Source organism: Schistocerca americana, chromosome 7 (assembly GCF_021461395.2).
Source record: "Schistocerca americana isolate TAMUIC-IGC-003095 chromosome 7, iqSchAmer2.1, whole genome shotgun sequence".
NCBI classification, from domain to species: Eukaryota; Metazoa; Arthropoda; class Insecta; order Orthoptera; family Acrididae; genus Schistocerca; species Schistocerca americana.
Window position 1 is genome coordinate 501,242,866 of NC_060125.1, and position 144,179 is coordinate 501,387,044.

Genomic DNA, 144,179 nt, shown 5'->3' on the forward strand with positions numbered 1-144,179 from the left:
AGAGGCAACTGATTGACCTGGAAGGGAATTACAATTATAATGGCAAATATTTTTACATTAAAACTGTGCAGGACGTCTACATTCCGGTCATCAGGTAGAGTTTCCAAGTTTCCATGCTGAGGTTACTAAAGTGCTACAATATGTCGATCGACATATTTGCGTGGAAGACCTTTTTTCGATTATGGAACTAAATAAGTCACGATTTTGTGCAGAACTATGAAATTGTCTGTATCTGCGCATATGCCGGCAGATTGTACCACATAAATATTATATTGTGTCTTCAGCGCCTCAAAAATAAATAATACTGAAAATTGTTTTTTTGTGATCTATGTTGTTGACAAATGCGAAATATAAAACCAAATCACATGCAGTGCGGCTCTATTACCACTTAAATGTAGCAAATATGCAGTTTTCCCTTCTTCCCCTTCCTCCAGCTCAGACAGCGTAGCGTGGTGGGGGGGGGGGGGGGGGGAGAATGTGCAGCAAGACTGAGTGCTTTGTGCTTTGGCATTCGTGCCCAGGCAGGGCAAGCAAGGTGAAAGCTTGGCAACCACTGCTATTCATTATTGGAAAATTACAGAATTTGTTGGTGCATGTTCACATTTTGACATCGGTGTTATATACCTCCCGAGGAGATCACGAATGTAAAATTAGAGAGATTCGAGCGCGCACGGAGGCTTTCAGACAGTTGTTCTTCCCGCGAACCAAACGCGGCTGGAACAGAAAAGGGATATAATGACAGTGGCACGTAAAGCGCCCTCCGCCACACACCGTTGGGTGGCTTGCGGAGTATAAATGTAGCTGTAGGTGTTATGTTGTCTTTTCATTTGGGTTATGCCGGCACGGTGGCTCAGCGTGTTCGGTCAGAGAGACGCTGGCTCTCTGTAATAAACTAAGGTCATCATAAAATCAACGTGAATGGATGGACTCGGTGTTGTGCTGTCCTCATCGACTGCAGGTCGCCCAAGTGGCGTCAAATTGAAGGACCGGCACCCGGCGAACGGTCTGCCCGACGGGGGGCCCTAGCCATACGAGTAAATAAATTTGGGTTATAAAGTGTTAGAGGTAATGTTAATGACAGCATCTGAAAAGAAAATTTGTTTTCAAGTGTGTAATGTTAGAAAAGAATGTTATTTACTCATAATATTAATAGCGTCTGGTGATCTTAAAAAAGCGAATCGCTTCCAGTGAATGAGCTTTTTTTGTTTGCAGTTAGCTTTGCTCAAATAATTTCCCCTGCTCTTTATTTATGACGTTCGAGTTGCAGATGGTGCATCTGGATATCATTTATAGCTGCACTTTGCACCCACATCATACTTATAGAATTACAAATAAAACTTATTGGTCCATACTTTAGGGGTTTTGGTTCTCAGCAGCTAGGATCATTGTGCCTCCGAATTGCAAGCTTCCCCAGTGCAAGCCAGTCAAGAATCACACTGGCTGAGTAAATGTATTCTGCCTGTCGCTAGTCTAATAAAGAACTAACAACACTGTAGAATATATTTGGCAGCTGTCTGGCCGTGATCTACTTTCTTGATTTCAGAATTAACTTATCAGAGTCACTCGATATTTCGTTTAAATATTCTGAACGGTTCTCACTTAAGGGAAGACATCGACGTAGCAAATTTATGTTTCTGAGCCCAGAAAGCTCGTTCCAACAGTAAATGCAACTAATTTCTCCATTTACATTGTGAATCATCCGTCTTTGCTGTCATTAGGACAACAAGGGAGCCCAATGTGCTGCAGTTGACTGCTAGCGTAATGATAAAGTCTTTGTCCAAAAAGAGGAAGACTCAGTTAGTTTTCGTTTCCAATCTCATTGGTGACAAAATTTTTGCCTCTTCTGTTGAAGAGTTGCTAGCTGGCAGATCGACAGTCAGTGAGTAAATCTTAAGAAAACTTGTCTCCTATAAGCATTTTCGCTGCCTTGATTCTGTAACCTGTAGATCTGAAGGACAAACACTTGCAGGATTGCATTTTTAATGCCTGTTTTTTCTGCTTGTGTCAATTGTGTTGAATTAATTGTTGAACTGAATGATTTGTGAACTGGACACTTTTTCGTAGTTTCGCAGTAGTCCTGTAATGCTGTTTGAGTATGACTGTGAGATGAACGTAGGTACAGACTATTTCAAGGCTCAAAATGTGTAATATCTTCTGAATTCGTGACGATTTGGAGTGCTCTATTTTATTATAAAAGGCTTGTTTCATACCGTTGTCACGATGAGTTGTAATTGATTTGTATTACTACAACGCATACTAAATATCGTTTTTCGTTATTTCATTAAACATAATAGATAAACATTGGAGATAATTTAATCAGTAGCATTGTACTCTCTCACATGATCTAAAGCAGTCTGACAAAGCTTGCGTAGTTTATGGACTTCACAACTGTAGAAAGGATGTTGGTAGCACTCCGTCTCCGTGCATCATATGCTGTACAGGAGACGGTAATGCTATGCAGTGCACAGCGAAAAGGTGAGATGTCTCGCGAATTCTGTCACCGACTGTACAGCAATGGTGACTTGGAAGGGCAGATTCGTGCATATAATGGAAAGACGAGAATGGGTTGCTACTAAGCAAGGGTGCTTAAACTTATAACTGGACTGGCCATCTCGACTTTTGGATTATAATCACCATGAGACGTCCTGCCCGACCAAATACTGCGCAACAAAGGGTTCATGAAACTATGCGAACAAGCAGAGGTCTTCATTGTCATTCCATGAGATTATGTAACTCGTACATGGAGCAAGCTTGTGATAGTCTTAAGTATGACAAGAATTTATTTCATCAGGTTACCTTCCATTCAGAAGGCTGTTGCACGCAGCGACTGTTATATTGACTTGTAAATAATAATAATAGTATTCAATGAACTGTGGATGAAGCTCAACCAACAGGCATTACATGCATTGATCAAAAACGGTAGTACATTGAGAATGGCTAGTTTCTAGCTGAAATCTAGATCTGCCAATAAAATTTAGAAAGGACGACTGATAGCTGAAATCTATTATTTACAAAAAAACTTATTTTGTATTTAGTTTTAAATACATCCCTCTAATAAGCATATAAAGTAGTCACACTAGAGACGAATCATATTTCAATACGTACAGGAACATTTTAAAAAACGTAACAGCATTCAACTTCGTTTGTATATCATCGAATGAGTTAATTCACGTTTTACATACAAATTCATACATTAAGTCTTAGTTCAAATCATCTGCTGCACGACTACAATCATTATTTGAATACTTTATCTGAGTACAGCGTTCAGAGATAACTGAGAATCATATCCATACTCACTCAAGGCTCAGGTCTAAGTGACCTAAAACGATCACAGAGTAAGCATTTCTCTTGGTGCTGATATTTTCATTGAACTGCTCAATGAGTGTTCGTCTACTCACACACTACTTTTGGAATACCTTATTCTTTGACCTATTGCCTGTTGGCTTCTGTCTCTGGTTCTTCTTTCACGACATCTGCCACGATCAATGTTTATTTTAGAATTCTGTTGGTTTATATAGCTCTCCTTTTTAGGTGAAGATTAGTTTGATATCTTACTCACACATAATTGCACACAGATGTTTCGAAATGCTCTTGACATAAGAAACGAATTTCAACGCTTACCTTTATTGCTCCAAGGCCAGAGTGATTTAGTGTGTAGAGCACTGTACTCCAGTCCTCGAGGTTCCTTGTTGCAGGAGCAGGGATTTTTCATCGTTCCAGTCCATCAACGACGGCGCTAGCTCAATTCAGTATCGAGAATATTTCCCAGGGGTAAAAAGTGGGCAGAACAATGGACCTGCTACCCTCCCCCTCCTAATGCCTCGGAGAAGAAAGGCTGTACCCTACTTGCAGTCAAGTCAATATCTCGGTCTGGGGTTGTGCTACAGATTTTATTGCTCCAAACGTCAGTGCCCACTTCAGATTTCAATATTTGACGAAGAACGCCAGACTGTTGAACACCATTTAGGAATGGTATTTCTGCAATGCCAGTTCCAAATAATCATTTATAGCTTTCTTTATGGGCGGCTGGTAGGTATTCACTGTATTCACATAGGTTTCTAGTTGTAATGGTGTCGGTATTGCTTTGCAGTGTCGACCCTAAAACTACACTAAAGTCCGCCCAAACAGGCCACGAAGGCCCAACAGTACCGACCAGCCGCTGTGCCATTCTCAACCAACCAGCGTCATTGGATGCGGATATGGAGGAGCATGTATTCAGCACGCCACTGTGCCGGCCGCATGTCAGTTTGCGAGACCGAGTGTCGACCCTGCTGGAGAGTGAAGTAGCTTGCCAGGGTGGCTGTTCTGATCGCTTTACTCTGTGCATACAGGATCACTGGTGGTGAGCAGCAGCAAATTCAGCAGTGCATGTCACAACCAAATTCGTATATAGATGTTGTACAGTGTACAGCAGTGCCCCAGGCCGAAGTCTAGGGAGCAAGGTGAATGTCGAATCCATGGTCCTTGACTGCAGTACATTCTTAGGATCCTTGCCGGAGCCATGAACATCATAATATAGTTAAGGAACGGGGAGCTCTTGCTAGTCAGGCAGACGACTAATCAGTGCTGCTGACGCAACTGTACTTCTAGGCCACACGGCGAATTCTGCTGACAGTATCCAACAGAGGTTTGCAGCAAAGACGATGACACCTGAGGATCGACCTTAGAGCTCCGGCGCCTGTCTGGCGGCTTCTGGCAACGGCAGTCCCTAATCAGATCAGTTGTTTGTAGGGTCTCAGTTCGATTAACCCTTGATGCAGGCTGTATGGCAAGCAGTCTCATTGAACGATTCTAATTGGTGTTGATGATTGCACCAGCACACAGTGATTGAGCGACGATGCTTCTTCTGATCATGCAGCAGTAGCCCATTCTCCAGCGAATTCAGTAAAACAATATGTGGTACATACATAAAAATTTCCAGAAATCATAGCTTTAAAAGTAAACCATAATTTTGACTTGCTTTAAACTTCTGATCACCTGTGAATCAATTTCATTGTGTACAACAAGATGACTGAGAACACATTACTATACCGAGCGAGGTGACGCAGTGTTTAGCACACTGGACTCCCGTTCGGGAGCACAATGGTTCAAACCTGCGTCTGGCCATTCTGATTTAGGCTTTCCGTGATTTCCCTAAATCGCTTCAGGCGAATACAAGTCCTTTGAAAGGACGTGGCCGACTCCCATCCCCAGCCTTTCCTAATCCGATGGGACCGACGACCTCGCTGTTTGATCTCCTTCCCCAAATCGACCAATCGGTCGACCATATTATTCTCTGCCTCCTCACACTTCTCTACGTACGCTCTGATTGTGTCAAGAGCCGCTTTGGCTTGCCTGGCCGTCATTGGCGGTGCTTCTTTGACCTCCCACTTCCCCTCTTCCCTTCGTCTCTGTTGCCACCTTTTCCGTTCGCTGTCTTCAGTGAGTCGACAATCTCGACTTCTGTTAGTGATCCTGCTACTACTGAAAGGTACAGTAGCAAAATGGTTCAAATGGCTCTGAGCACTATGGGACTTAACTGCTGTGGTCATCAGTCCCCTAGAACTTACAACTACTTAAACCTAGCTAACCTAAAGACATCACACACATCCATGCCCGCGGCAGGATTCGAACCTGCGACCGTAGCGGTCCCGCAGTTCCAGACTGTAGCGCCTAGAACCGCTTGGCCACCCCGGCCGGCGGTACAGTAGCGCCCGACATTGAAAATAGGTACAACATTCTTCGTTATTCTTGTCATAACAACATATTTTTTACTAATAATAACTCAATTTCAATTAATACAGCGAAGCCGGATACTAGTGTAGGAAAGAATGACAATTTATTTATTTAATTGATTACATGTGCACTCCCACAAAATAAATCCCTACATCCAATTTGGTGAGATCTGTGAAATGAATGAATGTATGGTCGTCTGCTAACCGCAGATAGTGAATGTGAATATATGATCATCTTTGAGACGGTCCTTTGGTCACCTTTGGCGGAACCAAAGAGATGAAATTTACCTGAGCTTTGAGCGCCTGAAATGTGGCTGACCAATGGGTAGCATGGTCTTCCCCCACCTCGACGGAGGTGCGAGCTGACCTGAAGAACGGCCATGTTTCAGCACTCTGCTGCTGGATCTAGTGTTAGTAAGACATGTCTTAGGTGTGCTCCATAAAGACAAAAGAGTGGAGACATGGTATGCATGTGAAATACTTAAGAGTAGTTTGGAATAATAATTTGTCTATTTCAGGAACTTTTGTGGGGAGAATTAAATGTCAGGCGGGTAATATTAAGGGGATCGTAGTAATCTTCAGAAGTGACCAACGGTCACAATAAAACCACGTGTAGCAATAAGTTGAAATACTTTCGAGTGCTTAAGTTAAGCTGAATTACTAGCGTGTGTACTATAAGTTGGAAATATTTAAGAAATGGCGTGTGCAGGACTTGAAATTAGAGACGAGTACTTCCACGTGGTGAGTACTGTGTGAGTCTCAATCTGTGTGTGAGACAAAGGATAAAGAGAAGTACTCGTCCATGGTATCAGTTGAGGACTCGCGTATGTGATGAATATGTTCTTAATATTACTTTGCGTGTTATGTTTCCGTATGACGCTTGATTCAAACTATAATACTCTGAGAGAGAAGCAAGGTGAGTCAGCCGTCTATCCAGCAACGCCACTTGGCTTGCATTGCAGAGGAAGACGTGCATATATCCTCCAGAGTTCGTAGTAGGAAAGGAAAGTTACGAAGTGGGACAGTGACGTGTGAAACTGGGATGAACATTAATTGAAGTGGGAAAGCTGAAAGTGATGTGATTATAACGTTGTGACTATTCTTGGTGTTGTATTGTATGTTGCCAGTGTGTTGTATTTCATGTAATTTAAGTATGTGTGGTTTGCATGGGACAGTAGCAAGATAGTTTCAGAGGTAGTGGGTTATGCATGTTCCTTTTGTACCGCTCGGTCTGGAGGAAATTTTCGTGATGATGGGTGTGAGAGTCGAAGTGTGAGATATAGAAAAAGATCCACCATCCTATCCAGAAAGTGCACTGTAGTGTTAGATAATTACGAGATCATAAGGTAGAGAATCACCAATGTAAGGCCATGCCCACTGGACGGAGTTTCTCATGTGCAATTGTTGTAGAAAATGTAATGGTGTGTTTAGGTTATAGAATTTATCGGAGTAAAAAAGATAGTGAAAAGAAAAAGATTGGTGGCCTTTTCCTTCGAATTATATGTTGTCATGATATCCAGAATTTATAATGTGTGCGCTATTCATATCAAGTGCGATGGCCACGTGTTGATCAAAGCCGTTAAATAAGAAACAAAATGTGGTATTGCCAGTGCGTAGTGAACAGTCAGAGTTGTGTAAATTGCTAATAGTCAGAAGTACATTTCCGTTTCCGTTGCGTAATATTCAAACAGGAGAATAACTTGTAACTTAATTGTGAGTACTAGAGTTCATGTTACTCGATAAATAAGAATGAGTCCACTCTCTTGGCAGACCACTCATCTTGCAGGCCTGACTGCTTGATGCCACAGTATGAGCAAGGCATGTGGGTGCCTCTCACTATGACATCGTTGTTCGCACCCATGAAATCTTCAAAACGTACGTGAGCAGTGTTAAAGTGAGTCATCACTTTTGTCCTTCCGGACTCAAGGATACTGACAGGGGGTGTATCCTGTAAGTACTGTATAAAATAAAAAGTACTGTACAAATCAAAATTCCCATAAACCAGTGTTACAATCAAACTAAGATTTCACATGCTTAAGTATTAAACCCACCAGCTGCTTATTGTCATCTGTCATTGAAAATCCACATGGTCAGAAACAATTGACGATCGTTTGCGTATTGCATCTAAAATGTTGATAGTTGTAAGGTTGTCATCGTCAATATTGCAGACTGTCGATCAGACCACTTGATACCTGTGTTTTCTTTGGCGTTCTTTATTATCCCTTGATCTAAGGGCTGCAATTTCGACGTAGTGTTAGGTGGTAAAAATTGTACTGTCACGAATATTAACGGATGGATAGCATTGTGTACACTGCAGTTGTCCACAAACAACACAACTTTTCGATTTTCACGAGTCATTTTCGTATCAAAATCCTTTAAATAGTTGGAAAATACTTCTGAAGTCATCCATGCTTTCTTGTTCACAGTGTACTCCACAGGGAACGACTTACATCTGGAAAAGCATCGCAATTTCTTAGGTTTTCCAGTCATAAGTGGCTTGAGTTTCTTTATGTCTGTCATATTTGCTGCTAACAGAAACGTAACACGATCTTCGCTTAGCTTGCCCCTGTGACATTTTTCTTCTCGGAAAGTCAAGGTTTTGTCTGAAGGACATTTGCAAAAAAGTCTAAGTTCATCTGCGTTACAAAAATCATCCGGTTTGTAATCTTGAAGGCTCCACTGCATTTCTGTTATCTACAATGGCACTTTCTCCACTTACTTTTCGGAAAAAATACTGCATCTTTCCTGAAATTTTTTAGCCATTTTTTACTAGCACGAAAGGTATCGTATCCCAACACTGCTGCAAAATAATTTGCCTTGTCCTTCAAAATAAACCCTCCAACGTTCACATTATTGTTCGTCCGTTGTCGGACCCGTTGCACTTAACACTCTTCTCAATCTGGAAACTCAACCTTTCGTTGTCGTTTCGGATCTGCCCCTTCATCTGTGGTAATGACGCGTTTTTCATTCTTGAGTGCTGTCGACAGCATGCATGCCGGATTCCCAAACTCTGCAGCTACGTCTTTCTTTTTCTTCACTGCTGCTTTCAGTGTAGCAATTAACTTTTGCTTTTTAGGGATTGTCAGACATTTCCGCTTAGAGCCCATGGCTGATGCTTAAGAACTCGCACTCAATCAAACCATACACTGCCTAAAATCGCACCTGTACGGAGGGCGTGGGAACTGCAATGCGACGCAGATCTCACTGACGCATCGACGCAGTGAGTGCAGGGTCTGGGATTCCTCTGTTTGCGAGCACTTCGATATACAGAGGTACCACATGAAAGACTTCGATATATTGAGGTGACTCCAATATAAAGAGTTTTTGTCCAGCGAACTTCGATATATAGTGGTTAAACCTGCCCGTCACGATCCTTTTAATTCTTCAAAATGTCAGGTTTCTGGGCTTCCAAGGGAAGGGACTGAAGAAAAAATTCGATACAGCAGGTCTTCTATACAAGGAGGTTTAACTGTAATATTTTGTCAACAGAAATACTTGTTAGTACAGATTCAGTATTTGTGGGAAACTAAAAACTGCTTAATGGACTTAAAGTCGTTATTCCGGGGAACACCTCAGTTATTAAGTCTACATATTGTCAATAAACTTATTAGTGTGTTACCTCTTTGTATACGTCTGATTGTCTTTGTTGGTTGCCTCAGCCACCGACACATCAAGCAGAGTGAATTGACAGTTAATTTAATTTACAGTGCGATATGTACCTACACAAAAAAGAAAAAAATTCGTTGATATCAATGGCATCGTCGAGCAAGGCTGAAAAGCGTTTTTCTTTGCCAATTCATCTGCCAATTTTAAGACTTGGCTTAGATATTTTGTACAAAAATATATAAACAGAAATAAAAATCGGTCCCAGTATGCACAACTGAGTATCCTGAAATCACTTCATGTCATGTTATAATGGTTTACCAGCACCGGACAGGAACCATGACACTGGCCGTTGGCAAGTGCTGTTCTTCGAATTAGGTCGTCAGAACATGTGTTAAGATACAATCTGGCACTTAGTCTTCCCTTCTAGTCTAAGATTCCTTTCGATTGCACTGCTGACTCTGCAGACCAGCGACTGTTAGACAAATGTTCCGACAAATGCATTAGCTTTGTCACAGTCGCAGCGCTGTTACTGGTTAACGTGCGGTGGGAACATCAGGCCACAAGAGATGCGTCCATTTTGCATGTATGACTCTTAGTCCCCTGTCACGTTTCAAATTGTCATGCACACCCAACGTTGCGAATACTGACTGTACTATGTGTAAAAATTCCATTGCAGATGTAAGTCTGAAACCGACTAAATTCTTTCTCTTTCTATACCCTACACATCATACGCATTAATTATCTAAGGTTGATAAGAATACATCAGATTGTAATGCTGTAGCATCAGGAACCAGTATGTGGGAAAAGCGTTCAGATATTTGCAAAGGAGCTGTAAACAGTATGTAAGTAGATCAATAGAATAAACAGTAGCAACTACATGTACACTCATGCTCATAAATTAAGGATAATTGCAGAATGAGGTGCCACACAACGTGGCACTACACAAAACTGGCGCTAATAGCATAGGCACATGGGGAACACACACGACACAGATCTGTAAGTCCACAGTATTGGTGATAAGTTGAGAAAACCGTCCCGAAACACATGTGCTACAAAACGCCACTGTTTCCTGCGCATGTACCCTGATATCAATATGAGATATGATCACCATGCACACGTACACAGGCTGCACAACGGGTTGGCATACTCTGGATCAGGTGGTCGAGCAGCTGCTAGGGTATAGCCTCCCATTCTTGCACCAGTGCCTGTCGCAGCTCCTGAAGTGTCATAGGGGTTTGAAGACGTGCAGCGATACGTCGACCGAGAGAGACGTGCTCGATGGGGTTTAGGTCTTCTGTTTCAAGGTACTCCTCCACGACGGAAGCTCGGTGGGGCCGTGCGTTATCATCCATCAGCAGCAAGGTGGTACTCACTGTACCCCTGAAAAGGCGGACATACTGGTGCAAAACGACGTCCCGATACACCTGACATGTTACAGTTCCTTCGTCAAAGACATGCAGGGGTGTACGTGCACCAATCATAATCCCACCCCACACCATCAAACCACAACCTCCATACAGGTCCCTTTCAAGGACATTAAGGGGTTGTTATCTGGTTCCTGGTTCACGCCAGATGAAAACCCGGTGAGAATCACTGTTCACACTATACCTGAACTCGTCCGTGAACATAATCTGGGACCACTGCTCCAATGACCATGTACTGTGTTCTTGACACCAGGCTTTATGGCTCTCCTGTGATCAGAGGTCAGTGGAATGCACCTTGCTGGTCTCTGGGTGAATAAACCATGTCTGTTTAGTCGTCTGTAGAGTGTATGTCTGGAGACAATTGTTCCAATGGCTGCGGTAAGGTACCGAGCAAGGGTACCTGCAGTACTCCGTAGACGTCTGCGGGCACTGATGGTGATATATCGGTCTTTCTTCTCGTGGTGTTGTACACTGTGGACGTCCGGTACTGTAGCGCCTGGATACGTTTCCTGTCTTCTGGAATGCCACAATCTTGAGATCACACTTTGTTGCACACAGAGGGCCCGTGCTACGACCTGCTGTGTTTGACCAGCCTCCAGTCGCCCTAGTATTCTACCCCTCAGAACGTTATCAATATGTGTTCTTTGAGCCATTCTCAACACCCAGTCACCATTAGCTCGTCTGAAAACGTCTGCACACTTACTCGCGGTACCGTACTCTGACATGCACCAACACACCTCTGCGTATGTGGACTGCTGCCAGCGCCACCGTGCGACGACCGCAGGTCTAATGCACCGCATGGTCATACCCCGAGGTGATTTAAACACGCAGACCACCCGCCAGAGCGTTGTTTCACCATGTATCAGCATTATCCTTCATTTATGAGCATTTGTGTAGTTCACAAAAAATTCACGGGGTAAAGGAGATCGCTGACATCAAGAGGACACTGCTTTTAGAATATGTTTGTGAAGAGTTGGTAGCGTAACACAAATTTCATAGTTTAAACTGGACATTTAATTACGAAAAAACGCAATCCCACAAGAACAGAAAATTCCCAAAAAGGGAGAAGAAACAATTGAAAACGAGACATATTAATAACGCAACAAAATTAACTCTCCCAGCACGTATATTGCAGAAAAGAAAAATCTAACACACAACCAGGTAAAATTAAGAATGAATCGTTGCCAAAATTGGTTGAGATATTACTAGCAAAGTGAATAGGCGGACAGCTATTATGTCAATCATCTTTCCACCAATCTCCGCTACTCTCCTATTTCTCATCAGGGTCCCCTCCCTCCCTATATCACTTCCCATAACCCTCTCCGACCGCACCCACTGCTCCCTCTCCCATCCTCTTGCGTTACACAAAGTGAAATGCGCATTTGTGTGAACGCAGTGCTGTTATGCACTGCAAGAATGTATGTATGAATGTCTAAGAAAGAAGAAAATGATTTGGACTAGTCGAAACGTAAGAGTTTGCAGAAAGATCAAATAACTATCAATAAATGTCAAAAAGGAAAAAAAATCAGTATGATATTTTCTTGGTCAGATGTAAGAGAGGGCCTTAAAGGCCCAGTCTGGTCAGGTTAAATAAGCTATAAATAAATAACGCACAATTACGAATGTTCTTTCAGACGAGTAAGGGATTCCTTCATAAATATAAACCGACGTGGGTATTGTATAAATAAACGTCGCATATCTCAGTTGCACTACAGTCTAATACGTAAGGACTTTTCTAAAAACAGTCGAACTACGCAGGAGCCGTCTAATAGCTATGGCCTAACCATTCACTGAAATGAGCATGAAGATAGTTCTACAATACACTTATGAGCTAAAACATGGTGTCCACCTGTTTTATAGCATGTTGGTCACCTTTGAAATGCAATACAGCATCTTGGCATGGATTCGACAAGACCTTGATTTGTTTTCGGAGATGTACGGCACCAGATGCCTACGCACGCATCAGGCGATCCCTCTAAATTACGGGCCACTAGTTTGCGAGCGCGGAGCTAGTGCCCGATAGTGTCTCATATGTATTCGTCAGGTGAATTTGATGGTCAAGACATCAGCAGGAGTTCATTAACATGCTCCTCAAACCACTGTACCTCAATTCCACCCTTGCGAGACAGAGAGGTGTCCTGATGGAAGTTGCCATCGCCGTCGGGAATGACATCAAGCAGGAATGGTCCACTGTAATGTTCATGTGCTCCACAATTCTAATATGGTTTCATTTGCTACTACAGGTCCCATTGTGATCCAGGTGAATGTCCATCAGTATTATACTGTCCCCACCGGTTAGCGCATACTTCGAGCAGTGTTTCGCCTTTGTGATGGCGTATCTGGACTCGACCATCTACCTGACCTAACAAGAAACGTCTTTCATCCGAGAAGGTGATACATTTCCATTGATCCACAGTCCTATATCGATGATCGCGTGCCCAGTGCAATCTTAACTGACGATGTTGTTGGATGAAGATGGGGGACACGTAGGGATTGTCTGCTGCGCAGCCCCATGTTCCACAATGTGCGTCGACGGTGTGCTCCGAAACACTTCGTTGAACCAGCATTGTACTCTGTCGTGAGATCTGCCAGAGATCGCCACCTATCCTGCTATACAGAGCCTTCACGTCCTGTGATGAGGCGTGGAGGTCCAACACCAGGCCGTTTACTCTTCGTTTCATCGTCTTTCAATCATGTTTCGTAGATGCTCGCAAGAGCAGTACACGAATAACCGATCAGCTTCGCCGTTTTCGAGGTGCTCGTTCCCACATATTGCATGCCCTTGGGACCTGCTACGACTTTTAACCTTCTGACGCTTGTCGTACTACAGGCAGCGGGAATAATTTATCGAAATGTCACAACCAAAACTATCTGCGCTCGTCGAAGTCGCTTATATAAACAGGGTGTCCATAAAGTCCCTATACGGCTTCAAAATTTTATTACAACGGCAGTTGTTGAAATATTTTAACAATTCTTTTATTGTAATCAGTGTTTATAAAAGTTTTTTGACAGTGTTTAATACACCTCTGTATGGGCGCCTTTAGTTGCACGAAGCACATCAAGATAGTACTCGATTTCTTGCCATGTTCGCTGTAGCATAGTGTCATCAATGGTTGCAATGGCATTACGAATCCTTTGCTTCAAGTCAGCAATGTCCATCATCTGTGTTCGATACACGATATCTTTTACATACCCCCATAAAAAAAGTCCAAGGGAGTGATATCTGGCGAACGCGGTGGCCAAGGAATTGGCCCATCCCTGCCAATCCATCTGCCTGGAAATGTTTCGTTGAGGAACCGACGAACATGCAGTCCCCAATGGGTTGTGCACCATCTTGCTGGAAAATGATAGTTGGTTGTAAGTCAATCAATTGTGGAGTTACATATTCGGTCAGAAGGTCGAGGTAAACATCTGTAGTAATTGTTGACTCGTTGGGGAAAAATGGTCCAATTATTCGGTTGCACATGCTTCCACACCGCACATTCACTTTTGGACTATCCCGGTGAAGCTCCCTAGTCACATGGGGGTGTTCGGACCCCAGGTTCTCACACTGTGTCTGTTTAATGTCCCAGAAACATGAAAAGTTGCCTCGTCACTGAAACAAACTCGCTTGAGAAATGCTTCATCCTCCGAAAGGCGTTCCAACATGTTGAATGCAAACTGTCCGTTTTGGCTTGTCATTTGGCTCATGTGTCTGTAACAGTTGCACTTTGTAAGCGTACAACCGTAAGTTCTTGTGGATGACCTTATGCACAGTGGAACGTGGTAGTTGCAACTGTCCGGCAGCTGTGCGGATGGACTTCGTAGGTGAACGAGTGAAGACGTTTAAAACACGATCGATGTTTTCCTCCCTTTATCCAACACTGTCCCTGTCTCCATAATTTTTTTGTTCCATGCACGGGTTGAAGGCGCGATGGTGGATCTCTTTCATACTTCTTTCTGAAGTTTCGTTGAGCCTGAACATCCGATTTGGTCTCAGTAGACCAGGACACACATTGTGCCTTCTCTTGAGGAGTTGCCATTTTATAGAGGTTCAGTTCCTTCCATCAACAGAGTATCTGAAACACAAAATTTTAGTATATATAAAACCTTTAGTAAACAGTGATTACAATTTTGTTAGAATATTTCACCAACTGACGTGCTAATACAATTTTGAAGTTTTAAAGGGACTTTATGGACACCCTGTATATGTACGATTAATGTCCGACAGAACAGACACTACTCGCATACAGTGATGTGATACAAGTCATAGCATAGCGATATCCACGTGTGCAGATCGCGTATACAAGTTATAAAAGGCTAATGCATTGGTGGAGCTGTCATTTGTACTCAGGTTATTTATATGAAAAGCTTTTCGACTTTATTATGGCCACACGGCGGGAATTATAGACTTCGAACCCGAAATGGTAACTGGAGCTAGACACATAGGACATTCCATTTCGGTTATCGTTAGGGAATTCAATATTCCAAGATCAACAGTGTCAAGAGTTGCCGAGAATAGCGCATTTCATGCATTACCTCTCACCACGGACAACGTTGTTGCCAAAGGCCTTCACTTAGCGACAGAGAACAGCAACGCCTGTGTAGAGTAGTCAGAGCAAGTGACAAGCAACACTGCATGAAATAACCGCAGAAATCGAGGTGGGACCTGTCCGTTAGGACAGTGCGGCGAAATTTGGCGTTAATGGGCTATGGCAGCAGACGATCAACGCGAGTACCTTTGCTGACACCACGACATCACTTGTAGTGCCTCTCCTGAGTTCGTGACCACATCGGTTGGATGCTAGACGATTAGGAAACCTTAGCCTGATCATATGAGTCCGGATTTGAGTTGGTAAGACTTGATGGTGGGGCTCGAGTGTGGCGCAGACCCCATCAAGCCATGGATCCAAGTTGTCGACAAGGCACTATGCAAAGTGTGCGTGTTGGTGTGTGCTGCGTTTACGTGGAATGGACTGGGTCCTCTGGTGCAAGTGAACCGATCATTGAGTAGAAAGGGTTAGGTTCGGCTACTCGTAAACCATTTGTAGCCATTCGTGGACGTCATGTTCCCAAACAACGATTGAATTTTTATGGATGATAATGTGCCGTGTCACCAGGCCGCAACTGTTCGCAATTGGTTTGGAGAACATTCTGGGCAATTCGAGATAATGATTTTACCAGCCACATCGCCTGACATGAATCGTATCGAACATTTGTGGGACATGATCGAGAGATCAATTTGTGCACAAAATCCTGCATCGGCAACAGTTCCGCAACTACTCACGGCCGTTGAGGCAACATGGTTCAGTATTTCTGCAGGAGACTTCCACCGACTTGTTGAACCTATGCCATATATATAAATATATAAATATATAAATATATATATATATATATATATATATATATATATATATAACTCCGCCTAAGCCGGTCCCAAGCCCGGTTGTAAAAGGAGGAGGGGGAGGAGTAACACCTCGTAAAAAAACCTTGGTTCACCTGGCCCGGGTGATAGTACCTTGTGAGGGTCCCTTGCCAGGGATACGGCGAAGACCTCAACGGTAGTGAAGACGGAGATGAAGATCATCGGTACGGCGGAACTGGCGGAAGAGGCAAGCATTATCAACAAGATAAAGCATATTGAAAAGCCCAGACACGTCTGTGTGGCAACCACCGGTACTCTGGCCAGCGTCTGTTCACCATGTGAGGTGCGGCTGAACACCAAGCTCCAGGAACTAACAATCCCTGGTTCTAACTACCCAGCATTAGCTGGAACTTAATTACAAGCAGTATGATTCGTACAAGTAAAATTAATATTACCCCAGGTGGCCAATCCACTCGCCCTGTGGCGACAACCAAGCTATCGGATTCTGGGGAGCTTGGGCTCGTACGACAGAGAAAGTCGGAGTTCTCTAGTAAACGTCCACGAAAGTCCCATACATTTATTGGCACTTTTAACATTCAGACACTAATTCAGACAGGCAAACTTCATAATCTTACAACAGAACTCAACAAACAGAAAATTCAAATCCTTGCTCTCCAAGAGACCAGATTCACTGATTCAGAAACAATAGACTACAACAATTACCGTATCTTTAAAAGTAAAACAGACAAGAAAATTGGCAAAGGAGCTGCAATATTTGGCATGGCTTTTATTGTAAATAAGGACACCCTTGACTCTGTTATAGACATGAATCAAATCAGTAACAGACTAATGACCATGCGAATCAAGCACACCAACAAAATATATACATTTATTAATGTTCATGCACCTACCAACATTGCCAACAAAAAAGAACCGGAGAAGACAGAAAAATTTTGGGAAAAACTCGAAACTGAAATGTCCAAAATTCCAGAGGAGGATGTAAAAATTCTTCTAGGGGATTTCAACGCGCAAATTGGCAAAGAGAGGAAATATAAAAAAAACAGTCGGTAATTACCCTGCACACAAATTCACAAACAAGAACGGCATGAGACTCATCGAGTTATGTCAGCAAAACAACCTAAAAATCGTGACAACATCACTTCGAAAAGACCCCAAGAAACAAAAAACATGGAGATCACCAAACCTTCAGCTTGGTGAATTTCAAATAGACCATGTTGCGATCTCCTATGACTTCCAGAAAGAAATACACGACGTTCAAGTCCGCAGAGGGGCAAATATAGATTCTGACCACTACCTTACCAGAGTTAAAATTAAATTCACTCCAAAAAGGAAACGCCAAAGGAAATCACCACTAATTCCCAAATTTGACTTGAAAAATATCAAGGAATCAGAAATTACAGAAGCATGGGATAAACAACCAACAAACAACTGGAAAGATTTCCGAACGAAAATTATACAGAAAGCAAGAGATTTGATTCCGTTAAAGAAAATATCCAAGCATCCATGGTGGAATTCGAATTGTGAGAACGCATTAGAAGAGAGACAACAAGCCTTTTTAAATTACAATTGTGACAAATCAGAAACCACACAACAAACATTTTTCAAAGTGAGAAAACAAACAGCTAAAATACTTAGACAAACTAAAAGAAAATACCTTAATGAACAGCTAAACACAATTGAAGAAAACTTTAAGAACCACAACACTCAAGATTTTTATAAAATATTCGCAAATCAAATCAAAGGATACACTCCACAAAATCTCTGCTTCCGGAAACAGAATGGAAAATTGGCACTAACTAACAAAGAAAATTGCCAAGAACTAGCTAAATATTTCTCACAACTCCTAAATTGCCCACAACCAAGTACAAGATTCCCCAGATTACAACCAGAACACACGAATGAGACTTCACTACCACCATCTCAAGAAGAAATTTATAGTCACATTAGAAAACTCAAAAATAATAAATCATCGGGAGAAGATGGAATTGTAGCTGAACTACTGAAAAACCTTGGTCCAAATTCGTTAAAAGAGATCACTAGCATCATCCAAGAAATTTGGGAGACAGAAAATATCCCAGAGGAGTGGAAGTGTGCACTAATTCACCCATTGCACAAAAAGGGAGAGAGATCAGACGTAAACAACTACAGAGGCATTTCACTTTTACCAGTTACCTACAAAATTCTATCTGCATGTCTCCTAAAGAGGGCACAAGAACAACTAGAACATACAATTTCAGACTACCAAGCAGGCTTTCGTCCTAATAGATCATGCCCGGAACAGATATTCAACCTTAAAGCTATTTTAAAGATTAAAGCAATCAGGTCAAAACCAATAATCTGCACATTCGTTGATTTCAAAAAGGCATACGATTCCATAGACAGACAGTCTCTATGTCACATTCTCGAAGAACGAGGCCTAGACACTAAAACCCGAAAACTAATTGAACAAACACTAACAGAAACCAAATCAAAAATTAAATTCAGAGGGGAAATTTCGGAACCATTCTCAATTAAAACAGGAGTAAGACAAGGAGATGGGATCTCACCACTATTATTCAATATAGTTTTGGACAAAGTTATGAAAGAGTGGGAAGTAACACTAAGGAAACAAAGCTTTTGGAAGCCAATTGAACTAGGAAGAGGTAAAGGAAAATTGAACATCCCTTATTTAGCGTTTGCAGATGACTTGGCAATTATAACTGACAGTGAAGAAACAGCAGTAAAACAAATTGAGACACTTAAAGAATGTGCTGAGAAGGTTGGCCTGCAAATCTCCTTTGAGAAGACAGAATTCATCTGCTCAAAATTAGATATTTCGAAACTAAAAACAAAGTATGGTGAAATAACTAGAGTCAAGCACTTTAAGTATCTCGGTGAAGTTATTGAACCAACAGGACTTGAGAAAATAGCACAAAAAAACCGATTACAGAAAATCAAGAAAGCATTCGGACTTATTCAAAATATATATAACAAGAAATGTCTATCAAAAGGCACTAAAATCAGACACTACAACACAGTCATCAAACCAACAGTCACATATGCAAGTGAAACACTCTCCCTGAATAGAAAATTAGATTTACACGAAATTAAGAAAGTAGAGAGAAAAATTATTAGAAAAATCCTAGGACCACGATACACACAAGATGGATACAGGCTGCAGACTACCGAGACAACCGAAAAAATATCAAACATCGAGGCAGATATCAGGAAGAGGCGGATGAAGTTTTATGGACATATAGACAGATTACCTGGAAACAGGTTAACTAAACGTCTATTGGACTATATGACATCACTTAAGGCAACAATACCCTGGGTAACTGAAGTTAAGAAGGATTTGAAAAAGGCAAAAATTGACATAACAAACACATCAGACCGGGATACATTCAGAAGAAAAATCGACAAGTGGAAGTTTACTCCAGAGACGGAATCTAAACCTTTCCGACCAAAGTGGACCGAAGAAAGGAAGAAGGCCTTTGGGGAGGCAATGAAGAAATACTGGGAAAATAAGAAGAACATTAAGAAATGTTAATCACCTGCTTATCGTTCTCCCATGGGGACATTCGCTAATAATAATAATAATATATATATATATATATAGGGTGGTCCATTGATCGTGACCAGGCCAAATATCTCACAAAATAAGCGTCAAACGAAACGAAAAAACTACAAAGAACGAAACTTGTCTAGCTTGAAGGGGGAAACCAGATGGCGCTATGGTTGACCCGCTAGATGATGCTGCCATAGGTCAAACGGATATCAACTGCGTTTTTTAAATAGGAACCCCTACTTTTATTACATATTCGTGTAGTACGCAAAGAAATATGAATGTTTTAGTTGGACCGCTTTTTTCGCTTTGTGATAGATGGCGATGTAATAGTCACAAACGTATGGATCACAATTTTAGAAGAACAATTGGTAACAGATAGGTTTCTTAAATTAAAATACAGAACTTAGGTGCATTTGAACATTTTATTTCGGTTGTTCCAATGTGATACATGCACCTTTGTGAACTTACCATTTCTGAGAACGCATGCTGTTACAGCGTGATTACCTGTAAATACCACATTAATGCAGTAAGTGCTCAAAATGATGTCCGTCAACCTCAATGCATTTGGCAATACGTGTAACGACATTCCTCTGAGCAGTGAGTAATTCGCCTTCTGTAATGTTCGCACATGCATTGAGAATGCGCTGACGCATGTTGTCAGGCGTTGACGGTGGATCACGATAACAAATATCCTTCAACAACATTTGGAATGATAGAAGCGGAACATCTAAAACTTTGTTTTAGAAAAGTGAACTATGGAAGATACACAGCGCGTTAGGAACTTCAAGCTTATCGAATACCTTTAATATTGATCACAAGTACTGGCCACCAACAAAATAAAAAAGTGGGTATGTACTACACTACCAGTTCAAAGGAGATCATCAACTTCCTTTTGAGGATTAGACAATTGCCTGTTTCGAACTCGCAAACAAAATCATTACCACGTTTTTCGACATCTTCCAATATCTATTTTTCCATTTTGCTTGTAGTTCAGAATCTCCGGAGGAATTATGTGACCTGGCATTCTCATGACGTGTTGTCTACAATCTTCAGGTTATTCTTGAATTTTTTCATTCTTGATGAAGGTATTTAATTCAGTTCTGATGTCTTCATTTTTAACCATGCCTGTTCTTGTGGAGCCCTTCACCTTTCTCATCTCTGCTGTCTGAATTTTATTTCCCCTCTCTCTCTCTTTTCTTTTTAGCCCAGCTTTCATTTCTATAAGATAACACAGGAACACACTCTATACAGGGTGGTTGTAACTGAAATGCAGCTATTCAGAGAGATCCTGTGTGGACTGTGGGTTGTGATTATCATATGGCAGCGAAACTCAGTAATATGCCAATGCGTTAATGCGGAAGCGATTTACGCTGCATAAAAATTAGTTTCGATTTCGGCCCCCATGTGCAAATCTGGCACTGTGAATGCAAGAAAGACAGAAATGTTTCCATATGTAATAGATTAGGAGCGGGACGTGGACCGAAAAGATCAAACAAGTGAGAAAGGCGTAACTTTGATTTTATTATAAACCGCCGCCTATCGGATTTGTTTAGTATGACCACCGGAGCCGTGGACATAAATGCTGCATACATAAAACGGCGTGATCAACAGTTACTCCCAGCAGTTACTGTAGTATCTGAGCAATTTAATCCTTTATACTGGCCTTCAGAGCAGGTGGAGACCGAACGTGTCCCTGGTAAACGCATTCTTTTAGTTATCGCCATGCCAAAGTCACATGGATTCAGATCAGGTGATCTTGCAGGCCACTCATCTGGAAAACCTTTGGAGATAGCGCGTTCTTGGAAGGTTGCATCAAGCAGATCTTTCACTGGGCGAGCAACATGGGGTGTTGCCCCATCTTGCAAGAAAGCAGTAATTTCCACTCAGATGCACTTTTCCAAAGCATGAATCATCTTATGTACTTAGATAACGTGCAGACGGCACGGTACATCTGACAGGCCTTCCGGATGTAGTATCTACAGAGAAGAACGGACTGAGAGTAAAAGGTGCTTGTGAATCCACACTACGCAGTCACGTACGACGACTGCAGTGGGTCTTTGTGCACAAAAAACAATTTAACAGAACCACAAATTCGGCTGTTCTGTTTATTCACTACATCCTGTAGTGTAAAATATGCCACGTCATTCCAAAGAATATTATCCAGCTACATGTCATCCACTTCGATCCGTGCCAGAAACCGAAGAGCAAATTCAGAACATCACTCAAATCGTCATCCAATAGCATCGCATGGTTTCTTATTTTATATATTCACTTATTTCATTAGCATCACATACGGCTGTCCTCGTTATGTCATCCACAGATTCAGCGAGCGAGCGTGCCAGTTCTGAGTCCACCAAAGAAGCGAGCAAAGAAGAAATCATTAAGTTCTTCTGAGCTCATGGTGCTTAATGAGTATAAAACGGAACTGTTACATCCAGAGCAGTCGATGAGTGATATTGTTTCGAAAACAGCTGCAGCTACAGGAGTTGGACGTTCTTCAGTGTATCGTGTGATAAGTGAGTACAAGGCCACACACTCTTTGAAGTCTCCCAAGAAAGGAAAATTACGACAGAAACTTTCTGAAAGTGTTGATGACTTCGATAAAAATGCGATACAAAGGAAAGTACCCGAATTTTTTTCTTCGTAACGAATTGCCAACAATTGACAAAGTGCTTACAGTCGTGAACGAAGATGCAGATCTGGGTAATTTTCGGAGAACTAAATTTTATAAGTTATTGAGAGAAATGAATTTCAAATTTGTCCGGCGTGGGCGCGATAGCATGCTAATAGACAGGGATGACATCATTTTATGGTGGCGGCGTTATCTTCGAACCATTAAACGGTTGAGAGATGAAGGCAGACCCATTTACTATTTGGACGAGACGTGGGTGAACGTAGGACATACCCGCAGTTACGTCTGGGTAGATGACACTATAAATTCCTCAAAACAAGCGTTTCTGTCCGGATTATCCACCACAAGCAAGGGCCCATCAGGTAAAGGGAAACGTCTGATTATCGCATACATTGGCAGCAAAGCAGGGTTCGTTGAAGGATGTTTGTGGCCTTTCGAATCCAAGAAAATTGGAGATTATCATGAGGAGATGTGCGCCGAAACCTTTGAGAAGTGGTTTCAAGATATTCTTCCTCGGCTTCAGGAAAATGCAGTTATTGTTCTTGATAACGCGCCATACCATTCTCGGAGAAATGAAAAAGTTCTACATCTACATCTACATCTACATCCATACTCCGCAAGCCACCTGACGGTGTGTGGCGGAGGGTACCCTGAGTACCTCTACCGGTTCTCCCTTCTATTCCAGTCTCGTATTGTTCGTGGAAAGAAGGATTGTCGGTATGCTTCTGTGTGGGCTCTAATCTCTCTGATTTTATCCTCATGGTCTCTTCGCGAGATATACGTAGGAGGGAGCAATATACTGCTTGACCCTTCGGTGAAGGTATGTTCTCGAAACTTTAACAAAAGCCCGTACCGAGCTACTGAGCGTCTCTCCTGCAGTCTTCCACTGGAGTTTATCTATCATCTCCGTAACGCTTTCGCGATTACTAAATGATCCTGTAACGAAGCACGCTGCTCTCCGTTGGATCTTCTCTATCTCTTCTATCAACCCTATCTGGTACGGATCCCACACTGTTGAGCAGTATTCAAGCAGTGGGCGAACAATGCGAATTCCAATAAGCACGAAATATCAGAGTGGCTGAAATCTAAAAACATCGATTTCGAAGACGGTATGTTGAAGAAAGAACTTTTAGATATAGTTAAAAATCACAGAACAGCGCACAACGAATACGCAATAGATGAAATGGCGAAGAATGCAGGGAAAACTGTTCTCAGAATTCCTTCGTACCACTGTGAATTAAACGGCATCGAGTTAGTGTGGGCCTGAATCAAAGGCTATGTTGCAACGAAAAACAAAACATACAAAATGCTGGAAGTTAAAGTACTGCTAGAAGAAGCAGTAATAAGAGTGACTGCAGTGGACTGGGACAAGTGCGTCCTCTATGTCGTAGAAAAAGTGGAAACTCAAATGTGGAAATTAGACTGCATTATGGAGGAGAGAGAGCAGCGGTTTGTTATAAACCTCAATGAAAACAGTTGAAGATCGACAGAGTGAACCTTGTTTCGTCCTTTATCATTATTATTACTGGTATTGTTATTAAAATTAACAATTAATTGTGTTTGAATGGAGCGTTTTGTTAAGAACCTGAATGAAAATAAATCTGCTTCGACAGAATAAACTCAGTTTAACATTATTGTTAAATTTATTTCGTACATTGTTGCCCAGGTTCCTCACTGTCCGCTGTGACAGCTCGGCAGCCAGCCGAACGCCGCCAGCTGCAAAGCGTGCGCCAAGGATTTTCCACACCCCTACGTATCACGTGAACACCGAATGCTTTCTCTGGAAACGAGCGTACTCGCTCACGTGACACTGCTTATCTTTCGTCCCAGCTCTCGGTGAATAGACTTTAGTTCGAGTACCAGTGTAAAAGAGACCGCAAAACTTTCCGTGATGCCGAAGATGGGGTGGACAACACTAACACTACCTTTGACACGCGCTGCATGGTCAGTTACATCAACAGCAACCTCGTCAATAACTTCCACCGGAATAGGATGCTCTCCTCTTCCAGGCACCACACCAAGCTCACCCGTATTTTCGAATTCTGTGATCATCTTCTGTAAACCATTTGACGACGTCGGGCTTCCCCTCAGAACTTTTAGTCGGCTATACTCTGTCAATGCAGCTCTATAACTGCTATCATTAACACAAAAAAGCGCCACGAACAGCACATGCTCTCTCTTCCTGATAGCCGTACTGTTCACACGTTTTATGGCTTGTCAAATGACAGCGCAGATGACATACCGTCATAAAAACAGCGTACAGCGCTAGATTTGCACCTGTTGATCGAAATCGGAATTATTTTCTTCCTGTGTAAATGGGTTCTACGTTTAACACATTAGCGTGTCTACTACGTTTCGCTACCATACGATAATTACAGCCTACAACTGCACCTCCGTGTGTAGCGCCACTTTCTTTATACCCCCACCCCCACCCCACCCCACCCAAGTAAAATTTCATGATGATCTCTTTTCGTAATTCAAGGCTCAATGTTCTGCTAATGGTACCATAAACTATTCGGAATTTGTGTATTTTGTTTTCCTTGTGGTTTCAATTCCCGCCGATCCCAGTATTTTTCTCTTGCTGAAGGCTTCTTTCACCTCCGGAAATGATTTCTAAATAAATATGAAAAGTTGTACTTTGGATCGAAGCTCCTGACACAAGGCACTCTTAACATTTTCCGCAAGCTACATCAGGTTGCATTAGAACCCGCTGGTAGCACAGAACGTTGCATAACTTGTAGCCGGCCGGGGTGGCCGAGCGGTTCTAGGCGCTACAGTCTGGAACCACGCGACCGCTACGGTCGCAGGTTCGAATCCTGCCTCGGGCATGGATGTGTGTGATGTCCTTAGGTTAGTTAGGTTTAAGTAGTTCTAAGTTCTAGGGGACTGACGACCTTAGAAGTTAAGACCCATAGTACTCAGAGCCATTTGAACCATTTCAACCATAACTTGTACATATGTGATGAACGCTGTTGTTTCTTCCGTAAATTTTCTTGAAGTGGAACTGCAACCTTACACCCATTCGGCGAAATCTGATCATGATCCGGGGCAGCAAAGGGTGTTTATGATTTTCAGCCTTCCTTTTCGGCGCCCTTCTGCGGCATGATCATCTCATCGTCATTCACATGAATGGTGTCGAAGTCTCTGTACAGGTACGTTTTTAAAGTGCGCAACAAAGGTGCGCAGGGGCACCGAAACTGTTACCGAACCGGGATGGGGGAGGGGGGCGGGTATCTTAGAGGGACTCTTTGCCGTGTTATTCACACATGTGTCATTGTAACAACCCCCTGTTATCACACCACAGGAGGGAGCGAATAAGGAGGGCTGAAAAAGCATGTTCACCATTTGCTGCTTTGGATCATGTTCAAATTTCAACGGATGGTTTGAATGTCCTTGTATACCAGAACCAAAAGTGCAGTCGCATTATACTCCAAAGAGGTCACATCACTCTCAGTGGGGCTACTCCATCACGATATCCTTGCAGAGAAGTTGAATCGTCCGGCGGCTGTTAGTAGTGTCAAACGTTGTTGAGGAATTACAGTATATTGATAATTTTTACTTATGGACCATCTGACAGCAACTGAATAAAACACAGTTTTAGTGCCATACGCGTTTCGCCTTTATTTTCTGCAAGGCATCATCAGTTCAAAATGGTTCAAATGGCTCTGAGCACTATGGGACTCAACTTCTGAGGTCATAAGTCCCCTAGAACTTAGAACTACTTAAACCTAACTAACCTAAGGACATCACACACATCCATGCCCGAGGCAGGATTCGAACCTGCGACCGTAGCGGTCGTGCGGTTCCAGACTGTAGCGCCTAGAACCGCTCGGCCACTTCGGCCGGCCGCATCATCAGTGGCCTGGAATATGTACATATGTTTGCTATTTAATTTACATTTTTGTCACTGTACCTATAGGTTATAAATAGTTATGGTGGTTGGTATTCCCTATTAAGTAGTAATGTTTTGAACTGTACTTACAGGTTGCGTGGACAATTTCTTACATATTACGCTCGTGTTGCATTTTTGGTGTTGTTCTCCTTCTTATGAATGCCAGTTTGCGGTTTTTCCCCACATTCCACAACACTATGAACTGAACTCTTGTCTCAATGCAATGTTTTGGTCGGTGTTGCCAACACCAAAAAGCCCGAGTCGCTAGATTCAATATCAAAAGTCGCTAAAACTGATTTTACTAGGGGTGTACTAAAGATTTCATGCTGTGAATGGTGCAATAAGCCAGTGGAGGGGCGGAGGGGGCGGTAATAAAATATTAATAAAAATTGTCTCATGCGTAATTGCTATATTGTCTTAATTAAATGGCGCATCGCTTGCAACAACATACATATAAAATACTCTTCTGTTTCATGCTCTGACAGAACTGTAGCTGATGTAGAGGGTTGAATGTCGCTCAAAAGATGATGTTGCAGTTCGACTGGTTTAGTCGCAAAAGAGTAATTTTTGTTCGTTCCAATAAGCTCCAATATGTCTGATGGTATGTCAAAAGATGTACAATCTTTATTTTGTTTCTTCAGCTGGCCTCTCAATATGATCAAAGCATAAATTGTCTTTAACGATAATCTGTTACGTTGTTTAGTTTTTATAATGTTCATAGAACTGCATATTCTGTCCACTTCTGCATTTGAGTGCGGTAGGCATAGAACAGTGATTGCTAGCTGTGAAATCAAAGGAAAAGGTTTCTCCCCTACGGCATTTTTATACTGCAAAACCTCACTCCAAAATCGAACAGTGTTAGTAATGTTATTCCACCTAATGAAGTTAGTATTATGCCATTCTTGCAGCATACCATCTATGAAATCGCCAATAAAACCCAATTCTTTGGCTACATCCGCTACGGCATTATCTTTATTCACTTTCAGTGTCCCTTCAACATTCAGCATTGACATTTTTTTCAGGATCGTAACGTTACTTGGCAGTCTTTGTTGGATTTCTTTTATGAGTTTCAGACTAAACTGAATGCATCTCTTCTTCAAATAAACTTTATTTCCTTCAGACAAACTTGACTCAGACAATTTCTGTTCAAACATTAAGCCAAGGTTCGGATTTGCATACATACATTCGCTTGGAACTGGTGTTGTCAACAAATCAACAGTTGGAAAAACTATGTTTTGTCTGAGTGACTGCATGATAAATACAAGTGTATCTAGTAATTTAGTGGGGTCATTGTCTTCTCCTTCAAAAGCCTTTATTGCTATTTGTACGTCTTTTAAAGCATGTTTAAGGTAAAACATGTAAAGATGATTTGAGTCGTCACAATACATCTTGTACAAAGATCGGCAGTGTCACAATTGTCTTGAACCATGGCAAGTTAAAAAATGTAGCTTTAGTTCTTCCCACTGTTCCAGAATTCTTCGTATTGCTGGTTCAATTGAAAGCCAACGTGTTGCACAGACCTTCAAAACTTTTAGTGGCTGTTTTCCACAATTTATTGTCTCATAAACCTTTTTATATTCCTCTTGTCTTTTGGGTGAAATGGAGAACCAATTGTAGGTTTCCCTTACAAGAAACTCTAAGTTTCCAGATATGGTATTCACTGAGGCATGCGAAACTGCAAGCTGAAGAGAGTGACAAATGCAACGGATCAATACCAAATGCTTCAAACCGTATTCTCTCTTGAGTTGTTCGAAAAGCCCATTGTCTATTCCAACCATTGCAGAGGCATTATCTGTGCCAATTCCTACCACATTAGCGATTGGAAGTTTGAGATCTTTCAAAGAATTCACAAGAACGGTAGCCAGATTTCTTGCATCTGCAGTTTCTACTAAAGCAAGTTTGAGAAATGCTGATCTAATGGTTTGGTTGTTTACACTATAGTACCGTATAACGATACCTAGCATTTTAGATATTGATACATCTGTGGATTCATCTATTAGTGCACTGTATTTTTGGTTACCTATATCTTCAACCAATGATTGTGTACAATATGGAGCCAAAACTTCAGTTACAATGTCAGTGCACTTTGTACAATGTAATTGCATGTTTTAGCGCCCTCATCACCGGATAACACCTTCTTGCACAGTATTCCTAAATGATCTACAGCTAAAATAGAACAATGTTCAGCAAGAAAGGGCGCCTTCCGCTCTGCTTCCTGTCCTAACTGTAGTTTTCGGAGTAATTTTCACAGGTAAGGTAGTTTGTGTTTTTTTTAAATCAATTTTTTGTTTATGATTAATAGTTTTCGAATGCTTTCTAATATCACACAATTTAGCATAAAACTCTGTTGCACATACTTGACATCTTGCCTTGGATAAGTCTGGTTTCAGCCACCCATTGAATTCAGGTTCTGCTTCCCACGCATCCCAATATTTTTGAGCGTACTGCTTCTTCTTCTGCAGTAAATCTATTATGTAAGCCACCACAACATAAGTTTCACCAATTTATAATCACTGAAAATACATTAAAACTCAGGTGAACTAGAGGTCTTGAAACAATCTACTCACTCGGTAACTCGATATCAGTCCTGTTCTTCATTGTTTAAAACGTAATAATGTCTGAGATACCCCCACCGAATTGTCCTTGCGTTACCACTGTGCATGTGGTAATAATTTGACTGCGAGTTAACATTTCGAAAAATTAGAGGTTGCTGGACAGAAATGTATTTTGTTATACTTAATATTACATATGTTTTTTTGTCAATTCGAAAAATAAAGGGAGTTCAAAAGTTGAATAATTATAGATCGATACGCTATCGATGATAACAGGCTAGTGGGTAATGAATAATGAATTGTTCTATAGTCAAAGTTTTCTTACCCTGTAGGCAATTCCCACATTCAGGTTTACTAAATGCTGAACAATGCTACATGATCTGCTAAGAACTTAATTCAAATTAGTAAATCTACCATCCTATAGTTAAAATCTTAGTTTTGTTAATGAAAATACTGACCCAAAATAGTTTTGATTAGTACTTCAAAAGTCGTCAGTACTCCAAAAGTCGCCAGATAAGTCACTAAATAATTTTTGTCGCTAAAACGTTTTTTTTTTTTTTTTTTTTTTTGTAGCTAAGACGAAGGCAAAAGTCGCCATTTCTAGCGACAAAGTCGCTAAATTGGCAACACTGGTTTTGGTTTCTGTTGCCAACTGTCAAATGTTTTTGCCAAAGATCGAATGTTATTGCCAAACTTTCGAGTGTAATTATTGAAGTATCTGTGATCTGTTCATGTGTGCATTTGTGTGTGTGTGTGTGTGTGTGTGTGTGTGTGTGTGTGTGTGTATGTGTGCGTGTGTGTGTATGTGCATGGTCAGACGGTCCATAAGTAAAAATTATCAATATATGTTATTTCCTCAACAACGTTTGACACTACTAACACCCACTGGACGATTCAACTTTTCTGTAAGGATATCGTGATGGAGTCCTGCACACACAAACACACACACACACACACACACACACACACACACACACAAATGCACACATGAACAGATCACAGATACTTCAATAATTACACTCGAAAGTTTGGCAGTAACATTAGATCTTTGGCAAAAACATTTGACAGTCGGCAACAGAAACCAAAACATTGCATTGGAACAAGAGTTCCGTTCATAATGCTGTGGAATGTGGGAAAAAAACCGCAAACTGGCATTCATAAGAAGAAGATCACCACCAAAAATGTAACAGGAGTGTAATGTGTAAGAAATTGTCCACGCAACGTGTAAGTACAGTTCAAAACATTACTGCTTAATAGGAAATACCAACCACCATAACTGTTTATAACCTATAGGTACAGTGACAAAAATGTAAATTAAATAGCAAACATATGTACATATTCCAGGCCACTGATGATGCCTTGCAGAAAATAAAGGCGAAACGTGTATGGCACTAAAATTGTGTTTTATTCAGTTGCTGTCAGGCGGTCCATAAGTGAAAATTATCAATATACCGTAATATTACACGCAACTGAGGAAGACAGGACTACAAGAGTTGAAGTTGTTGAGGAAATCGTCCTGTTACTCTCTGCAATGCGTACTGTCGTTTTCGACTGCGAAATGTACGGGTATTAACGGCCCAAGGAGAGGGGTTCTTTCATTGAGGCCCCTTATGCCACCTCCTGAGACCAGTTCGTGTCGATTCTGAGCGGCACTGTGTCTGAAACGCTTTCTTCGGCCTACTATAAGAAAACCGTGTGATTTCAGTGCTGGGAATCGCGGTTCTGACCCCCATGGCAAAGACGTCAAAAGAAGGGGTGAAATGTCGGCTAGAAGGCGAGTGGTGACCTTCCCATCGTGTGGCACACTCGCGATCGCATTGTTCAGAATTACCGTGAAATTTGGTGCCAATGTGCAATCATTAAACCAGCTTAAACCTCACATGAACTTCTGAGCTCTAGCCCTTTTTTCACATGTGTCGACATCTTGTTGTCTGCAGCATCGCCGACACCAGGGGCGACGTCGTAGGCGCCATTATTTTGTACCAATACAGAGGAAGACTGAGCCAAATTTCAAATTAATGCCCAGAAACAGGGAACAATTATGGGGTTTTGAAAAAGAACAATTTAATTGTGTTGTGTAGCATATAAGTATTTAGTTTAGTCTACAATCTGAACAGCTCCCCGATATTGTTTGGAAATGAGGTTGTTATTTACTGAGTGGTAAACTCATTAAAAGATCAAAACGAATTACAAAATGATTTATACTGGATACCTGTGTGGAGCAAAAAGTGGCAGTTGATCCTGAACAAAAAGAAAGTGTGAGTAGCGCCACTTGAGTACTAGTACTATAAATATTCCATTAAATTTTGGTTATACAACAAATGGCACAAACTTAATGCTCTCTGTTCAACTAAATATGTGGGGATCATAATTTTGAACTACTTAAATTGGAACGATTACATATAAAATTTTGGGAATGGTGAAGCAAAGACCATGTTTTACAGACAGAACACTTAGAAGATGCAACAAATCTACTAAAAAGGCTGTGTACACAATGTTTGCCCGTCCTCTACTAGAACACTGTTACACAGTATCGGACCCTTATCAGATGGGATTGATGGAGGACATCCTAAAAGCTTAAAGAAGGGCAGTGCATATTATATTATTGCAACAAGCTGTTGTAGAAATCATTAATTCAAAAGCGTTTTTTGTTGTAGCAAGGTATTTTCACAAATTAGGGTCATCAACTTTCCTCTTTGAATGCCAACCGGCTGCTAGTGCCCAATATTGTAATGATTCAAATGTAAACTAAATTGGACCTATTATACGATAAACGGTATATGCCACTGATGGGGTCTATACAGCGGATTGTTGACTGTGCACCACTGCAGAACCAAAGATATTGTTTCTGGTCTGAGATAGTAATGTTGAAGTCATAGAGGTAGAATAAGGGGAGATGGCGCTACATACTTAAACTGTACGTTGTTTTGAAGCCAGTGGGTGGGGCCTGCCGCCATCTTGGATCCCCTAAAACATTAGCAGACGAGTGTTTACAATTGCTTCTTGTTCGTTATCTCTGTCGTATGCACACGATATTTGTTTTATATAGTAAATGTTACACTGTTTTGGTGAACAACACAGCATAAGGAACCCAGCTCCAAACTATTTCCTTGTCTTAAATGCGTATTCGATACAGTAATAGGACACGAAAAAATGACTCTTCTGCCCTCAGTACCGTAATTCCTTTTTGCTTATACACTTTGAATAACCGATGAATATGTGCTATGAAAAGCGTGCTTTCGTATTCCATTTCTATTCACTTTCATTGTTTTTGTGTCGATAATTGATAAAGCCAGAACTCCAAAAGCAATGATTGATAGTTTAGAGGCACTGATTTGTGTTCGTTACATTTTCCAGTCAAATGGAAATTTTAAATGTTCAAGTTTGCAAGAAATTTACCTTATTTCCTGTGGTGTCCCATAGATGTATGCAGGGATCATATAAACAAGCCAGCTGCCATGTCAACAAAGTGAAAGATTCGTTAAATTACGGAGGGAAAGAACTGAATTTAAGACTGTCAGGCCCATTGTAGTTTACACATCTGCTTTGTTTTTAAATTGTACCTACCAAATGACATTCAGTGTGACAAATAACAGCAATTTTCGGGGTAACACGACAACACAGTGATTACTGTAAGGATCTAAATAGTCTGGACTTAGATAGGGAACTTTGCTTTAACAAATATGCAACCCTTTAAGTACGTATAATTTAACCACTGTAACAGGTGTTCCACACATTTTACTGAAGATTTAATTAACTTCATGTAGTTATATTACCTTTATATTAAAATATTGCATTTTAAGACATTTCCAGGATATTTCTTACCAGGACTTTTCAGTTGCTTGGGAATAACCAAACAATGAAAACCAAGTGTATTGCTCACCTCCAGGGAGCTCTTCGTGTCGGAATGATAGGAAATCTAAAGTCAAATTACAGAAACAGAACCATACTGTAAAACTTTACAGTGCATCAGAATTTCAAGTATATATAAGAAAATAGCTCTTAAATAATTCCACTTACGAATGAAATGTGATTTGTTTAAACTTCAGACTACAATCAGAACGATTAGTACACCCGTAAGCGACGCAAGCTGACATTTTTTATCAAAACACTTCACGACTACACGGAATCAAACCACCAGAAGCGAATGTTTTGCGGTAGCTAACATGGCTGATCCTCACTTGGATCGGCTTCAAGTTTTTGACGTCATGACAACTCCTCTTATTTTTATCTCCATGGTTGAAGTACGAGAGTGCTTGGCGCACATGATGGGTATCTGTCTGTGAGCGAAAGAGGATGGAGTAGGCAGTGTTTGTGATGTGCTCTGTAAAGCCATCAAGTGTTGGATCGTAATAGGGGAATTACGTGTTATTTACTGTGTGTTATTGGAAATACAAATGTGGAAGCAGAAGACTTCTTGCAAGCAAGGTAAAGATGTTAACTATTTGTGACTCTCGTTTTGCCAGCGCATTAGTGTAGGAGAATTGGCTGATAATTAGCAGTTGTTGAGTAATCCCAGAATATGTAAACAGATTTGATGTAATAGCTAGTTAGATTTTCCCCTTTTGTAATGTTCCTAAGATTTGTTAACACAAATGTATGTAATTTCATGATTTGTCTTTATGCTTTTTTTAGTGAGGTTACATAATACTTGCTGTATAAATCTCATTGTTTGTGACTCAATTAGTACAAAAGGATGTAATTTTTCTGAGTAATGTAGTTTAAATTGTCAGATGTTTTGCAAAGTCAGACTTTGAATGCCGGTCAGTGTTAATAATTCACTCAAATCAGTACCTGTCAAGGTCATATGTTTTTCAAAGACATTGAATTTTTCTTAAATGTTTTCATTTATTAGCCAAAAGTATTTCATGTAAATTTCAAAGCAATTCAGCCAGCGTTGCACACCGCTGAGCCTCTAGGTAGTATATTTTATTCTTCTTCATGCGATACCATAATATATCGTGATAGCTCAACCTGTCACCACAACCAAGATTTCAGGAGGGGGAGGGTGAGGGACAATATGACACTGTAGCCAAATGTTTACACACTATATCTTCTTTCCGTTTCATGATCAACTACTAAATAACATCAAAAGGTAACTCCAAGATAAAATCTACAGATAGCTTATTATCCCCTTAGACACATTTTGCGACAGTTTACCACAGCAGATTGTACTAAAAACCATGGTTCGTAGAGGTGCGCTGATAGACTGTAGAGTTACAACTATAAGAGAAGTATTTTGCAGTGATGACTCACAAGTCCTTGCTTCTTTGTTCTCATCTAATAAAAATAACTTATTATGACATCTTTGGTCTTGTATTCAACTTTTATAAATGTAGCATCACCTCTTTTGTAGGACAGCCTTGGCAGGTAATTACTTAGCCTTCTCACTGTAACTAACACAATGACATCCACAGTAGCCAAAAATGATGTTAATTCTTATAGTAAATGAAATACAATAATGTACACTGAAACTGCAGAAGCAATGAGCTGCACAGAGAAGTAAGATTTGAGTTTTCATACACTGGAGCTCCACCTGCATAATTGGCAGCAAGACTTATGGGAACCAGCAACATTTTTATAGATGTATCAAGATTGTAGAGTCAGTAATTCTCATAGTTATTAAACACTTAAACCAAGCTGATCAGCTCCTGTTATCTAATGTCAGGGGCTAAAAACTGTAAAAGGAATTCAAGAAAAATTTACAAGATACAAACTGGAACACTGTATGAACATACCTCATTTTTATAAAAAAAAATGATATAATAGTAATGGATACTCTGTTAACTGTTTTCCTAGGAAATAGAACAGTGGTATCATTTTAAATACACCTAAGTCCTAGCTTACAAATGGAATCAGGATGTCAACTAAAACTAAGAGAATCTACTTAACATCGAGGTTCTGGGTGAAACTGCTTCAGAAACTGTAAGTATAATTATAAGAAAAGTCATTAGAGCATCAAAATACGTGTACTTTTAAGAAAAGAGTAACAATATAAGAATTATTTGGAACATAGGAAAAGGTTAGACACAAAAAATGAATCAGAAACTTGAAGAAATTGTTTTAAAGGTAGATAATAACTGATAAAAATAGCCCAAAAACTGTGGACACTCTTAAGATCTTCCTTGCATCAGCAACAGATAATTTAGGTTTGAACACTTTCTTATATGACAGTTTATAGTTTTAAGAAACGCAATCCAGCCCAAGTTTGAAAAATTCAACTTCATGCTACAAGGAAGGTTTCAGTCTAACTAACTTATCGAGAAAAAAGTGTTTGATTGGTCATGATAAAATCTTTGTATTAAAATTATGAAATATTTCAGTTGAACTTAGTGTCTTATTGAGTTACTTAAGTAATAAATTTTTTCACATTTGTACTTCGATTGAGAGGCTTACATGTGTTTCTGTCAATCCAGTTAATAAAAAGGAGACAAATATTTAAAAAATTCTGTTCCATATCATTACTACCAGAAATTTTCCAAATCATGTACAACAGACTTGTAAACATTTAGTATATAAAAACATACTCATTTGCAAGCAGGCTGAATTTCAAAAACTGTTGTCAATTGACAAGATATATTTACATCGCCAAATGGCATGCTAATACCAGTAAATTTCAATTTACAACTATTGGGAATATTTTGTGACTTTATTAAAGCTTTTGATTGTATGGTTATGATAACCTCATGCAAAAGCTAAAATACTGTGGAATACTATACCCAGTCCAGTTCATGATTTTGATCTTATCTGAATGATGGAAAACGAAGTTTATCAGTTCCTTATGAATTACATAACAAAAAGCACTCATAATTTGGAGCAGTCATGCATGGTGTACCACAATGTCCTAATCTGGCTCATCTATTATTTCTAAAATACATAAATGTATTTCACCTGCAGTTTCAGAAGATACAATTTTCTTTTCTTTGTAGAAGATGTTAGTATAAGAATAAGAAGAAAAACCAGTTCCTTTAAGGAAAAGGTATGTAACGAATTGTTCAAGAACATAAAGATATGCTTCAAGGCGAATGAACTATCATTGAAGTTTGACAAAACTCTGTATATATAGTTTAGTAATTCTGATAGAACTCAGCGAGCTATAAAAATAGGTTTATGCAGCAGTGAAGTACACAAAGTAGAAAGTGTTTAGTTTTTGACACTGCAGATAGATAACAGTCAGTTGAGAAAGGCTTGTCTAAAATTAATGAAGTACCTTACTTCAGCTTCATTTGTGGTATATTTGATTACCGGTATAGGTGATGTAAAAATGAATGATCTCGTTTATTCCGCATATCTCCATTCACTAATGCGTTATAGAATAAGTTTTTGGGAAATGTACAGGGAAAGTATGAGAATAGAAAAGTGTGTTATAAGAACTGTAGATGGTATTAATTCCAGAATATTCTACAGAGACCTCTTCAAAAAGCTTCATATTTTGAAAATTAATTCACAATATGTATATGCAGTTATGTCCTTTGTCACTACCAATAGTTTTTCTTGAAAATAATTAAAACCTTGAATATAAAACTAGGATCGAAGACAGTGTATAAAAAACTTCAAGGAGTCAGTTAAATGAGTACATGTGCATTCAAGAATCTGCTACAGGATACAGAATTTCATGTAAATAATGATGTATAGTTCAAGGTTGAATTTAAAAACTTTCTGTTGGGCAACTTCTTCTTATCCATTGGAAAGTATTTCATGGAAGCTATAAAATTTAGTCTTTGAAGTAGTTGTATAATAAAAATTAGCACTGTAATAGAACATTATTTCACAGTGTTCAATCATTTCATTGAATTGCACTTAAGTTAAAATAGACACATTTGAGTTTTTTGTGAAGATTACATGAATGCTTGATGTCTCTTCTTTTGGACATGTCTGAAAGAACAAACATCACACAATCATACAGTTGATTCCTCTTGATGGGCAATTAATCCACAATCGTCAGTGTGGATGCACAATATTGTTCGACCTCCACATGGGAATCAAGCATGGAGGTTATGGATGAGGACTGCAGACAGGTGGCACTAGATGGGGATAGAGTGGAGATAGTCCATGCATTTTCAGTAAACATGGTGTTTGAATGATGAAGTGGTTAACGCAACTGCCAAAGAAGCAGGACATCCCAGGTTCAAGTCCCAGTCCAATACAAGTTTTCATTCACCTCTGCTGATTCCACACAAAGTACTGATATAGTTGACACTCGTTCCTTCCGTTCCTTTCCTTTCTCTCCTGTCCAACTACAATTCAAATAAAAATGTTTGCAAAAAGACAATTCTCTGTGGATCCTTAGATAAAGACAAGAATGTAAACATTATGCAGATGTTCATATAGGCCTAATATAAATAACTTTTTTAAATAGACAAGAAGTGAATGAAAACCACTCATTGCCTCATTCTCATCAAAGTAAAAAGAAGCTATTAGAAAAATTACGAAAAATACCGAAATTAATCTGAAACAAAACAGAGAATTCCAAACAGTAACCATCGACTGCTTTCAAATACGAGAGCTATTTAGAAAATAAGGACCAATTGGATGCAAAATGGAAACTGCTGTGAAAATAAGAAATATCTTATTTGTAATAGTTAGATACAACTTCCACCTACTTCTCAACATAGTTGTCACTTCTTCTTAGGTATCTGTCATAGTGTTGTACCAACTTCCCAATAGCCTGATTACATAAGGCAGCCACCCGTACTTTTCACCAATTGTCTGTGCTGGTCTACATTTCTTTATCTGTGCCAAAATGTGGTCTTCATAACCAGCAGTTCATGTGGGCTGAGATGAAACTCAGGGGGTGCCGGTTATGGGTTGTATTGTGGATGATCAAATGCTTCTCATCGAAAATGCTGTTAGAGTATCTTAATTGCCATGCAGACTGAAGCCAAGATTTGTCATGAGGAAGGACCACTTGACAGTATGTTATGTAGGCTGCATGACATCAGATTGAATCTCTCACCAAGCCCTCACATAAAGAGAGAGACACCATTTATCTAGGCATCTTTTTGAGCTCACTTCACACTCAGAACTGAAAGAGTGACATGATGCAATTGGCAGACATACTAGAGACACTGCCCAACACATCTACACAAAGTTTCATCAGATTTTGGCGTGGTTTTATTTTCATGCCCGATCAGACGTTACTTTCCGAATAACCCTCATAACACAGAACATTCTTCACAGTATGCCTGATATTATCCTGAATGGTATAATTGAAGCTGCCATCGAAACTGTTACACGTACGCCTTACTATTACTACACGATCTTTTTTGTCATTTGAGCCCCACATGTGGCTTAAAAATACCATCTACAAGTTAATTATCACCCAAAGAGTCTGTAGCTGTTCTGACATTCTTCTTTCAAGATTATTGTCTACTGAAACAAACTTCTTGATTGTCTTAATCGTTTCCTTTCTAGCTTGCCTAGGACTGTATGCCCTGTACTGTTAGACATCTTCTGAACTTACTTGAGTTGCTTACATGCTTTTGTGTCCAGTCTACAAAGCGCTGCAGCTATTGGAAGAGATCACGCTGCAGTTATCAGACTTGCTGCATCTTTACACTGATTTCAAAGATTTAACTGTAATCCAGTCTTCTAATCTAGCCATAATATTACTATTACAAACCACAGCTCGCCATTGTGCTAACTCTTCTTGTGCCACTGGCAACTTATCTCCAAGTTTCAAGATTAGCTGCTCTTTTTCCATATAGTGACAGTTACTATATACACAGAAATGACCACCAACGATCTCCCTTGTGTAGGTTGTAGGACATGAGACATAAAAATACCCTGACATTTCTTGCACAGGTCTCATTACTGACGATTCTTCGACAGTTTGCTAACTTGTCTGTTTTCATCGTAAAGTTCTGAGTGAAGTGTTTGGTTAAACATATAGTTTAATAAAAGATTGTTTTCTACATCGTTTATTGTTATTTATTTTATACACAGTAATAACATTTTAAATAAAAAGCCACTAAGAAATGTCACCATATTTGCACTAAATGATAATATACTTGACATGATCATCAAAATCATTTTATTTCTTATTTCATGATAGGTCTCAGAAGAACTCCATCAGATCTGTGGCATAAAACAGACAATATAACATAAGTTATTAAAAAGGAAACAATGTAACAATGCAGTGATGCTGAAAAAACATAAACAATAATACAAAATATTTTTCACTTCCTGCTCCATTCCTAATACCATCTGTGCTCAGTGGCCATAGATAGTATAAATTGTACAATATAAACGATTTCACAGCAGTCTTGAAGAGAAAGGTATTGAGGGAGATATGACTAATACACAAAAATGTGCACTGGACTAGCAACTAAAGTTAGCCTTAAACCAAATTTTCATGGAACATGATGGGAGCTCATAAAACAGTGTTCCTTTTAGTAATTGCAGGTGCAATATGACATAACAAATGAGAAACTGATGCCTTCACTTTGAAAAGTATAAAATTCAGATTCCTCTTCCTCAAGCTCCCAGTATAACGTGTGAAATTCCCCTTCTATACCATGTAAAAAGATTTTTTCGGACCTATGCATTTTCTTTGTGGTGTCTTGCATTTATGTTTCCCTCCTATAATATACAAGCTATCGCTGCAAGCTGCAAGCCATTTGACTCCAATAAATGTCACTTTTGTGCAAATGTGGACTCCAGCAACCATACATATAAGCTACCGTGTTGTGTATGTACACTGTATGCATAAAAACAGTTGAAAACATCCTGCAAAGATCACAGTTCCCACAAAAAGAACAGTTGAGGACAGCAATGTGAGTTGAGGTCACATGACTTGTATCGGCTTGACGAGCAGTGCTGTGACGAACAGTGTGAACATACCTTGATGTGAAGGCGCCACAACGTGATGGTACCATGAGGATAGTGTGAATTGGCCTTTATCATACAAAATCAAATATTTTTGTGCATTTTTAAGTAGTACACATAAACAAGCTGTAAGAGAACAGAATCTGGCATTCAGAAACATTTAGTATCTCTGTAGCAAGTAAATGTTTACATAAGACTAAATTCCAAGATTTAAACTTGCAAATAAATATTACACTCGACAGGTACTAAAAGAAAGTCTTCGAAATTGAGATTCAGCCCTGGCATTTACATTTTTCTGTGTCACTACTCAGAGTACATTTGATATTAACTTACATATTAAGTAATTTATTGAAGAAACAACGATGTCCCCACTACAGATGTCCTGAAATTCTTCTGAATCACCGACATGTTTGCTGGCAGGACTGTGATCACTGGCTATTGTAAAATCGTCCATTTTAGTCTGTTTCTGGATCTGTATTATTGACATCTCCACTATCCACCAATTAACAGTTTCATCAAACTTAGGACAGTTAAAACTGGCATGTTCCTGTGCATGCAGCAGCGAAAATCATATTTCATACACTGATATTTCGGCCGCATATCGTCCAGCTATCCATAGAGTGAGTCACAAGACTGACGACAAAATGCCAAGCGCTGCCTTATATGCTCCACTGTGGCGGTACTGCGCATGCGAGTCACATATGCTGGTCAGTGGCAGAGAAATACATTTACACATGTGCTGCCTGTGGCGAAGGCATATAGACATTCGATTCGCTTATCGATGTACGATCTGCGGCGGTGACACCATGACGACTTCTCTGCAGTTTAATTACCCCAAGAGCCAGATTCCATGCTTTGTCTATATTAAAACTATTATCGCTATTTATTAAATTATTAGCTAATCTAATCTCTATAGCTTCCTTGAAGACAGATTCCCAAAAAGAAGAGGTGGATGTTAAAATCTTCACATCACTGTAATTCATGGAATACCCTGAACCAATACAATGTTCGGCCACAGCTGACTTGTATGGCTGTAATAAGCGTGTGTATCTTCAATTTTTATTTGCTGCAAGCCCGAAATTTAATGGACTATGTCATGTTCCTGTACACTCATTTTGTTCTATAATGAAGAAACAGGTACATAATTCAAGGGGCGTGTTCTAGGAGACCACAGCATGAGTCAATAAGGCATATGAACAACGAACAAAGAAGTGTATAACGCAACTGACAACAAAACATTATGGAGTTGGCAATATGCAGAAAGTAGGGGGAGTACAGAATCATTCTGCTAGAGCTGGCCTTCGACAACAAGTTCGAACATTTTCACGCATTCTGAGAGGCCACACCCCATGAATTAAGGGTTACATGGACCCACTGTCATTTATACACTAACAGCAGGTTGTACTCATAGCATCAGGGTTGGCCATTATAGTTAACTACATAAAATTATCATTCATTGCAGTTACAAATATCTACCAAAGAGTCCATAGATTTAGCGCTTTAAGGTGCTGTAATTGAACAGTGGAATATGGCACACATTGGGATATTCAATACAAAAATTTGAAGCAACCTATTTAAAGACAATAGTACATGACAATCAAAACGTTCAAAATTTAAAATAACAGGAGTACATGACAGTAAAAATAATAAAAGATCAAAAATTCGTGAGGTGATAGATAAAATTATTTTGGCTATCAAGCAAGTATATTGTTACTTACTTCAAGTAAAATAGTCCATAAATGAGAGTTTTCCAGCGAGAATGGCATTAAATTATTTCTCCAAGAAATGAAATTTATTTATGAGATAACTGAAATTATTTGTGAAATAAAACGCTCACACGATCTGCAAGAGCAGTTTAGTTGATCTAAAGACTTTATTAAAGAAGATTACAAGGAACATGAAAAATGTTTGCTGGCACAGTAATGGGGGTTAGTTTATTTTCTAACCATTATTTATTTATTTATTTCGCGTTCTGTAAATTCAAATGAGAATGTATCTCTGGATATAGAACGTGTCAAATTTTTACAAATTATTGTTTAGTGCACAAGTACAATGTTCTTATCATATAAATAACAGGAACAGATAAGCTACCATATAACGTTACATGTAAGTTATCATACTTGACTTTTGAATGAATACACAGCTATACCTACAGATATATACATACATTTCTGTTTTAAATTACACTGTAGATAGACAAAGGATGATGATTAGGCCATAAAGAACACAAAAATAGATTTAAGAATACTCAGGAGCTATTATGGATTTTGGCTTAGAAATTTTTCTGTACTATAACATTCATCTAGAAGGAACTGCATCAGCTTTGCTTTAAACTTCGGTATGTCTCCAACCAGTTCTTTTATTATTGGTGGGAGGGCATTAAAAATCTGGGTGACACTGTATAAAACCCCATCTGCACCATTATATTTGTTTTTAGATCATAATGACTATCAATTTTTCTTCTGGTGTTATAATTATTGTACAAACTATTGGTTTTAAATACGGTGATACTTTTTTTAAACAAAGCACATCAGGGAAAAATATATTCAGCTGTTGTTGTAAAGATTTGAAGATCTCAAAACAAATATCTGCATGAGTGCCTAGGATGGAACACTTTTCTTGTTATCAGTTGATTTCCTCAGAAAATTACCGCATAGGCCATAAGCTGACGGAAATAGCCAAAGTATGCTTTTTTATTGTGGTCATCTCCCTATTGTCTGATATGATTCTCAAGGCAAATGTTGCTGAGCTTAACCTTTTGCACAGATCTTGAATGTAGTAATGTCTCTTGGGTTTGCTGTCTATATGCAGACTAAAGAATTTGGAGGACTCGATCTTTAGAATCTATGGCAGACGATGAAGATACACGTACCGGTACCAGTATCGTAGTTCTGAGTGACAAAAGAATAGTAATCGCATAAATATTTCTGTCCACTAATACGCATTCACTGTTGAACTACTCTGATTGGACGTATTTTCTCAAGTCTATAGTTTCGAAGTACGGATGTAACTGTCGTACTGGCAGATGCGTTAAAATTAAACTTCTATAAATATGGCCCTGATATCAACCGCGTGTAAATGAATTATTTAGGTAATTTGAGGCTTACTTACATACTACCATGTCAACAATCACTGCATTGGTTATTAGGTTTATTTATACCCGAAGGTGAAGATCTCTGACCACTGTCGATATGTTGTCAAAGTGGGCGTGCAGCGGGAAGTTTGTTTGGTCTTTGATGTATAGTGGCGCTATGTTTTGATTTCATCATGTTGCCGATTTCTAGGTTATGTGTAGTGTATACTTCTACAGTTTTTAGTCATCTATTAAGATTGGATTCCTTGGCAGTGGGTGATGTGTTTTAAACAATAGCCACTCGCATGTTCAGTAATTTTATAGTCTTTTATGAACGTCTTTCTCTGTTGTTGAAGACGTTTACTGTCATCGGTGACATTTCATATACGCGATGACAGGTGACTTATTTCATCTCTCAGAAGTTTAGTTTCGTTATAGGGAATGCTTGATTCCAGTTTTATAAGGTGAACTAATTTTTCACAATTTCCGTAGCAGATAAGAAGCATCAAGATGACATTGGAAGCCTCTTTGGAGGCATCACTTTCTTCGCCAGGAGCCATCCAGGCGAAATGTGTGGCAGTAATGGCCTGCCATTGACGCCGAATTCTATAACTATTTATGGAAGAGCACAGTTTCTCAAAACCATCAAACATCCGCATTTGTGTACATACGTGGACATAATAAGAGGAAAACATGGTTAGTTTAATGAGTGGTTTTGGTTCCATTAACTCTTATTACTCACAATACCGTTTCGATGCCTGCATCTCGTGGAATTGGAGAGCAATATGTGTGTAACATCAGTTGTGTGTGTCTCCTTTTTAACGTTTCTAGCAGGCCACAAGTTCTGTGAATTATCTTCAACTTTTATAGTCCTGTCTTCCTCAGTTGCGTGTAATATTACGGTATATTAATAATTTTTACTTATGGACCGTCTGACAGCAACTGAATAAAACACCGTTTTAGTGCCATACGCGTTTCGCCTTTATTTTCTGCGAGGCATCATCAGTGGCAGGTTGCGTGAGCAATTTCCTACGTATTACGCTCCTGTTGCATTTTTGGTGTTCTTCTTCTTCTTATGAACGCCAATTTGCGGTTTTTTGGCTTTAAAACAAGCGTTCAGTGCATAGTGTTGTGGAATGGGGAAAAAAACCGCAAATTGGCGTTCATAAGAAGAAGAAGAAGAACAACAACACCAAAAATGCAACAGGAGCGTAATATGTAGGAAATTGCCCACGCAACCTGTCACTGATGATGCCTCGCAGAAAATAAAGGCGAAACGCGTATGGCACTAAAATTGTGTTTTATTCAGTTGCTGTCAGACGGTCCATAAGTAAAAATTATTAATATACCGTAATCTGTGAATTATAATTAGCCATTCTCAACGGGTCTCAATGAAATCGCATGTAACCATGTTTCTGGCATATTGTTTTCCGGTTCTAGGAATTTTATGAATTTGTAGATAGATCCTTGCCTTTCATATTGTTAGTTAGTACTTTAAAGACGAGTGTGGGTAGGAGTTGACATGCTGCCAGATGCTTCTGTGTGTTTGTTGTAAGACAGAACGTATTTTACAGGATGTGATATAATAATAGTAATAATAATAATAATAATAATAATAATAACAATAACATTTAACACAAACCAAAAGAAATTTTACCAGACACTAGATAACACACACATTAAAATAGAGAATCCGCCAAACATAACAGACATGGAACACTTTTGGAGCAACATATGGTCAAACCCGGTACAACATAATAGACATGCACGGTGGATACAAGCAGAAACAGACACATACAAGATGATACCACAAATGCCTGAAGTGATAATTTTGCAGCATGAAGTCACCCGAGCAATTAATTCTACGCACAATTGGAAAGCCCCTGGAAATGATAAAATAGCAAATTTCTGGCTAAATAAGTTCACCTCAACACATTCACATCTAACTAAATTATTTAACAGTTACATTGCAGACCCATACACATTCCCTGATACACTTACACATGGAATAACTTATCTGAAACCTGACGATCAAGCTGACACAGCAAACCCAGCAAAATATCGCCCCATAACGTGCCTACCAACAATATACAAAATATTAACTTCAGTCATTACACAGAAATTAATGACACAACACAGAACAAAATTATAAATGAAGAACAAAAAGGCTGCTGCAAAGGAGCACGAGGATGTAAAGAGCAGCTGATAATAGATACAGAGGTGACATATCACGCTAAAACTAAACAAAGGTTGCTGCACTACGCATACATTGATGACCAAAAAGCTTTTGATAGTGTACCCCACTCATGGTTGCTACACATATTAGAAATATACAAAGTAGATCCTAAATTGATACAGTTCCTAAACATAGTAATGAAAAATTGGAAAACCACACTTAATATCCAAACAAATTCAAATAATATCACATCACAGCCATACAGATCAAGCGTGGAATATGCCAAGGAGACTCATTAAGTCCGTTCTTGTTCTGTCTTGCTCTGAACCCACTATCCAACATGCTAAATAATACAAATTATGGATATAATATTACTGGAACATACCCACACAAAATCACACATTTGCTATATTTGGATGATCTAAACCTACTGGCAGCAACAAAACAACTACTCAACCAATTACTAAAGATAACAGAAGTATTCAGCAATGATATAAATATGGCTTTTGGAACAGACAAATGTAAGAAAAATAGCATAGTCAAGGGAAAACACACTAAACAAGAAGATTACATATTGGATAACCACAGCGGCTCCATAGAAGCGATGGAAAAAACAGATGCCTATAAATATCTAGGATACAGACAAAAAATAGGAATAGATAATACAAATATTAAAGAAGAACTAAAAGAAAAATATAGACAAAGACTAACAAAAATACTGAAAACAGAATTGACAGCAAGAAACAAGACAAAAGCTATAAATACTTATACTATACCAGTATTGACCTACTCATTTGGAGTAGTGAAATGGAGTAACACAAACCTAGAAGCACTCAATACACTTACACGATCACAGTGCCACAAATATAGAATACATCACATACATTCAGCAACAGAAAGATTCACATTAAGCAGAAAGGAAGGAGGAAGGGGATTTATTGACATAAAAAACCTACATTATGGACAGGTAGACAATTTAAGAAAATTCTTTATAGAACGAGCAGAAACTAGCAAAGTACACAAAGCAATCACTCATATAAATACATCGGCTACACCATTGCAATTTCATAACCACTTCTACAACCCTTTAGATCACATAACATCAACAGATACGAAGAAAGTAAATTGGAAAAAGAAAACACTACATGGCAAGCACTTGTATCATCTAACACAGCCACACATCGATCAAGACGCATCCAACACATGGCTAAGGAAAGACAATGTATACAGTGAGACGGAAGGATTCATGATTGCAATACAGGATAAAACAATAAACACCAGATATTACAGCAAGCATATTATTAAAGATCCCAATACCCCAACAGATAAATGCAGGCTTTGTAAACAACAAATAGAAACAGTAGATCACATCACAAGCGGATGTACAATACTAACAAACACAGAATACCCCAGAAGACATGACAATGTAGCAAAAATAATACATCAACAACTTGCCATACAACATAAACTAATAAAACAACACGTTCCCACATACAAGTGTGCACCACAAAATGTACTGGAGAATGATGAATACAAATTATACTGGAACAGAACCATTATAACAGATAAAACAACACCACATAACAAACCTGACATCATACTCACCAATAAAAAGAAGACATTAACACAACTAATCGAAATATCCATACCCAATACAACAAATATACAGAAGAAAACAGGAGAAAAAATTGAAAAATACATCCAACTGGCTGAGGAAGTCAAGGACATGTGTCATCAGGATAAAGTTGACATTATACCAATTATACTATCAACTACAGGAGTCATACCCCACAATATCCACCAGTACATCAACGCAATACAGCTACATCCAAATGTATATATAAAACTACAGAAATCTGTAATTATTGGTACATGTTCAATTAAGCAAAAGTTCCTAAATGCAATGTAACATATACCGTACAGTTAAAAGGAAGTCACGCTAGGTCAAGGTCCACGTCACTTTCCATATTTTACCACACCTAAGGTCTGAGAAAGGAAAGAAGATAATAATAATAATAATAATAATAATAATAATAGCTTTATTCAACATCGAATGGTACACTGCACATGTACAAAGAAACAGTAATGATTAAAGTTATTTGTACAATGCACAAGACACATTCTTCTGAATATGTCATTAATTTACAACAAAATAGCATGTTTACTAATTTCACAAAACATTTGTTGTTCTTCATATAAGTATGGTGCTGTTTTAATGTGTAGAAAGGGTGTTTTACTAAAAATTTCTTAAGCTGATGTTTCACTTTAATTGTAAGAAGAGCCATGACTGCACTAGGCAGTGCATTAGCTAATTTTATACCTGTGTTCTGAGGCCCCTTTTCGTAAAGTGCTGTTCTGTGCCTGCCAATTTAAAATCTTTCTTTATTTCTGTATTGTACTGGTGGAAATCTGAATAAGTGCTTGGGTGCAATCTTTTCACAAGCAATATGGCTTTTAGAATGTATGTGTTTATAACAGTTAACACATCTGTTTTTGGAAACAAGTTGCGCAAGATTCCCTATATTTTACTCTACAGATTATTCCCACACCCCTTTTTTTTTTTTCAGAATGAGTAGCTTATCTAGATTAGCTTTGGTTGTTGCCCCCCAAATTTCAATACTGTAGTTCAAGTGAGAGAAGAAAAGAGCATGGTATGCAGTCTTTAGGACTACAGTGTCTTTACAGCACTTGCTAATTGTACTGATTCCAAATATATTTTTTGACAACTTAGTTACTAGGGAGTCAATATGTGTGTCCCATTTCAGGTTGTTTTGGATTGTTACGCCAAGGAATTTTACACTATACTCTTTCTTTATCAATTCGTTGCCAATGTATAATTTAATTTCATTATTCAAACTACTTTTGTTAAACTCCATAAAACATGTTTTACTGGTGCTTACATTTAAGTGGCTTTCATTAAAAAACTGAACAATTTCTTTTGTCACATTATTACACTCGGCCTCTAGTTCATTGCATGATTCCTTTTTACACACAATGGACGTGTCATTGGCATACAGAACAATTTTGGAATTTATAATACAGTATTTAATATCATTTACATAGATCAAGAACAGAAGGGGTCCCAACATCGGGCCCTGGGGCACGCCATATTTTATATTTGTATTTGTATTTCTTTATTGGTCCTGTAAATCGTGTTTAGGTACATTTTTTGCACAAACGATGTAGGACAAGTCAGGTTGGTACAGTATATACATCATCATACACATTGTTATTTTGAAAGGTTAAATAATTAAAAATTATTCAATACATGTTGAATATTGATGACAAATTTAATATAATAAAATAAAATGATAGACTTATTAAGAATATTTGAGCAATTACACTATACTTTTCTGGTACTCTAAAAACTCGGAAACAGAATAGAAACAGTGGTCAAGCAAGTACTCTTTCAGTTTCACTTTAAACTTTTGTAAATTTTGCATATGTTTCAAATAGTATGGCATGTGATTGCACAGCATTATGCCAGTATGATACACTCCTCTCTTACAAATGTTTGTACGTACTGTATTGACAGGCAAGTAATGTTTCTGCCTAGTATCATGAGGGTGGTAATCACAGTTATACTTGAAGATATTTCCACCTTTTAAAATACTTCCTTTTTTTAAATTTAATATTTCATACATATATAAGCAAGGAAGAGGCAGTATACTGAGATTTTTAAATATTGGTCTACAGGAGTCTCTGTACTTAGCATGGTTTATTATTCTAACAATCTTTTTCTGTAGCCTAAATGTTTTGTTTGTACCTACGGAGTTCCCCCAAAAGATAATGCCGTACATCAGCAGTGACTGACTACTGCCATGGTACATTCTGATCACAGACGCATGGCTTGTATTTTGTGCGAGGATTCTTACTGCATACGTAAGTGTATTTAGCTTTTTATGTACATGGTTAAGATGTGTGTCCCATTTTCGGTTTTGCTGTATATGTATACCTAAAAATTTTGTGTCGCTCACAGATGAGCCAGTTTTTCCATCAATTTTAAAAATTGGTCTTGCAGGATGTAGTTTCTGTGAATACTGGAAATTGACTGTCACTGTTTTTTCATTATTTATTATTAGCTTGTTTGTCCTGAACCATTGTGTCAAATTTTGTATTATACCTGTAGCTGTTTTTTGTAGGCTTTCCTCATCACGTGATTTGATTAGGATATTTGTGTCATCTGCAAAAAGTACTGTTGTCCCTTTAGTTATTTTTTCTGACAAATCATTAACATAAAGAATGAAAAGAATTGACCCAAGGACTGACCCTTGAGGAACTCCATATGTAATGTTTTGTGCATTACTGTAAAAATTACAAATTTTTTGTGTTTTTATGTCTTTGTATTTCATTTGAGCGATCTGTTGATGGTCATGAAGGTAGGAATGTATCCACTTGTTTGGCAGGCCTCGTATTTCATAATTACCTAGCCTCTGCAACAGATTATTATGATCAATTACATCGAAGGCTTTACTAAGGTCAAGAAATATGCCAGACACATGTTGCTTATTATCCACTGCAGTTAGAATTTCATTTAAGAAGGTATAAAGAGCTGACTGTGTTGATCTCCCAGTTCTTAATCCGTGTTGCGCGTTTTCTTTATTTAGAAAGGCTGTCAGCCTTCTAAGAAATAGTTTTTCAAGAATTTTTACCGAAGCCTGACAATACTGATACAGGTCTATAGTATGCAGCTTCATGTTTGTCCCCATTTCTTGTACAGTGGTGTCACTTTTGCCATTTTCAGATTTTTCAGGAATATACCACTCACGAATGATGAATTGAAAATATCCGTTAGTGGTTCTATGATAGATGTTACACTTGCTTTGATGATAATATCTGGTATTTCATCAGTACCTGCTGAATACTTATTGGGTAACCTTTTTATAATGACAGATAATTCCTCAGGTGTTGTTGGAGACATGAATAGGGTTCTTGTAAGAATTTTTGTATCTGACTGGAGTGTATTGCTCTGTGGTTGTGAGTTGTAATGTTTGGTAATCAGGTGGTGTGCAACATTAGAAAAGTAGTTGTTAAATTTATTAGCCACTACTGTGGGGTTGATTATTTTATTGTTGTTTTCATGAAGTTCTATATTTTTGTGGGCTAATGATGTAGTACCTGTTTCTCTTTTTATGATACTCCAGGTTGCTTTAGTCTTATTCCTGGAATTTTTTGTTTGTTTGTCATTTTCCATTTTCTTTGCTTTTGTTATAACTTCTCTAAGTATTTGTTTATATTGTTTAAAGTAATTGATAAATACAGGATTTGTGGTTTGCTTTGAGTATTCATATAAGTTCCTTTTATTCTGGCATGATATTTTTATTCCTGTTGTGATCCATTTATTTGGTTTGTGCACAGAATTCATAAGTGACATTTGTTTAGGAAAGGCTATTTCAAAAAAATGTTTGTATGTGGCCACAAATTTATCAAACTTGTCATCTGTGCTGTTTGAACTGTTAACATCAGTCCAGATTTCTCTTCTCAAGAGAGAACAAAAGTAATCTATGTTTTCATTATTAAACTTCCTCACAATACTTCTAGTTTTCTGGGCTCTCGTTTATTTATGCAAGTGATATCTGATTTGTAGACACCACTTTCTGTTTTAAGCAGAACAAATTGTTTTCTGTTGCTCATATAATACTTTATTAGGTCATAAGCAGTGCCTCTAATGCCCATGCTTGTCTAATAGGATGTCAACATTCACACAATCAAAGGCTTTTTCCAGGACCAGGTATACACCTGTCACAAGTTCCTTGCTTTCGATACCCGTTAACACCTCTTCAATTAGTTGAGCAGCTGCAGTGCTGGTTGATTTACGTTTGAGGAATCCATTTTGTTTTTCAAACATCAGGTTGTGTTTGTTAAGGAAGTTTATAATCCTGTTGTATATAACTTTCTCAACTATTTTGGAAAAGACAGGAAGGATTGAGACGGGTCTGTAGTTTTCTATTTTGTTGTTGTCACCTTTCTTAAAAATGGGTGTTACCTGTGCTATTTTAGTCTGTGTGGAAAGGTGCCTGATTCTATTATATTGTTGACTGCTACAGACAGAGGTACAGGCTTTTAAAACATTAATATTTAGGCCATCATGCCCAGCTGAATTAGACGGTTTTAGAGAGCTAATGATGCCCATTATTTCTGCACAGTTAGTGGGGGCTAGATGTATACTATGGTCATATGTGTTATCTTTAAAACTGTAGTGAATGTTTTTATGTTTCTCATTTATAGCTTTCCCTACAGAAGAAAAATATTCATTAAAAATATTTACAATTTCCAGTTGGTCTTTTATGTGCATGCCAGTGTCTTTCATAGTGTCGTCCATACAGGATTTGTCATTGCAGGTTCTAAAACTGTTTATGACTGCCCAGATGCCAGCAGTTATGTTGTGTGAGTTTTGAAGCTTATTTGCAACATATACCTAATTTCTCTTCCAGTTGTCACACTGATAAATATTTACACTTGAATCTATCAGAAGTAAAACAAACCAGGAAGTTATTAAATCTGAAAGAAGCACATATTACCCAATTGCAATACACGCACTGAACCAATCTTCTGATACTGAGTCATTGCGTGGAGGAGTAAGAGATGAACATGGACATAGACATAAGCATTTCTAGGGGTATTTCACCATTGATAAATGTAACAGAGGGTGAGGAAATACTAAATAGTGTGGAAACATGGAACATTTTAATATTCTGTCAAATGCAATGAAGTTTCTTAACAAAAAATCATAAGTAGAAAATATTTTTAATAATCATTTTTTAAGTGTTGTAGAGAAAATAGGATCCAACTATTCATTAGAAAATGCAAGGCTGTATATGGAAGAGGTAATGCCTGTGCAATTTGAAAAAATTCAAATTCAAGCGACCTCTCCTACTAAAATTAGGAAAATAATAAATTCACTCAAAAGTAAAAGCTCACATGGAATTGATGGCATTTCCTACAGAGTACTAAAAGCTTTTTCCCAGCCACATATATTGTAGCTCACTGAAACAGGACATTTTTCAGGATGGACTGAGATATGCTATTGTTAAACCATTGCATAAATGAGGGGGGGATAGGTCTGATGCTAACAACTGCTGCCCTGTCTCACTTCTGACAGCTTTATTCAAAATTCTTAAAAAGCAATGTGTCAAAAGTAGCTTCGCATATCGTAAAAATTAAGTACTGAAAAAAATCTCTGTTTGGTTTTCAGGAAGGCTTTTCAGCAGAAAATGCTCTCTGTCCTTTCATTGATCAAATATTACATGCTCTGAATAACCGAACACCACCCATTGGGATTTTTTTGTGATCCCTCCAAGACTTTTGACTGTTTGAATTGTGAAATTCTTCTAGATAAGTATAAGTTTTGTGATGTGAGTGAAACAGCAAAAATTGTTTAATTTATATTACTGGAAGAATGCAGAAGGTTCAAATTAGTAGTACAGATAGGCTGCAAAAACCAGCAGTGTCCTCTGAGGAGGTATCAAGAACAGTGCCCCTAGGGTTCAGTGTTTGTTTTCATTCACCGTTTTCATATGGCATCATATTTTTGGGTAATTCGTCATTAAGGGAAAGAGTATTCATTGCACAAAAGCTTGTAGTCATAATAATGACTTGCCTCTGTACATTCGTGAAGATCCAGAGATAGTTATTCATGCAGATGATACAGGTCTAGTAATCACACTGAATAAACAAGAATTAGCTGAGGAAATTGTAAATAATATCTTTCACAATATGAGTATTATCTGCTTTTCTGCAAATGGGTTGACTTAATTTTGACAAAATGCAGTATTTACAATTTTGTATAGTAAATGGTGTAACACCGTTGATAAATATAAGCTTTGAACACAAGTCTGTTGCTAAGGTAGAGTATTCAAAATTTCTGGGTGTGTGCATTGACAAGAAATTGAATTGCAAGAAACACGTGATCTGGTGAAACAGTTACACACACACACACACACACACACACACACACACACACACACAGGCATAGAAGGGGATGAATTATGCTGCCACAAAAATCTTTTGTCATTTGCCAAAGAGCATTAAAACTTAAAAGTCTCACAGATACCAACCATTATTTTAAAAAAAAATGAAAAGAATTTCTACATGACAACTCCTACACAATAGCTGAATTTTTAGATATGAAGTAGTAATTCTTAAAAAAGTTATGGAAACTTATGTTAAACAGACAAGTTCCACATTACGAAATGTCGTATTCATGGTCTGTGGAACAAGTATTAATGTAATGTAATGATGAGAATGGGGAGAGACAGTCCCGTAATTAGACATATTTGCATTTTTTCAACAATGTCACATTAAATAATGCCCTGGTTGACTCATATTTAAGAAAGAAAGTGAGTAAATAGCTTATAAACCTTCTGTAAAAATAACACATGGTGCTCACCCACGAGCATTTTGTAGAAATCTTGTTGAGTTGGGCATTCTGGCTATTGTTTCACATAATATTTATGCCCTCATGAACTTTGTTGTAAATAATGCACTGTGGTTCAAAAGGAATGATATTGTGCATAATTACAATATCTGAAGGAAAATTGATAATCACTATTCGACATTACAGTTGTCTTTAGCCCAGAAAGGGGTCCACAATACTGCAACAGAAATTTTTTATCAGTTACCTAAAGATATAAAATGACAAACAGCAAAGTCAAATAATCTGAAAAGAAACTGAAAAAGTTCCTCCATGACAAAACCTTCTATTCTGTAGAAGTGTAGTTACAATTGCAATGTGTAAAAAGTGGTTGCTAGAAATTACCAACTCAGCTCTGTATGTTTCTTTAACAAATTACAAATTAATTTGCATTGTGAATGTTAAGTGACTTGTTTCACACCATTATAATTTATCACGTAGAGTGATCCATGGAACAGGAAACTAACTTTGTGGTCTTTATGAATGAGGAACAGTTCTTTTTTGTGAATAGCAGAGTACTAAATGTGTTGGTACTAAGGGTCGATATGTCCAAAAGACATGGAGTAACTGTGGGAAAGTCACCAGTAATTAGTAAAAATACCTAAAATAAGTGTAGAAAAATCAAACAGTTGAAAATACAGGGTGGAATAGTGACAGTATTATGAAAAGGGTAGCTGAGTCACAAACAGGCACAACAAAAAGACTCTCACAATTAAAGCTTTCGGCCATTAAGGCCTTCATCAACAATAATCTATCTGCGACCCAGCATCTCCCTTATATCGTGAGTAGCAACTTTCCTTTTACAACATTGTTACATTCCACCCTGGATTTTCCATTGTTTGAAAAGAATGGTTGCTATTCACCATGTAGCAGAGATGCTGAGTCGCAGTGTGTGTGTGTGTGTGTGTGTGTGTGCGTGTGTGTGTGTGTGTGTGTGTGTGTGTGTGTGTGGTTTTTTCTAATTCTGATGAAGCCATGTTTGGCAAAAGCTTTGCTTGATAGTCATTTCGTGTGCCTGTCTGTGACTCAACATCTCTGCTATATGGTGAATGGCACCTGTTCTTCTCATAATATTGTTAAAATAAATGTGGTCAACACAAAGGGCAACAGCACCATAAATTTTTAATTTTTTGTTAAAATGCCATTTTCTCAAATCAGCACAGATAAATGAAACAACTAAAGGTATTTTCTTCTATATGTTGTTTGTAATGAAACTGCGTTGGAAGCAGGTGCTGACAGGTATGAATATTATTGAGAGTTCAGATTAATAAGTCATGGTTGCAAAATTCTGAAACAAATTATTCACTGAAGAATGGAAAAAAATGGTAGAGATTGATCTCTGGGGGAATGTGTGTGGGTTCTGGGAAAATGTAGGAACATGTAAGAGAATACTCACCTTATGAATGACCTTAAAGATGCATTAAAAGAAAGAGATAGAGAGAGCGCAAAGACACATTTATGTCATATGTAGAATTAGAAAAGCTTTTGAAAAAAATGTCTGGAATAGGCTACACTCCTTCAGATTTTGGAGTTTACAGGTATAAAATACAGGGAGCAAAAGATCATGTGCAACTTGAACAGAAACAAGACTGCAATTATGAGAGTCAAAGGACATGAAAGGGAAACAGTGGTAGAGAAGACAGGGTTATAGACTGTTGTCAGTGTTATTCAGTTTGAAGATTAAGCAAACTGTGTCTACATCTGCATCTACATTTATACTCCGCAAGCCACCCAACGGTGTGTGGCGGAGGGTACTTTACGTGCCACAGTCATTACCTCCCTTTTCTGTTCCAGTCGCGTATGGTTTGCGGGAAGAACGACTGTCTGAAAGCCTCCATACGCGCTCGAATCTCTCTAATTTTACATTCGTGATCTCCTCGGGAGGTATAAGTAGGGGGAAGCAATATATTCGATACCTCATCCAGAAACGCACCCTCTCGAAACTTGGCAAGCAAGCTACACCGCGATGCAGAGCGCCTCTCTTGCAGAGTCTGCCACTTGAGTTTGTTAAACATCTCCGTAACGCTATCACGGTTACCAAATAACCCTGTGACGAAACGCGCCGCTCTTCTTTGGATCTTCTCTATCTCCTCCGTCAACCCAATCTGGTATGGATCCCACACTGATGAGCAATACTCAAGTATAGGTCGAACGAGTGTTTTGTAAGCCACCTCCTTTGTTGATGGACTACATTTTCTAAGGACTCTCCCAGTAAATCTCAACCTGGCACCTGCCTTACCAACAATTAATTTTATATGATCATTCCACTTCAAATCGTTCCGCACGCATGTGAAGCTTACCAAGGAGAAATTTAGAAAGTGAATTATGGTTCAGAGAGGAGAAATAAAATCTTTTAGGCTCATCGATAACATAATTTAGTGAGAGATGGGAAAGGACTGGGAAGTGTAATTGAATGGAATGGGTAGGGTCTTGAAAAGAGTTTATAAGTATGAACTAAAGTAAATCATGGGCAAGGGAGTGCAGTCAATGTAAATCAGGTGGTGGTGAGGGACTTGGATTAGAAAATGAGATACCAAAAGTAGGATGACAATTTTTCTGTTTGGGGAGCAAAATAACTGGTGATGCATGAAAGAGGAGGATGTAAAACACAGAATGTCAATAATTAGAAAAGTATTCTGAAGAACTTTGTTTAATTCAAATTTAATTTTAGCATGAAGAAGTCCTTTATGAAGGTATTGGTGGAATGTAGTCTTATGTGGAAGTGAATTGAGGGGGGTAACCACTAGACAGGAAAAGAATAGAAGCTTTTGAAATACAGTAATACAGAAGAGTGCTGAAGATTAGATGGGTAGTAACTAATGAGAAGGTACTGAATTAAATTGGGGAAAAAAGAAATGTATGGTGCAACCCGTTTAAAAGAAGGCACACACTGAAGTATCAAGGAAATTCAGTTTGGTAATGAAGGAAACATGGGGAGGGAGGGGGTGAAAATTGTTGAGGTAGACTTACACTTGAATACAGTGAGGAGGGTCAAATAGATGTAGGTTGCAGTAGTTATGCAGAGTTAGAGAGACTTGTGCAGGATTGATTAGCATAAAAAACTATGTCAAGCCACCCTTAAAGAACAAGGTACAGTAGATTGAATTAGACAATTATATTGACTTGTTGCTGTTCATTAATTGGGTCTGGGATGAAAGACTCCATATTACTTTCAACATGATAAATGCTGTGAACAGATTCATTTAGCAGTTCATATTTAATGCTCTTTAGATTTCATTACAAAGAAGGACCTTCCAAAATTTTGAATTAAAGTGTGAGTTAACAAGGATAAGTGCTTGTCAGAAACAATTGCTAGTGCAGGTTAACCGTCATTCATGTTCATTAGCACTAATTTCACTAACCTGTGCTAATATATTTTGTCATAGAATTAGTTAGGACTAATATAGGTTACAGTTAGCTAAATAGCTCTCTCTTTGAAAGAGTCTAATGGTTTTTCATACCATTCATCTGCTAATGCTTGCTTAATATATGCATGGGGACACTGCTTATTACAAGACAATTTTTATTGGTAAAAATCTGTCATTGATATTTAAAGTAAGTTTAGTGGAGCTTAATGTGATTTCAGAGTAGAATCTCTGTCTTAAGGGATTCATGATGTTGGCTAATCTTAGAAGCTCTGTTATTACATGAAGGTGCAATCACATTTTGTACTTTTAGCTGATCTATTGGGATTGCTCGTCGGGTAAAGTGATTGCCTATTCAGGCAAGGGTCACACCAAGCACAGTCCTTTACACAGTCAGGAAGTTTCAGAACAGTTGCTCACTTTGATAGGGAGTGGAAGATTCAGTCTTCAGACACCCAGTGAACCTTACCACAATACTTTAAATATGATGTTAATGCTGATACATGATCTTGCACCAACACAGTAGTTGCAATTAGAACACTTTTATGTTCTAATTATTTCAATGCAACTTCCAAATCACCCTGAAGATTTTACATTACCTGTTCTTTTACAATAGTTATGTTGTAATAGTAGCCTAAACACTGCCGCATTGCCGAAAGTGAGCTGTATCATGTCTCATTGAAACTGTAACACCACAGTGAAAAATATACTGATATTTTAGTTAAGATTATTTGTGTATACATTTGCTTACTGAAAGATAATGTTTATAAGGTTAGGTACTTTGGTTACTAAAAGTTATTCATGTTTCAGTTAGTGAGAGCTATTCACTTAATGTATTGTTAACTTTATTTGCAAGTGGGCTATGCATAAATTAACAGATTATAATTAATCTCATATGTCAAAGAATAATGTTTAATATATGATTAAAGTAAAATTGCTGCAACATTAAATTATGTTTCTAAGAAATTCTTTGTATAGTTACAATTATGTTTTTCTAACATTGGCATTAATCAATACTTGTTGACAGAGAGGACGATGGTGGTGTGTCAGTATCATCCCAAACCTTTAAGTGGACAGTTTCTCCCACTCAATGCATTACAGAAATTTACTATGCAAATAGTTGATGCTTTAAATCACCTGAATACTTTGCGAATTGTCCATCGAAGTCTTTGTCCAGAAAACATATTAGTTGATGATAAAGGAGATGTGAAGCTCTTCAATTATGGACTTTATTACATGACTGGAGAAGGAACTGATGTTTCATTTCCCATAGGGTGAGTAGTGTTATAAAAATTTGAGTCATATGTTGTATAGAACAACAATTGTGTGGCTATTTTATGCCCAACAGTGGTATTTTCTTGGGAAACGGTCATATAGAGATTCCATGAGTTTGTAAAAGAACTCTGAGATTATTTTTTATCAGCAGGTTTTGTGTGTGTTTTATAGAGGCTGCTACCAATCACAGTTCTTTGTTATCATGCTAAAATTATTTTCGTATTGCAGCATGTGTTGAGATATAACATCAGGCAGATTAGACCAGATAGATTGTGGGCATGGAGGCTGTGCTCTGAAAATTGAGTTCCCACCTGCAGTTTTTAGGATCGAATTCTAATGCGGAGGATCCAAATGGCATGGGCATTGAAGCAGCTGTAGATTGGAGGGAAGTTGGAGCAGAATGAAAAAAGATCCACTGTCTGCTTCTACATAGCTGTGTTCAGTTGAATTATTGGTGAAGAAATGTTTCCAAAGAAGGGTTGCTTAAAAGAAAGCAGGTGTTTGACATGTCCAATAAGATAAGACTCGATATGGACTGAAAGTGAGGCCTTACAAAAGGACTGTGACTATCATATACAATATTATGAGACTACAGGTTTACAACCAGGTTAGGATTCTGGGGATGATGCTTGGGAATAGTGTGATTAATGCGATGAGAACTAGGTTGTAACTATTTCAGGAGGTGAAGTGGATTAGCTATGCAAGTGTTGGTAGAGCTATGAGAGGTTAAGTGGGGGTAATGAATTCTTTGGTGGTTAATGGTATGCTCAAGTGAGAGTGGGATACGATGGTGCTGAGAATGTTGTTATAACTCCTCGAGAGCAAGTTTTGCCCACTTGCAGAATTGCTGTAATGCAAAATGAGCAAAACAAGAAAGGAAGGGTAGAGTTTAACACCCGTTGACTGTGGTTTTGCTAAACAGCACATATACTTGGATTATGAAAGGACAAATAGAAAATTGGCCATGCCTTTCTTAAAGAAATCATCCTGGCATTTACTGGAGCAATTTAGTGAACTCTCACAAAACCTAAATCAGGATGACCGAACAGAGATTTGATCTGTTGTTCTCTGACATGGAAGACAACTGTGCTAACCACTGTGCCACCTTGCTTGATCAAATTGAGCAGACATATATTAGTAGATGACTATTAGTGTGCTAAGTGGAATTAACATTGGTCTATTGTGGTACCTGTCAGAAAAGAAACTGTGGTCAAACAGGGACTCAAAAATGAAAAAAGCAGCAGTCAAAAATAAATTTTGAAAATTTTGAGTGTTGTTTAGCAGAGAAGGGATTAAGGTAGTTCAGATAGTGAAGAGGGCTATATGCAGATAGTGAAGAGGGCTATATGGAAGATGCACTATGCCAAGAGCATCATACTGATCATACGTGAAGATGAGCAGTCAAGAAGCTATATCCATGAATACTGTGGTGGATGTCTCATTACCTGTGTGTGCAGTATGTTATGTGAATATTCAGATACTTGATGGAGACTGCAAGTGTGATCTGACATCCATAAAATACTGTATTTTACTGAATGTTGCTCTTTATATGTAAAACCAAGTAGTAATTGTGTTCTGTTGAACATTATGTATATTTAACTGCAGATACAATTAGGTAACCATGTTGTGTGTGACAGTAAGCTAAAAGGTTGAAATATTAATTCAGAAAGCAACCAAACTCACTTTGTAATTGGGTAATTAATACACAGACTGGCATGAAAAATGCACCACATAATAAATATTGTGTAATTATCTATTCAGTCAAAGTGAAGTACTTTGTTCCATATTTTTGTGTGTGGTAGGTTATGTTTATTGCACCAGGCTCAATTGTTTTTCCCACAAAACCTTAAAAACAGATTTACTGAATATGAGGCAATGCTTCTGACTCTTACAGCATTTATTGTTCCACCTTGTATTGTTTCTCTTTCAGTTGTGTGTCTTTGGGATCTTTCTGTGAGTATTAGAATCAGATTTCTGGAGTGAGTATTCTCTTAAGCCCTGAATAAACTACATGTGCTGTTGCTTTAGTGGAAGTTGGTTGCAGCATGTGTTATGGTGGAGATGTGTTGAGAACTACACCTTCCACAATTTCCAGAACTGTAAGAGTACAGGGAAACTGGAAGCTATGCAAGGAAATCACTGTCGGAACTAAGACAAGCAGTATCGGCAAGAGATGGTCACTTCTTACAACTTCAGTTTCTCTGCAACCATCACACCACTTCTGTTGAAACATGAAATCTGCTCCATCAAGTTTGAGGGATTCACCTGTGGGAGAACTATCCATAGAAAACAACAAGAAGCTATCTTCAATCCAGATGACATGCTACATGTCAAGAATCCACCATAAAGTGTTATGCAGCTTGACTGTGTTTCACCAGGGAATATCGTGGCTGGAAAGCACAACAGTGGGAGCAAATGTTGTTTACCAATGCTTTGTGATTTAGCCAATGATCACTTGATAGTAGTACAGAAATGGTTTGGAGAAGGACTGGGAAAAAGTTTTCCCCTTGCATATTTTCACTGAGGATACCTTTTCAGGGTGATTCTCTGATGGTGTGGGCAGGAACCAGTATGACTGCAGGGACATATTTGGTCTCCATGGAGGATGGGCACTTTAAAGCACATCAGTATGTGGAGGAAATCTTTCACTCCATTTATTGACAGTTTTACAATAATACATGCTCATGTGTTGCAAGAATTGTGGGGTCAATGGAAGCATCCAATTCTACCCGTCTGCTTTGACCCATGACATAAGGATGTTGTGGTGTGTGATATCATTAAGGCACGGAGTTTGAGTTGGCTGTGTTTGTAGATGTCTTGTCATATTTGATGGCACACTCTGTGTGTGTGTGTGTGTGTGTGTGTGTGTGTGTGTGTGTGTGTACACTGTTTTTCATAGTTTTAGGTGTTGGTGTTTTTGTATCGATAGTTATGGGTGACCTATACAGGTCAAGGGAAATGACCGATTACAATTTTAGTAGTTTTATATGAAGGCATTGGTGTTTTGGTATCGTCAGCTGTGGTCAAGGGAAATGTCTGATTCCAATTTCCATAGGTTTTGCTGCTTGCATTGGTGTTTTGGTATTGTCAGCTGTGGTTGACCTATACAGGGTGTTACAAAAAGGTACGGCCAAACTTTCAGAAAACATTCCTCACACAACGAAAGAAAATATGTTATGTGGACATGTGTCCGGAAACGCTTACTTTCCATGTTAGAGCTCATTTTATTACTTCTCTTCAAATCACATTAATCATGGAATGGAAACACACAGCAACAGAACTTACCAGCGTGGCTTCAAACACTTTGTTACAGGAAATGTTCAAAATGTCTTCCGTTAGTGAGGATACATGCAGCCACCCTCCGTCGCATGGAATCCCTGATGCGCTGATGCAGCCCTGGAGAATGGCGTATTGTATCACAGCCATCCACAGTACGAGCACAAAGAGTCTCTACATTTGGTACCAGGGTTGCGTAGACAAGAGCTTTCAAATGCCCCTATAAATGAAAGTCAAGAGGGTTGAGGTCAGGAGAGCATGGAGGCCATGGAATTGGTCCACCTGTACCAAGTACAGTACATACTGGCGCAACTAATATGAGCTCTAACATGGAAATTAAGCGTTTCTGGACACATGTCCACATAACATCTTTTCCTTATTTGTGTGTGAGGAATGTTTCCTGAAAGTTTGGCCATACCTTTTTGTAACATCCTGTATATGTCAAGGGAAGTGTCAGATTCCTGTAGATTTTGTAATTATTTTGTTGTGTGTTTTGGGATCATGGTGTGTTTTTTTACTGTTATATTTACCTTGTCCCCTCCCTAAACCCCCAATTTCCCGCAGTTGTCCCGTTAGTTTGATTGTATTTTTGGAGTGAGATGTTATTGCTTTATATATAAGTGTTTTTGTGTATTTTGCTGTGTGTATGTAGTGACATCACGGGCACCATATTGGAGACGCTTAGAATAGCCGTTTCTGCCATATTGATGACGTCATGGGTCAAACCATACAGATGGAATTGGACACTTCTGTAATCCCGAATTGTGCAAGAGTTGTTGGGTGAAGTGGAGATTTGTACTATGTCCTGTTGAACATGTATGGAAACAGGTGGAGTTAAGGGCACATCAGCAGTATTTAGAGGCCTTACTGGACCTTTGGGAGACCCTCCTGGAATAATGAGCAGATTCATCTAGAGGATATTGTAGCATCAGGAACATACGTGAAAGGTTGGATGCCATGATTGGTGCAAGAGGAGACAATATACATTTTCGAAGATGCAGGGAGATCTTCGAAGTGGTGCATTACCTTCATGAGCTTCTCAAAATTTGCTTGAAGTGTGAAGCCATTTGTTTTACTTCCACATCTCTGGCTTAATTCATTTATAATCATCCTTTTTTATTGTTGGACACCCAGAAAGTATTGTACAACAGTAATTTATTGTAAAAATAGATTAGTCTCATAAAAGTGACTGGAATTTAAAATAAGAAATTCAGAATAGAAATTCTGTAAGAAATGTGTGTTGCTTTTTTGAGCCAGTCGCTGTTTAGTGAATAACATATCTATTGTAGAATCTTTCGCTTCATTGTGCCACTAACACTGGAAATAATTTGAATTATCATTCCAGCCATCCAAAATACATGGCTCCAGAAGTGTTGCTTGGTGCACAGTCAGGACCAAAAGTGGATGTTTGGTCATTAGGTATGATACTACTTGAACAAGCTATGGGTAAAACACTTTGGGCTGGTTTACGCCTGGCTCAGTGGCTAAGAAAGGTTCTTAGTTTGCTGCATTGTCCTAGTGTTGTGGAGAAGATAGCAAGAGAGCATAACTGCTGGGAACAGTTACAACAGGTTAGAAACTGATGTTAATTGTATTTTTCCATTCATGCAGATGTACTGGTTTGAATACTGTAGTAGTCATTTATGTAACACATGAAGCCTTGTTACTAAGAAATGTTTATGAAAGGTAAAAATGCATGTATAGTAATGTTGAACATAAATTTATCAAGCAAACTGCATGTCTGTGGATGAGGGCCACACCAAGTGCAGAGGTTATGAGGAAACTGGAGATAATCGTATATTTTAGCAAAATCTGAACTACAACAATAGTTACCAACTTTTAATATCAACGTTGTTGTCCTCCTTGTATAGAATAACCAGAGAGTGATAAATACGAATGTCTGAGTAATTCAGCATGTCTGAGTAATTCAGCAACACACTTCCCCGAGTCAGACGATAACACTATGATGTTCAATTTGATGGCAAAAATTAAATGTTTGATCTACATGATAACTGAAAATTTCACAGAAAAATTAATGAATTAAATTTGGATGAGTACTTGAGACTATTGGTAAAGAGAGATCCATTAGGATATAATGTCCTTTGAATTCAGTTAGCAGCATGCATCAGACAATACCTTGTAACAACATAAATTTCCAGGAGTACTTAATTCTTATTTAGAGAGTCATCTTTCATGGTTATGATACAAAGAACATTTAAACAGTTTTTTGAACGTGTAAATAGTTTTTAAGTGACAGCAAAGTTTATATATATGCAAACACTGTCTCTGCGATATTGAAAATACGCCCTATAGACTGATGGTCACTGGAACTTGAATTCACATGTTATCTTAAACTGTTCTGACTATCACATCTTGCTGCAATTATCACCGCACATTCATTGTCAGTCAATTCATGACATGCTGCAATGTTCACTACATATCTTGCAGTAGCAGATTCCTTCAGTTATCATGTCTATACTTGGGCAACATGCTGTAAGAAGCCACAACATTTTGGCATCATAAACAACTCATCTTCAAATGGGACACCCCTCTCATAACTTGGCCACTCAGTACATGTATAAATATTTAACAAGTGGCTGTCATGTCATCACCATAGAGCCACAAGGGGTGATAAACAGTCTACATCTCACTGCCAATTTGAATGTGGAGTGTCAGGGGCCAAATTTATAGGGCTGTACAGAGAAAAATGCATCCACAGACTTCAGCAACTGACACCAAAATCCTCTCTTTACTGACACCACATTTAAGAGCTCAACGACCGGCATGGGCCAGTTAACTTTGTCAGTGGACCAGGGAATGATGGTGGCATGTAGCATTGTTTGATGAATCCTAGTTTCAACTGTAGTGAACTGATAAGCTTGTAAGTATGACATATGTCCCCTGAAGCTGCTTGTCAACAAGGTTGCATCCAGGCTATCGGCTTGGGCTGCATTCACATGGTTCTAATTAGCCCTCACCGGCCATCTGCACTGACGTTCAATAGGTAAACACTTTGTGAACTTTTTTACAGACTGTCTACATCCTTTTCTGACAATGAGAGTATCCTGATGAAAAGGTCTGTTTTAATATGACACTGTTGCACATCACCCCTCTTCAGTTGCATGCAGGTAGCTCAATGGAGACTCCCCTAGATCACAACCATGTTAACTTGATGAAGTGTTTTTTTGGAAACTGTCAGTACCCTTTATATGATCACTAAATCTTGCACCAAAAACACAAAAACAACTGTTACTAGCACTGTAAGATGTATAGATCCTCGTAGAATCCGTGCCTTGATGTGCTTCTGCAGTTCTGACAGCTCACGGTGAAGCATCTTGCTATTAACACCTCATCTAGTGCCTACCCATGCCTGATTGCTAGTGAGTATACATTCCATGAAATTCTCACAGATTTGTGTAAACTATTTTATATTTCAAATGCGTTATATTTTTAACAATAATGTTAATCTTTTGTTACTATGAGTTGAAGAATCCCATATAAGTTGTTTAATATAAGGAATACTGAAAAACAGATACACAGTATTATGTGTAACTGTGTAGAAAATGCTTGTAGAAAATGCTCTCTCAAGCTATCTTAAATTAGAGGCTGATCATTAAATCAAACCCTAGCAAGTTTTGCACTACTACCAAGGATAAATATCTCGTAAATTTAGAAAAGTTTAAAGCTATCAAAAGGATAGATTGCTGCTCACCATAAAGATGATATGTTGAGCTGCAGATTGGCTGGAACTAAAGCCGTGCGGATTGGCCACACAGTCTTTGGTGCTATGTCACAGATTATGTGGCTCCTCCTGCCGGAGGTTCGAGTCCTCTCTTGGGCATGGGTGTGTGTGTTGTTCTTAGCATAAGTTAGGTTAAGTAGTGTGCAAGTCTAGGGACCGATGACCTCAGTAGTTTAGTCCCATAGGAATTCACACAGTTTAAACACACAGGAACTAAAATACTGTTACAGACTGAGCTTTTGGACAAAACCTTCTTCAGAAAAGAAAGGAAAATGCGCGCGCACATGCCGCCGCCCCCCCCCCCCCCCCCCACACACACACACACGTAAGTAGTCAATAAGTTAACTATTTCCCATAGATAATTGACAATTTCTGTTGAAATGATGTGGAATGAATCCGTTTACTGGCTGTAAACATAATATTTTTGTGTTTTTGCCTACATGCTGGTTATTTACATATTAACAAATAGAGCAGTTGCTGAAATTTAATAAAAATGGTCTTATTAGTAATGAATGGAGAACTTAGCTTTCATGGTCAATGCTTTTAAGATTCCTTAGCTGTGAATCTTGACCCACCCTCACTGTAAGACGTAAACAACAGCGTGGAAACAACGAACCAAAGCTTATTTCTCTTTCACATACAAGCAAACAGCAGTTGAGAACATAAACACACATATAGAAGCAATCCTGGTACTGATACAAGCAGTTCCTGGCATTAAGTATGAATACAATATGAGGACAACTGCCTGCTGTACAGCACTTATCAAAAGGAGGGCTCTGGTAGATGGCATGTCGGCTGCTGTGCCATATGCACAAGTCGCGTGGCCCACTGCAGGCAACCTCTGGTGGCTGGACCTGGCAGATGCCTTTGGTGGAATATTTGAAGGGTGGCATGCTGGTGGCCTAGTGTCTCGGCATGTATCCATGTGTCGTGTACAGGCTTATAGCACCCCTCCCCCTTGGCAAAAGGGCTCACCACCAGTGTGAGTGTTGCAGTGATTTCTGAAACATCCACTGTCTCTGCAGCAAATGTTGCAGTGATGGCAGCAGCAGAAGGAAATTTCAGGCTGGAACCATTGAGTAGGGTGGAAGTAGCATGGGCAAGAGCCGCTTTTCCATGAGGTACCGTAAGAGAGGTCCATTGACAAGGAAGGTGGTCACATCTCAACATCTGGTTCCTCAAAGTGGTTGAATAGTGCTGCTGTTGAAGGTGTTCGCAACTCTGTTGGAGGCACTGCAGACAACAGTGTTGAAGTGTCCGAAGACACCTGCCAACCCAATGGCGAAGCCATCGTGGGAAGGCCTAGCATCAGGCACAGGATGCAGTGGGGGTCGGGGGTAGTTGCTGTGGATCCCAGGACCCCAGAAGAGAGCAGGAGATGCTGACATCAGCAAGGAGTACAGCCGAGATGCCCTGCAGACCCAGGACAGATGCTGAGGGCATGGGCAGCTGTGGACCTGCAGCCCTTACTGTGGCATGAGGATGCTGCTGGTCATGATGGTGTGCCACCAGCCCTTCAGTGGTGTGCATTGTATGAGGCAGCAGCAGCCTTTACAGTTGTTGTGGACCATGGCTAGAATCCACTCTGTTCACCAGCCAAACCCCTAAACCCGGACCATAGAGTCAGGAGCAAGCCATGATGACGGTGGCACCGATGGGTGTTGCAGGGTAGGTATGACCATATGCTGGAAGGCACATGGCTGGACCTTGGAGCACCTTGGCCAGACTCCAAACATCCACCAGTGTAAACCTGTAGGAATTCAAGGAGCATGTCGAGGCTTTGTCTGTAGAGCCGTGTTAAATGTACTTCTTCATTTGAAGATGGAATGTATGGACAAAACTTACTGTCTTATTGTTAGATTTGAGAGGGGGGGGGGGTGTCAATGGAAGAGAAGTTGTGTGGTGAATGTTTTGGTAGGTGCAAAAAAATCACAGAAGGCTTGAGACAAAAACTGTGGACCATTACCTCTGACAAGTGTATAAGGCAATCCTTTAATAGAAAAAGTTTTGGAGAGGCCCTGAATCATAGCCCCAGCTGATGATGGAGGACAATGGATTGATAACATATGTAAATTTAGAGAAAGCATTGGTAACCAACAGCCAGGAAGAATTTAGGAAGGGTCCCATGAAATCAACGTGGATGCATTCCAATGGGCATTGTGGTCTGGGACACAGAGAAAGCATTGCCAACAGCACTGTCTGTTGGGTAGCACAGTGAGAGCAGGCCGTGACAAGATGTACAATGTCAGTGTTGATGCCAGGCCAAAACGTAGGCCGATGGGCTGATAAGTCTCTGAAAAGGAACTTTCTTGTGAAGCAACTTGGGGAGATGATGGGCTGATGTGACCGCACCTAGAATAATTTAGTGGGAGTAATAATTTTAACAAAGAATGCTTGGAGTTGTTTGACATTGTTACAGAAAATGTTACTGAAAAATGCTTGGAGTTATTTGACATTTGTGCAGCAACAGTAAGCTGTGTCCGCAGTACCTTGGTGTAAATGCTTAACCCCATACCGAGGAATGTCAAATGTCAAATACACAGTAATGGCAGGAAGAGAGTGACTTGACCAAGTCGCATTTTAACCCAGCAGTATATAAGACCATGAAAAGGTGTGCAAGTTAATTAAATGCTATTCCGTGGATGCACCCTTTGTGATGATGTCATTGAGATAGTTGGTGCATCCCAGAACCAACATCATCAGTTGTTCCAAAAAAGTACTGAAAAACACCAAACAAAAGGGAGTGATGCTGGTACAAACTGAGGGGCATGATAATTGCATGGAGCTGGTTAGAATCCTTATCCAGTGGAACGTGTAAATAGGCTCCAGGTAAATCAGTTTTGGAGAAAAAGTGACCATTGGTGAGTTTAGCCAACTACTCGTCTAGACAGGGCAAAGGGTAGTTGTCAGTGATAGATTGAGCATTAACTGAAACTTTCGAGTTGCTTCAGAGACCAGTCATTGTTTTAACAATCACGAGGGGGGTAGAAAATCACTCATTGTAATAGGCTGTAAGACCCCCCAAGGATGTCAGCCTATCACATTGTGATTTCACTTGATCACACAAAGCATTGTTGTTGTTGTGGTCTTCAGTCCTGAGACTGGTTGGATGCAGCTCTCCATGCTACTCTATCCTGTGCAAGCTTCATCATCTCCCAGTACCTACTGCAACCTACATCCTTCTGAATCTGCTTAGTGTATTCATCTCTTGGTCTCCCTCTACGATTTTTACCCTCCACGCTGCCCTCCAATGCTAAATATGTGATCCCTTGATGCCTCAGAACATGTCCTACCAACCGATCCCTTCTCCTAGTCAAGTTGTGCCACAAACTTCTCTTCTCCCCAATCCTATTCAATACCTCCTCATTAGTTACGTAATCTACCCACCTTATCTTCAGCATTCTTCTGTAGCACCACATTTCGAAAGCTTCTATTCTCTTCTTGTCTAAACTATTTATCATCCATGTTTCATTTCCATACATGGCTACACTCCATACAAATACTTTCAGAAACGACTTCCTGACACTTAAATCTATACTCAATGTTAACAAATTTCTCTTCTTCAGAAACGATTTCCTTGCCATTGCCAGTCTACATTTTATATCCTCTCTACTTCGACCATCGTCAGTTATTTTGCTCCCCAAATAGCAAAACTCCTTTACTACGTTAAGTGTCTCATTTCCTAATCTAATCCCCTCAGCATCATCCGATTTTATTTGACTACATTCCATTATCCTCGTTTTGCTTTTGTTGATGTTCATCTTATACCCTCCTTTCAAGACACTGTCCATTCCGTACAACTGCTCTTCCAAGTCCTTTGCTGTCTCTGACAGAATTACAATGTCATCGGCGAACCTCAAAGTTTTTACTTCTTCTCCATGAATTTTAATACCTACTCCGAATTTTTCTTTTGTTTCCTTTACTGCTTGCTCAATATACAGATTGAATAACATCGGGGAGAGGCTACAACCCTGTCTCACTCCTTTCCCAACCACTGCTTCCCTTTCATGCCCCTCGACTCTTATAACTGCCATCTGGTTTCTGTACAAATTGTAAATAGCCTTTCGCTCCCTGTATTTTACCCCTGCCACATTCAGAATTTGAAAGAGAGTGTTCCAGTTAACGTTGTCATAAGCTTTCTCTAAGTCTACAAATGCTAGAAACGTAGGTTTGCCTTTTCTTAATCTTTCTTCTAAGATAAGTCGTAAGGTTAGTATTGGCTCACATGTTCCAACATTTCTACGGAATCCAAACTGATCTTCCCCGAGGTCCGCTTGTAATAGTTTTTTCCATTCGTCTGTAAAGAATTCGCATTAGTATTTTGCAGCTGTGACTTACTAAACTGATAGTTCGGTAATTTTCACATCTGTCAACACCTGCTTTCTTTGGGATTGGAATTATTATATTCTTCTTGAAGTCTGTGGGTATTTCGCCTGTCTCATACATCTTGCTCACCAGATGGTAGAGTTTTGTCATGACTGGCTCTCCCAAGGCCATCAGTAGTTCTAATGGAATGTTGTCTACTCCCGGGGCCTTGTTTCCACTCAGGTCTTTCAGTGCTCTGTCAAACAAAGCATAGGAAAAAGATACTGCCACACCATAGGTCGCAGGGTAATATGTGCTGCAAAATTAATAGCATAACCTAACCTATCTGAGAAAAGAGACAAGAACTCAGAGAATCTAACTGCTGATAATGACCTGGTTGCGAATGAGGTGCATCGTATATGAAATGGAAAAACTAAAAGCCTTGAAAGCATCCAGACCAAACAAATTTCCGGTACCAGATCATCCACTACCAAAAAAGCGAAGGAACGAACCACAGATTTATACATACTGGCAGCCGTAAATTAGCCCAAAATTGGAATATGCTGCTTGTTGTAACTCACCAAATGCCAAGTAACCTGAGACAAAGCTGCAGATGTAAGATGCGCATAAGTTCATGAGTTCAGTACAGTCACTGCTGCACCAATGTTCACTTATAAGCTGAACACTTTGTCCATCACTCGCACTCTGGATAAACAATTTGTTATGATTCGTAAGCACTGGAGACACAGAATTAAAACCCATGTCCATGTCCCTAGAAGGGGCCTGGGAATGACACACGGATACTATATGTCCTTTTCTCCTACAGTTGTTGCAAGTCACCCAGTGCTAGTTGTTGGGCACATTGCTGTCCAGTGTGGCATGCAAATGGCTACCACATCATCCTACCCCCAGGAATTGACCGATGTGTGATGACCAGGAACAGAAGCAGCTGCAGCAGTATCACACCAAACCTCAATCTGATCACCAGCAGCATGAGATTGAGCAGTATTTAACACTTCTGCCAAAGATGGATTCTTGCACTGTATTGCACATTGATACACCCTTGTTAGGAGCCATCTGAATGATGGCATCACAGGCCATAGATTCAGCAAAGGAATCATGATGAAAATCTGTAACAAACTGGCATATGGAACTGAGGCTGTGAAGTTCAGCCACCCAAGCATGGTAGTACTGGTGGAGCTGTTCATGACAATAACAGAGCTCTACTCATGTTGTGATGACACACGTGCATTTATGGTGATGATTTAGCAACAACCTGCACATCACATTGAACAAAAGTGACGCATGTTCTTGGACCAGTGCTAACTGACCCAACAGCTGTTAGATCCGAGGAGAAATCCAAGAAAGGAACAAAGCATTACACATGTTTGCATCAGTGACGCCAAAAGAAGGAAGTGTTGCCGTAGTCGCTGCTTATAAGCCTCTCACTCTTCAGCTGCATTGTGATAAGGGGGAGAAGGCCGTGGTTATGCTAATGGCGTGGAAGCCTGCATAATCAATATGGCGGATAAGTTAATGAGAGCAACTTTAAAAGCCTACAGCTGCTTGAAGAGAGATTGAAGCACTGCCGTCTCCATGGACAGAAGAATCAAAGGAACAAGGAAATAGACTGCGCATGCAGAAGTGGACACCACACTCATCGTCAGTTGACATACTGTATGGCATGAACAACAGCATGGCCATGATGAAATAAACTTCATTCTTCTTCCACATACAAGTGAACAACAGTTGATAAAATAGGCACAAACGTAGAAACTACCCAGGTAGTAATACTGATACTGATGATGGTTGAAGTAGAGAGGATATAAAATGTAGACTGACAATGGGAAGGAAAGCGTTTCTGAAGAAGAGAAATTTGTTAACATCGAATATAGATTTAAGTGTCAGGAAGTCGTTCCTGAAAGTATTTGTATGGAGTGTAGCCATGTCTGGAAGTGAAACATGGACGATAAATAGTCTGGACAAGAAGAGAATAGAAGCTTTCGATATGTGGTGCTACAGAAGAATGCTGAAGATTAGATGGGTAGATCACATAACTAATGAGGAGGTGTTGAATAGGATTGGGGAGAAGAGAAGTTTGTGGCACAACTTGACTGGGAGAAGGGATCGGTTGGTAGGACATGTTCTGAGACATCAAGGGATCACCAGTTTAGTATTGGAGGGCATCGTGGAGGGTAAAAATCGTAGAGGGAGACCAAGAGATGAATACACTAAGCAGATTCAGAAGGATGTAGGTTGCAGTAGGTACTGGGAGATGAAGAAGCTTGCACAGGATATAGTAGCATGGAGAGCTGCATCAAACCAGTCTCAGGACTGAAGACCACAACAACAACTAATACATGTAGTTGCTGACAACAAGTATGAACACAATATTAGGGCAAGTGCCTGCTGCACTGCACTTGTAAAGAGGAGGGCTCTGGTAGATGGTGTGGCAGATGCTGTGCAATGTGCACAAGTCATGGCCCACAGCAGGTGGTCTCTGGTGGCTGTCCCACACAGCTGCCCTGCCAGCAGTCTGGTGCTGCAGCACATATCCAAGCAGTACATACAGAGTTATGGCAGCTTTATTTCTGCCAGTACCACTGCTCTACTTTCCAAACTTTGTGTAGCTCTACGCGTACCTCAGTAGATTAAAACTGCTGGGAAAAAGAATGTTGTAAATAAATAGCTTAATCATTGGATAGGGGATAGTTTCCAGAATGAATATTTCGCTCTACAGTGGAGTGTGTGCTGCTTTGAAACTTTGTGCCAATTTAAAACTGGGTGCCAAACAGTGGAGAGAGATATTGGCAGAAGTGAAGTTGTGAGGGTGGGCTGCGAGCCATGCTTGGATAGATAAGTCAGTATGAGCAATGCCTGTGAAAGGTCAGGTTACAGATTTGGTTGTTTCAGTTAAGCTGCAAAATTAAATTGTAACTGTCCCATTTAATTCCTCAGTCTAATTTCCTTCAATGAGCCAGAATTTGTTCAGTTCCATTGATGACTAGGTCTCACAAGATGTGCAGCTATTAGTATAAGAGAGGGGGGGGGGGGGGGGGAGGGAGGAAGTACTGTGTTGTCAGTAGAGACAGAGTAACAGCAGTCTGGGTCAGTTAGGAGAGCCCAGTGACTTAGAAAGTGCATGTCACCTGAGTAACAGGTCCATCAGGGAGATTTCGACCCTCTCAAAGCTGTTCACATCTGTCCATTGCTAATGCGATAGTGAAGTAGAAACACATAGGAACAACCAAAGCTAAACCATAACCAGACAGACCTCATATACTGACTGACAAGTGGAGTATTACAGAAATAAGTGAAGGGATTTCAAGTGAATTCCATTTACCAGCAGTCCAGGTAGCACAATGACTGACATTTGTAAGGAGTTAAAAAGAATGGGTTACAGTGGTGAAGCAGCTCCTGATAAACCACAGATTTTTGTAGCAATTGCTAAGTGACGCTTAAGGTGGTGTAAAGTCACTGTCATCCACTGAACAGTGGATGACAGGAAATCAGTGATATGTAGTGATGAATCACACTATACTCTGTGGCGGTCTGTTGTTAGGAACAGCAGCCAGTTTTGATCGAGCTTCTCACAGTGGAATTCTACAAACCAGTTGTAAAGAGTTTTTTTTTTTTTTAATTTGATTGATTTCCAAAAGTTGAAGGAAATGATTTGAGTCATTGTTACTGACAAAATAACAAATTACAAAAATTGTGAAAAATTGTTAAACAAAAAACTTTGTCAGGTTTCCATTTTTTCACAGTTGTGCTTATTTAAGCACTCACTGTGAACAAAGTGTGTGGTCAGTTTCTCAACTGTTATTGTTATAGCAATAACAAATGGCAAATATTAAAACAATACTTATGTCCCAACTCAGTAATGCTGTGTAGTTGTTGTTCATAAAATTTTCAAAGGTGACACTGATACAACAGTACTTGTCACAAGTGCTCAGTGCCTTATAGGGCAGCCCTTGGTCTCGCTGGAGATCTCCCCACTGTCCTCGCAGATACCGATACCAGTGTTAACAGAGTGGTGAAATTTTGTGAACTATCAGGCCTCATACCTAAACTGGGGGGGGGGGGGGGGAAGGGCGGCAGACTTTAGTATGTTATAAACATGCTCTGCATGTGGTGACAGCCTTTGTCCCCACCCATGAGATTACATGTTGACTTTTCGTCAGGGCGCTGATGACCGTGATGTCGAGTGCCCCCTCAACCCAACTCATCATCATCAGTGCCTAATACTGCAAACTCTGCACAGACCAATACAAGTAGTTTCCTGATTTATGAGATTTATTGTTTATAATTTACATCAAGTTTGTTTAGTTTTTGATATTTTTTTCTTTAGTCAAAACTTATACTGTAAAATAGTTCCCATTGCTAATGATATGTTTTCGTAGTATAGAAGTGAACATAAATATTGAGATTAGGTACTGATGGATTTGTGTAAACATATGCTCTTTATTCCAGACAGTGCCCGCTGATTTCCTAGACCTTCTGTCCAAATGCCTGAATATATACACAAGTCAACGGCCAATGCCTCGTCAACTGATGTGCCATCCGTACCTTAAAGATATTGAACAGAAATCTGTTACGGAATCTGTTCCACAATCTAGACGACACCCTCTGCTGGAAAGGCCCCTAAAAGAGCTGTACCATTTGTGGAGACTGGCAGGCGGTGATGTACAGGCAGAACTGCGAAAGCAGGGTCTTATACGCACAAAACCTCCAATTCTATCACTTCCAAGGTATTTCGCATCCTATTGTTATTTTTTGGATAAGTAAACTTATGTAACTTTTTTAAAAAGTGAAAACGGAGAGAATTCACCAGGTTTATGATGTTGGAATTGCATCCAAATGGTAATCACTAAAGCAAGAATGACTGGAGCAATTACACAAGAATAAAATAAGTAGCTGAAATTTGTAACATCTCTTGCTTTTGGGATTTCTTCACAAGGAGAAAAAGAAACATAAAAGTCAGGAAATAGCAAGTTTAAGATGTACATGTTACATTAGGGAGGAATAATAAGTCCAGATTTTAGTTGGTGAGAGATGATGTAATTCAGGAGTTTGAAAGTAACTTTCTTAACTTACTTTTGAATTCTTTGATACTTTCTGTGTTTCTCCCAAAGAGTTTCAGTACCGTTCTTTAAGTACCATATACTTTGCCTTCACTTTTTCCTATCCCTGATTGTCATCTTGCTTCTTATGTAAGAATTTTTGATAAACCAGAAGACTTAATCAATTGCTTTTTTCTTTCCTTTTATAAATTTGTGTTGCGTCTCTTCTCCTTTGCTTCTGTTTGAGCTGTTAGTAAGTGGATGTCCTTCTGTGGTTCCAAGCACCCACATATAACTGCTCACTGTAGTCTTCTTTCAGAATTTTACTGAACTCTTGAGCACTCATTGATAGAAGTGTTGCAGAATTACAGGCCACCTTGTTACATTTATGACAGGTATAGGACAATGGACAGCATCTACTACGTTTTATCATAGTTGGGCACTTCCTTTATTATTCCCTTCATGAACTGAACATGAGAGACACGTGTGTATGTCTCTGTACTACCACAATGTGTGTTTGGCAGCACGCAGTGTCATCTAACACATCAACTTTTAGTTGTACACTCAAATTTGAAGCATGTGTGCATGGTAGGTTTGATGAGATACAAATACATCAATTTACTTTTCTTTTTTTATTATGTTGAACTAAAAGTTACTTTATTTGGGTTGTTTGACATAATTTAATAGTGAAATACACTGAAGAGAAAACAAGTCTAAAGTGACAATAATTCCTTTTCTGGTGATAGCAAATGTGTTTCAAAAATGTAAAAATTTGCATACAGATCCAGTAAATTCAAGCTCTTGCTCCCATTGGTGCCTGAACGAACATCGTAGTTCATTTTTCCTGCACACAGTTAGAGTGGAACAATATTTAAATGGTGTGAAGGTGGTTCCACGAACCCTCTGCCAGGCGCTTAAATGTGAATTGCAAAGTAGTCATGAAGATGTAAATGTATGTTGAAATGTATGCATGGAAATTAATTTTTGTCTCATATTGTTTGTACATGCCAAGTATTTTGTGTAGTATTAGCTCTACATATGCTCACCTCTGGCTGCACAATAAATTGTATGTGTGTTCTTGTCAAACATGCAATAACACATTTAGCTAGTTTTAGACTTTCTTTGAATATTTTCTCCTGAATATATTTTGGTACAGAAGTAGTGAGAAGGAAACAGGTTGACTAAGATGGTAAAAAAAAATAATTTTTTTTTGGATTGCAATTAGGAACACCAGGACACACATCTCAGTCCAGTTAATCTGAGTGAAATTGTCTGTAATATTTTAGGTCCCTCAGCTATGCTCCTAGATTGTCTCTTTAATGCGGCAAATTCCATCTGTCATGCTTGTCAAAACACAGTGAATTTTACAACTATAATTGTGTCACTGTCAATTGCACAGGAACTGTAACATGAGAGAAGAAACAAAATATATTAAAATAGAAGTGAAATGTTCACTATTTCATGCCATGTACAAGTAAAAGTGCAGTGTTTAATTTATTTATTCATTTAAGTAATTGCATATTTATCTCTCTGGCAGTCTGGTGATACTGGAAGGCACGGTGTTTGGACAGATCAGAGACCGAACTTCAATGCTGGATTTACGTGTTGTTCCACTGCCTCTGGACACACTTGTTCAGAGACTGGCACATGTACCACCAACTTCATACTACCCTCTAATTGAAGTAAAGTGAGTATGCTTCCACGTTTGCCAGAGTCATTTGACTAATAGATATTGTAAAAGAAAAAAAAACTGCTGTACATTGTTTATGAAAGAAAAAGGCATCTCTCTCTCTCTCTCTCTCTCTCTCTCCCTCTCTCTCTCACACTCTCCTACCTCCCTCCTCCCTCCCTCCCTTCCACCCTCCCTTCCCAATGCCCCTCCCACCTAAAAGTTACTGACTTGTTTCAGTGTCTTGTGAGTCTTGTGGAAGTTCACTTTCAGAAATCTTCATTAGCTAATCAATAGTAATTTAATGTAAGTAATAATTTAATATCACAACACAGTCAAATTCAATTCTTTCGTTGATTGCACTTGTAGTTGGTCATTAGGATAGCTGATACGTCACGCATCAGCACTTCACTGTTACATCACTTATAGATGTGTATTTTTCAAGTGGCAACACAGATAACAAGCATAACAACTTCACAACATAACTAAAAGTTGCTGACTGACTGACCAATATTCACACATATATGTTCAGTTTTGACTAGCTGACACAGACTTGTCTGAAAAGCACATGGTGAAACACAGACTGTTTGCATAATGAGTGGTAACTCCTGACAGACAGACTGGATTTTGTGTGACACCTATTTATAGATGTCCACATTACATGATTACAAATTGTTAGAATACTGAGCTCTTCAATTTTAGATATTAATGTAAAAGACAGAAAAATTGAAAGGGACAAAGATACAATAGGCGGTGAAGTAAGTTTATGTAGCCACCAGTTCTGTAATTGGGCAGTAGCAGAATTATTGGTACTGTTTTGTAGAAGAGCAATTTAATGAGAAAAGGGATTTGCAAAGTTCACTGAAACATTCTAGAAAGTGAAATTTTCTGTTTAGAATAATTAATTAAGTCTTCCTGTGCTGTTGTTTGCTCTGTAACACTTTGAACAATATTTAAAACTGTTTTAATTTTATTATCAGAGGTGTTAATCTCAGATGTAATGCATGTACTTCTGGACTTTTTAATAAGTTTTATTAATACAATGCAGTAGTTTTTATAATGATTGACTGTTTGTGGATCATTACTCCTTCTAACAACACGATACATTTCCCTTTACTAAGCCACAGCTTTTTAGATGGTTTATTACAGTTTTGTTTCAATGTTTTCTTGGGGAAACTTTTTTTCATATTTTAAACATAGCTGCACAACAGCAACGGTTCCACGTAATAAAATTATAAACAGCCGACCAGTTGCAATGGATCAAGAATTCTTTACCTAGGTTTCGACAAATATAAATTTGTCTTCTTCAGAAGGTGGCCTAAGGACAATGATCATCATAGCTTACATTAGAAAAGTATGAAACATAAGCCAAGAATAAATTTTAACACAAATTAGAGAGCTCTTGCATTACAGAAATATGAGAACGACGACTGGTACTTACAATTTTACATTAGTAAGGACTAATGTACCATCACCGTTTTTACAAATGTCGGCATAGATCCATTTGTCAAAAATGAAATATAGTCCTTGAATTAGGGTTTGTCACGTAAATATAAATTAGTACATGGATCTTGCAGAGCTCACAACTGACTGAGTGTAATCGGCGAGCGTAGTTACTCTGAGGCCAGGGCAGGTGGCACTCATGGCGACAACCATGTGCCAATTGGCATACAAAGGCAACGTGTAAATTATCAGTATTAATAACGTCCTTAGATAAAGAAACAATAAAAAAGAAGGAAGGCATTTAACACTCCCGTTATAACAGTATGGGAACTTTGGTACAAATAATGTAGTTATACATCAAAAAAGCAGGTGGCGCTTATGCCGAGAGAATTACGCCCAGTGGCATATACAGCCAAAATATAAAAATTACATTACTATATTAGTGAAGCCCACAAACGGTATATATGTCAGAACTTTAAAATTGACAGTAATGGCTCTTGTCAAGACAGAATTACGAACACCGGTACACAATCCAGTTAATACACATTCGCAGGGAACAAAAGTTTTAGAGCCAGACAAAATCACATAAGGGCCGATGTGGTGGCAAACATACATCGTGAGAAAACCACATTACATAAGGGGTAGTGAGCTTAAAGCATTGAAGGTGCATCATAGCTTCCTGAGGAAATAGACCACTAAGGTTACCAGCATTAATGTTGTACCATAAACAGTACAGGTTTAAAGCCTTTGAAAAATTGTCTACAAGCAAGGTTCAACTGGTCATTCAGTATATTACCATCCTTGAGCTCTAGATGTTTGAAAATTTGTAACTCTTCCCACAGATCTAATCTACGCCCTTTGACTTCTCTGTGTAGGATAACAGTGTCTTCTAAATGTTTAGGCGTATGACCGGCTATCAGGAGGTGTTCAGCAATGGTTTACATGAAAAGATTTCTTTCACAAAAGAACTTCAGAATGAAAAAGGTGAACTTAACTTCCTCGATTTAACAATTTCTATACAGAATAGTTCCTTCAATTTCAACATCTTCCGTAAGGAAACGTATTCAGATAATGTCATCCCTGCTGACTCAACTCATCCAAAAGCTTATAAACTGGCGTTTTTTCATTCTGCCATTCACCCCATGGTAACTACTCCTTTATCACCTGCCGATCAACAAAAAGAATTGAATGTCATCAAAGCGATTGCGGTTAATAATGGGTACAATCAGAATATGATTGGTTACTTGTTCAGTAACAAAACTTCCCAAAACTGTTCGACTTTGAGCAACAACCTCCCCACTGATAGCAAAGAAGCTAAAAAATTTATTTCTATTCCTTTCTTGGGTAATATATCGCATAGGATAAAATGTCTTCTAATGAAAAAATATAACTGTAACGTCTCCTTCTCTACAGATAACAGTTTAAAAAGAAATCTTGTACATTCAGTAGAGATTGCCGGCAATTGGTTTTCCAATTCAGGGGTTTACAAGCTAACCTGTAATAACTGTCCTTCGTATTATATTGCTCAAACAGACAGAGCTGTGAAAACAAGATATAAAGAACACCTATTAGGTAAAAAAGGAGCAAATATACACAGCTCTACTTTTGCTGAACACCTCCTGATAGCCGGTCATACGCCTAAACATTTAGAAGACACTGTTATCCTACACAGAGAAGTCAAAGGGCGTAGATTAGATCTGTGGGAAGAGTTATAAATTTTCAAACATCTAGAGCTCAAGAACGGTAATATACTGAACGACCAGTTGAACCTTGCTTGTAGACAATTTTTCAAAGGCTTTAAACCTGTACTGTTTATGGCATAACATTAATGCTGGTAACCTTAGTGGTCTACTTCCTCAGGAAGCTATGATGCACCTTCAATGCTTTAAGCTCACTACCCCTTATGTAATGTGGTTTTCTCACGATGTATGTTTGCCACCACATCGGCCCTTATGTGATTTTGTCTGGCTCTAAAATTTTGGTTCCCTGCGAATGTGTATTAACTGGATCATGTACCAGTGTTCGTAATTCTGTATTGACAAGAGCCATTATTGTCAATTTTAAAGTTCTGACATACATACTGTTTGTGGGCTTCACTAATATAGTAATGTAATTTTTTATGTTTTGGCTGTATACGCCACTGGGCGTAATTCTCTCAGCGTAAGCGCCACCTGCCTTTTTGATGTATAACTACATTATTTGTACCAAAGTTCCCATACTGTTATAACGGGAGTGTTAAATGCCTTCCTTCTTTTTTTATTGTTTCTTTATCTAAGGCCATTATTAATACTGATAATTTACACATTACCTTTGTATGCCAATTGGCACATGGTTGTCGCCATGAGCGCCACCTGCCCTGGCCTCAGAGTAACTACGCTCGCCGATTACACTCAGTCGGTTGTGAGCTCTGCAAGATCCATGTACTAATTTATATTTACGTGACAAACCCTAATTCAAGGACTATATTTCATTTTTGACAAATGGATCTATGCCGACATTTGTAAAAACGGTGACGGTACATTAGTCCTTACTAATGTAAAATTGTAAGCACCAGTCGTCGTTCTCATATTTCTGTAATGCAAGAGCTCTCTAATTTGTGTTAAAATTTATTCTTGGCTTATGTTTCATACTTTTCTAATGTAAGCTATGATGTTCGTTGTCCTTAGGCCACCTTCTGAAGAAGACAAATTTATATTTGTCGAAACCTAGGTAAAGAATTCTTGATCCATTGCAACTGGTCGGCTGTTTATAATTTTATTTTTTTCGTGTACTCACAAAGGTATCATGAAACAGTTTAAATTTTAAATTTCCGTCAGGTTCCCTGTACATCTCATCCCAGTCTAACTGATGTGGACTTTCCCTAAAATTTGTGGTTGTTAAATTGTTAACTGAACACACTAGTCTGGAGGACTATTCTGCATTACTTTATGAAGCTGTGTATCGAGATCAGAAAGACCATTCTTAACAGGGAAGGTTTTCATTTGTTGGTCTATAATAAAATTATCTATCTATGCATTGCTTTTCTGCTCTACCCAAATAGGGTAAGCACTAACTGACTTCAAATTGAAAGAACCAAATAATACTTCAAGGTCATTGTTTCTGTCAGACTCTTTCAAAAAATCTACACCAAAATCCCCACAAACAATAATCTGCTTCCTTCTTTCTGACAGATAGCACTACGAAGAATCCAATTTTTTCAAAGAGTTGAAAAATTGCCAATGGGGGCTTATACACAGCTGCAATAATAAAAGTACCATTATTTAGCTGAAGCTCACAGGTGGATGCTTCTGTATGTTGCTCTATACAAAACTTTTTAGTTTCTAAATTTTTCAAACTATTATAGATTTTAACACAAATGGAAACTCTTCCTCTCTCTAAAGAGTATGTACTTCCATGTGCTGAAAACTTACGGTATATCCACCCACATTTACCTTTTCCATATCTGTAACTATATGATGTTCAGACAGGCATAGTACATTATTTCCACCCTCAGTTTCTAAAACTTTTAAACAAACAAGAAGCTCATAAACTCTGCTTTTTAATCCCGTGTTATTCTTATGCAGTATACCAATTTTAGGAGAATCTTCTGATGTACAAACATTGTTTTTCACATACTTTTTTGAGAAACTTAGGATATTTGAACATCTCTAGTACATCTCTAGTACCTGCCTGTCTGAGCTTCTCATTATGCTTAATTTCATTCATTGAATCATTAGACACTGATATTAGCCTGAAACAGTGGTACCCATGAGTTTCAGTGCCCCTCCCCACACCTCTGACCCACTCAAAGATTTTGCCATCGTCCCAGCCAATTTACCTTTCCATTTCCTACTGAGATGTAGGCTATGACTTGTGAAGTCCCACTTCCCAATAGTATCAACAGGATACAAACCTGTGTTGAACAGTGTAGCTGCCCAAAGCAGCTAATCTTCCTGAAAGGGCTGTTTAGTTGGGGCCGGTCATACAGCATGAAAGGAGGAACCAAGTGAACATTTGTATGGTTCATTGCAGAAGCTTTTTTTACTAGATTGCATGGAATTGATGTTATGTGAAGAGTTAGTTATTGAATAGCTGTCAGGAAAATTGTGTGTATTTGATCTTAGGCCTGCCACACTTTTTTTATATGGGCATATCCACATCCACATCCTTACTCTACAAGTAGCCATATAATGTCATGAAGGGTACAAAGTGTATAAAAATATTTTTTTCTCCTTCCTGTTCCATTCACAAATGATGCAGCATTGTTGATATCTTTTGTATATGCCTGAATTTCTCTAACTTTCTTTGTAATTATTGAGCGTGATTTAAGTGGGAGGAAGTAATATCTCTCTCATCTTGTGTGAGCTCTTGGAATAATGAGAGTAAAGTTTTACATGACATGTGTTGACTTTCCTGTAGTGTCTCCCATTGAAATTTGTTGAATATTTCTGTGGTGCTTTTGCACTGACCAAGCAAACTTACGACAATGCAAACAAACACCTTGAATATTCCGTCTCTCTTCCATTAATCCAACACTTTGCAGAAATACAATATTCCAACTAATGGAACTATTACTGTCACTGCAAATGTTAGCTTACTGTTACTGTGAACTTACATTTCTCTGTAGAGTAAGTGTGTTGGAGTTTGGTGTTGGTGCATTCTAAGTGTAGCTCCAGTTTGTAGTAAACAAATGATGCTTGTTATGGGATACTGATACTTACTTTGCAGAGTATAGCATTAGTACGGAACACCAAATTAAGTGATTGCTGTGTAATTGTTCTGTGTTTATCACAAAAAAAAAAAAAAAAAAAATTATGCATGGGTCAGGAAGCTGTTACTTTCTAGACAACCAGGTTATCACTTTATTGCACAATAAAAATACTCTTCTACACGTTTTGTAGGTCTGACATTATTGGTGAAGATCCACAACCAGATGCTGCCAATTTACCACTTGTTATCCGAGAACGAGACACAGAGTACCAGCTTCATCGGATACTTTTGTGTGATAGGTTACTTGAAGTGAGTGATATTTTTAGTGATTTAATAATGTATTTACCGCAGTATTTGTGTGTTTTTACGTATTGTAGTACATGAAGTGTCACATGACAGGGGTACCCATATAAGAAAGCTGCGCTTATTAAGGAAGCTCGCAAAGATATTCCACCTCTGTTCCGTGGTGATATGTGGGCTGCTGTGTTGGAAGTCGTAGGTGATATTCAGGGCCGTTACACAGCAATTGATAAGGAAACGCCTACACATACAGACAGACAGGTACGTTCATCATTAAAAATATGATGATAATCATTTTAGATTTTGTTTTCATATAGCACATTTTGCTTACTATACATTCCTCAGATTAAACTTAAAGTTTAATGTACATAGGTAGTTAGCTAATGAACAAGGTCTTGTATCAACTTCTCAAATCTCTGTCTTTTTGTGAATGTGTACACCTCATAACAGTGCAATATCTAGCTGGTACATTCAATTTCACAGATCGAAGTGGATATTCCACGCTGCCACCAGTATGACGAACTCCTGTCCTCAACGGAGGGCCATAAGAAATTCAAGCGTATATTGAAAGCTTGGGTGGTAAGTCACCCACAGTATGTCTATTGGCAGGGATTGGATTCTCTTTGTGCACCTTTCTTGTATCTCAATTTTAATAATGAAGGTAATTTTAACTTTTTGATAGCTACATTATGAGTCATAGATTTGTTTCAGTTAATGAACAAATATTAATTTATTTATAGAAAATTAGACTGTTTTAGACCATAAAATGTGTGATATAAGGTTGTGCCTGTGACTGTAAGCTTATATATAAGTGTCTTTTGATTGTGCCTTTCTGCACATTAATGTGTTGTCTTTACGGTAAGTAGCAATCTATCTTTTGTTATGTTCTTGATATTCTAGCTTGGAGTTTTTCTTGATATTCTAGCCTGGAGTTTCCATTGTTTGATGTAACATAGATATTTTTAACTTTTGCAGCTCAAGCTTATGCTTGTCTCTCAGCATTTATACCAAAATATCTGCACAATTTCTTTCTGAAAGATAATTCAGCAGTAATACAGGAATATCTTGCAAAATTTTCCCATCTAATAGCATTCCACGATCCTGAACTTGCAAATCATCTTGCTAGTATATCATTCATACCTGAATTATTTGCAATACCATGGTTTCTCACAATGTTTTCACGTAAGTGGCCTTAATCTTATGATAGTAATGAAGAAATAGTTTATAAAATGATACAATGTTTTTGTTTGATTTCCTACAGATGTATTTCCATTGCACAAAATCCTTCACCTCTGGGACAAACTGCTGCTTGGAGATGCTTCTTTTCCACTTTTTGTGGGCTTAGCAATATTGAAGCAACTGAGAGATACATTACTAACTTCAGGCTTCAATGAATGTATTCTGTTGTTCTCTGACTTACCAGGTACACAGTAAATATAAGAAAGCGTGTAATTTTTCTGTGCATGACTTCTTTATGCAGAAACATAATTTATCTTAATTCGGTAGGAAGTATACATCATTCTTGGTTTGTTATTTTTGATTCTTGCTCACCATATTTGTCAATTCTAAAAACATCCAATCGAGTGACTCATGATACTGATTACATATTTTCAGAAATAGACATGGAACGTTGTGTTAATGATTCAATTGAGATGTATTGCAACACGCCCCGTAGTGTTACCTACAGACAGCACGAGTTGCCAGTAAAAACTGAAACAAATGTGAACCCTGATCTGGTAAGAAAAACTGAGAATAATTTTACAATCTTTCTTATAACTTCTTTTACAGATGGCACATAAAGCTATTCTTTTGTAACATCACATATGATGCACACTATAAGTGAAATTGATACTCTTAATAGTTTCTTATTGTTTGTATTAACTGCATCAAAATACATTCATTTTCGTGTAGTACCAGAAAATAAGAGGTTATACTGGAGGGAAGAGGTGTGAGAAAATGAGCATAATCAAAGTTGGCAATACTAGATAGCAGATCAGTAGGTAGGTGTTTCGAAATTATGACACAGAACTATGAATATATCTAGTCATTATATATAAAAATAAAGATGAGGTGACTTACCGAACAAAAGCGCTGGCAGGTCGATAGACACACAAACAAACACAAACACACACACAAAATTCAAGCTTTCGCAACAAACTGTTGCCTCATCAGGAAAGAGGGAAGGAGAGGGGAAGACGAAAGGAAGTGGGTTTTAAGGGAGAGGGTAAGGAGTCATTCCAATCCCGGGAGCGGAAAGACTTACCTTAGGGGGAAAAAAGGACAGGTATACACTCGCACACACGCACATATCCATCCACACATACAGACACAAGCAGACATATTTAAATATGCATATTTAAATATGTCTGCTTGTGTCTGTATGTGTGGATGGATATGTGCGTGTGTGCGAGTGTATACCTGTCCTTTTTTCCCCCTAAGGTAAGTCTTTCCGCTCCCGGGATTGGAATGACTCCTTACCCTCTCCCTTAAAACCCACTTCCTTTCGTCTTCCCCTCTCCTTCCCTCTTTCCTGATGAGGCAACAGTTTGTTGCGAAAGCTTGAATTTTGTGTGTGTGTTTGTGTTTGTTTGTGTGTCTATCGACCTGCCAGCGCTTTTGTTCGGTAAGTCACCTCATCTTTGTTTTTATATATAATTTTTCCCACGTGGAATGTTTCCTTCCATTATATTAATATATCTAGTCAATTGGATAGTAGGAAATATTTCTTAGCTATGAAGCACATATTCCTGGTAACCTACATAGGGGTTTCTATGTGATGAGCCACTCCATAATGCCCAGATTTAAGCTTTTCACTAAAAACGTAATCAGTCTCACAGCACCATCTTATTACCCAGAAATTTTAGTGTTTCTGAAGCCTCTTACTTTCTGGATTCTTTAAAACTGCTACCCACAGACTTTCCAATTTACACTTTCCTTGTCACAAATATAGTTACATTCTCATATGCATGGATTGTCTGGTATCAGAAAGTTTTTCTGTTACCTTTGACTACCAAGTCTTGAACTCATTCTCGTGTAATGTTGAGTATACTAGAAAACTAGTGACAAAATCTGATAATCATGCCATAACAATGTTCTGTTTGGTGACACTACACATAATGGAAATTCACCCATCTTGCTTCATAGAATTGCCCAAATCAATGTCTCTTATTGTTACACATGCTGAGCTGAAGATAGTAATACCAAACCTGTCAAGCATATTAAATCTGAATTAGAGTGAATTTCTTAGTTGCTCATAAAATGAGTTCAGGTCTGCACATACTGTAAGGAATACTCATTGTAGTTCAGAGATACTAATAATTCTGCACATAAACTTAGCATTTGTTTTATTTTCATTAGTTAAGGAGTTGAACTGATAATACCATGGTACATCTGATTGTGTGTTAGACATGTGAATGTGCTGTTGTTGTATCTTCAATCAGAAGACTGGTTAGATTCAGCTCTCAATGCTATTTTATCCTGCGGAAACTGCTTCATCTCCTAATAATGAATGCAACCTACATCTATTTGAACCCAGCTACCACATTTGTCACTTGGTCTCCCTCTATAATTTTAACCCCCACACTTCACTCCAATACTAACTGATGGTTCCTTGATGTCTCAGTACATGTCCTAACAAATCTCTTCGGTTAGTCAAGTATGCTGCAAATATCTTTTCTCCCCGTCTCCATTGAGTACTTCATCATTAGTTACATGATCTACCCATCTTACCTTCAGCATTCTTTTGTAGCTCCACATTTCAAAAGCTTCTGTTCTCTTTTTGTCTGAATTGCTTGTTGTTTGTTTTCAGTTTCATATTCCAGACAAATACCTCCAGAAAGATTTCCTAACACTGAAATTCGTATTTGATTTTGAAATTTCTCCCCTTCAGAAATACTTTTCTTGCCATTGCCACTTTACGTTTTACATACTCCCTACTGTGACCATCATCAGCTACTTTGTATCCCAAACAGCAAAACTTTACTTTCAGTGTCTCATTTCCTAATCTAATTCCCTCAGCATCACCTCATTCAGTTCAATTTAATTCAACTGCATTGTTACACCTTGTTGCACTTTTTTTATGTTCATCTTGTATCCTTCTTTAGTGTCCCCACCAGCGGACATCACGATGGAGACAGAAGAGCTGGCTACCTAGCACAGTGGGCTAGTGCAGAAACCTGCCATGGAGGGCACACACAACACACAGTATGGGCAGACCTGCTGGTACACCTGTTTACCCACAGGCAACAGTAGGCTGGGCAGACCAGTGCTAACTTGGATTTCGACAGGCCCGGTCCTCACCTAGTGTATTGTGTCATGTGTTGTGCTGAGGCTTAGCCATTGGTCCTCTGCACCAGCTTCACTCTGGGTTCTTCTTATGCTTGTGTCTACATGGGTTTGACACTCTGCATCACATAGATCACACTGAGTCCATTTCTCTCTTAAGGGATTGTGTTTGGATATTATCGAGCCACTGTCAACCCATGAAGTATCCACATTGTACGTGTAGTGAAGTGGCATTGTCACGCCTTTGTAGATACTAAACCATCCTTCAAGACACTGTCCATTCCATTCACGCGCACTTCAAAGTCCTTTGCTCCTTCTGACAGATGTACAATGCCATCAGCAAACCATAAAGATTTTATTTCTTCTCCCCAAACTTTAATTCATTCTCCAAATTTTTCTTGTGTTTCCTTCACTGCATGCTCAATGAACAGATTGAATATTGTAGGCAATAGACTGCAAACTGTCACTCACTTGCTTCTCACCGAGCAAGGTAGCGCAGTGGTTAGCACACTAGACTCGCATTCGGGAGGACGGCGGTTCAATAACACATCCGGCCATCCTGATTTAGGTTTTCCATGATTTCCCTAAATCGCTCCAGGCAAATGCTGGCATGGATCCTTTGAAAGGGAACGGCCGACTTCCTTCCCCGTCTGTCCCTAATCCAATGAGACCGATGACCTCGCTGTTTGGTCTCTTCCCCCAAACAACCCCAATCACTTGCTTCTCAATCACTGCTTTCCTTTGATGCCCTTCAATTCTTACAACTTCTGTTAGTTTTTTGTAAAAGTTGTTTGTAACCCTTTGCTCCCTGTATTTTACCTGTGTTACCTTCAAAATTTCAAAGAGGGTATTCCAATCAACATTGTTGAAAGTTATAGATGTTGTAAATACAGGTTTACCTTACTTCAGTGTATCTTCTAAGATAAGTCATAGCATTGTGTGTTCTTACATTTCTCCAGAACCCAGACTGATCTTTCCTGAGGCCAGCTTATACCAATATTTCTATTCTTCTGTAAATAATTTGTGTCAATTGCTTGCAGCCATGACATTAGCCATGCACTATGCAAATATAAATAAAATAGAGTATATAGTCATAACCACTATAACTTTCATGTTGTATAATGATATTCCATGTAACTACTAAAGAGATAACTTACCCTCAGTTCCACACTGGGGAAAAAGCCTTAAGAATCATGTAAATGGTCAGCACCCATGTTGCCATCCACATTTTCCACTGAGAAGATTTACTATATGTGTAAAACTGACTCATTCCATATCACTGCAAGCTATCACAATTGTGATCCATGGAACATACAAATAACTAACTAAATTAAACTGCTTAATTTGTTGCAGGAGATGAGCCCAATTCCATTATCTGAGCTGCAGAAAGAGTTCTGTCCTCGTATAAGTGCAGCCAATTTATTAGAGCTAATGGACATAAAGCAAAACAAATTTTCAAAATCAAAAGTTGTTGTTGTGGATGTGCGACCTCCAGATGAGTATCCTTTTGAATCATATACAGTGTCGGTTTATTCCTACACATCAGTAATACTTACATTAAAATGATTTAAAAATAAAAGTTATGGATAGAGAAGACATAGAGATATTAAACTTTGAACTATAAATTTCTCAGATGTTTCCTTAAAGATCACAATTTCTGATGAGAAAGAACCATGCCATCAGATTTATGGCAATTAGGAAAATATGACAGGGAAAATATGAGTTACAAGAATAATGTAACTACTGAAATGTTTTTGTAAGCTATTTCTACCCTCTTCTTCCAGTAGTCTCATGATACTGATTTTATCTATCTGCAGTTGAAGCCTTTTATTACTGTACATTACCAGTTAGATGTGACCAATCGAATTTTAAAAATGTCTTGAATATTAAATCAACAGGTAAACTAAGTTGTGTGTTGTTAGCTGAGAAGTCCTACCAGATAATCATGTGCCTAATCAAAAAGATTCCAATGCTAATACAAACCTTGTCATTTTTTAATTGTGTTTTAAAGGGGGTGGTTGAAATAAAACTAGCCAACAACCTGATCAGTAGAGACAGTGCCTTTACTCTTCAATAAAGAAACACCAAGCAACTGGATTTCACAGCCAGCATTCAGGATCGTGTCCTCCACTACTCCACCTGACAAGGCATGTGACTAGGTAGTGAGAGAAGGGGTGGGGAGCAATAAGACTATAAAAGAGGCACAATGTAATAAAAACCGAGTGAGGTGGCGCAGTGGTTAGCATACTGGACTCGCATTCGGGAGGACGACGGTTCAATCCCACGTCCGGCCATCCTGATTTAGGTTTTCCGTGATTTCCCTAAATCGCTCCAGGCAAATGCCGGGGGATGGTTCCTTTGAAAGGGCACGGCCGACTTCCTTCCCCGTCCCTACCTAATTCGATGAGACCGATGACCTCGCTGTTTGGTCTCTTCCCCCAAACAACCCAACCCAACCCAATGTAATAAAGATGTTCATTCTGTAGTTACCACCTGAACACAAAGGCAAGATACACTGTTGAAATATGATGTAACAGCAATGGCTGGACCCAGATGGACACCTGAGAGCAATACGGATTTGTAGTGTTTGATTTTGTTTTGCTCCTCATTGTGAACTTGATTGAAGTTTTTTACATTTATTAATTACAAAAATAAACATACTTGAGCGCAGCATTTGCAGTTAACAGAACGTTAAAGGATTAAATCCACCAACTAGAGGAACATCAATGGGGTACGTTATAATGATAATATTGTGACTGACCAGTGACAGGATGCTACATTAGGTGATGGTGCTAGGTTGTGCAGTCAGCAAACTGGCCGAATATTTCATATTTTGTACATTAGATGTGCACCCCTATATCTGCAATAGACTGTCCATTGTTAGTGCAGCTAGAAGGATATGTGTGTTTACAGTGTTACTTTTACTTCTTTCCTGTTATCTTGTTTATCACAGCGATCTCCTGTTGTATGTGCCTTATCACCTGATCTTGCACACCAGTAATCTGTGCAGAAGCCTTGTCAACTTGACCTACACTTGTGGTGATATTTCTCTGAATCTCGCTCGGGCTTATCTTCATTCTGTTGCTGAGATATGGTCACTTTCCTTTTGCTGGCTTTCCACACTTCGGTTACCTAATATGTGATACCCTGACATGCATTGTTTATTGCTTCTTAATTGGGTGATTCTATTGCACAAACATTTGTTTCTTCATGGATATTTTTCAAATCTTTGCAAAATCTTTTTCACTTCTCTGAAAACTGCAAATTCATGTGGCTGTAATTGCCTGTTAGCTTCTGCCCTAGTGTTCTATAGATCTGCATGTTCTCCTGATATTACAGACAGCTGTATCATTGTGTAGTTTTCTGTTGGAATTCTGGGTTGACTTATGCATCTGTGACATGTTTCTGTGTTTGTTTGTTTACTCCCATGAACTTCCTGTCCAGCTTAATGCATCCTGACTTTCCATTGCTGAATTCATTTCGACTGTTAACTTGTATGGGGCCATGTTGATTTCTGCATCATGAAGTACTCTCTACCTTCACCACTGCAACTCTTTCTTGCCAAATTAAGAACAAAAATTATTTCATGTTTGTCTCTCAAATAAGATGACAGCATCAACACAACATTGGTATGCAGTGGTGAAATAAAACAAGTAACACAGAAAAATCATAACTGAAACAATGTTTGAGATGATGTGCATAGCTAGGTAGACATACACTAATGAATTCTGTCTGTAGCATATTTATGTTAACTGCTCACCATGCCAACTTGTTTTCCTGTTAATTGAGTTACTGTCTGCAAGGAATAAATGGATTTCAGAGTTTAGTTAATGAAAATAATAAAAATGAATTAATTTTCAAAGCACCAATATGTAGCCACACAACAATACATTGAGGAATGGACAGTTAATTACATATCTGCCTAACATTATCAGATAATAACAAATTAATCCATATCCCATTAATTTTGTGGTCAATTCTTCTGAGGCCACAAACTTAGAACCATTTATGTAGTGCTTATTGATATTGATTACATTTAACAGTTATGAAATACTTGCTTAAGTGTGGGGAATTTGCAAGTAATAACTAAAGAATGAGTAGGTGTTTCAGGTGCTGTGTGCCAAGCAATGCATAGGAACTCATACTGGTGAGGTACATTCCATTTGTTTCATATGCTCCATCCCCTTTTTTGGACACTGGCTGGTGGCATTTCTGTTTTGTCTTAGAACAAACTAGATTATTTTGGAACAGCTTTGGAAAGAAGTCAGAAAATCATTGTGCCATTTAGCCTCTAAGACTGCTGTGTCAGCAGTATCTTGTTTATAGAGTTGTACATAAATTCAAAGTAATAGTTTGCATCAGCAGCTCAATTCAGGTATTATAACATCAGTGTCACAAATAGATGTTGCAGTCTGTGCTCGACAGTAAAATATTCCTTCTTTTTAATGAGAAATTCCACCTTCATTGTGGTACATGAACTTGAAGGACAATTGATGTTGGTGTTTCAAAAATCTTCATCAGTTGCATCAAGCAGCTTTGCAGTGTGAAAAACAGAAGTATAGTTTGCAATTACAGCATCATGAATTATTGGACTGACCTTTTTCTGCCATACCATAACTTCTGATAGGTAGGTGAACAATATGAAATTAAGCTTAATGAAAACCTCAGGCAGGCAGGTTCTAGAGATACTTAAATATCACAAGATTGTTGTAAAAATATAGTGAAAAATAATGTTGTTATATTGTATAAGACTATCAAAGGATTAAAAAACAGAGTAGATGAACTACTTGTTCATTTAGAAACTTTAGAAACTGAGGGTGGAAAGATGTACTATGCCTGTTTGAACATCATATAGTCACAGATACAGAAAACGTAAACATGGGAGGATAAAAGTTTTCACCTCTTTAGAGAGAGGAGGAGTTTCCATATATGTTAAAATTTATCATAGTTTGAAAAATTTAAAAACTAAAAAGTTTTGTGTAGAGCAACATATAGAAGCATGTTCCTGTGAGCTTCAGCTAAATAATGGTACTTCTGTAAGTGAAGCTGTCTATAGGTTGTCATTGGCAAATTTTCAACTATTTGAAAAAAATGGCTTCTTTGTAGTGCTCTCTGTCAGAAAGCAGGAAGCAGATTGTTTGTGGTGATTTCAATGTAGAATTTTTGAAAGAGTCTGACAGAAGGCATGACCTTGAAGTATTACTTGGTTCTTTCAGTTTGATGTCCTTTACTGTTTATCGTACTTGGGTAGTGTGGGGAAGCGATGTGCTGATAGATAATGTTGTTACAGTCTAAGATAAATTTAAACAAATAAAAACTTTTCCTGTTAAGAATGCACAGCTACATACAGTAATGCAAAATAGACCTCTGAAATAGTGCGTTCAGGTAACGACTTAACAACCGCGAATTTTAGGGAAAGCCCACAACAGCTAGACTGGTATGAGGTGTACAGGGAACCTGATGTTAATGCAAAATTTAACCTATTGCATGATATCTTTGTGACTGTATTTGAAAATAGTTTCCCTAAGAAAACAGTGAAACAAAATTGTAATAAACCATCTAAAAAGTCATAGCTTACTAGAGGGAAATGTATCTTGTTGCTTGGAGGAGTAATGATCCAGAAACAGTCAATCATTATAAAAACTACTGCACTCTATTAATAAAACTTATTAAAAAGCCCAGAAGTAGGTGCATTATGTCAGAGATTAGCACCTCTGATGATAAAACAGTTTTCAATAATGTTCAAAGTGATACAGAGCAAACAACAGCACAGGAAGACTGTATTTCTATTAAACTCAATGTAAAGTTTATTATCAGAAAGTCAGAGGTAGAAAATATTTTTAAACAATCACTTTTTAAGTGTAACAGATAAAATAGGATCCAGCTTTTCATTAGAAAATGATTTGATAAAATGGAAATTGAACCCATCTCTCCAACTGAAATTAGGAAAATAATAAATTCACTCAAAAGTATAAGCTCACATGGAATTGGTGGCATTTCCTGCAGGGTACTAAAAGCTTGTTCCCAAGAGATAGGCTGGATTTTCTGCTACACAAGTAGTAGCTCACTGAGAGTATTTTCCCAGATGGACTGAAATATGCTATTCTTATACCATTGCATAAACAGGAGGTAGGTCTGATGCTAACAACTACTGCCCAGTATCACTTCTGACAGTTTTACCAAAAATTCTTGAAAAAGTAATGTGTTAAAGAGTGGCTTCACATATTTATAAAAACGAAATACTAATAATATGCATGTGGCTTTCAGAAAGGCTTTTCAACAGAAAATGCTATGTATATTTCACCGATCAAATACAGGGTTAACATAAAGTCCGGGAACACTTTTAATTATTTATTGCACAAGAACTAAACATTGTACAGATGTCATACATACGGCATTCTAAGGGAACAGCACTGTCACACGTGGTGACAAATATGTGTCCTTCAGAAATAAATGCATCTGTACATCTTCATTATCCCCAAAATTTACAACACATTCAACATCCTCAATAGCCTCTTGAACGTCCTTTGCAACATCTACAACAAAATCATTGTCTCCACTTATTCACTGCAAGACACGGAAATAATTGGCATGTATTCTTCTCCATCATCATCTATGTACATACTCCACAAGCCACAATATGGTGCATGGCAATGGGTATCTTGTATCACTACTACTCCTCTCCTTTGCTGTTCCACTCACAAATAAAGCGAGGCAAAAGTGACTGGCTATGTGCCTACATAATTTTTCTCATCTTGGTGGTACTTACACAAAATGTACATTGGTGGCAGTATAGTCATCGGCAGTCAGCTTCTAATGCCAGTTCTCTAAATTTTCTCAATAGTGTTTCGCGAAAAGGTGGCCATCTTTCTCCGTAGATTCCTATTTGAGGTTATGGAGCATCTCCGTAACACACTGGTAACAAATGTACCAGCACACCTCTGAGTTTCTGCAAGCAGTACTCAAGACTGGGTTGTGCTAGTGTTCTGTATATAGTCTCCTTAAGAGATAAGCTATACTTTCCTAAAATTCTCTCAGTTAACTAAAGTTGACAATTTGCCTTCTCTGTACTATCCTTAAACAGTGTTCCATTTCCATGTACAGAGAATATGATCAGCCGTATCAAGTCCCTGGCATAGCTAGGGACATAATTTGTATCCTTGGCCCTCGTGAAATCTGCAGAGGGGCATCGTGTCAGATGCTTTTCAGAAATGTGGGTATATAGAATCTCCATGGTTCATAAGATATTATGTGAGAAAAGTGGATTTTGCATCACCTGATTGGTCAATAAGTGACTAGTTAGATGCTTTCGATCCGCTACATGACTTTAGTTATTACCAGAATTTTCTCGGCTTCTCGATAAGATCTCTTGTGAAGGTGTGACAGCAGGAGTTGCTGCATGCTTCACATGACCTCTTTTATTATGCAAAAAGGTGGCGCATACCCATCAATTAAAATTCTTCTCTAAAATCAATCCTGCATTATCTTGAATGACATTTAGTTTTCCTAGTATCTGCAAGCCCTGTGTCCTGTTGAGTTATCAGTTTGTCAAGTCCCTATGACAAACACCTTTATTGTGCAAGTATTACCTTGACCTGGAGGCAATAACATGATTAGGGTCTCCATGTCCTTCGAGACTCTACAATAACACTTAGGGCAGTTCTTCTGTGATGACTTTCTCAGTATCTCTGTATGTCGCTCCAGGGTGCTTGAGTTCTTGAGCTTGCTCTATTTCAGCAGACAGTGAGACAAATCAAATGAAAGTACATGGTTTGATAGACCTTTTCAAGTCCCAAACATCTATGATGCATATATGCAGACTGAAGCAACGAATAAAAATTTGTACCAAGACCAGGATTGATACCCGGGTCTCCTGTCACTAAGCAGATGTGCTAACCACCACACCACACTGGCACAGTGGCTTTGCACTACAACACGGATTACCCTAGCATGCCTCCTTCCTCAGTTCTTAGTCCTATTCAGGCTTCAGCCTGCTTAGTATTCCTCCTAAGTTCAAATAGCATTGCAGATGCTTTCCAACTATACTGAATCATGTTTCATTTGATACTGAGGTGCTATTCCAATGCAATTGAAGAGTTTCTGCAATGCTGTTTGAGTTTAGTGGGATTACCAAGTGGGCTCAGCTGTAAAGGGGAATTTGGATTGAGGTGGGAGGCATGCTAGGATCATCTACCCAGATGCGCAAATCCACGTGCAAGGGTGGTGTAGTGGTTAGCACATCTGCATAGGGAGCGGGAGACCTGAATGTGAATCTTGTCCTTGGTGCAAATTTTCACTTATCACTTCAGTCTGTATATGTAGATCAGTGAGATAACTTTGGTAGAAATAAGATTATTCTGTGAAATATTGACCTGTTTTCTAAAATACTAGAGATTGAGCAAGGCACACTACAAAACACTGGACTCGTACTTTACTAGAGGTTATTGGTTCAAATCACTGTCTGGCCATCGAGATTTATGTTTTCTATTTTTTTCCCTAAATTATGTAAGGCAGCTGCTGGAATGGTTTCTTTGGAAGTATGTGGTTGATTAACTTCCCCATCATTCTCCAATTCAAGATTTACTCAGTTGCTTTTGCCCTCGTCATCAATAGGATTTTAAACAATAATCTTGTTTCCTTTTTAAAACTATAGGTAGCAGATATCCACAGTGGCTAAGTCAGTTGGGATCATATGACCATTGGATACAGTGCCTGAACAGTCAGTGTAACAGCAGTCGTGGATCTGAGAGGATGTGCCCGTAGATGTAGCAGTTTGTATAATACATAGTAATCTAATTTAGTCTCTTGTTTTTCACATGCTTCTGTGAAGAAGTAAATTCCACATGTGTATTTTACTGTGTGGATTAGTAGACTAGTGTTTACCCTTTTAAGTTTATTTATTTTTTTATTTTTTCCTCCTAATTTTCGATGCATATCTCTGTATGACGCTTCTTCATTGGGTAGCATTGACTGACTAGATAGGCCAGCAGCAGAACATAGAATGCAACCATCAACTTTTGGGTTAGTGTTATATTACTTGTGATACGGACAAATACTTGGTATAAGAGGGTGTGCTGCAAAGCAAAGCTTCCGAATTTTGTATGTGAAAACTTTTAAAGCTTCTACATCTTTATTCTTCATGTCTACATATTTATTCTTCATGTCTACATATTTATTTCTCCAACACAGTCACCAAGGTGATGAAAACATTTCTTCCAGTAAGAGACAAGTTCGTTGACATTGCCATTGAAGAATGTTTGACTTTTTTGATGGAGCCACAACCTCACTTCTGCTTACACCACTTCACCACCATCAAATTGAAGTCCTCAAAGGTATTCTTTATGTTTTGGAAACAGTTGAAAATCAGATGGAGCAAAGTTGGCACTGTATGGAGGATGCTCGACAACAGTGAATCCAAGGCATTGGATTGCTGCAAATGTCACAGGACTCGTGTGCAATCTGGCATTGTCATGCTGAAGGAGATAGTATTCCATGTATGGATAAACTCTTCGAATTTGAAATGGCTTCTCACTCACAAACATAGTTAGGTTACACAGTGCCATGTCATACACTGCAGTTCAGAGCCCTTAGTGGCAGGTGGCTGCAAATATGTGGATGTAAAGAATAAAGATGTTTTTATTTAAAGTATGTTAATAGTTTTCACATAAAATATTCAGAGACATTACTTTTCAGCACACCCTCGTAGATGGTTAGGGACTGCAAATAATGTGTGTGAATGCAAGGGGGAATTGGTCACAGTCTTTAAACAGCTGGAAGCTGTGTTGGCTGTGGTTGACAAGCTTTATGCTACTACCCTGAGCGGCAGTGGCATTGGGGCATCTGAAGTGAATGATATTGACACCTCTGGAGCCTATAGTCACACTTGTCTGTTGATGATTTGCAGATGGTGATGGAATTGCGAATCTCGGGGCAGAAGGCAAAAATTGATATCAGCTGCATGGATGAGGTATTGCTCTCTGCTGAAAGTATGTACGAGCCAGCATGGGATACCTTGCCTGTTGGGACTGTGGTCAATCTTCCTGAGAAATGCAGGCAAGTGCAGAGGGTAGGATTGCCTGTCATTAGGAGTTACAGTGTTAGGCATGTGATGGAGACTCTAAGAGAAATACTGTGAATGTTGGAAAAGAACAGCAGTATCCACTGTGTTTGCTTCACAGGACATCTTGTCCGAGATATGGAGGAGGCTTTGCTGGCAGCTGTTGAGCTTACTTGGTGCACCTGGCTGCAAATCACGGCTCATGTTGGCAGGAATGACACCTAGTGAAAACAGCTATCCTCACTTACGGGGTGGAAACATAGCTATTGTTTTGTAGATCATTCCCAAAACCAATCGTAGTCCTCTGGTATGGACCCGAGTGGAAGGCCTAAATTAGAGGCTTGGACAGTTCTGTGATGATGTACAATGTGGATTTCTGACCTTCACTATGGGGTGAAGAAAAGTAGGACTACCCTTAATAGGTCAGGCATGCACTACACTCAGGAAGCAGCTACCAGGGTAGGGGTTCTGTAGGATAGAGAAATTCCTCCAAAGGCCCAAAAAGACATGTTCATAGTCTAGACGGGGTAGTATTCGCGAAAAGAGATTGGAGAAAAAATGTTGATATGTAGCACTTCACTGCAGAAACATATATAGAGAGGTCCAGGAAGTAGTCTCACTTATAAATGGTAACACTTCCCAGAAAGCTGCTTGAAACCAAATTTCAATAGCAATGAAATTCCAAACTCCTAAAGGAGTGTCTCCCAAAGATAGGTTAAATCCCAATGATGGAGGTGTGTTTATCGCAATAAAAAGTATGATAATATCAAGTGACATTAGCAAAGATACAGAATGTGAAATAATTTGGGTGAAGAAAAGTGTTACATGTCAGCTGGTGCATTTATAGACCCCCCTTGCCTTACCAGCAGTAGTGGTAGAACATCTGAGTGGAAATTCGAAGAATATTTCGTGTACATTTCCCTGTGTTGTTGCAGATTTAGGTGGAGATTTTAAATTGTCAGCTATAGACTGGGAGACTCAAGTGATGGGCAAAGGTAGTAGGGACAAAGAGTTGAGTGATATTGTTCTAGTGATCATAAGGCCATTATAGCATCACTGAATACAGCTGTAAATAAGAGTACAAAGAAAGGTAGGAAGATCAACAGTTGACAAATTTCAGATTACCTGATAGGTCAACACAAAAATTTTGTCGTTTGCACTGGCAATGCTAAGCATCAATGGACAAAAGTTCAAGAATATCATACAATATGCTTCATCCAGGTATGTGTCTGGCAAAATTGCAAGTGATGGAAAAGACCCACTGTGGTGTGACAACCATGTTAGAAAGCTGCTGCAAAAGCAAAGAGAGTGCCATTGCAAATTTAAGTGTAGCCAAAGCCTCACAGACAAACAAAAACTAAATGAACCCAAAGTTAATGTAATTAGGGCTAGACATCAAGCGTTCAATGAATTCAAAAGTAAAATTCTATCTACTGGCTTGGCAGAAAATAAAAAGAAATTGTTGTCTTACGTTAAATTGGTAAACAGATTGAAGCTATGTGTCCAAACACTCTGTGACGGTAATGGCATTGAAACGGAGGATAATACAGAAAGGCCAAAATGCTAAACGTCTTTTTCCAAAAATGCTTCACAGAGAAAAATTGTACTGTAGTTCCTCCTTTAAATTGTCACATAAAGAACAAAATGACAGGTCTCAGAATAAGCGCCCAATGGATAGAAAAGCAGCTGGAATTGCTCAACAGAAGGAATGCCCCGAACCTGATGGGATACCATTTCGATTCTTCACAGAGTATGGGAAAGAATCTGCCTTTCTGCTAACAGTAGTGTACCACAGGTCTTTGAAGTTATGAAACATTCCTGATGATCTTAAAAAGCACAGGTCATCGCTCTTTTCAAGAAGGATCATTGAACAGATGCACAAAACTGTAGGTCTACATCTCTGATATAAGTCTTTTTTAGGATTTTGGAACATGTTTTATGTTCACACATTATGACATTTTTCTAGACCAAAAATGTCCTCTCTAGGAATATCCATGCGTTCTGGAAACAACAATCGTGCGAAACCCAGCTCTCTGTGTTTGTCCATGAGACCCAGAATACAGGCAAGCAAGTAGATGCCATGATCCTTGACTCTAGAAGGTGTTTGATACAATTCCGCACTGCCACTTAATGTACAAAATATGAGCATATGAAATGTCAGATGAACTGTGGATTGGGTTGAAAAGTTTCTGGAAAACAGAATACTGCATATTATTCTGAACAGATCGAAGTCTTTAGCCATAAAAATGACTTCTGGTGTGCCCTAGGGAACAGTTATAGGACTTCTACTTTTCACAATAGATAGGGTGTTTTGAAAAGTGTAACTTGATTTCAAAACTCAATATTTATTGATAAAAACATACTACAAACATGAGGTAAATTGCTAAATACTCAAAAAATCTTTAAGTTTTAGCTTTGGTATTACAAATGCTTTGTGTGTCCACCAGCAGCAGCATGAACATCATCTAGACTATAGCTAAATTTGTCATAAACTTTATGCAGTGTATCTGCTTTTACAGAAGTTATGGCAGCTGTTACTCTGTTCTTCGCCTATTCTGTGTCACGAGGCTAAAGGGGAGATAAACACTCCTTCCTTGACATATGCACCAAAATAAATAAATAAATAAATAATTGCATGAGATCATGTCTGGTGATCTTGGAGGCCAAGAATGCAGGGCAGTGTCTTAGGATCCCATCTGCCCTATCCAGTATTGAGGCAGTGTGTCATTGAAAAACTGATGTATGTTGTTGTGCCAGTGTGGTTGAGCTCCATCCTGTTGGAAAATGAAGTCATCGGAGTTCTCCTGCAGTTGTGGATAAAAGCCAATTCTGCAGCATTTGAAGATACAGTTTTATATATGTAGTCTGAAGTGGAAAGTGAAAATTTGTACAAAGTCCTGGGATTGAACCCCCAGTCTCCTGCTTACTAGGCAGGTGCATTATCCCTAAGCCACCTTCGCATAGCAGTTCACTCAACTGCATGGATTACCCTGGCATGCCTCCCTCCTTGATCCAAATTCTCACTGCCACCACAGTCTGCTTTAAATTCCCCCTGCATTCTAGTTGCTGTGTTTTCCTCAAAAAAGGATTGCACGCTTTTCCATCTTTAGATGAGTGTCTTTCGTTCTTAGTTATGTCAGGAGGGTTCTAGAGTCCACATTACGTCAGTTTACTTTACTACTAACGTGAAATGTTGCTTCATCAGTGGAAATTAACTATGGTATCATCTTAAATGTTCTCTAGCTGAGCATTGCTGAAGTCAACCTGTTTCCTTTTATTAACACTAACCCAAAGAGCTTACACTAATTTTAGCCTGTATAGTTTATAGATCAAACGATGCCTTAACACTCACCTGACAGTTGTATGAGGCATTGCCAGTACTCTACTTGTGTGATGAGTAGACTTCTGTGGACTTTGCTCAAATGTTTGCCGAATTCTTTCCAGCATATCATCTGAAGTGTGAGGTTGTCCTTGACTTTTACCTTTGTGCAAACATCCTCTCTCTTCAAATTGGTGATACCAATGATGGATGTTTTTGTGTGCAGGCAGATCAATGCCAGAATGCTGATGGCAAACACACTGGATCAAAATCATTGACTAACTCTTTGTAAAATGCAGCATACAATATGCCTTTTGTTGAGTGGATGCCATTGTTCTTCTGACTGACTGTAAACTGAGACGACACATTGATTGACATCCAATGGCGATTTTCTGAAACTCCAGGCCACACCCATTCAAACAACACTTTTCCTCACCAACATGCCCTAAGTTTTGTAATTATTACTGTCCAAAATTGGGTCATTCTTTTAGAAACACACTATATGTAAATGACCTAGTGGACCACGTGAGAAGATTCCATAAGGCTTTTCATGGATTGTGCTGTTGCATACAGAGAAGTCACAACTGTAGAAAATAGTAGTGAAAAGCAGGAAGAACTACAGAGCATTGACGCTTGGTGCAGTGTGTGGCAGTTAACCCTCAATATAGGAAAATATAACATACTGCGAATACATAGATAGCCCCTTCATTGTATGATTACATGACTGCAGAACAATCACTGGAAGTAGTTACTTCCATAAAATATGGAGGAGCAGGTGCGAGGAGCAATTTAAAGTGTAACAACAACATAAAATTAATCACAGCTAAGGCAAATGCTAGACAAAGTTTTGTATGTAGAATCCTCAGGAAATGTCCATCATCAAAGGAAGTAGCCTGCAAAACACTCCTTCAGCCAATGCTTGAGTATTGTTCCTCAGTCTGAGTTAGATAGGACTGATAGAGAATATCTAAAGAAGAGTATTATGTTTAGATAAAGGATCATTTAGTGAGAGTGAAAGTATCACAGAGATGCTCAGTCAGCTCCAGTGGCAGATGCTGCAAGAAAGGCACTCTACATCACAGTATGCTCTACTGTTAAACGCATTCGGGAGGACGACGGTTCAATCCCACGTCCGGCCATCCTGCTTTAGGTTTTCCGTGATTTCCCTAAATCACTCCAGGCAAATGCCGGGATGGTTCCTCTGAAAGGGCACGGCCAACTTCCTTCCCCATCCTTCCCTAATCCGATGAGACCGATGACCACGCTGTCTGGTCTCCTTCCCCACAAACCAACCAACCAACCAATCTACTGTTAAAACACCAAGAATGTACATTCATAGATGGATCAACCAGTATATTGCTTCCTCCTACATACCTTGTGAAGAGACCAAGAAGATAGAATTAGAGAGATCTGAACCCACGTGGAACATTATCAGCATCATTCTTCCCGCTAACCAAATGTGACTGGAGCAAGAAAAGGAGGACGTGACTGTGATATGCAAAGTACCCTCTGCTAGACACTGGCTTGCAGGGTATAGATGTAGATTTTTTTTATGTGATCATTAGCCTATTTACCATTATTCTATCATGGTTTTAAGACACTTTTACAACAGTGGTTATGTTCACAGTAGTTTCAATTTGAGTGACTGTAGATACAAAATTTAGTGTAGTTTTCTATGCTTAATTTCTGTAAACAATACCCATCATTCACCTGGAGGTGAGGGTTTATTTTACTAGATATGTTGTTTGTTTAATTTAATTTTGAGCAGTCATTGCATTTCATAGCAACTGATTTGTTTCACCTCTGATGCAATGTATTTCATTCCTAATATAGCCTATATATAACGTGGCTGAAGCTTACCCGTTATGGATGTTCTAGAACCCATGGATGTGTGTTGAATATTTGTTAATTCCCATGAACTGGTTTTCCAGTCTTTCCAGGTTCAGCTTCAGATGGGGCACATGGAAATTACATCTTTGTTTCTGCAGCGTGATGTTGAGGTCTGGATCTCTGAGAAGATGATACATAAGAAAAATTGAATGCATCACTATGAGTTGTGTCAAAAAATGAATTATTCTGCTTATAATGTCAGTATGGTACCATTATTTAGTATGTGGTGTGTAGGCAATCAAAATGGAAGTTGCCAGTACCATAAAACTACAATGCTACCCTTAGTGTTGCAGTAAGTAAAAGAATTTGTTTTTCAACACAACTCACCCTCTTACTGTTAAACATTAGAGTTTTTTTTATCTGTCTGCTTGTCACAGATCCAGTGCCCAGAAATAAGACGGAAACTGTAAAGGCTCAAAAATTAGTTCATGTAAATAAACAGATATCCAAAAAGTGATTGGTTGCAGTTTTCTGTATTTATATTCGTATGTACATTTTAAGTGTTACGAAAAGATAGATTGCTACTCACTGTGAAGAAGGCCTGTTGAGTTGCAGACATGCACAATGAACAGACCGTTACACATTACAGGTTTTGGCCAAAGCCCTCTTGAGTGAAGAACAAAAATGTGCGCGTACACACACACATACACACACACACACACACACACACACACACACACACACACACAAAAGCAAGCTCACCCCATGAACACATGACCGATACCACCGACAGCTCCAACCAAAATGTGACTGTCACATGAATAGCAATCTGGAGTGGGTTTGGGAAGAGAGAAGGATAGCAGGGTATAAGTGGGTAAGTGAGGAGGGGGGGGGGGGTTAAGAGGGCTGTCTAGTGGGGCATGCAGGGACTGGATGGCAGCCTGATGACATTACCAGCCACAGTGTCTTGGGGGGGGGGGGGGAGTTTAGTTTCCATCATATGTAATTTTGAAATCTTGGCTTTTATTGTGACAGGTGTGGCAACAAGTGTGGCTAAGTGGTTAGGTGTCAGACTACATCTCCAAGGTTTCTACATTCAACCTTCAGTCACTGCTAGGATTTTCCTATCATTTTCTGCTTCTTTCACCTCTGGGAATGATTTGCGTATGTGAAAAGTGGCATGTTTCACCATAGTTCGGATACTATATTAAAGTATGGGCACCTCGATAACTGATATTTTGTTGAAAATAAACATTGTGAGATAATGTCTGTGTAACGATAAAAGTTTATTAATTATAGAAAATGAAAACAAGTAACTAACCATTGTTAATGGGAATTATTGAAAAATATTGCATTTATCCAGTTCACACTGAGAGATTCATCATACGATAGCAATTTACATGGTTTTAATTTTTTATATATATCCTGCATATTGCAAGGAACATACTTTCTCCAGTTGTGGCAGAAGTTTCATGGAGAGTTGGTGCTGTCAAAAATCACACACAAATTTTGTGCCATGTTTATTGTTCAAGTGTTTCCTATGCTGCAGAGTAATACACAAGACCGAAGTCTTTTATAAACTTCGAGACAGTTCATGGTCTTACTGTGCAATACATTGATCTGACTATGATCATTCGACATGTTCAAAACTGTTTATCAGAAAATATCAATATAACAGTGTGTGAAAATAAAAAAACTAATAAAATTGAATCATTCCTTGCAAGCAGCCATGAGTTGCCACAAGCTATAGTAACAAGGAGATCGAAGGTGGCAGGACAGCAGCTGAGATGATAAAATTGGAAGGTGATGGACAAAATAATAAAGGTTATTAAACAGATATAAAGGATAAAGAAATTGCTCAAAATTGGAAGAATGCTGTCTTAATATCAATATGCGGGAAAAACATAGATGAGAGGTGCAAAAAGCTGAAGAGGGATATCATTTCTAGATTTGGGCTACAAAGTTGTCAAAATTCCTGCTGAAGAGGGGAACATCATCTGGAAAGTAGGGTGAAAATAGAATGGATCATAATGATAGGACAACTGGTACAACACCCATCTTCAAAAAGCAAGAAGACCATAATAAGCTTTGTAGACTTAAAGACAGTGCATGAATCAATTGATAGCCTGTGATTTGTGAGGATACGGTAGAACAGAGGTTGAGACGACATTGCAAGAAAGCTTATAATTTGTATACTGGCTGATACTAAGGCAAGGGTGAGATTCAGGGTAGCATTGTCAGATTATTTTGGTTCCAGATTAGGGATAAAACACACATGGAGGACAAGGTGGACAACAGGGCAAAGATGAAATTCTGTGCTTCTGCAGACAGAATTGTAATAATCAGACAAAATAAGAGACGAAGAACTTGCCAACCTGAGCAACATAGCTGGAATAGTGAGTGAGAATAAGAATCCCATGAAACAACAAAAACTGGCTCTTCATATGTTTCAACTTCTTTACTCAACTAGTTCACATGAGTGACAGTGCAGAGAAATTCATCTACATAGTTATCGATGATCATTGGCTCCTAATGTGTAGCACTTCATTCTCTCTCTCTCTCTCTCTCTCTCTCTCTCTCTCTCTCTCTCTCTCTCTCACACACACACACACACACACACACACACACACACACACACACACACACATTTTTATCTATGTCTACCTTTCTTTCTTTATGTATGTTATGCAAAACTCAGAGTATAAACTTGAGTATTATCACACTAAAAGAGCTAAATACTACATAATTTGAGGGACTAATGTAGATAAGCATTTAAGATCTCATATCTCTCATTTTTGATGAGAAATGTGAATTGCATCATGAAATTGCATATTATGCTGTTTGTAACAAATATTTCATTTATGAGCAAGTCTTAAGAATTGATTCTTGAATTTCAACAGGCATATTGTTTGATTGCACAGTGTACAGGTGTACTGCTGGTCCATAGTGTCCAATGGGCACAGCATTTTGGCAATAAGACACGCCAGCATCATCAAATGTGCTGGCGATCTGAACTCCTGAGGGCATGCAGCTGACTTATATCCTCTCCCATTACAAGATTTTCCCTCTATGGTCATTGCTCGAGAATGCGTGTCGGCAGTTGTGAAGATGCTTATGTTGGCATGTGTGGTGGTGTTGATATAGCTGGTCTGTCTACCCTGGTCGCCCCATCATTGTGTTTACTGCACATCTTCTTAATTAGACTCAGTGTGGGTTCCCAAGCCTTGCTGAGATTATAGCCACAGTCCTGATTTATAAGATTGTCCATTGTGAGAATTTCAGTGGCTTCTGTATTGATACTGTTTCAGTATTTTGAAGTCAATGCTAAAATTGTGGTACATTCATAATCTATAGCATGATTCTTGAACAAATAATGCCTTGTGACTGCCGGCTTGTTGGAATACATTGATCGAGCATGCTGCTGGTGTTCTTGGCATCGATTTTCAATGATGTGCACAGTTTGCCCAGCATATGTTTTGCTACATGCACAGAATCTGATATACCCTAGCCTTTCACAAACTAGGTCATCTTTGATATCCCAATAATGCACGTGTTTTATTGGGGAGGCAAAAGGCCATTGTTATGCGGTGCTTTTTCTATGTACACCTGATTTTGCCTGATAGCATGCTGGTAAATAGCATAAAGGCTGTTCTCTTCCATAAGGACCACACCAAGAATATGTAGGGCCTTATAAATGATGATGCCTACAGGAAGATCAACCTGACCCACCAAGAAGGGTGAGACGAAGACCCGGGTGCTTCTCAAGAAATCAGAGTTACTAGAGGGTGTCATTAAAAACTAGCACCACAAGGACCAGTATTGCCAAGGCTTCACAGACTCCCCAAGGTTCACAAAGATTGGAGGTCACTATATCCCATTGTCGCCAACGTCAGAGCTCCTACATATTTGCTGGCAGATAGAGATACTAAGTCCCTATGTGAGTAAATGCCCACATCATATCCACAATTCTGTGGGTTTTGTAAAATGCTTCAATAACTTCAGGCTGAAGAACTCCGATGTCAGAGCAAGTTTTGATGTTGGTTTGTTATTTACTAGGTTGTCTCAACATGGATCACTAGAATTTATCGATCAGAAATTTGATGAGAAGACCTGCAACCTTTTCAGGCATGTCCTGACATCCATGTATTTTCTGTTTAATGGAGCAAATGGAGGGAGTTGCAATGGGCAGTTGACTCTTGCCAGTGGTTGCGAATCTGTGTGTAGAGCACTTTGAGGAAGAGACCCTGACATTATCCAACTGGAAACCCACCTGCTTTGTGTGTTATGTGGATGACACTTCTGTCAGGTGGCCCAATAAAATGGACAAACTTCTTGACTTCCTTGTACATCTGAACTCTCTGCAGCCGATCCTCAAATTCACTATGGAGACTGAAGGAGAAGGAAGACTACAATTCCTGGAAGTTATGATCAAGAGAAGAGATGATGGCACACTGGGCTAAGGTGTGTATCAGAAGAAAACACACACTGATCTGTGTTTGCACAGAGATAGTTGCCACCAACATGCACAAAGGAATGGGGTACTAAAAACACTAGTACATGGGGCACAGACCATCTCAGACGTAGAATGTCTGCCCCAGGAACTGTGACACATCAGAAATGTAAATGTAGGCTTCCATGGCCATTGTCACATTCAATAAAAAATTTTCCGAGTTTGTGACCACATTGTCAATATATATAAAACTACCAATGTTTCGGTCCATGTTGCAAGTGACCTCCTTCAGGGTGTTTTTGTTTACTGCTGAATGAGAAAACCTTGCTTCTGCTATACCTGCAGACAAGGCTGTTATCTAATTCTGATAGGCTGTTTAGGATGAAGCGGAGGGATGTTAGAAGTCTTTGTTGGTGTTTTTATTATTTGATTTCATTGGTGGAAACCCGATGTTTCAATTGATGTTTGCATTACTGCTTGTAATTGGTGAAAAGCGGCGAATGGAAAACCAAGCAGCAGCTGTGACATGGCATTGTTTTCCTGCTTTCTAGCATCTACGTATCTGTGACCGCTGCAGTGTCCTGTGTGGCTGTATGTGTTGCTTCAAATGAACTATCGTTCCTTAGTGCTGTTATTGCTAGCAGCCAAGATGTCGGAAGTTGGTAGCCATCTTCTCTGTTCATGTGGGCCGGTTGCTTGGCTATTTCTATTGCCTCTCTAATTTTTCTCCTGAAAGTAAGAGGCTGTTTCGCCAGTATGCGAGCTTCACCAAAATCAATCTGTTTGCCGCACTCGTGCTGGTGTTCTGCCACTGCTGACTTGGTGTGCTGTCTTAGTAGGATATATCTTTTGTTTTCAGATATCCATGTGGTGATTGGTCACCCTGTCTCGCCTACATACGCTAATGCATATTCGTATCTGATTTTGTAAACCCCAGCAACATGTATTTTGTCAATTGTATGTTTTGTTGTGTGAAGAACATCTTTTATTCTGTTGCTGCTTCAGAAAATCGGTTGATGCCTGATCGGCAGAGAATTTTGTCCACCCGTTCAGTGACACTGTGAACATAAGGTAACAGTGATGTTTTGTTTTTCTTTTGCTCTCCTCTGTTGCCCTTATTCATTGCCACCATAGCTTTATCTATTCTTTTCATTCCATAACCATTGGCACAAAAAGTGGACTTGAGGTTTGCTAGTTCACCCTTTAGGTGTTCCTCAACACTGATCCTGTGAGCCCTCTTGGTTAAAGTATGCAGGGTGGATTTCTTCTGCATAGGGAGATGATGTGAGGAGGCATGCAGGTTCCTGTCAGTACTGGTTGGCTTCCCATACACACTACGGCCCATCAGGCTTTCTGTAAACTTCCATGTCGAGGAAAACAATGCCGCGTCACAGATGCCGCCTGGTTTTCCATTCGCCGGTTTTCAGCAATTACAAGCAGTAATGCAAACACCAATCAAAACCTTGGGTTTCCACCAATGAAAAAAAAAATAAAAAATAAAAACACCAAAAAAGACTTCTAACATCCCTCCCCTTCATCCTAAACAGCCTATCAGAATTAGATAACAGCCATGTCTGCAGATATATAAGAAGCAAAGTTTTCTCATTCTGAAAAAGGTCGCTTGCAACAGGGACTGAAATATCGGTAGTTTTATATATATTGACAATGAAGTCACAAACCCAGAAAAATTTTATTGAACATCAGAATGCCAGATTAAACACGGTCTTTGCCCCACCACTACAGTACAACCTGTGGAGTCAGAGGAAATGACAGAAGAGGAGGTAACCATAGTTTTTATACCTTACACTGGCTTACTATTGCAAAAAATCTGGTGCATACTGAAAAAGCACCACATAAGAACTGTCTTCCCCCCCACCTCCCAAAAATAAAACACTGGCATCATTTGGGAATGTCAAAGTTGACCTTGGTTCATGGAAGGCCAGGGTATATCAGATTCTGTGCCAGTGGGTCATATATGAGGGTCATTCCTTGAGTCATGACAATTATGGTATATCTTGCAATAATGCAACAACACAGGAATTTCAGGATGTGCATTGAACCGGTAAGGCTGTGTGTATCTGAATGCCATCATAAAATAGGGTTCCATTACAGGAGGTAATGGCAAAGTTTGAAATGAAACACACACATTGGAACTCTCTAAATTTGTTGTGCATGAGTACAAATGGCACAAAATGAGTGCAGAATCAACTACTGTCCTTCAAAATAGTCTTCCAGTGCATCCATCATAATTGCCAATGAAGAGGATGGTGATAAATGCCATTGGCACTGCCATCAATATGTGCCACTTGTCACTGAAATGCAATGAGGATATCCACCCTGTTTGCAAAGCATCTCCCATACATTGGATTCTTCAGTTGAGTAATGAGGTCAAAGCCACATGAATTGAGGTCTGCTGAATTGGGTGGGTGGGGGAGGATTTCCCACCCCACTGCTATACAAAATTGCTGATGATGCCTGCAGTGTGGACTGTAGCATTAATGTGGAGTATTATTGCATTATCAGGCAGTGCCTTATGTTTTCAACAAAGTGTACAGCAAAAAGTTGCGGTAGTATTGGAGATTGAGAGTGTGGCCATCCCTAACAATGACAGTCATGTATTGGACAAACAATGCATACCATTGAAGATCAATGCCAAGAACACCAGCAGCACCCCAACAAGTTGGAGGTCATGGAGCACTGTGTCAGAGAATGATGCTATTGATTAAGAATGTACCAGGGTTTTATTACAGACTTCCAAATATTGGGACAGTATCATTAAAGAAGCCGTCAAAATTTGTACCAGGGATAATCTTATCGATCAGGAGTGCAACTATAATCTCAGCAAGTCTTGGGAGCCAGCAGCGTGTCTAATTAAAAAGACACTCAGCAAACACAACCTGATGATGAGGGCAGACAGAACACCTACATCAGCACTACCAGAGACACAAGTATCTCCACAACTGCTGATGCACACACTTGGGCGTGGACCATGGAGGGAACGGCTTGCAGTGGAAGGGGATGTAAGTCAGCCAAACACCCTCAGGAGTTCAGTTCATGAGGGCACCTCATGATGGTGACACGTCTGATCACAGTAGTATTGTGCCCGTTGGACACTATGGATCGGCAGTACACCAGTGGACTGTTTAATCCAGACCTTAGAAGGTAATTCAGTTTTACTTTTAGTAACTGAAACGAGAATGCAAACAAAATTTCTTTGCTTTACATCGCAGTAACAATTTAATTCTCGGCTTATAGTCAGTTATTTTTGTTGTCTCTCCTTAATTTGCATTTAGATACAACCGAGGTGCAATTCCATCAAGTATCAATATTCCATTTTCAACTGTAAATTTATCAGAAAATCAGTTACCTCCAGGGCCTGAGAACAGTATTCTTCATAGTCACAAAGGCAAGGTTATTACAGTGGTTGGATCACGTGGACCAAATGCTTCTCAGGTATAAGTTTCTATAGAACATAAGTTGCTGAGCAACTATTACTACTACTACTACTACTACTACTGCCACTAATAATAATAATAATAATAATAAAATAATAATAATAACAATAATAAAGTAAATTAGATTTTTGAAATGAAATTTTTCAAAAATACAATGTAACAGGTTGAAAGTCACACTTGAAATAATCAGAAAAAGAATAAAGATAGTTAAGAACTGTGCATCCCTTAGCAGTAACCAGCCTGCATGCAGGAATGGCTGAACTTCGCTACGATATACCGTAGACATGAAAAATTGGTGAATGGCTAACAACGGGAAAGCATACTGAACAGGAGGATGGAGCAAAAGGAAAAAGGAACAGTGATTTACAGGCCAATAACACAATATGTTCAAGTTCCAGAGATGCTTATAAAATTCATGATTACTCAAAGGAAAATGATATCGTATCAGTGCGGCAACAATGACAATTAATGAAGTAACTGTTCTGTGTAAGACCAGCTTCAAATTGAAGTTTGTGTATGGAGAACATACAGAGATGGAAAGCTAATCAGTGTTTGATTTGGATCAACTACAGAAAAGGGTCCTGACTTCAATCATGAAATGCCTGGAACCCATTATAATCAGTGACAAATAATGAATTTCACAGAAAATGTGGTGCAGTATTGAAAGGTAGAACTTTCTGTTGGGAACGAGAATTGTAAATTTATCAACACTGAGTGAGAAATCTTGCAATGTGACTCTCCCCCACCCCCCCCCCTCTCCCCGCACCCACCCTCTCCCCGCACCCCCCCCCCTCCCCGCACCCCCCCCCTCTCCGCACGCCCCCTCTCCGCACGCCCCCTCTCCGCACGCCCCCTCTCCGCACGCCCCCTCTCCGCACGCCCCCTCTCCGCACGCCCCCTCTCCGCACCCCCCCTCTCCGCACCCCCCCTCTCCGCACCCCCCTCTCCGCACCCCCCCCTCTCCGCACCCCCCCCCCCTCTCCGCACACCCCCCTCTCCGCACCCCCCCCTCTCCGCAACCCCCCCCTCTCCGCACCCCCCCTCTCCCTGCACCCCCCCTCTCCCCGCACCCCCCCTCTCCCCGCACCCCCCCTCTCCCCGCACCCCACCCCCCCTCTCCCCGAACCCCACCCCCCTCTCCCCGCACCCCACCCCCTCTCCCCCGCACCCCACCCCCCTCTCCCCCACACCCCACCCCCCTCTCCCCCGCACCCCACCCCCCTCTCCCCCGCACCCCACCCCCCTCTCCCCCGCACCCCACCCCCCTCTCCCCCGCACCCCACCCCCCTCTCCCCCGCACCCCACCCCCCTCTCCCCCGCACCCCGCCCCCCTCTCCCCCGCACCCCGCCCCCCTCTCCCCCGCACCCCGCCCCCCTCTCCCCCGCACCCCGCCCCCTCTCCCCCGCACCCCGCCCCCCTCTCCCCCGCACCCCGCCCCCTCTCCCCCGCACCCCGCCCCCCTCTCCCCCGCACCCCGCCCCCCTCTCCCCCGCACCCCGCCCCCCTCTCCCCCGCACCCCGCCCCCCTCTCCCCCGCACCCCGCCCCCCCTCTCCCCCGCACCCCGCCCCCCTCTCCCCCGCACCCCGCCACCCTCTCTCACGCACCCCGCCACCCTCTCTCACGCACCCCGCCCCCCTCTCTCACGCACCCCGCCCCCCTCTCCCCCGCACCCCGCCCCCCTCTCCGCCCGCCCCCCGCCCCCCTCTCCGCCCGCACCCCTCCCCCCTCTCCGCCCGCACCCCTCCCCCCTCTCCGCCCGCACCCCTCCCCCCTCTCCGCCCGCACCCCTCCCCCCTCTCCGCCCGCACCCCTCCCCCCTCTCCGCCCGCACCCCTCCCCCCTCTCCGCCCGCACCCTCCCCCTCCCCCTCTCCGCCCGCACCCCGCACCCCTCCCCACTCTCCGCCCGCACCCCGCACCCCTCCCCCCTCTCCGCCCGCACCCCGCACCCCTCCCCCCTCTCCGCCCGCACCCCGCACCCCTCCCCCCTCTCCGCCCGCACCCCGCACCCCTCCCCCCCTCTCCGCCCGCACCCCGCACCCCTCCCCCCTCTCCGCCCGCACCCCGCACCCCTCCCCCCTCTCCGCCCGCACCCCGCACCCCTCCCCCCTCTCCGCCCGCACCCCGCACCCCTCCCCCCCTCTCCGCCCGCACCCCGCACCCCTCCCCCCTCTCCGCCCGCACCCCGCACCCCTCCCCCCTCTCCGCCCGCACCCCGCACCCCTCCCCCCTCTCCGCCCGCACCCCGCACCCCTCCCCCCTCTCCGCCCGCACCCCGCACCCCTCCCCCCTCTCCGCCCGCACCCCGCACCCCTCCCCCCTCTCCGCCCGCACCCCGCACCCCTCCCCCCTCTCCGCCCGCACCCCGCACCCCTCTCCGCCCGCACCCCGCACCCCTCTCCGCCCGCACCCCGCACCCCTCTCCGCCCGCACCCCGCACCCCTCTCCGCCCGCACCCCTCTCCGCCCGCACCCCTCTCCGCCCGCACCCCTCTCCGCCCGCACCCCTCTCCGCCCGCACCCCTCTCCGCCCGCACCCCTCTCCGCCCGCACCCCTCTCCGCCCGCACCCCTCTCCGCCCGCACCCCTCTCCGCCCGCACCCCTCTCCGCCCGCACCCCTCTCCGCCCGCACCCCTCTCGCCCGCACCCCTCTCCCCTCTCCCCCGCACTCCCCACTCCCCCCCCCCCCCTCGCCATTCGTCTCGCCCTATTTATTAAATCCTCTGGGTAATGTGTACAGATTGTATTTACCCTAGAAATCAAGTGGCAAAGGACTTCTGCATTTTAGGCAGACAGTGGGAGAAGAAAATCATGCACTAGTAGCCTATGTGACAGAAAGTGAGGAAATTGATCTGATGGCAGTCAACACCTTGGAGTTTCTGCATGTGTAATAAATGAAGATTTGGTACTGCAAACTCACATTGACAGCTGGTGGACAGTACCATTTTTATAGATCCAGGCAAAACAAAGCAGACAATAAAAAGACTTGGTCAGGCCTAACCAATGTACCCTTGAAATACAAAACAAAACCAAATATGGCTGTCAGTAGCAAGCCATCAAAATGAGTGGTACAAAAGCCAGAATTGAGAAATCAGTAGTAGACCCAAGTGCAAACTTTGTAAGGAAGCTTGTGAAACTAGCTGTGCAATACATCACACACATGAATTAAAACCAAAGGCATGATGTGGTGCAAATTATACACTATAACTTATGCTAGAAATACCATCTGCCAATGGTGAAAACTGGTTGGTGGGATCATAAATTGGAAAAAAGTGGTTGGTTAAGGACAAGCCAAGCTACTATGTGACTTCACACTGATCAAACATGAACACAGCGCACGTCATCATAATTATGTAGAAAAGAAAAGTGCGTATCATTGACAATGCTGTCAGGTGACAATAAAATCAGTGAAAATCGATTGGAAAGCTTAAAAAATATGAAACATTTAAAATGGATTTCAGCAACTCTAGCATAAACAAGTAAATGAAGTACCAGTGGTTTTATACACTGCGTGTGCAGTTCCAAAAGATTCGTTGTTGTGATCTGCACGCATTTCAGCTTACACATCATGTAGTACTAGGCACTTGGGAAGTATTTGACTAGTGATAAAAAACATGGCGTATGATATTTGCTGTGTTAAATGCTGTGTATAATTAATGAATAATAAAGGTGATGTAACTCAGTTTTCATGGTGTAACTATGAACTTCATTTCCTTTTGTGATTTTAAAATTATGTTCTTGATCATTGTATTCCTTTTTAATTGACATTTCTAGTAACACTGCTGAAAATTACATGGCAGTAGCTGTTACTTTGAAACCCTGAAAGATATTTCTGCTGTAAATCAGGCAGTTAAATTGTAGTTTACTCATTGTTTCTTTACATTGTGTACCATTTACATCAAATGTAACTGATAAAGGTTTTCTCTGCAGTTTGGACACATGTTGGTTCAGTGTGGGTTTCCACGGGTCTGCGTCCTGCACGGAGGAGTACAGGTGTTGCGTTCTTCCAACATTTTGCTGGTTCCAGGAGCCATGTGACGGCACAACATGGCACTTGCAAAGTGCGATAGTTGCTGAATTCATGTGATACATTATTGGAGAAAGTAATCTGGCCCGTGGTATACTTGATATGTGCAGAAGAAAACTACACGATGTAATGTTCAAGGTCACAATGGTGTAACAGTTGTGAATCAAGGGATTATATGGTTCTCACTGAAATTACCAATTTAATACATGATTATTGTGAACAACAAAATACTTTGTCTTTTGAGATGGTCACAATTATTCCTTATTTTTCCATTCCATTTGTAAGCTATAAAAGAGTCTTCTAAGAGAAGCAGAGTATTCTTAATGACTGAGGTGAAAACTAGTGTATGTTTATAATTGTATATTTATTAATAGTTTCAGTTGTTGAAATAAGATTTGTATGTAGAGAGTCTTGAAAGCAAAGAAAACTGTCATATTTTTTTGGAAATTCAAAGTTTAAATGTTATATAAACTGCGGAAATTTGCATATATGCTTCAGCAAATGTTTCTGCTGATGAATTATTTATTCCCTGTTTGAAAAATGCAAGTCAGGGATATACTTGTAAATCTATTGTACATAGTTTAATTATTCTTCAGTGATTAAAAACTATGTCAGTGGTTTAAATATACTGATGGCTGTGCTTACTATGGCAGATATATTGAAGAAAAAATTAGAGTAGTTGTTAATTTCCTCTTGAAATTATTTACTTGTTATTAACATACATATGTCATTAAATATGTTTGAAAACAGATTTGTCTTTGTGTATCACAGTAGTTCTTTCTGTTGTATGTCATTTTCCTCATGTTTAAATGATATGTATAGAAATGTATGAGGTATTATGATTCAAGAGGAATGTGACAGTGGTTTTGATGAAGGCTGAAAATATGGTAAACAATAAAAAATTCTTGGGATTTGGTTCATTTTATGTAACTAAATGAAAGGCTGTTCATATGGTGCCAAATGCATTTTGCTCTTTTTATTTGTAAAGTGTCTTGAGTTGCCTGCAATACATGATGATTTGTTTCTGTGTATAACTGCAAATTTGTTATTACATTACAGATTTTTTTTTTAATTTTCTGTCTTTTACATTAGAAACAACTTACTGTAGCAAAAATTACACGAAGTTAAACTAGTACTCATTTTTACTTATGATCTGTGATCTTGTTGGTGGTGGTCCCAAGAATATAGAAGCACCTAAGGAATGATAGAAAACATTAAAAAAAGGAAATTCTTGTTATGATTATAGTTTTAGGGATAAGTTAAAATCAGGCCCCTCTCACTGCCGTTTTTTGTGTCTCTCTCCCCTTTTTCCGCCATTACCTCACTGCTCCTATCTCCTCTCTTGCTTACACTGTCTTCTTTTGCCTTTCTTTCCTGCTGCTACTGTCTCTACTATACCTTGGCAGCTCAAATATTCTGATGAGTCCAGTTGATGTTTCTCTTATTCCCATAAGCCTAAAATTTCGATTCAAAATTCATCCTCCCCTATACCTACATATTAAAGTTCACCAGTCTGGCAGGGTCCAGACTCCCCAAGCCTATGTATGGCCTCAACCCATTTGCATGTTTCATTTCTCTCTCTCTCTCTCTCTCTCTCTCTCTCTCTCTCTCTCTCTCTCTGGCACTGCCTCTTTCAGCATAAAAAAGTGTAAATATCTTTGCATACAAAAATTTTTGTTCAGGAAAGCAGAATGAGAATTGAGGCAGCTGGTTCCTCACTGTTCTGTCTCCACACAAAACGTGCCCTACCCATTGTGTTATAACAACTGCTACAGACATTTCATGTGTCTTTAATACAGTACTGTATTGTACAATTTCCTGATGGTACATGTCGTTGCTGGTCCATGACATACTTCTCATGAATGACCGTCAAGACGAGTACACCCAAAATTGAATTCAGCTACCCATTTCGTAATTGCTGACGGTGGAAGTGAAGACCTTTTAACACGGTTGGTTAATTTCAGTGTTCAAAAACAGAAGGTTTAAATACCTCCACTTACTATAATCCCACTCCTAACACAAATGGTAACATTTTTCGCCTCAGCTCTGTACCATACGTTATACCTGTACTGGAAGTATATGAAATGAAATCTCCAAATTCAGAACCAAGCTATGTTTTTCAAAACCTCATTATGTGGTGTATAACTCGCAAGCTGCTGATAATAACAGTATAAATAGTTTATTGACAAATATTTTATTTGAAAACATATTTAAAATTTATTGTTCACTTGTCTTGTTGTCCTAATTTTTATGTTCTCAAAAATGTATAACATTCCTAGAAAAACATGTTAGTTTGTGAAATATTTCAATTTTCTTGACAGTTTTTTGGAAAACCATCCTCCTCATAAAATAGAATCATAATGTCTTTGCCTAATGTGTATCTATATTCTATGCTTTTCCAGTCTTTTATGATCCGTCTATATAAATAAAAATGTAAATGTTCATTAGTTCAAAGTCGTTAATCTCTGAAAGTTTTTTACTGATTGCTTCAAAATTTTGGCGCAATGCTACATTGGAATACACGTGTTTATTCTTAAAGACATGTAATATATAAATAAATGTGTAATATGTAAAGGGGTTACCAAAAATATGAAAAAGTACATGACAAATTTACTTTGTTATTAGCTAACAGGACAGGTGAATTTATGGCTTGTGATTAGAATACTATTAGAAAATCTGAATGTGCAATAATAAACAATAAACAAAACAAGGTTCATAGTCAGAGAGGGTGAGGAGGAGATAGGTAGAGGTGTGGGAGTAAATGGACATAGAAAGCAGAAAGGAGGAGATGGACAGAGAGATGGGACAGGAGGAGATGGAGAGAGGGGGAGGAGGTGATTGGCAAAGCGAAAGAGGGAGGAGGAACAGGACAGAAAAAGGGGGCAGAAGGAGATTAGAACATGTATACAGTCCCCATACATATTAGGAACGTACCTTCCCTCTCGTTTCCATTTAACCACACTAAGCCAGAGCAACACACAGCCAGGAAGAGCTACTCTAAAATATATCGTCTTTGAATTTTAACTCTGTGCACAATTCTTATTTAAAGGAGTGCAAAGTCACAGTCACTCAACATCTAGCAGCCATCAGGTACAGATACCATTGTATAAAAGACCATAGCATGCAACATTTATCATGTAATGTTTTGTGTCAGTCAGCAATTTTTTGATGAGATCATGCTAAGTAATCAACAAATTACATAAATTGTCATTTTTGTGGAACTATTATCATGTGTTGATAAAGTGTTATTTCCACTTGTATGCGAGTTTATTGGTCTGCAAGGTGAATCATGTGAAAATTGTTATACGGCTGACCATCATCATGACAGCCAATGGTAATATACATATAGTGTCCCAAAACTAAAAATTCAGTTTCGTGAAACACACATCTATACATGTGAGGCATTAGAAATAATTAAAGATCAATGTGGCCACTGTCTATGTCAACACACATACCACCTTTCCACAGTGGAACACATTCTGTACTTGATCAGGAGTGATGCTGTAAACTGCCTCCACAGTCCGGTAACACAGCTAATGCAGGGCACTAATTTTAACGCTGTACATAAGGCCCAAAAGACACAAGCAAACACTTGGGGCTTCAAGCTGAGAGGAGTGCCATAGGTGCCCAAGTGCAAGTTTTGTGTGAAGGTGGTATCACAATTGTAGCAAAAACTGTCACAGGTGAAATTGTGTGAGGGAGGAGGGAGATGGGGGAGAAAATGATAAGTTGCTTGGGTGGAGAAATGTTCTCAAACCGGCTGTGCCTTTATGCAAGGGACTTGATATAAGCACATGCAAAGAAGTCTAAGGGTTGTGGTCAGGTGACATTGGATCCCATGTACATGATGATTCTACTGATCCATCATCCAGGAAACACAAGCTTGAGGAAATCTGAAGCAGTGAATGCAAAATGAGTACGCAATGGAATTCAGAATACACCACGCCATTTGCCGTTCCAGGGAAAGCTGAAGCATATCAAGGTAACTGGTACATGTTATTGTATTCTCTAGTAAAGACTGGATGATAAATCTTAGTCTTGGTAATCCCTAGCCATGTGCTCAGTTTAGAGTTGTTTGTCTCCAGTTCTAGCACTCGTGAAGGTTTTTCCAGCCCCAATCTGGCACTTGTGACAATTCACAAACCATTTGTGTAAAATGTGGTCTGTCTGATTGGAGATTATGTGACAGGTTTTCATTTTCCATGGCCTCCAAAAGGTCAGCACACATTTCTATATTGGTATCATAATCTTTCTCCTCAGGATGGTGCATTACCTGGATGCAGTATGCCAGACAGTGGGTTGTGAACTCTTCAACTCATAGCTCATCTAAAAAATAGAATTGTGTGGGCTCCATTCAGTGGCCTCTCAATGCTCTGGACTGTGTTGTCAGATGATGATTGGTGTCCAGGACTTTCTTTGTTAAGCACATTTCCTCTGTGTCTGTATTTGTTGACAAGAAGGCTGATATAGATCCTTATTGGTGGCTCTTTTCTGATATGTTTGATGTACACCACACAGACCTCCTTGAATATTTTACCGCCAAATTTCTTCTAGAGAGAGTACCTCAAAAATCTGTGAAAAAAGAATTTATTACATTAATGCTTTAATGAAAATGAATTGTTACTTTTGGGACATTCTGTATATCATTCCCCCTCATCAAAATTTGCACAGTGCCACATGTGCGTAGGTCACGACTGCCTGACAACCCTCTATTCAGTTTATATACATCCATCTTCGGATGGGTACTGGAACACCAGCTGTTATGTTATGTGAAAATGATAATACCGACAACTGTATATGTTAGTTTTTATTTTATTTACAACTGATTCTGGCAGTACATTTTGCTACCCTCAGGTCCCATGATAATGTTAGTGATTGTATTTTGAATGAGAAAATAATGTTATCCTTCTAGTAAATCCCAGAATCTGAGGTGTGCAGGCACATACATAAGTGTGATGTTGCAAGCATGTCATGTGGTGGATTGGGAGATTTAAAATTTAGTCATCAAAGTAATAAATTTAGTCATCAAAGTAATAAAGTTAATAGTTAGTAGATATGGCATTAACCATAAAATTGTCTTTGTTTTGATAACTAAAGAAATCCCTAGGTCCTCATACTGTGTCAAGTTAAAAGCTGCCATCACAGTTTATAATGTATTCTATCAAATATGTTTCAATTGATTCCCTAATAATTGAGTCCCAGATTAATTAGCATGGTAAAATAATCCACAGAATATCTGAAGAAGATAAAATTGTAGCTACGAGCTGACTTACTGGGCTGCAAAAGATGAGAGTTTCAATCTTGTTCCATTCACCTTTCAAGTACTGTGTGTGTGGTCTGACCAATTCACAGGTTTCCACTTTTGCATAATGTTCTGTAGACTTCAGCTATCTGCAGTTGCACATTGTCCTTTGCTGAGCTGAGAACAACACAGTTCTTTGTAGGTAGGTGTAAGGTTAATTTAACATAATGTTTCTCTAGGATTCCACCAAATGTAGGTGAAATATTGGCCACACTTGGAAGGAACACCTTAAACCTGAACAACTTTTCTTCTTTATCTTGAGTGGTCACATTTAATCCTAAGGAAATCTGTGCTAGTCTTACCTGAAGAATATCAATTGTTTTTGAATACAAGTTGTTGGTATTCCACCTTATTAGCAAGGCTGTCTCTATCAGACATATACCTGCTGCACCAGCATTTGAAGGATGCCCATGGTCTGAGAACAATGGTGGCAGCGAAGATGACTGTGAACATAGTTTTGAATATGTGGACTTAATCGTAGACTGAATCCCATGATGGTCCATCAATCTTCTGACTGGCTAAGAGATCTAGGAACAATAGAGAGCCACCTTTACCCATTTCCTTCATAAATTGGATATTCTTGTGGATAGAATTTAGAGGATGTAAAAATCATGACAGCTCTTCTTTATTTTGGGGTTGCACTACAAAAGTATCCTTTACATATTGCCCCAAGACTAATGGTTGAAGTTACAGTGGTTTAAGTTCCCTCTCCTCAAAGCCTTCCACAGAAATTTTGCCACCATAGGGGAGAAGGGACTACCCCGGCATCATCATCAATCCGTTCAAAGTATTCGTTGTTGTTAAAAAGTGTGTTGAGAAAAGGATTCATGGAATGACAATGTTCTATACACCAACTTTTGATATAAATATTGTGATGTAAAATAATTTGCCTGAAGATGGCGGCCTGCTTGTCAGTTGAAATATCATTGCAAGATGATGTCATCTGGCTACTATTTTGAAATCTCACAGTATAAAAATAAAGGAATTTATAAAATCAGTCTGCTGCGGCAAATTGTTGTCATTTAGAAAATTTATATTGGCTGATCTTGTAATGTACCACATGTACTGATTGATCATTTAATATAATTAGGCGGACATCTAGTAAGGTTTCTAGGTGTGTAGCAGAGTTTTACATTTGCCTGTGCCAGCTCACATAGATAAGTTACAGTGGCAGATTCAAGAACTACCACAAAGCATCTTGGCTTCACTGGTCTCAGCTTGATGATGTGTATTACATGTTCTCTGGTGAACTTAAGTGAAATGGCCCTGCAATACTTGACTATTTCTGCACATTGGTTTGGATTTAGCTATCCCTGGCTGTTGATATCTACCTAGCACATGGACGTGGCTATTGTTCTAATGATGTATGGTCTCCATTTTCCATTTGATTGCATGTACCGTGCACTGAAGTATGTGTGTGCGCGCGCGTTTTTGTGCGTGCGCATTGAGAGAGTTTCATATTAGAGTGCTACCCAGCCAGAAGAAGTTGCAATGTTCTTCAGCACTAACATTTGAGTTATTCGGCAACTCTCCCAGTAATTTTCTTGCCAAGAGGTATCCATCTCTATAGGTCTTTGTTTTTCTTTGCTTCAGGTAGAATTGGGATCTATTATATTCTGTGCTTTGTTTGTACTTAGTGTTCAGTAAAACCTGTGCTGTTGAAAAAGCAGACATACAACAGCTGAGGATCCACAAGTACCAATACTGATATAGTGAAGCTGTTGCCAGCTAGCTAAGTGAACCCTTCATGGGGACACACATTCTAGTTTGCATATTTTTAACTTCATTTGTGAAGTAGACCTCTGTGTTCTTGACGCCAAGATTTCATTCATTATTTCAGAGCATTAGTGAGCCTTGATGTTTACTGTGAAGCCTTATACATTTTGCAAGAAGCCTCTAACACTAATATGATTTCTGAATATACCATAACATTTGACTTAACGTTGAATTGCCTGTGTGCCTGAATGTGCAGAATGTTCACATTGGCTGTTGTTTGGTTAGATAGCATTGTAATGGTTTCAGTTTTATAATGATAATAGTTGTCAAGCAATAGTCTGTGTTTAATAGTTCTAACAGATTATACAGAGTGCCCTCGCAACCCCCAGAGCTCTGTCTCCAGAAAAAGCAGCAGATGTGACACATTAAAAGACTCCTAAATAGTTATACGAGTCAAGTCAGATTGTAGTAACACCAAATAAAAGAAATTTCAAGACTATTACTTTTTACTTTTGACCTTCATACATAACCACAAAAAACATTAAAGGGCTGTTCAAATGTGTAATGAACACTAATGGCTCAAACATACTTCTCAAGCAACCAAACTCAACCATTCCTGCGAAAGAGAGTACCTTGTTTTCGTGGTTGTATCCCTACCTAATACAAGGTGGTATGAGCTATGATTGGTATGTAGACAGGAAGAAAAGTTCAAAAAGACCCTGACATATCTCCTTCAAAAGGTACACTCATATCTGGATAAGGCATGTTCAATTTGTCTTAACAAGAGACTCGGGGTAATTTTAAAAGGTGGTACTTGATAAACCCTGAGGAACCAATATGATCACAGTGGGTTAAAATTATGGTTTTGTTTGAAACTTAACTTCCATAATTATTGATACTGCAACTGTCAAGTGATAATCAATGCCACTAGGATATATCACTCAGATTTTTTAAATTATTTTATTGATTTATGCCAAGTGCTATGTGTTCTCATATTAACCGCTATCATCAAAACTTTATTACAACAACTGAATTCTCTTAGTAACAGCATGTAAATTATAGTTTTAATTTGAATGATGCCTGATCTGACTCTGGAAAATAATAAGTTTTAATGTGCCAGTAGCTCCAGAGCATTATCTTTGCTTAGGAGATGCTACAGCATAAGTGTTGTACAAGTAGGAACAATGTTTATTATTTCACTTCCAAGTATATATAACTTTTTAATCGAATCACATCTTGTTGATCTTAATTACTGATGTCACTTGACCATACAGAAAATAAATGGTTACAAATACAACTTTCTCATCTGAGCTTACGTTACTTTTCTTTAATTGATCCATTGTTCATATTATTATTCAAAATTAATACATTTGTTGTCACGGTGTTGAGTTGAAGCACACCACCTTAAAATTCACTAATTCTCTAGACACTTCCAACTTAACCATGTAACCTAACAAGAATAAAACAAAAATCAGAGCAAATCCTAAATGTCCCTCCTTCCACTACATCACCCCATTGTAAGACGCAAGACTAGACCCCTCATATATCACTGTGCGTCGTGTATTGGCTCAGGCTAAACTGAGGCAAATAATCTCACATGGTCATGACAACTACAAAGGAGCAATGCTTTAGATCTTTACCGTAGTTTTTACAATGGTGGCTATCAATTTTAGTGGCCAGCTCAAATTTTATTTTTTCTGTTTCACTGTCACATGATAACATTCGCATCACGCAGTATCTGTGGTCAGGATGAGTCTGTGGTCTGATTTTTTTTAAAATTACTTTTTCTTTATTTTCTTGATATTTTTGTGATTTTGTAATTGGCCACTGTGAGGCCTCAAACTGCAATAAATGTGTTAATTATGGAAGTGTAAACTTCTGGAACTCATTTTTTTTGGATCCATTTCTTACTTTCATCACTGAAGTTCAAGTAAGTCTTTATGACAGAAGCTGTGCCAGTAACATTTAAAAGATATACTTTTTACCTCTCACCGACCACAGCCAAGGGAGAACTATTACAATTCAATGTGAATCAAATAACAGTCAAGTCATTTGTAACTGATGTCAGTTTCAGATGTTAATAGCAAAAAATGAAACCCTGTTTGTAGTTTCTTAATATACAGGGTGTCACATTTATCTTGACCACCCTAAATAACTGTTTGTCCAGATGCAAATTACAAAATGTTTCAAGCAAATGTTCTTTAGCCGTCAGGGGGACGTCAGTCAACAAGATTTCTTTCCTTGAAGCTTTGTTTTTTACAAAGAAATGAAGAGCGGTATGACTTTTTAAATGGCACTCTGTATTTTTTATTTGGTAATTCACTTCATCTCATAAAGACCTATTCAAAAATGTATCACAGTGTACGATTCACTGAAAAACAATGTTCTTAATTACATAACACAACACTGACTTTGAGACTGGGATCACAAACTCATCCACTTGCTGGAGATGTCAGAAAAAAAAGAAAATCAAGTAAAAAATAAAATAAAATAAATAAATAAATAAACTGGCTTTGACTCTCCTGTACAATCGGTACACTGCTGCACTTGTTAAATGAAAGAATTATCTACTGCTTCCAGTGTTGCCCTCTGAAGAGAATTACAACCAAGTATGATACGTTCGTGTATGTCCTCTGGAGTTGTTGGAATATTGTGAAAGACACTGTCTTTAATGCATCCCCAAAGAAAAAACTCCAGAGGATTTAAATCAGGAGACCTAGCAGGCGAAGTAACTGTTCCGCCTTGACCAGTCCATCTGGCAGGATACCTTCGTTTCAGTAAACGACATGCATGCAAGGCATTGTGCGCTGGACATCCATCATGTTGGTACCAAATAAGCATCCTGGTTGTTAGCGGCACTTCATCCAGAAGAGGAGGAAGAATTCGTCTGAGGAAGCTGGCATATGCTGTGCTGTTTAGACTGCAATTTATGGAATAAGGACCAATAATTGTAGTACCAAGCATCCCACACCAGATGTTAACTCTCCACTGAGGCTGATGTTCCACCTGTCTAAGCCATTGTGGGTTGTCGCTGGACCAATAATGCATGTTCCTTGTATTTACCTGTCCTCTGTTTGAGAAGGAACATCGATTGGTAAATAGAACATTGGAGAAGAAGTTCGGGTTGGTGAGGATTTGCTGCTGTGCCCACTGACAGAAATGTTCATGATTCTGGAAATCATTCCAATGCAATTCTTGATGTAGGTGTACATGGTAAGGATGGAACCGGTGAAGTGTAGGAATACGATGTACACTGGTTTTAGGAATGCCAATCTCGTGTTCAAGCTGTCGTGTGCTCACATGTGGATTCATAGCAATGGAAGCGAGATCAGTAACTTCAGCAGCTTTGTATGTGCGAGTGCTATGATGATTGCATTGTCATGTGTTGAAACTTCCCGTTTCCTGAAGCATCGCAACAAGATGAGAAAACATCCATCAGGAAGGTGGGTTCCTTGTCAGGATATCACTCTCTGTACAGTTCCGCCGTCTGCTTAGCATTTCACTTACCTTCAACAACAACAATAAAAGAAACGTTATGTCGATGCAATTTGTAGGACGAACAGCCTTCACTGTATGCCTACTCTACACAACAGTATTTAAAAGGACTAAACAATTGTACTAAATGTACCCATACATAAGAAAACAGTATTGCAATTACTGTTCTGCTGACTACATTCCCCACAGGTAAGTAGCATTTCTACCTTCTCTTCATTGGTGTACACTCTACTCTCACAACTCTTCAACTGACAATGGTTGAGGGAATGGTGGGTGTGCATTCTACTTATGTTTACATTTGTCCTCTGTCAACGTCAGCATGCGGATGTGTTCCATTACCCCGAGTACCTGCACTAAGCGCTGGGAACGTCAACGTCAATGTTGTGTTATGTAATTAATAACATCGTGTTTCAGTGAATGGTACACTGTTATTCATTTTTGAATAGATCTTTAGGAGAGGAAATTAATTACTGAATAAAAAATGCAGGGTGCCATTTAAAAGAGTCATACTGCTGTTCATATCTTTGTAAAAAAACAAAGCTACAATGATGGCAGTCATGCTGATTGATGTCCCCCTGTTGGCTAAAGAACATTTGCCTGAAACATTTTGTAATCTGCATCTGGACAAACAGTTATTTAGGGTGGTCAAGATAAATGGGACACCCTGTATACACAGGTTAAATTTAAAATGTAATCAACACACTGATCAACTGACCACAGTCTCTTTTTATAAATCACTTAAGCATGAGGCAAGATAAGTTATTAGGAAGTTGTAGAATTATTCTCCTGTCAGAACATAAACCACTACCTTCAAAAATGTATTACACCTATAATAGCACATTACATCTAACATACTTGACTGTGTTATCACACTGGAGAAGATGGGCAAGTATCATTGGGCTGTGAAACAGCTTGCTTCATTCAAACACATTTTGCAAATAGCAGATGCATAGAAAAAGGTAAATTATGTCTTACTAGATTTACGAAATATATAGCACATCATCAACTACTAAAGAAATGATCATATGGAATATCTTCAGGTACCTGATTGCCTTGATAGATATTTGACTAATAGAGTCCAGTATGTTATATTGGCCGACAAATATTCGCAGTACATGTAAATGATTTATCAGATAGGATGGATAGCACAGTGATATTATTTGTTGTTGATGCTTTTGTCATTGTTAGGCAAACATAAGGAAATCCAAAAGACTTTTACAAAGTTACCACATTTTTTTGATTAATGGTAGCTCTCTTTAGACATGGATACATACAAGCTACTGCTTAAAACAAAGAGAAAGAAGCAACAATACCCAATTAAGATTAATGTGTCCACCGTGAGCATGTCTTCTTGTATAAGTACTTAGGATTAATACTATGAAATGATAAGGTGTAGGGTGGTTATGTGAAATCAGTGTTAGGGAAGACAAATGGGACTGTTAGACTAGGTGGAAGGGCACTGAGAAAACACAGAGTATATGATGATGAACTCACATACAAGATAGAAGTGTGACCAATTCTAGAGGGTTGTCCCAGAATTTGGAGACCTTACCAAAAAGACACGAGAAAAGATACCGAACAGTTCTGATGTGCTGCTAGCATTGTAACACGACAGTGTAGTGAAGTGTAACACAAATGTTCGGGGAACTTACTGCATCTTCAGAAGAAGAAAGACAATGTAGTTCTTGTGGAACATTCTAGTGAAGGAATATTATGCAGCTATCTTGCTGCCAAGATTGTGTATCTAACATGTGGCTTAACTCAGTACACAAATGGAATTGGATAAAGAATTGGTTTTATTAGTGCAATGTACTCTGCATTGTGCATAGTTCAGTAGCTCACAGAATGTTTAATGTATGTATATATAGTTGTGAAGTCTGATTAACATCACTTTTACTTTCATCTCAGTGACTGAAAAAAGGTTCTCCACAGTGACTGTATCAACTGGAACTGATGATTCTCCATTTTCATTACCTTATTACGCCACACACACATGAACTTCCTGCCCAACAGTGAGGCAATAATATCTAGTGTAATGCCAATTTGCTCCAAGGTTAACATGTGTCTCCTTCGCTGCCATAACTGCTGCATAATGTCCCACTATGCCAACATGATGTAGCGTTCAGCTAATTAACACCCTCTTTCCTTGAATATGAAAGTTTTAGGAGGCATCTTGGATATTCTGTAATGTCCTTTCTGATAGTTATATTTCCTGTGTTGGTTGTAGGTCATTAACAAATGGACCACATCTAGTATTCATCAATGATTTCATCCAAATATATGGTGTATGCAGGACTAGGCAAGAAATGACATGGTGCCACACTGTTGACTGTTAACAAAGGCACAAGCATATAGGATATGTAAGTGACTTAAAAAATTAGTAAGTAATAGAAAAAAATACGTTGTCCTTGACGGCAAGTGTTCATCAGAAGAAGGCTATTGTCAGGAGTGCCTCAGGGAAGTGTAAAAGGACAGCTGTTATTTTCTATATACATAAATGATTTGGTGGACGGGGTAAGTGGCAATCTTTGGCCGTTTGCTGATGATGCCATAGTGTACGGGAAGGTGTTGTCGTTGAGTGACTATAGGAGAATATAAGATTCTTGACAGAATTTGTAATTGATAAGATGAATGGCAGTAGCACTAAATGTAGAAAAATGTTAGTCAATGCAGATGAGTAGGAAAAACAAATTCATAATGTCAGAATACAACATTAATAATGTGCTGCTTGACACAGTCATGTCGATTAAATATCTAGGTGTAACATTGCAAAGCAATATTAAATAGAATGAGCATGTAAGGATTGTAGTGTGGAAGGCAAATGGTTGACTTTTGGTTTATTGGTAAAATTTTAAGAAAGTATGGTTCATATGTAAAGGAGACCACATATAAGACACTAGTGCAACCCATTGTTGAGTACCATTTAAGTATTTGGTATCCATATCAGTTTGGGTTAAAGGAAGACATCAAAACAATTCAGAGGCAGATTACTAGATTTGTTGCTGGTGGGTTCGAACATCGTGGAAGTATTACAGAGAAACTTTGATAACTCAAATGGGAATCGTTGGAGAGAAGGCAATGTTCTCTTCTACAAGAACTACTCAGAAAAAATTAGAGAACCAGCATTTGAGGCTGATTGCAGAATGATTCTGCTGTTACTCATGTACATTTTGCACAAAGACTACAAAGATAAGACTAGGGAGATTAGGGTTTCTACAGATGTGTATAGATGGTCATTTACCCCTTGCTCTATTTGCAAGTGGAACAGGAAAGGAAATGACTAGAAATGGTACAGGTTACCCTCTGCCATGCACCAACCGATGCCTTATGAAGTGTGTATGTAGGTTTGGGTGTAGAAATGAAAGTGACTGAAGTAGGTTGGCTAAGCATTTTTGCATTTTTAGGTTAGTGTAGGTTCCAGGCATAGCAGAAAGAGGCATAATGGTAATCTGAGGTCATATTGTCAAGTCCCTATGCAGAAACTTCTTTTATCATGTTAACTTACACAGCATATACACTGAAGTAATGTTCAGTATATTGTACTTATGAATGATTTCATAAAAGAGTGAAAAGCAGTGGAAAAGGAAAATTTAGGATTGCAAATGAATTTCCAAGGAAGTACTATACTTCCAGCATTCGCGAGGACTGTGCAAATAATGTTCCAGAAAGGATTGTATTTAAAGTGTACAGAACTTTTAATTCAGTTGTTTTCTATGTGAGCTTCTAGAACCCCCACCAGCTAATGCAATCCTATGATGTCTGTTTTTATTATTGGGTAAGGAATTTGATCAAAAGGAGTCATAACTGCTCATACCTCATTGAGAGATAAAAAGAATCCCATCGTGAGAAGACTGAATCAAAACACGTTCCATTATACATCACCAGCTATCCCCACCAGTATTTGGTGAAATTATGTATTACTTGTGGTATGCTGCCAAACCATGCAATGAGAGAGAACCTTTTGTGAATGGAAACCAAGTTTGTTTTTCTATAGAAATGTTAAAGTAATCTTACAGTTGTAAAAATGTGACATTAATAATGAATGTAAAATCGCAAGAAGATTACTACTTTCCCTGTTCTTACAATGAATGTCAGCCCAACTGGTGTAAATCATCAACTGTACAATAATAAAAGTATCTAATTTTACATACAAAGTTCTTGTGTTTGCCTTATGACTCCTCCTTAGAAATTCATTTACAATCCCAAACTTTCCTTTGCTTTTATTTTTCATGCCTTTTATGAAAATATTAATAAATGCAACATACTGAGCATTAATTTCAGTTTTTTGCAGGGCAGGTAAGTAACATATAAATTGAAAATAAAAATGTTTACACATAGGAAGTCAACCTGACAACTTCTGGATTACAGTTTTGCAGCCATTTAAGTGCACCAATTGATGCCTGAAAACTGTACTAACATAAATGGCTCATATCTTGGCTGACCCCTGCCAAAGATTGACCCCTGACAAAATGCTATTTTTCCAGAAGGCTTGACTCTCTGAAGCTCCTACTTCTGTCACTTTCACTTCTGGGTAAATCCTGCATATACCATAAATTTGGATGAAATCAATGATGGCAAGCAGGTGCAGTGCCATTGTAAGAGAATTGGAGGATATAAGGGACTTGATCATTCAATAACTTCTAAACTGCTCCAGAGCTACTATTGATGGCATGTAACTATACATAACATACACTGCACATATCTAGTACAAGAACTGTACCATCTTTCCTTGTTTAGTTTTCCCCCTTTCAGTTCCAGTAAGACATAAAAAATTTACAATTTAATTTGACAAAAAGAGATAAAAAACTTTACACCAGTCTATGCAAGCTATTTTACCAGTCTGTTGATTGATTTCGATAGTTGATGATTACTGAAGGAAGACTAGAGAGTAGGTTCTATATAGAAAAAATGGCACAGATATACAGCTCTTGATTGTGATCCTCAACGTAAGCTGTAAACAGTGACTGCAAGTGAACTAACACTGAAATGAAATGTACTGTGACAAGGGCCTCCAAGTGGGTATACCCAATTGCCTGGTGCAAGCCTTTTGAGGTGTCACCACTTAGACAACTTGTGCATCAATGAGGATGAAATGATGATGATGAAGACAACACAGACACCCCGTCCCAGAGTGAAGAAAATCTCCAACCCAGCCGGGAACTGAACCTGGGCCCGGGTGTGCTGTCTATTCAGCTAGAGTGGTGGACAACTAACACTTAAGATACACTTGAGACTTATTATTCAGTTGGAGTAATTGGTCAAGTTGAAAATTTGTGCTAGTAGACACATGTTTTCATCCGATTCCCGATGTTTCCTTCCCTCCCCTCTCCTGTGTTTCTGCCAGTGTCACCCCCACCACCCCTCCCCCCTCCTGTTAGTGAGATCATAAAGCTTTGTGAAAAACAAAACACAGTATCCCATCTAGAGCAAAAAGACTGCAAACTGAGTAAAGTAATAATGTAAGTGAATGCTGAACATGATCAACCATATACTTTCTGTTTCATAACATTTAGAAGATTCATGATTTTATGTTGTGGTTGTCCCTTTAATTATTAAACTTGATGTGTAAAATTACACTGAACAACTGTGGCAGCACTACAGTGCAACAAATTAGTACTGATACATTTAACTGAACATACACTAATGAAGTGAATGTGCCTGTCTGCAACTTGACGTGTATTCTTTATGGTAAGTAGCAATCTGTCTTTTCCTAAGTTGTTAAAAGTATAGCAAATTAGACTGTCAGTTGTGTTTGTTGCAGGATTCTGGTGTGAGCCATTTACGAGATATCATTTGGAAAAACTTACACACCAACACTTGTTTCTGCCATTCAACCCGCATAGTCGCTAGGTATGTTGTTGTTATGCCTGCTTACAGTGTGCTTGTGTGTTCCTTGAGTGCACTGCAACTTGCTAGTCAGTTAGTGTGTGACAGTCCAAGGAGTAGGTTATGATAAGACAATGGGATATACGTATCAGTGCAGAAAAAGCCAGCATGCTCATGGCATATGGAGAGTGTAGGAAGAATGCAGTTTGTGCTTGTACAATGTATGCAGCAAGATAGCCCAATGGACATAACTATCTCAGAAATTATATATCATCCTCTTCAACCAGTTACATGGAAGTGGGAGTGTAATACCTAGAAAATGTGATAGAAGGAAACAAGTGGCAACGGAAGAGGAAGAAATTAATGGTTTTGCTACTCTTGCAGTTGATCTGCACGATAATTTCCACGCCATTGCACAAGGAACTGGCATGAGTCAGACGAGTGTCCTATGCATTCTCCACCGACACAGGTTCCATCCTTAACACATCTCTCCCACCAAGAGCCACATGGAAATGGTTATGAGACTTGCGTTACCTTCTGTACGTGGGAATTCAGACAGGATACTCCAGATGTATTATATATCTTATTCAGTGATGAAGCTACATTTACCAATCATAGTCAGGTCAACTGCCAAAACATGCCCTTTTGGTATGTGACAATCCTCACTGGTGTCAGCATGTGGAACACCAGCGTCCGTGGAGTGTAAACACGAAGTATGGGATTGTGAACTGTCAGCTCATAGGCCCATTTTTCATAGACAGAAATCTGAATGTACGCAAATATTGTAGCCTCTTAACTGACCATCTTCCACAGATGCTAGATGTTCCCCTGCAGACTAGGTGGAACATGTGATACCAGCGTGATGGCTGTGCAGCTCGTAGTGCACCAAGACTACAGCATGTCTTTACGAATTGTTTCTGAATCATTGGACTGTACTCAGAGGACCTGTACCTTGGCTGTCCCATTCCCTGGATCTGACACTTGTAGACTTTTTCCTGTAAGGAACACAGGCTGTCTATGAGGACATACCAACTACACCTGATCATATACAATGAATATAATAGAGGGAAACATTCCACGTGGGAAAAATATATCTAAAAACACAGATGATGTGACTTACCGAACGAAAGTGTTGGCAGGTCGATAGACACACAAACAAACACAAACATACACATGAAATTCAAGCTTTCGCAACAAACTGTTGCCTCATCAGGAAAGAGGGAAGGAGAGCGAAAGACGAAAGGATGTAGGTTTTAAGGGAGAGGGTAAGGAGTCATTCCAATCCTGGGAGCGGAAAGACTTACCTTAGGGGGAAAAAGGGGTATACACTCACACACACATACACAGATCCACCCGCACATACACAGACTCAAGCAGACATGAAAATGTCAAAAGTTATCACTGTGTAGAACGCTTGGATACAAAAAAGTTTTGTCTAGAGCAACATATAGAACCACGTGCTTGTCAACTTAAACTGAAGGAGTGCTGTTTTATAATTGTAGCAGTATATAGATCCCCTTCAGGAAACTTTCATTTATTCCTGGAAAACTTGGATGCCTTGTTGTGCTATCTGTCAGATAGGGGAAAGCAAATTATTATTTGTGGGGACTTCGGTGTTGATTCACTGAAAGAGTGTAATAGGAAGAATGACCTGGAAGTCTTGCTCGGTTCTTTCAATTTGACATCTAATTTTCCTATTTGGGTAGTAAAGGACAGCAGCACACTTTTATAGACCAAGATAGGTTTAAAAATATAAATTCTTGTCCTGTTGAGAATGGCCTTTCTGATCATGATGCACAGCTAGTTACAGTATATGACATAGCTCCATTCAGTAATTCAAAAGTACCCTCCAAAGTTGTGCATTCAATTAATGACTCAACAATTAGAAATTTCAGAGAAAATCTTCAGCAGTTAGACTGGGATGAGGTGTACAAGGAACCTGATGCTAATTTAAAATATAATTTATTTCATGATACACTTGTAAGAGAATTTGAAAACTGTTTCCCCAAGAAAGTGATTAAATCTAATTATAAGAAACCATGCAAAAAACCTTGGCTTTATAAGGGAACTGTATCCAACAACAAGAAAGAGTAATGACCCAGAGACACCCAACTATTATAAAAACTACTGTGCTACATTAAGAAATGTTATTAAAAAGTCCAGAAACATGTGCATCATGTCTGAGATTAATACATCTGATAAAAAAATCAAAACAATTTGGAATATTATTACAGGGAAGACAGGGCAGCCAAGAGTATGGGATGAAGGCATCACCACCAAAGCAAATGGAAACTTGATAAACAACAAGCCGGAAGTTGAAAACATTTTGAATAATCATTTTTTAAATGTTGTAGAGAAAATAGGATCTTAATGTTCATTAGAAGAAGCAAGGCAGTTAATGAAAAAGGCCTTACCCACACCATTTGATACAATTGAAATTCCACCCACCTCTCCTTCTGAAATTAGGAAGATAATAAACCCTCTCAAGAATAAAAGCTCACATGGAATTGATGGTATTTCCAGCAGGATAATACACTACTGGCCATTAAAATTGCTACACCACGAAGATGACGTGTTACAGATGCGAAATTTAACCGACAGGAAGAAGATGCTGTGATTTGCAAATGATTAGCTATTCAGAGCATTCACACAAGGTTGGTGCCAGTGGTGACACCTACAATGTGCTGACATGAGGAAAGTTTCCAACTGATTTCTCATACACAAACAGCAGTTGACTGGCGTTGTCTGGTGAAATGTTGTTGTGATGCCTCGTGTAAGGAGGAGAAATGCGTACCATCATGTGTCCGACTTTGATAAAGGTCAGATTGTAGCTTATCGGGATTCTGGTTTATCGTATCACGACATTGCTGCCTATGTTGGTCGAGATCCAATGACTGTTAGCAGAATATGGAATCGGTGGGATCAGGAGGGTAATACGGAACGCCGTGCTATATCCCAACAGCCTCGTATCACTAGCAGTTGAAATGACAGGCATCTTGTCCACACAGCTGTATCAGATCATGCAGCCACGTCTCAATCCCTGAGTCAACAGATGGGGACGTTTGCAAGACAACAAACATCTACATGAACAATTCGACAACACTTGCAGCAGTATGGACTATCAGCTCGGAGACCATGGCTGCGGTTACCCTTGATGCTGCATCACAGACAGGAGCACCTGCGATGGTGTACTCAACGATGGACCTGTGTGCACGAATGGCAAAACGTCATTTTTTCGAATGAATCCAGGTTCTGTTTACAGCATCATGATGGTCGCATCCGTGTTTGGCACATCGTAGTGAACGCACATTGGAAGCGTGTATTCGTCATCACGATACTGGCATCACCCGGCGGTATGGTATGGGGTGCCATTAGCTACATGTCTCGGTCACCTCCTGTTTGCATTGATGGAACTTTGAACAGTGGACGTTACATTTCAGATGTGTTATGACTCGTGGATCTACCCTTCATTCAATCCCTGCGAAACCCTACATTTCAGCAGGACAATGCACGACTGCATGTTGTAGGTCCTTTACCCTTTACGGGCCTTTCTGGATACAGAAAATGTTCGACTGCTGCCCTGGCCAGCACATTCTCCAGATCTCTCACCAACTGAAAACGTAAAGTCAGTGGTGGCCGAGCAACTGGTTCATCACAATACGCCAGTCACTACTCTTGATGAACTGTGGTATCAACTTGTAGCTGCATGGGCAGCTGTACCTGTACACGCCATCCAAGCTCTGTTTGACTCAATGCCCAGGCGTGTCAAGGCCGTTATTACGGCCAGAGGTGGTTGTTCTGGGTACTGATTTCTCAGGATCTATGCACCCAAATTTCGCGAAAATGTAGTCACTATCAGTTCTAGTATAATATATTTGTCCAGTGAATACCCGTTTATCATCTGCATTTCTTCTTGGTGTAGCAATTGTAATGGCCAGTAGTGTAAAAGCTTGTTCCCAAGAAATAAATGGGATTCTTAGCGACATATGTAATAGCTCTCTGAAGCAGGGTATTTTCCCAGATAGACTGAACTATGCCATTGTTAAACCACTGCATAAAAAAGGGGATACGTCTGATGTCAACAACTACCGCCCAATCTCTCTTCTGACTACCTTATCCAAAATTCTTGAAAAAGTAATGTATTGTATACTAGCTCCACACCTTTGTAAAAATAAAGTTATAACAAAATGTCACTTTGGTTTCCAGAAGGGATTTTCAACAGAAAATGCTATAAATACTTTCACTAAAGAAATATTAAATGCTCTGAGTAACCGGAAGTCACCCGTTGGGATTTTTTGTGATCTATCAAAGGCTTTTGATTGTGTAAATCATGGAATACTTCTAGATAAGCTCAAGTACTGTGGTATGAATGGGACAGTGCTCAAATGGTTTAAATCATACCTAACTGGAAGAGTGCTGAAAGTTGAAATACACAGTTCACATAATATGCAAAAAAACTGGTGATTTCTCAAACTGGGGAACAATCAAGAATGGGGTGCCACAAGGTTCGGTCTTGGGTCCTCTGCTGTTCTTAATATATATTAATGACTTGCCATTCTACATTCACGAAGATGCAAAGCTGGTACTTTTTGCCAATGATACAAGTATAGCTATCACATCCAACAGACAAGAATTAACTGGTGAAATTGTAAAGGATGTTTTTCAGAAAATCATTAAGTGGTACTCTGCAAATGGGCTCTCATTAAACTTTGACAAAACACAGTATATACAGTTCCACACAGTAAATGGAATGACACCATTAATAAATACAGGCTTTGATCAGAAATCGGTAGCTAAGGTAGAATATTCAAAATTTCTAGGTGGTCGAACTGGAAAAAACACACTTAGGATCTGCTGAAACGTCTGAGTTCAGCTAGTTATGCTATTACGGTCATTGCAAATTTTGCTGATATACATCTCAGTAAATTAGCATACCACGCCTATTTTCATTCTCTGCTTTCGTATGGCATCATATTCTGGGGTAACTCATCATCAAGTAAAAGAGTGTTCATTGCACAAAGGCGTGTAATCAGAATAATTGCTGGAGCTCATCCAAGATCATCCTGCAGACACTTATTTAAAGAGCTAGAGATCTTCACTGTAGCCTCACAACATATGTATTCATTTATGAAATTTGTTATTAACAATCCAAACGAATTCAAAAGTAATAGCAGTGTACATGGCTACAACACTAGGAGAAATGATGATCTTCACTACTCAACGGTAAATCTAACTTTGGCTCAGAAGGGTGTAAATTATGCCGCCACAAAAGTCTTTGGTCACTTACCTAATAGCAGCAAAAGTCTGACAGACAGCCTTATAGCATTTAAAAGGGAATTAAAAGAATTTCTGAATGGTAACTCCTTCTACTCATTAGATGAATTTTGGGATATAGTAAGTGGGCAATTCCCCCAGCCCCACAATATATATATATATATATATATATATATATATATATATATATATATATATATATATAGTGTCATGTAATATTTTGCGTAATGTAATATCTTGTATGGACACCTTTTATTAATCTGACACGTTCCACATCATTACGAGGTGTCGTATTTGTTATCTATGGAACAAGTACTAATCTAATCTAATCTAATCTCTAAGGACATCACACACATCCATGCCTGAGGCAGGATTCGAACCTGCGACCGTAGCAGCAGCGCGGTTCCGGACTGAAACGCTTACAGCCGCTCGGTCACAGCAGCCGGCTCAAGACCAGGAAGACCTTCGCCTGCAGACTGTGAAGAGCTTTTGGATCGCTCGATCGAGAGTGAAATGTTCCTTAAAAGAATCATAAACGGTGATGAGACGTGAATCAACGGTTATGATGTAGATGACAAGGTTCCATCTTCTCAATGAGTCGGGGAAGGTTGTCCAAGACCAAAACAAGTTCGTCAGGTCAGGTCAAATGTCAAAGCTATGCTGATAGTTTTCTTTTACTTTGAAGGATTAGTTCATCATGAGTTCGTGCCACAGGGACAGACAGTCGAGCGATGGTACTACCGGAAGGAAACAGCCTGAAATGTGGCTAGACAATTCATGGCTCTTGCATGACGATAACGCACCCGCACATTCATCTATGTTGGTGCGTGACTGTTGCACAAAAATCGAAACCACTGTGCTGCGACATCCTGCGTACTATCCAGACTTGGCCTCTGCAGACTTTTTATTTTATTTCCAGAGTTGAAAACCCGTTGAAAGGACGAAGATTTGCAACGATGGGCGAGATAAAAGAAAATTCGCAGACGTCGCTTCTCGCGATCCAGCAAGAGATGTACCAAGACTGCTTCCGGAAGTGGAAACGCCATCAGGAGCGGTGTATCGATTGTGGACGCGAGTATTTCGAAGGAGACTATGCGCAATAAGTAGAACATAAGCGAAGAAAAAAAATTTGTGGACAAAGGTCAGCAGTTTTGTGGACAGACCTCGTACTTCGTGAAATCATGGTTTTGTTAGCAGTCAGTGATATAAAACAGTGTACAAAGCCTTTCGGTTTTAACAGCTGCACTTAGGGACGTCGTTTAGAAATGCTTCGAAGATGAACTCCCCACCCCCTGCACTTGTCAAGTGACGCAAGCTGTGGAGACATGTCACACTAAACGTGTGGAATGTTGTCTGCAAACAATAGCTACATACATAAAGTATTCAGAAAATCCCGGTAATTATAGCAGAGGATTGCGCACCTCGAGTACGGCTTGCCAAATGTTGCTGATGCAGCGTTGTTTATTCGTGCCACAATTCCCGCATGTAACACTATTCACTCAGGACGACACGTTCACTCGAGATGGCATTTTAAACTCACACAACATTCATATTTGGACGGACGAAAATCCAAGAGCGCAGGTAGTTACAGTAACAAACGTAGGTTAGGCGTGGACTTTTCAGCTGGGATAAGTTGTGATCGGATCACTGGGCCAACCAGACTTACAGGATCTCTCTCATTTATTTCTGAGAGTTATTCTTAATGGATTGAATGCGGTATCATTTCGTATTTATCAGTAATGTAGCTGCAAAGTGGTGGATCTCCCACTCTGATGCAACGCCAAGTTGGCGTTAAGAATGTCCACATAGTTTACAGGTATATAATTAAAAGATTATGCAGACAGAACATAGTTTATATGTTTTTCTTGGTCCTGAGTGCCTGGAAGACTTGCTTGTATGCTGGTCAATTTCGTGTGTATTTATTACCTCAGTTGACAAACTACAGAACGTTGCTAAATACTGTGGAGAGTGATTGCTGTTGCTGCTGAGTCACTGGTATGTTGCGTAACACCTGAGTGTCCTCATCCAGTATTGGGTCAAGAGGTCGTTGCTACTGCTATGGCTGTGCTGCTACACAGCTGAACGACACTAGTTCAGGAAGACATGCTGTGGAGAGTGGTTGCTGCTGTGGTCCAGGCGGGAAAATCTGGGTGTCCTAGTCCAACACTCTGACCACCACCAGATTGCATGTTGTAACAATAACAAGACCTAAGAATAAACACAGGCTTTCATGACATTATTACGCTACCGGCCATTAAAATTGCTACACCACGAAGATGACGTGCTACAGACGCGAAATTTAACCGATAGGAAGAAGATGCTGTGATATGCAAATGATTAACTTTTCAGAGCATTCACACAAGGTTGGCGCCGGTGGCGACACCTACAACGTGCTGACATGAGGAAAGTTTCCGACCGATTTCTCATACACAAACAGCAGTTGACTGGCGTTGCCTGGTGAAACGTTGTTGTGATACCTCGTGTAAGGAGGAGAAATGCGTACCATCACGTTTCCGACTTTGATAAAGATCGGATTGTAGCCTATCGCGATTGCGGTTTATCGTATCGCGACATTGCTGCCCGCGTTCGTCGAGATCCAATGACTGTTAGCAGAATATGGAATCGGTGGGTTAAGAAGGGTAATACGGAACGCCGTTCTGGATCCCAACGGCCTCGTATCACTAACAGTCGAGATGACAGCATCTTATCCGCATGGCTGTAACGGATCGTGCAGCCACGTCTCGATCCCTGGGTCAACAGATGGGGACGTTTACGAGACAACAACCATCTGCTCGAACAGTTCGACGACGTTTGCAGCAGCATGGTCTATCAGGTCGGAGACCATGGCTGCGGTTACCCTTGACGCTGCATCACAGACAGGAGCACCTGCGATGGTGTACTCAACGACGGACCTGGGTGCACGAATGGCAAAACGTCATTTTTTCGAATGAATACAGGTTCTGTTTACAGCATCATGATGGTCGCATCCGTGTTTGGCGACTTCGTGGTGAACGCACATTGGAAGCATGTATTCGTGATCGCCATACTGGCGTATCACCCAGCGTGACGGCATGGGGTGCCATTGGTTACACGTCTCGGTCACCTCTTGTTCGCATTGACGGCACTTTGAACAGAGGACGTTACATTTCAGATGTGTTACGACCTGTGGCTCTACCCTTCATTCGATCCCTGAAAAACCCTACATTTCAGCAGGATAATGCACGACCGCATGTTGCAGGTCCGGTACGGGCCTTTCTGGATACAGAAAATGTTCGACTGCTGCCCTGACCAGCACATTCTCCAGATCTCTCACCAATTGAAAACGTCTGGTCAATGGTGGCCGAGCAACTGGCTCGTCACAATACGCCAGTCACTACTCTTGATGAACTGTGGTATCGTGTTGAAGCTGCACGGGCAGCTGTACCTGTACACATCCAAGCTCTGTTTGACTCAATGCCCAGGCGTATCAAGGCCGTTATTACGGCCAGAGGTGGTTGTTCTGGGTACTGATTTCTCAGGATCTATGCACCCAAATTGTGTGAAAATGTAATCACATGTCAGTTCTAGTATAATATATATTTTTTCAATGAATACCCGTTTATCATCTGCATTTCTTCTTCGTGTAGAAATTTTAATGGCCAGTAGGGTAGTTTGCTGTCATGACATTATTAGTTTATCTGTAAAAGCGAATTACATAAGTAATCACGCAATCCACCAGTATAACGTTCACTGGTGAGTTTTGCTGTTAGCAATCATATTAAATCAAATACTTACCGAAAGTCTTCTTCTTCCCAGCCAGTGACTGTTGCTGGCGGGCACAGAAAAATGTACTGCTGCACCTGTAGACACGTGTAGAACAACACCTACTGTGGAGCTGCTGGTGATAATAGGCTTGCTATCTCTGGGACCCTCCCCCCCCCCCCCCCCCCCCATGAACCATGGACCTTGCCGTTGGTGGGGAGGCTTGTGTGCCTCAACGATACAGATAGCCGTACCGTAGGTGCAACCACAACGGAGGGGTATCTGTTGAGAGGCCAGACAAACGTGTGGTTCCTGAAGAGGGGCAGCAGCCTTTTCAGTAGTTGCAAGGGCAACATCTGGATGATTGACTGATCTGGCCTTGTAGCAATAACCAAAACGGCCTTGCTGTGCTGGTACTGCGAACGGCTGAAAGCAAGGGGAAACTACAGCCGTAATTTTTCCCGAGGGCATGCAGCTTTACTGTATGATTACATGATGATGGCGTCCTCTTGGGTAAAATATTCCGGAGGTAAAATAGTCCCCCATTCGGATCTCCGGGCGGGGACTACTCAAGAGGATGTCGTTATCAGGAGAAAGAAAACTGACGTTCTACGGATCGGAGCGTGGAATGTCAGATCCCTTAATCGGGCAGGTAGGTTAGAAAATTTAAAAAGGGAAATGGATAGGTTGAAGTTAGATATAGTGGGAATTAGTGAAGTTCGGTGGCAGGGGGATCAAGACTTCTGGTCAGGTAACTACAGGGTTATAAACACAAAATCAAATAGGGGTAATGCAGGAGTAGGTTTAATAATGAATAGGAAAATAGGAATGCGGGTAAGCTACTACAAACAGCATAGTGAACGCATTATTGTGGCCAAGATAGATACGAAGCCCACACCTACTACAGTAGTACAAGTTTATATGCCAACTAGCTCTGCAGATGACGAAGAAATTGAAGAAATGTATGACGAAATAAAAGAAATTATCCCGATTGTGAAGGGAGACGAAAATTTAATAGTCATGGGTGACTGGAATTCGAGTGTAGGAAAAGGGAGAGAAGGAAACATAGTAGGTGAATATGGATTGGGGGACAGAAATGAAAGAGGAAGCCGCCTGGTAGAATTTTGCACAGAGCACAACATAATCATAACTAACACTTGGTTTAAGAATCATGAAAGAAGGTTGTATACCTGGTAGAACCCTGGAGATACTAAAAGGTATCAGATAGATTATATAATGGTAAGACAGAGATTTAGGAACCAGGTTTTAAATTGTAAGACATTTCCAGGGGCAGATGTGGACTCTGACCACAATCTATTGGTTATGACCTGTAGATTAAAACTGAAGAAACTGCAAAAAGGTGGGAATTTAAGGAGATGGGACCTGGATAAACTAAAAGAACCAGAGGTTGTACAGAGATTCAGGGAGAGCATAAGGGAGCAATTGACAGGAATGGGGGAAATAAATACAGTAGAAGAAGAATGGGTAGCTTTGAGGGATGAAGTAGTGAAGGCAGCAGAGGATCAAGTGGGTAAAAAGACGAGGGCTAGTAGAAATCCTTGGGTAACAGAAGAAATATTGAATTTAATTGATGAAAGGAGAAAATATAAAAATGCAGTAAGTGAAACAGGCAAAAAGGAATACAAACGTCTCAAAAATGAGATCGACAGGAAGTGCAAAATGGCTAAGCAGGGATGGCTAGAGGACAAATGTAAGGATGTAGAGGCCTATCTCACTAGGGGTAAGATAGATACCGCCTACAGGAAAATTAAAGAGACCTTTGGAGATAAGAGAACGACTTGTATGAATATCAAGAGCTCAGATAGAAACCCAGTTCTAAGCAAAGAAGGGAAAGCAGAAAGGTGGAAGGAGTATATAGAGGGTTTATACAAGGGCGATGTACTTGAGGACAATATTATGGAAATGGAAGAGGATGTAGATGAAGATGAAATGGGAGATACGATACTGCGTGAAGAGTTTGACAGAGCACTGAAAGACCTGAGTCGAAACAAGGCCCCCGGAGTAGACAATATTCCATTGGAACTACTGACGGCCGTGGGAGAACCAGTCCTGACAATACTCTACCATCTGGTGAGCAAGATGTATGAAACAGGCGAAATACCCTCAGACTTCAAGAAGAATATAATAATTCCAATCCCAAAGAAAGCAGGTGTTGACAGATGTGAAAATTACCGAACTATCAGCTTAATAAGTCACAGCTGCAAGATACTAACACGAATTCTTTACAGGCGAATGGAAAAACTAGTAGAAGCCAACCTCGGGGAAGATCAGTTTGGATTCCGTAGAAACACTGGAACACGTGAGGCAATACTGACCTTACGACTTATCTTAGAAGAAAGATTAAGGAAAGGCAAACCTACGTTTCTAGCATTTGTAGACTTAGAGAAAGCTTTTGACAATGTTGACTGGAATACTCTCTTTCAAATTCTAAAGGTGACAGGGGTAAAATACAGGGAGCGAAAGGCTATTTACAATTTGTACAGAAACCAGATGGCAGTTATAAGAGTCGAGGGACATGAAAGGGAAGCAGTGGTTGGGAAGGGAGTAAGACAGGGTTGTAGCCTCTCCCCGATGTTGTTCAATCTGTATATTGAGCAAGCAGTAAAGGAAACAAAAGAAAAATTTGGAGTAGGTATTAAAATTCATGGAGAAGAAATAAAAACTTTGAGGTTCGCCGATGACATTGTAATTCTGTCAGAGACAGCAAAGGACTTGGAAGAGCAGTTGAATGGAATGGACAGTGTCTTGAAAGGAGGATATAAGATGAACATCAACAAAAGCAAAACAAGGATAATGGAATGTAGTCGAATTAAGTCGGGTGATGCTGAGGGAATTAGATTAGGAAATGAGGCACTTAAAGTAGTAAAGGAGTTTTGCTATTTGGGGAGCAAAATAACTGATGATGGTCGAAGTAGAGAGGATATAAAATGTAGGCTGGCAATGGCAAGGAAAGCGTTTCTGAAGAAGAGAAATTTGTTAACATCCAGTATTGATTTAAGTGTCAGGAAGTCATTTCTGAAAGCATTCGTATGGAGTGTAGCCATGTATGGAAGTGAAACATGGACGATAAATAGTTTGGACAAGAAGAGAATAGAAGCTTTCGAAATGTGGTGCTACAGAAGAATGCTGAAGATTAGATGGGTAGATCACATAACTAATGAGGAAGTATTGAATAGGATTGGGGAGAAGAGAAGTTTGTGGCACAACTTGACCAGAAGAAGGGATCGGTTGGTAGGACATGTTCTGAGGCATCAAGGGATCACCAATTTAGTATTGGAGGGCAGCGTGGAGGGTAAAAATCGTAGAGGGAGACCAAGAGATGAATACACTAAGCAGATTCAGAAGGATGTTGGTTGCAGTAGGTACTGGGAGATGAAAAAGCTTGCACAGGATAGAGTAGCATGGAGAGCTGCATCAAACCAGTCTCAGGACTGAAGACCACAACAACAACATCTCTGGGACTAACCGTAAGAAAGAGAGGTGCACAATATTGACTCAAAACGAGCGAATATGGTAAGGTAAAGGAGATACTGAGCGCAAAGAGCCACACTGAATACGAAATAAGGCCATGTGCTGATGGAAAATGGCAAGAAGGAGAACTTACCAATTACTCCCTAACTTAAAGGATTATTCAGATTGTCATACTGCCTTCCAACCAACGGAGATACACGTTACCTGTTGGGACGTGCTCCATACCCCAGCTATTTACTGAAAATACCACAATGAAGAACTGTGGCATACGCTGAATTCGCTGACAGCTAAAATACCAGCTTACGAAGTGATAGCCTACGTGGCTAAGAGTCAAGTAAGAAGAGACCAAGCATCATGCCAATGAGACGCACCACGGCAGAACATCCACGCCCTCTACATTAAATTGTAAAACATATATTTCTATACGTCGTCGTTCCGATAGTAAAGACAGCAGATTTTTTCCCCAAAGCAAAATTCAGTCGTCAGTTGCGCAACTGGAATATTTGAATCGGAAACTTCTTAAGACTCTTCACAGATGATACGGCTGTTTATAAGAAAGTAGCGAAGATAGAGGACAGCATCAATTTGCAGAACGATCCGCAGAGGATTGTGAATGGTGCAGGTCCGGCAGCTGAGCCTGAACATAAATAAATGTAACATATTGGGCACATACATGAAAAGAAACCCACAACTGTACAACTTACACTGTTGATGAAAAAATGTTGAAAATAGTATCTACCGTAGGATACCTAGGAGTAAACACATAGAACGACCTTTAGTGGAATGACTGCATAAAACAAATAGCACAGAAGTAGAGGCAAGGCTGAGATTCACAGGAAGTAGCTTAAGGAAATGTGCGAGGGTCTCTTCAAAAGATATGCACACTATTTTTGTAAAAATACAGTTTCCATTCTACATGTGTGAAAGTTTTACAGTGTGCAGATACATCCTTCCCTCTTGTTTTCAAACTTAGTTCAACCTGTTCCCTTGAGTGGCGCCGTCACAGCATGTCTTCAAGATGGGTGCTACACTTGACGTTCGTCAGAAGCAACATGCTGTCATAGAATTCCTGTGCTGTGAAAACGAGACAGTGGGAAACATCCACAAGAGGTTAAAAAAGGTGTATGGAGATGCTGCTGTCGATCGCAGTACTGTTAGTCGGTGGGCAAGCAGGTTACATGATTAAAGCGGGCAAGGCAATATTGAGGATTGTCCTCGGAACGGCAGGCCTCGTACTGCACACACTGCAGACAATGTGCAGAGAGTTAACGAATTGGTGACTGCTGACAGGTGCATCACAGTGAACGAATTATCACGCTACATTGGGATAGAGGAAGGAAGTGTTTGCAGAATACTGAAAGTGTTGGCGTTAAATAAGGTTTGTGCTGTGTGGTTTTCTAGGATGTTGACAGTGGCTCACAAAGAAACAAGAAAAACGGTATGCAGCGAACTTTTGGAACAGTACCAGAATGATAATGAAACATGGCTCCATCATTTTTCATCAGAGACAAAGAGGCAATCAATGGAGTGGCATCATGCAAATTCACCCAAGAAAAAAAATTCA

General features: G+C 39.6%; 1 protein-coding gene across 2 annotated transcripts; it reads left to right on the plus strand.

Annotated features, from left to right (window-relative positions):
• The first annotated feature begins 42,803 nt into the window (after nt 1-42,803).
• On the plus strand, nt 42,804-114,565 carry LOC124622483 (TBC domain-containing protein kinase-like protein). 2 transcript variants are annotated; one of them, XM_047148192.1, is made up of 15 exons: nt 42,804-43,030; nt 43,125-43,328; nt 57,614-57,860; nt 62,483-62,708; nt 73,655-73,932; nt 75,782-75,931; nt 82,237-82,354; nt 82,445-82,606; nt 82,829-83,006; nt 83,321-83,527; nt 83,607-83,768; nt 83,960-84,081; nt 87,983-88,128; nt 109,579-109,738; nt 113,673-114,565. In XM_047148192.1, exons 1-15 carry the CDS (start codon nt 43,024-43,026, stop codon nt 113,778-113,780), a joined length of 2,475 nt encoding a protein of 824 aa, XP_047004148.1. In that variant the 5' UTR covers nt 42,804-43,023; the 3' UTR covers nt 113,781-114,565. The 2 variants fall into 2 exon arrangements, with proteins under 2 accessions (XP_047004148.1, XP_047004149.1); XM_047148193.1 differs by having other exon boundaries at nt 43,128-43,328.
• Nucleotides 114,566-144,179: the final 29,614 nt, after the last annotated feature.

Excerpts from the sequence above, each read along its gene's own strand:
- LOC124622483 (XM_047148192.1), top strand. Across the intron at positions 83,769-83,959 it reads GTTGTTCTCTGACTTACCAG|AAATAGACATGGAACGTTGT; the intron begins GTACACAGTAAA and ends ACATATTTTCAG. Across the intron at positions 88,129-109,578 it reads GATGTGCGACCTCCAGATGA|ATACAACCGAGGTGCAATTC; the intron begins GTATCCTTTTGA and ends ATTTGCATTTAG.